Source organism: Microtus pennsylvanicus, chromosome X (assembly GCF_037038515.1).
Source record: "Microtus pennsylvanicus isolate mMicPen1 chromosome X, mMicPen1.hap1, whole genome shotgun sequence".
NCBI lineage: Eukaryota > Metazoa > Chordata > Mammalia > Rodentia > Cricetidae > Microtus > Microtus pennsylvanicus.
Window position 1 is genome coordinate 140,889,244 of NC_134601.1, and position 144,179 is coordinate 141,033,422.

At 38.7% G+C, this 144,179-nt stretch overlaps 1 protein-coding gene and 1 non-coding gene across 3 annotated transcripts; one reads left to right on the forward strand and one right to left on the reverse strand.

Annotated features, from left to right (window-relative positions):
- Nucleotides 1–2,158: 2,158 nt before the first annotated feature.
- On the reverse strand, nucleotides 2,159–106,900 carry Maob (monoamine oxidase B). 2 transcript variants are annotated; one of them, XM_075957804.1, is made up of 15 exons: nucleotides 106,712–106,900; nucleotides 58,128–58,222; nucleotides 56,568–56,705; nucleotides 26,343–26,447; nucleotides 25,405–25,496; nucleotides 22,209–22,350; nucleotides 20,077–20,226; nucleotides 18,709–18,868; nucleotides 15,346–15,442; nucleotides 13,927–13,980; nucleotides 10,336–10,393; nucleotides 8,354–8,451; nucleotides 5,085–5,196; nucleotides 3,786–3,848; nucleotides 2,159–2,710 (listed from the first exon to the last, which is right to left on the reverse strand). In XM_075957804.1, the coding sequence occupies exons 1-15, from the start codon at nucleotides 106,755–106,757 to the stop codon at nucleotides 2,558–2,560; spliced, it is 1,563 nt and encodes a 520-aa protein (XP_075813919.1). In that variant the 5' UTR covers nucleotides 106,758–106,900; the 3' UTR covers nucleotides 2,159–2,557. The 2 variants fall into 2 exon arrangements, with proteins under 2 accessions (XP_075813919.1, XP_075813920.1); XM_075957805.1 differs by lacking the exon at nucleotides 5,085–5,196 and having other exon boundaries at nucleotides 2,499–2,710; nucleotides 106,712–106,871.
- On the forward strand, nucleotides 62,958–63,064 carry LOC142841936 (U6 spliceosomal RNA). Its single transcript, XR_012909161.1, has one exon. It is a non-coding gene; the product is annotated as a U6 spliceosomal RNA (small nuclear RNA).
- Nucleotides 106,901–144,179: the final 37,279 nt, after the last annotated feature.

The following is a 144,179-nucleotide window of genomic DNA, read 5'->3' on the forward strand; positions in this document are numbered from 1 at the left end:
ACCTAGCTATACAACTGTCTCATATATGTAGAGGGCATAGGTCAGCCCTAAGCAGGCTCCCTGGTTGTTGGGTCAGGCTCTGTGAGATCCCATGAGCCAGAACAGTGATTTCTGTAGGTTTTCCTACAATGTTCCTGATCCCTCCTGTTTCCTATAATCCCTCCTAGACATAAACTTCTTTTGTACTCTATTTTCACTTATGCTACAACACAGCAGCTTAATTCCTTCAAGTATTTGTCCAAAGTGTGTGGTTTCTTCAGCAATAGGATTTTATTTTCAAGTTCTGTTAAGACGACAAAGGGCAACAGCAGTAACCTATATTTTGGGGATAGTCTCTTGTATTCCCAGGACCAACAATTCAAAAGGAGGTTCCTTGTGTCTGGTATTGGGGTTGTGTTAAATAGAATACGGCTCTTGAAGTATCAAATTTATACCTCTGTGATATAAATTTGAAATTATTTACATATGTTGATATTCAATGTGATTTTAGTTAGATATTAAAATGTTTCCTTATGGTTTTTTCAAACATCCTTAGTGTTATTAATCCCTCACCCCTTCCTCTCTGTCCATAGTCTATGCCCACTGTTCTCAGTTAAATCTCCCTTACATTTCTCATTTCCCCCGGTGTCCTGCTATTCCTCTCTCTAGAGTTCCTTCTCACCACCTGATCCCTCTTTACTTTCCTGTAGTTACTCCAAGTTATAGATTCCCATCTAAAGATTAAGAGCCAGGATCCACAAATAATACAGAATATGTGTTATTCATCTCTTTGCATCTAGGTTATCTCATTCAGTATAATATGCTTTAGTTCTATTAATTTCCCTGCAAAATTCATGATTTCATATTTATATGAAATATAATGAATTATATAAAAATTATATTATATGAAATATATATATTTCATTATCCTTTCGTCAGTTGAAGGGCTATTAGGTTGTTTTGATTACTAGCTATTATGAATAGAGCAGTAGTGAACATGGTTGAGCAAGTGTCTGTGGAATATGATGTTGAGTACTTTGCAGGGGCCATACAATAGGCCTCCATTTATATTTCTGAGAATTGTCCATACTGGTTTACAGGACTGCTTCAGCTTGTGTCTGATGCTTCCTGAGGCTGTTAAACATCTGATGATCACCCTCAACCCCCAATTTTCTTGCCTCCATTTCTCAAGTTCTGGGATTATAGACATGCATTAGCATGCCTAATTGTATGAAATATTGGAGATCTAACCTAGGGCTTTGTGTATGCTAATTAAGCATGCTACCAATTGAGGTAAACTCCACCCCTCTATTATTTATAGGCTTTATCTATATCTAGACAGATCTTGAATCTGAAATCTTCCCAAGTGCTGGAATCTTAGGTGTAAGCCACCAAAGCCAGCTACCCATTCTTCTTAAACAGAAAAATAATCCTATAGTTTAAGTCACAAAGCACAGTACAACTGTAGTAATTTAAATGACTAATAAGTACTGAGGGATAATAAAATCCCTGATTTTCACTAATCCTCCAATTTCCGTCCTCCTTGTATTAGTTTTGATTTGTTTCTGCTTAGGATAAAACCTGGGGCTGTGGAATGCTGCTTGAGTGTCCCACCACCAAGTAACTATTCTAATCCTAGCAGTACATTTTAAAACAGATTTAGAAATCCCAAAACAGATATGAATTCTTAATAGGTTCTTTACGTTTTTCATTTAGTTTCTAAAGGTCCCATAAATCCATGCACATGAATGTCACTGTAGGAACAGAAATTCTAGTATTATTTATTAATCCCTGGAGTCAAGAAGGGTGAGCTCTTCAAAATGATGATCTCATTTATAATTAATTTATACAGGACTTAATGGACTGTGACATTATAGTTTGCAATTAATGGGTTTACCTAGTAAAGAGCACCACACTGATATGAAGTATGAAAGGTCAGCTGAAGTGTTATAATTATTTGAATAGGTTATGAATCTTATGTTAGTTAGTGTCTATTATTTTGATGGACTTTGACTGGAGATAAGAGCAAGAAGCTGTGTCTTACCGAACAATTTTAAATCATTTACCATATATGTGAGTTCATGATGAATCACACTATCAAAATGCACATAACATCTAGACTCTTGGTTTGGCTTATCAAAACCTTTAATGTTCACCCAAAAAGAAGAAACAACAAACATATGCTCAAACAGATTTATTTTAATTACTTAAGTGTGTCTTAATCAGTTAATGGAATTATAATGAAGATACAAAAGAACGTCAAAGGTAAGACTTCCACTCTCAAGAAAAATAAAAATCAGTTGTCAATACTGCACAAAACAGAAAGACTAAAGGCTATCTACTGAGTAGCACAATACCAGTCAATACAAAGTGTGTCTGTTCTAAAAATTGAGAGGGCAGAAAAGTTGGAAATGGGTGGAACACAGTAGAGGCGCTCACAAGCAGCCAAAATGGAAAACAAGTTACTATAATTTTTCACTCCATGTTCTTTGCGTGTTTGTGAAATTTTATAACAACCCCTTCCCAAAGCCTTCCTGCTGCACAGAATGAGACTACTGTGGGTGTGGAAGGCCCTTCCTTAGAAACGCACAAGCAGGCCCCTTTTGTGGGCCAGAAAACCAAGAGCTGTTGCTGAAAAGATGGTGGTCAATCCAAGCAGCTTTAGCAGGCCTGGCACAGAAGGCAAGTGTCTCTCCAGGAAGGTGCTGGTAATGGGTCGTGCAGGGACATCCTGGGTTCAGAGAACATTTGCGTGAGTACAATATTGAACATGTCATTCCAGAAACTATTTCTTTCAGATTTATTTTAGAGTAACCCACTCATTTCAACCTCTGGTATAAAACACAACAGTCCCTTGTGGCTCACGCCCTCTTCTTCACCTGGCCATTTATGTGACTTTGCTAGTCTTTCTGCAACCCAAGGCTGAGATGGCCCCACCTCTCATATTTTCTCTTAGGGTATCCTCTGCCAGAATCATACTTTGGGGTTATTCTCTGTCTTCCCATCTGAAAGCCCTTGCATTCTCAGACCACAGGTCCTTGCAAATCATAAGTGTTTGTTGAGAGAGGATGGATGAATTTCTCTCTCAGCCCACCAACCTATTTCTAGCAGAAGTACTCGGACAGTAATTTTGGAGTGTCAGGGCTGTCCTCTATAGCTTTAAGCTTAAAAGGATAGAAGAATAACTGACCTTATGGATACACATTCTCTCAACTCTGTGCATCCTTCCCGCAAGTCAGAAAAAAATTCTATGGTTTTATTACAAAAAAATGTAATTGAAGTGAGTTTAAATGTGCTTCACTTTGTTCTACTCCTTCACCACAGGGTAAAGATGATAAACTTTCCCTACCTCTTCTTTTTCTACCTTATTTTCCTATTTCCTTTTGAGAATCATTAAATGAGACCATTCAATAGACATTGAAGCTCTTATGATTGAGTTCTTATTTTGAGTTTTCTTTGTTTCTTTTTACCCTCTTTCTTTTGTTTCTTGTCTTGTTAGAAATCTAACGCAGGATCTTACACATGCTAAGCAACCATTTTGCCATTGCACAATGCCTCATCCCCACTCAATTTTAAGTATGTCTAGAGTTCTCTAGAAAATATTTCCTTATGATAAAAATCATTTTTTCTTATTAATTTGCAAGATATATAGCACTGTAAATTTATCAAAGTTCATATAAACCTGTAATTCATGTGATTTACTTAAATAGCCATACATAGAATCATTAAGAAAAGGAATCTGCATATATACAATTATGCTCATGGGAACAATCATTGTTAGAGTAAATTTGTGAAATATAGCTTACCACAGACTCTGGTTCTGGCTGCCAAATTTCATCTTCTGGAATCTTCCCAATGGCATGTAGAATCTGAAATGAAAGATTACCTTGACAAATAGCAAAACAGATATTATCTTTCTTTTATTCTTTAAGAAAGAATGAAGTGAATGCCTCTAGGGATATCAAGGTAAAGGGCAGAGAAATCTACTTGACCTTTAGAAAGATTCCTAAAGATCTTTTATTTATGGCATAAAAGGTCTCAACCATTAGTTTCACCATAAATTTTAGTGTATGTGAACATACCTTAGTGGGAATGAGACTAGAAGACTTGCCAGAAAAAGAATAATATGAATTTTGAATCCTTGTGGAAATACTTTTTGATTCTATAACATCAGGTCTAGGTGATCATTTTTATTTAAAAATTTTAATAAATGTATCTGTATGTGTACTTATTGAGTGGCTGATAAGGAGGGCTGACTGAGAAGCTAAGGACAATGGCACTGGGTTTTGATTCTACTGCATGTACTGGCTGTGTGGGAACTTAGTCTGTTTGGATGCTCACCTTCCTAGACCTGGATGGAGGGGGAAGGACCTTGGATTTCCCACAGGGCAGGGAACCCTGACTGCCCTTTAAACTGGAGAGGGAGGGGGAGAGGGACTGAGGGGAGGGGGAGGGAAATGGGAGGAGGGGAGGAGGTGAAAATTTGTAATAATAATAATAATAATAATAATAATAATAATAATAATAATAATAATTGCATCAGGTGCTTGGAGAAAGCTTTGGAGATCACAGGAGGCCATCAGATCCCCTAGAACTGAATGTGGGTGCTGGGAACCAAGCCTCTGCAAGAGCAATGAGTGCTCTTAACTGTGAGACCCCTTTCCAGACCCTCTATTTTTAAAGATCTGTTGTATTTGTAGTTATATGCATGTGTGTGTCTGATGTGCAGACACACCTCTGACTCTGAAGATGGCATTGTTTCCCCTGCAAATTAAGTTATAGACAGTTGTGAGCCTCCTGATGTGGGCACTGGGAACCAAACTCAAGTTCTCTCAAAGAGTAGGAAGCTCTCTTAACTGCTGGACCATCAGTTAATATCTCTTAAGTACAACTGAAATCTGACCTCCAGTTCAAGTAAAATTTTAGATATTTTCATTATTTTGTTTGATTAAGCTGTTCCTTTTCCTTAAAACTGCTATTATAATGGTTTCCCAGGTCTATAGCTGGGGAATATGGTTTGTGTGGGGATACTGCCAAGCTCTCAGGTATTTTTGAGCTATTTATCAAGCTTTTGTGCACCTCAAGCCCATGATCCTGGGCCCTACCTCTCTGGCAGCTCTCTCCCCAGCCTCCACAGCTCCCTCCATGTAGCCACTCCAGTGTGTGGCCGTCTCAGTGCCTGCAAAGAAAATCCTGCCCACTGGCTGACGTAGAACCCTGGGAACAAAAACAGAGAAGTAAATGTCATTTCATAAATCCAGAAATGGGTTCTCTCATGAGGACCCAGGCCAGTTCATTTCTTAGATTAAAAACTTCTAGGAAGACACTGGCAATGTGGAATAATGTTCCGTAGGGACCTTAGATATTCTATTATCTCTGTCATGGGCAAAATGGAACAAAAGTGGAAGTTCACACACTCCAGTTCCAAGAGACTACAGGGAAAAGATCTGACATTAATATGGACAAAATAAGTATTTGATTATCTTTATGAAGTGATTAAGCCAAGCATGTATGGTTACCTTTATATGAGGAAGGTGTCACATGCTTCTGATTTCTTACCTAGTTATTCTACCACTAAACTTGACAGTTTCTTCTAACCAAGCTTTGCCCTCCTCATCTGTTTTAATAATTACTTGTTTTGTTTTATTTCTGTATGATACAGGATGTATCCAAAGGCTTTATATATGCTAGGTATGTGTTCCACTACTGAACCGCATCCCCAGACCTTATCTATGTCTTAAAGGGATAGTCTAATGATTTTAAAGATGGCTTATAATATTAAAACTGAATAAATAAATAAGTCTTATGGTTAATGATAATTAACTCCTATTCGCTACATTTCAGAATAATTACATCAAACTTTAAGTTAAAAATTGTTGGGCACCAGCTCTTCAAAGTTCATTACTCCCCACCAAACCCCTAGTATTATTATTATACACATTTCCACAGGAGAATGTGGAGGCAGACTGTGGTAGGCCCTGTGATGCACCACCAGGAATGAAGGACTTGTTTGTTGGTGGAAGTCCTTCCAGAAGATGGTATTCTCATGCGGGCACTCGTTGGAGGTGGCTATTTCCACTGGAGAAAACTACATCATGACTCCTTCCAGCACCAGTGACTGACAGAAATAAGCTTTTAAAAAATGCAAGCCCCAAACTTCAACATGAGACCACTTAGAAGGACCATTCTACTTCCAGAATGCTTTTAGAATGCTTCATGGGGTCAGCTGGCACCTTTGTTGAAATTGCATCATCACCTAGCTTGCCCGTCCAGCTACTCTTGCTTCCTTCCTCTCCCTTTCCCTAGTTTCAATCCTAAGGACACAGCGGAATATCTATCCTGTTTACTGCTTGCTTCAGGGTCTTCTTCCTAGAATGTAACCAACAACAAAAGTGAAGTGCTTTTCTCTAGTTTACAGACAGCAAATAGCAGAGGTAGTATTCGAATCCAAGTGATCTAACAACTCTAACACAGTCTTGCTACATGTCATCTCTGTACTCGGTTCTATTTTCTTTGTAATCTTTTCAAGAACTCCATGACAGACTACTAGTTAACATCTCACATTACATAGAAACCAACAGGCTCAGAGCAATGTGCAGTGACTCAGCAAGAGCCACAGTGCTAGAAAACTGCAGATGCAGCATTTGAAATATGTCGAGCAGCTGCCAACATCTCTATTTTTACCATCTATGTGTTACCTAATATATTACCATCACAGTTTCCATAGTGCTAGCATTCTAAGCAAAGAGATGGAAAGATCACAGGCACGTAGCCCATAAGAATGAAAGTCTGTTATCACGCTTACAAACACACCTTAAAAGGAGTACCATTTACAGCCATTTTCATTCCATGTCAGGCTTCCATGATCAAAAAAGGTTCTTAACTGTTGAGCCACTTCTAAATCCTTGATTCTTGTCATTCTGTCGTCAGTATCTCCTATAGCCCCGTCACACCTAGCTTTGCCCAAGGCCTCGTTTGCAGGATTCCAAACAATGATTGCTTATATACCATTTGGCCTAGACTGCATTCCCCAGGAGGCTTCTTCTGCTCCCTGCAGCCTGACACAAAGCCATTGCACTTCACTAGCTAAGGTGAGATTGCAGAATTCCACAAGTGCCCAGAATATTTTATAGCCTTTAAGGAAAGCACTGGCACTACTACTTTAGTACTTTCTTTTCTAATGTTCTGTCCTTCCTCTGCTTCCCACCATTGCCTCCAACACTGTCAACTCTTCAGAAAGGAGGTACTGATATTGACATCTTTAGAAACAGTAAGGAAATGGTTGGCACTTATCCAGTACACACCGAATGAAACAATTACTTGTACTTAGTTTGTACCCAGCATATCTGAAAAGCAACCTAATGACTCAGAAGTTTATTGGACAGTATCAATATCCTTTAGCCCTCAAATTTTCTCTGGATTCTATTTTGGCCTCTATAGGCAGATAAGGAACATAATCTCCAGAATCATTAATCATCTTTTGCTAAACAAATTTTGACCCTTCTTCCACACTGGTTCTCATGGAGAGCTGGATCACTTGCCTTTACCCATTAACACTCTGTGTTGTACTCTCTCAATGCCCTTTCATTATTTCTCCTGATTTAGTTTAGTGTTGCTAGGAGAATTGGAGTAATGACTCTTAATTTACACCTTGTTATCATCATCAAATGCATTGAACTCAACACCAGTGATTCATACTTGGATGCACAATGCTCTTACTACTAAAAACCTATGAACTCTGAATGGGAGAGTCATATCATATGTTATAATCAGGATAAAGTTTCTAAAGAATAACTCAGATAATAATTACATTATCTTGTGTTTCTCATGCATGTGCTAAGGAAAATCAAAACCAACAACAATAATGACTAAATAGTTGATTGCTAGTAATAGAGTAGGAACCCAAGCCCTTTCCTCCTTGGTCTAGAATTGATTCTAAGTTTACAGTGCCATGCCCACATTGACACAGAACAGTGCCTGGGGAAGTTTATTGAGTTCCAGACTAAGTATTAGGACACAGTACTGTCAATCTTAACGAACCCTCTGGCTATTTAAAGTGCTTCTTATGTGTCAACTTTCTCTGGTTATATTGGTTGAGTTTACTTCTCTAGCAGAATGAAGAATGGAACCAGCAAACATGGTGCAGCACTGTGACTTCCTTTATGAGACGCATGAGCATCAAAGGAAGTTGGGGATATTTTTTTCTCTCTGGTATTGACAAAAACTAGCAAGAAACACGGTAACACTTATCTGGAGCTTGGCTTCAATTGCAGGGCTTTCAGTCACAGCTCGGTTCATTTTTATTTATTAAACATGGCTTGTTTGAATAATGTGTGCCAGCCCTGTATGAGTTGGTGCAGTGATGGGGCAGTACCTTCCATACTGGGTCATGATGCCGGGAGGGAAGTAGGTTGTGTAGCAACCTCCGGAGTACTGCTCTTCACACCAGTTCATCTCTTCATAATGGACTGGCTGTGAGGAAGAGGGACAAAAGCTTGAAAGAGAGGCAGAGGATGGTATCTTGTCTATTGTGTATCCAGTACATGCTTATAGACTTCATTGTACAGAACAAATTGCACCTGTCTCTTAGAATCTGAAAGACACTGCTTCCAAGCCTTCCTGCTCCCTCAAGGCTTTTGTAGAAAGTAGTGCAGTATTGGCATGTAATGTGTGCAACCCTCCTGTATGTTTTAATTCATCTCTAGATTAGTTATAGCACACACTGCAATAAAATGCCATGCAAATACTTATCACACTGAAACTTCAGGCAGTTTTTCAAATATTTTTCAGGACCTGTACATACAGAAGGCTATATGCACTTCTGAAATACAGCCGTATTATCCTGATGTTTCTTAAGACAGGTCTTTGGGCAGGTAAATGTTTTGAATAATAAACTTGTAATAATTTCAGACATTACAAAGTTTTCTCATTTGTCACATACCTGTCTTAATTTAATTATGCTCTGAGACAAAGTTTTCTCATGTGGTATAAGCTTACCTAAGAGTTTTGATTCTCCTCTCCTGCCTCTACCTTCCAAGTATTGGGATCATGGAAATGCACCACTATTCCTGAACATGGGTATCTTAAGTTCTTGCTCATAATAATTATCAGTTTCCAGTTTCACTTTCTTTTACCTATCAGAAAGCTTTTAGTGTTCAATGGTTTTGAAAAAGTTTTAAAATGATATAGTTTACAAGGATGGCTGACCAAGAAAAACAACCAGAAGTGTTTATCTATGAAAGAGACGATGTTTTGGTAGCAGCAAGCTTTGCTGGAGGTAGAATAATCTTCATAGTATGTGCTCACTATGCCAGGATGGTTGAAGCTGTAAAACAACCACTGGTCTGGAAAATGTGTTTTAGCCATTAAGAGGCTGTATTTTAGCTGAGAGATTTGCAAAATCCGAACTCCTTATAAAAATAGAGCACAGACCTAGCATGCAACACCCTAGGTTCAATTCTACCTGGGGATGGGGGGAGCCAACAATGAATAACCTAGACAGAAAGTTTATTATTCAGCATATTTTGAAAACAGAACATTGATATAACAAAATATTTAGAACTAGACTTTGAAAGCTTTTGTTTTTTTTTAATTCAATCATTTAGTTGACTTTGCATAGTCATTTAAGGTGTCCTATTTACAAAGTGTGAGGGCCTGCCTAAGTAGTGACAGGCCCTAAGTCCCTTTCCGTGTTATCCCTATCATTATGCTTTCTTTTGACATCTGAGGGCAGCTGTTGCTTTCTGAGCATCTTTCTCTGGCTCTTTGCAGCCAATCAGAAGAAAGGTTTTTTTCATTTCCCCTTTCTCCAAGGAATTTCTTTCTCTGACACAACAAATATCAAAGTCACACTGAAGCAGGTGACTTTCTTTGTATAAAAACACACACAAGGACAAAAACAACATCTTTTCAGCATTAGAAATTGATCATCAATATCCTTTTTAGAAGACACTTTATCAAATAAAAATTATCACCTTTTAGAAAATACAAAAACAACTTCTTATCTCATTAAGCAATCATTCAATGATTTCATACGGTGCCAGAGACTTTGATTTACAAACTGCTGTCACCCAAATGCCTGCTCTGGGAACAGCTCTGACTTTAGGGACAAAAGAAGCACTACCTAAGCCCAGAGTATGCCCCAGGTTCCTTGCCTCATTATATACACAGACAGGACTAGCTCACACTTTATGGAACCATTTATACATTAAACCTATATGTACAGACCCTTCTGTGATTCTTTGGGAAAAGATGAGCAGTAGGGTTCAACTGACACAAACCTGTCCCTGAAAATGCTTTTGGGGCAAAAAATAACCCCAGGCCTCTCCCCATTGGAAAAAGACTGGGAAACCTTACCTGCAGAGCTTCTTGGGAGTTCAGAACTTTTGCATATAGCTCACAAAGTTTCTTCAGTCTGTACAAAGAGAAAAAAATAACGTTTTAATGATGAAAATGAAGGTTAAAGGAACTGAGACAAAGAAAGAGTCAGAGACATTTATTCCCTGTATCAAAGTGTCTGAGTGCTAGCTTTTCCACTTTGGCATTTCATGTTAACTAATTACTGTTTTCTTTTGTTTGAGATACTACACTGCTACGTAACCCAGGCTTGCTTGGCATTCTCATTCTTCTTGCCCTGACCTCTCATGAGAGATGATTACAGGAAAGTGTGACCATACCCAACTTCATTTTAATTTTTGAAAACAAAGAATTTATCATATTTCTAATATCTTAAAACTAATAGGGAGACTATTGCTAAATCTTTAAGAAAAAAACTAAAGTGAATCTCTGGGTATATCAACTTGGAAAGGCGTGTCTCAGGTTCCTCCCCTGACTTCTCAACTTGGAAAGGAAAGTAGCAGCGATCTGCATTTTACAAGCATTCCAAGTGAATCTCAAATTTGAAAACCACCAATATAAGGTTTCTAGTCCAATAATGGTTTCTTATAAATTCTTAGCAAATTCTAGCTTCTAAGTCTAGTGGTAGAGTTGGAAGTAAGCCGGCAATTATAATTAACCAAATAAGATGAATCAAGTAGTTTATCAATTAACATAAATCTAGCTAATGATATATGTCTTTAAATAAATATAGCTGTTTCAATACTGTTTTTATAGATTAGTAATACTATAAAGGGGATCTTAAGCATGATTTAGAGTTGTAAAAGTAGTATTATCATGAACTGGAGAGTGGGTTCAGGAGTTAAGAGAGTTGCTGCTATTCCAGAGGACTTGAGTTCAATACTCAGCATTCATGTGGTAGCTCACAGCAGGTTGCAACCCCTGCCCCAGGGCATCCAGCACATTCTTCTAGTATCATCAGGCACCAGGCATAGCGCAATATGGTGCACACACATACATGCAGGCAAAACACTCATACACATAAAACTAAATCTCTTTCTAAAATGTAATCTTGTTTTAAATCTAGGAACTCTTTCTACAAGCAGATGACCAAAAACTCTTACTTTCTTCTGCATCTCTCTTCCTCTGAAATAGCTTGGCACGGACAGAGGAATGATGACAGAATAAAGGTATGCAGGTAACATTAGAAATGGAATGAAATCTATAAAGAGGCTTAGAATTCAGAAAGGTGGGCCTTTTAAACCCTTGGAGAAGAGACTGATAATTCCAAAATATGGCTGCCAAGGAAAGAAATGAAATTGAACCTTCACTTCTTTTTAAAAAGTTATATTTTATTTATTATTTGAGAAGTTTTTACATATATGCAATATATTTTGATCATTTCTCTCCTCCAATCTTCCCCTTAACTCCTTCTATATCTATTCCCTATCCCCTCCTTTTTTAATGACTCACCAAGTCCAATATGTGCTAGCTATTTATTCATGGATGTGGGCTCAGCCACCAGACCATGGTCAGTTTACTAGAGTCTACATCCTTAAAGAAACCATGGCTTTTCTCCCCTAGAAGGCATCAATAACTCTTTGGTTATTAATAAGCAGTCATGAGTACCTCGACACTCTATGATATAAACTCTTACTTCAAAATATACTTCAGAAAAAGAAAAGATTTTCAGATAGAGTCCAGAGATGGGCACGGTGTTGCATGCCTGTGATTTCAGCACTCGAGAGATGGAGGCAGGAAGCCTGGGACTTAAAGGCAAGCCTGGGCCAAATAGTGAGTCAGAGGGCAGCCTGACTAGGCAGCAAGTCACCTAACTCCTCTTTCATTATTAGCCCCAAAGTGGTGGGAAAATGGATAATTAAAAATACATATCTTGGAGGGTTGAAGAAATAAATCAGTGGTTAAGAGTGTATATTGTTGGGGCTGGAGAGATGGCTCAGAGGTTAAGAGCATTGCCTGCTCTTCCAAAGGTCCTGAGTTCAAGTCCCAGCAACCACATGGTGGCTCACAACCATCTGTAATGGGGTCTGGTGCCCTCTTCTGACCTTCAGGCATACACACAGACAGAATATTGTATACATAATGAATAAATAAATATTTAGAAAAAAAGAGTGTATATTGTTCATTGGAGGACCCATGTTAAGTTCCCAGAATCTACACTGGGCAGTTCATAGTTGCCCAAAACTTCAGTTCTAGAGGTATCCAACACCTCTGGCCTCCAAGGGAACCTTCACTCACATGTACACACACACACACACACACACACACACACACACACACACACACACGTTACATAGACATACACACATGCACTCACCCACATGACACACATGTTTAGAAAATAAAATATAAACAAAAGATAAAGCAAAAACAGTATTTTGGAATAGAATTTTTCTGTGTATGACAGATCATTTATTAAACTGTTAAAATGAATAATCTTGACCACATAAAAAGATACAGCTGTTACAGTATATGATGATTAAGTTCTGAACATGATCAAAAGGACAAATTGGGAAAAGATGTGTTCAAGGCATTGAAGATTAAGTAGTGAGTCAATCAGATAACACTTCCTAAATTTCATGGATCTTATATTCCATTGGGAATATTTTAAAATCTATGGCCCAGTCAGACTTCCACAACTCTGGCCATGCATCAATGTAGCACTGGTTTTGGAGAACAAGCTGATGCAGACAGAAAGAATGCACTGTAAAGTCATTTAGGCTTTGGGTCATTAAATATGTTACCAGTGGTGAATGAAAAATTGCCAGAAGACATAACCTCCAGAGAAATTAGTCTCTGTACCTATAATCTACAACTGCTATGCATCACTTATGTAGTGCTGCCTAACCTAGCAATTTGTCTACTTCTCTCCTTCATAAGTAAATGTTCAGCACTCTCATTATGTCCTTTTTCATACTGTTCATAGTTCTGAGCATAATGTCTTTGTACAATAACTTGATAAGTAGTAATTTGAATATTTGGTTCTTAAGTAATAAGCATTGTGGCATATAAGACCCTTGTCATTTGCATAGCAGATACATCACATTAGTAATGCACATATTATAGGGTATTTTGTAAGTTAAAAAGCAAATAAACACTGAAAGACAACTAAATAGTCAAAAATGAAAGAAGAAAGGAGGGAGACAAAAAGGCAGAGGAAAGAAAGGCAACTTACTTGAAAAGCCACACTCCCTATTTAGTATGTGTTCTTGCTCTAAAAGATTATTTTCTTCCAACTTAAAAAATAAAAGGAAGTAAGGAAATAAGAAAGGAGAGTAGAAGAGAGGAAGAGAAGGAAGAATGGCAGACAAGGGATGAAGCAGGGCAAATGAGGGAGGAAAGGAAGGAAGTTGGCAGGGAATGAGGGAAAGAAGCAGAGTGAGAAAAGGAAGGAAGGAGGAGGGACTTGGGTGAGGGAGAAGAAGAAAGAGGAGAGGGAAGAAAGAAAGAGAGAGAGAGAGAGAGAGAGAGAGAGAGAGAGAGAGAGAGAGAGAAAGGAAGGAAGGAAGGAAGGAAGGAAGAAAGAAAGAAAGAAAGAAAGAAAGAAAGAAAGAAAGAAAGAAAGAAAGAAGAAAGAAAACATTTTGTTACCTTTCTTCTTTGGTAAGGCGTGTCAGTTTTCTAGCTTTGTGAGCCAGGATAAATCTGAAAACACAAATAAGAAAAAGTGGGCAATTTAATACTTTCTTTCATCTTAGCTTCATTTCTATAGCTACACACACTCTGTGCAGCATGTAGAAGAAACCATTTATATACTAACAATATTCATAGTGTCCCTGTTTTTATATTGCATTCCTGACAGTGAGGAGCACTTTCTGGCTTTGGGAGATCAAGGTACCAAAAGTAAATGTCTGGCCATGATTTCTGCCTAGGGTAATATGGTGACGGAACCACTGCCCTCCATCAAGCTGGTGACCAAGAGGAAAGGACTTGGACTTCAAATGCTCACTTAAGGCTGTGTCTGAGGTCTCCAGTCCTTTGCCCTCTTGCCCTTTGGTTCTGTCTATAACACTTAGATTTTTGGATGCTGTCACATTTCCAACTCAACAACTGCTTTCTTCTTAGCAACTTGTTTTGCCCTACCTGTTCTCGCCTTGGCCTTCTGTTGGTCATCTCAATGTTTACTCTAGTAAATATGTCTTTATATCCACTACTGACCCCCAAACACTCTTCAGCTATGCCAGTCTTCCCTAGCAAGGTGAAGATAGGGCTGGCCTTCACTTCTTTGTAGTGGGACTCAGAAAAAAGCTCACTCTCATAAGTAACATTTACTGTGAGTTAGATAGAATGGTCATTACCCAAACTCATGTTGAATTATAATGACATTGAGAGGTGGTAGGGACTTTCAGAACATTACTTCGTTAGAAATTCAAAGGACTAATATGCTTTTCATGACAGTGGTTTACTTCTTAGGAGAATGGGCTATTTTAGATAGCAAGCTTGGTTTCTCTGCTTGCTTCTTTGAATCCACTCTTGCCATGTGATTTTGCAATAGATGTTTATCCCTCCCACTTTTCTGCCATGTATGGAGTAGCATAAGTTCCTCATTAGAAGCCGAGTGCATATTGATTCCATGCGCTTGCACTTCCAAAACTGTGAGCTACAGCGAAGCTCTTTCCTTCCTCAGTTGGTCAGTCTTAAGAATTTTGCTGCAGCAACAGACAACATAGTAAACTACATGGATGCCCACAAACTACTTAGTAAAACACTCCTCCTAGTAATACACTGAGTAAGATCAGTCTATCATGTAAAGATGTCCCCGAAATATATCTACTAATACATTAAATATGAGGTAGAAAATTGATACAACAAAATTTAAATGTTATTCGTATTTGACATCTAGGTATTTATTAATTAAAAAGAAGGAATAAAATACTTCTAACACTGAATTCGGAGATTAGTACTATCAAGTAAAAAATTCTTTTAACAAAGCTTTGTATTCCTTAATCAACAGTATTCTATTGCTTTGCCAATAGCAAATACGACTACAATACTATAATTGTGCCTTACCCAATTATAGCGGCATAACTGCCATCGGGTTTGGTATCATCCAATGTGTATGCAATTGGAGCTTCCTCTCCTTCAATAACCATGGTTCCACAGAAATCTTAGAAAACAGTGAAGTGAATGAACATGTTCATTACCATATCATTTCACCCACAACAAATGCAATTAAACATACAGTTTTCAACTTGAGAAATTTGGAGGCCAAACATAACACATTATACTCTAAGTATATGAAAGCAAATTAAACTGATGTCAAGGAGACGGCTAGGTAATCAAGGTCTTATGAAAAAAGTGAGTAGGTCCAGACATTGTAGCACAGCTGGTACAGTGCCTTGGATTTGTTCCCCAGCAGTGAACAAACTGGGTGTGGTGGTACATACCTGTGATCCCCACACCTGGAGGTAGAGGCAGAGACCTCAGGTATATAGTGATTTTGAGACCAACTATGTAAAACACTGTCTTGAACAAAATCAAAGTGGTAAATGGAAATGGAAATACAAGAGACTACATGTTCCTATTTCATGAGGAGCTGCTCCTCTTCCAACTTTTCTTTTAGGGTGGGGTCTCACTATATTGTTCAAGCCAGTCATGAACTCCCGGTCTCATGTGACCTTCCTGCCTCAGCCTCTTGAATAGCTAGGACTACAGATGGTCCTACTGTGTCATGACACTTAATGACTTAATGCCAGTTGAAGCAGCCTTCAACTTTTAGAACACAGGGTAGAGAGCACATGGGAAACTAAAATGAACCACAGAGTCCCATTTTAAACCTGACCTCTAAAGACTCTTTTCTTTCAAGAATAGCAACATGGGTAAGAATTTTAATTTATTCTGAATTAAGGTAATCTTATCATCACTGTATGGAACAAAATACAGTTGGACCTCTGTATCTGTGAGTTCTGTAATAGTCAATTCAAACTTACTATCAAAAAAAATTTAAGGACAGGCTTGGTGGCACATATCTTTAACCCAAGCATATTCTAGATAGAGACAGGAGAATTTCTGTGCATTCAATACTAGTTAGCTGGTCTACATAGTGAATTCTAAGACAGCCAGGGCTACATAAAGTGATCCTGTTTCAAAGAACCAAAAACATTTTTAGTTAAATCTATACTAACTGAATATATCAACTTTTCTTGCTATGATTCCCTATGTATAGTGTTTATATTGAGGTGTTTATATTATTTATACATATACATATATTACATACACATATATATAGTATAAACATATATATTGTATAATTGCTATTAGATGGCAACTTGTATTAAGTATTTTAAATAGAAATTATTTAGAGTATATTGGAGAATATGTGATAGGGAGGTGGAGAGGATCTGGAAGGAGGAGTGAAAGAATATGATCAAAATACGGTGTATTAAATAATAACTAAACACTAACTAATTACATCAAACAAACAAAAAACCTAAACTAGTGTTTATTCCTTGTCCTAAATTCTATCAACTTGCCCATAGCCAGCTACCTAAAATTTGTGGCCTGGGTCTCAGAAGGAAGAAACTCAGCCCCATTATGCTATTGTTATTGAATTCAAAGGGCAAAAGGACAGAGCTCTTTGAGGTAAGTCCTTTGAAAAGGGTAGAATACTTGCTCAGTAGATATTCCAATACAGTAAGAACAATAACCAGGACTAGCTGCTGGCAGGGGAGTTAAGAGACTGAAGCATGGCTGGGTAAGGTTATCAATTGGCTGTCCCTCCTTATCTAGGAGATTTTACTTCAAGAACTGGCGTGGAAAGTCCTTCTGTATATGTGTTGCTTTTATTGGTTAATGAACAAAGCTGTTTTGGTCAATGGCTTAAGAGAGTAAAGCCAGGTGAGAAATCCAAACAGGGATGAAGAGAGAGACTAAGAGGAGACAGGGAGGAAACCATATAGCTACCATAGGAGACAGGCACCTTCACCAGAGTCTGCCAAAACTTTGCCGGTAGACCACAACCTCATGGTGATGTATAGATTATGGGATGGGTTAGTTTAGGTTATAAGAGCTAGCTAGAAATATGCTTAAGCTATTGGCCAAACAGTATTGCAAATAATACAGTTTCTGTGTGATTATTTTGAGTCTGAGCAGCCGGGAACAAATGAATAGCCTCCAACTACAAAGAACCCCCAAGAGAACCAAAATCCTTGAGTGTGCAAGTCTCTTACATAAGGTGGGAACCTAAACACATTCTCTTATACACTAAAAGTAATTTTGAGATTGCTAAAAATACCTAATAGGATATAAATGCCACATAAATTTTTATATTAAATGACTGAGAAACTAACAAGAACAAAAGGCCTACACATATTCAAGACAGGTATAATTCTCTTCTGAATTTTGTTCATCTGAAGCTGGCTAGATGTGATGAGCAGAGCCCATGGATACAGAGGGCTGACTGTGCACAGGAAATGCTATCCAGACACCAAACTGTGACACTATTCTCAATTGTTTCCAACACAGTCTTATGTCTACAGTCTTCCTCCCATTCAAGTCCACCCTAGCCTTATTTTACCCTCAGCCGAAGGGATTGCTCATCTTTCCTAGTCTTCACTCGGTAGATAAGTAGACATGATCAGAGAACAAAAAGAAATGATTGTACATGTTGTTCAAAGCAGCAGATACTAACTGCATGTGGTGATTCACTTAAAGCAATAAAATGCCAAAAAATTGTTTTTAGTGTCACTAACCACATTTCAGGTGGTTGGTACCCATATGTATCTAGTGATGTGAATGTTAGACATGATACATCAGGAGTGTTTCCTACAATGCACAGTGCAGCACTTTCGTGAGCATTCCCATTCACTGTCCTACCTGGTGTAGTAGCATAAATATACATGGATGAAGAAATGGATTTTATTTCCTTTAGTAGGAGCTTGACACTAAGAAAACATGACCTGAAAAATTTCACAATTGCCACTTTTTGGGTGTGTGAAGTTAGGGATAAAGCACAGAGTCTTGCATGTGCTGTGAGATCATTCAATTATTGAGCTACATCTCCATTTATGAATCCATGTTTTATAAATTCATGCTTTTGGTATCTTAGAAAATAAAGTCACATGTTTTCATGGAGATTTGGAGAGGATTAAATAAACTTGAAATCAAATTATTGAAAGAATTGGTCAGATTCCAAGGAAAAATAATTCATGAGTTTGTGTCAATATATTTTATTTGCAAGAATTGTTCATAGAAACTGCAGTAGCCAGAGATAGTGGCACACACCTATAATACCAGTATTCAGAAGGTCGAGACCGCAGGATCAGGAGTTCTTTGTCCAGAATTCTAACAAAAATAGTTATATCCAAATATGTATCTTGATACAAAGTTTCTTGGGCCTTCTCTGCTACGTCTTTATGTCCAGAATGTACTTACCCTTTTGCCTCCAGAAAGGTTCTTTATAATAAACTATGCACTTAATGACTGAACCCAAAGGCACACGAGTGATCAGCTGGTTTCTTAGCATCGGCAGGGGAGGACTATAGTGAATCTTCATGCCAAGAATAGGTGGAATGGCACTAATCACATATTTAGCCTGAAAGAAAAGTAAACATGGTTAAACACCATTGGCCTGCTACAGAAGATTTTTTAAATCCTCTCTCTCTCTCTTTATGTTTCTACCCTTGCTCCCTTTTCATCCCTTAACAGTGAAGCCAGAAAGACCTTGTTAAAAACTAAAGCAGCCTTTAATACTCCGTAGTTCTAAACCTTCCATGCCTTCCTGGTTGCCTCTCCATTCCATTTCTTAGTCCCTGCCTTCATTTTGCTTGCGTTTTGATCACCTTGCATTACTTGGTCAGTCCAGACATGCTTCCAATTTAGGCCCTGGTCCTGGCTGTTGTTCCATCCATCTGTAGTTCTTTTCCCACAGAGTCATCTCCTTCAGCTCTAGTTTACCTATGTTGCCTTTGCTAACAACCTTATTTAAAGTAACATGATCCATCATCCCAGTCATCCTTACAGGATGCCTTCTTCTTTTCCCATTTGATTTGTCTGCTGTGGAATAATGTTCTTGTACACTGTAAAGATTTATGACTTGTATTAGTTTAATAAAATGCTGATTTGCCAGTAGCCAGGCAGGAACTATAGGTTGGCTGACCAGACAAGGAGAATTCTAGGAGAGGAAAGGCACAGTCTGCAACCACCAGCCAGATGTAGAGAAAGCAAGATGAGAATGCCTTACTGAGAAAAGGTATCAAGCCATGTGACTCAACATAGACAAGAATTATGGGTTAATTTAAGATGTAAGAGCTAGTTAATAAGAAACCTGAGTTAATAGGCCAGTTTATAATTAATATAAGCCTCTGTGTGTTTCTTTGGGACTGAACAGCCGTGAGACTGAGCAAGACAGAAACTTTCATCTACATTCTTCCACACTACTTATCACTATTTGATACACTTTAGATTTCAATATATTTGGCTATAGCTTTAGTCTTTTGCTAAAATGTAAAACCTCATGAAGTGAGAAAATTCCAAACTCTTAGAATAATGCCAGGCCCATAAGCCATCCTTGATACTTATCAAATATTTCCTTTGGTTTTTTAATTACGCAAGGGTCAATTAAAGTGAGTACATTTTTAATCTTCTCTCCTCTCAAAGAGTTTCATTCCTTTTGTTTTCTTTCAGGCAGATGTAGCTGTGGCCAATCAATTCTAAGAAGTCTGGGCTATCCTTGACCTCATATATGCTTCAGTTACACATGGGATTCTGATCGCTTTCCCTCACTTTGAGAGTCTTACTTACCTCATATATTTCATGGTTTAAGGTTTTCACAACAACATTTTCCCCATTCTGGTCAATGTGAACCACAGGCCTCTCAAGCTTCACTCGGTTCCCAAGGAGCTCCATTATCCGCTCACTCACTTGACCGGACCCACCAACAAATTTCCTTTCCTGGAAAGAAGAAAACTGGACTAAGGGTGGATGGTCAACATAAGAGCTGACATAAACAGCTAAGTGGCTGTTTCCCCTGGCTATTCCTTCTCTAATGTATATGAAATTTCATAGTATTATTGGGAATAATTTCCTATACATTGTTGTCAGATTTACTTTTACTTACATTTTTATTGTTAGTTGGATTTTTAACTAGAGGCTACTGTCATTTGACAAAATTATAGGCTTGGCTTATTAATTGACCCCAAAGCTATATTACTATGGATTCCAGTGCTCCAAACTGAGCTGAACATTCTCAGAATAAACCTGGTTTCCCTTTTGCCTGGTTAACACATTGCTCTGGGCCCCTTCTACATTCTTTTGCTGGTCCATTGGGCCTAGTCAAACTCTACGTACATATTGACCATCATTTTCCTGAGTATTACTAGTATTTGTTCTGTGACTCAGAATCAGACACACCCCATTTCTGCCGTTCCTACACTACACCTCCAGCACCAAGTCATTTTCCTTCTATTTTGGGTGGGCCCACCTTATCTAGGGTCATATATCTGCTGCTCCATTGGCCACCAATATCATTTCATCTTGCTGAATCTACCTGTCTGTAGGCCCGTATTTCATACAAGGTATTTGCAGCCAGGCTCTCTGGCCATGCTTAATTTCCAAGGCAGCTGCAATCCTGCCAAACAAGCTGGCCACCTAACAAAGGCAAGGATGCATGGTTCCTTCTCTTTTGTTAAAATGTAGATCGCCTGGGGAGAGGTGTAGAATCCAAGCTGGTGACTTAAGTTGCAGGTGATTCAGTAGTCCCATGTCCCCCGGAAAGAGAATATTAATGAATTTCCACCTTGGTTTACCCAGGGGATAAAAGGTGTTTGAATAAAAAAACACGGGTAGATCTTCAGGAATGGATGAAGCCTGAGATGCCCTTCCCATATTGCTGTGTGAACTGTGTCTCATTATTTCCTGCACCTCTGTATGGGTTGAGTTAGGAAAAAATAGTTTCTATGTTGGGGCCACGGACCCTGACACCTGTCTTCAGCCCTGTTTCCAAACATTCAGGAGTTTCTGAATACTATACCTGGCTATGCACACAGTTTACCTGACTGCCTCCTCATCCTCAAGTTTTAGAGCAGCTAATTCAAAAATCATTATACTATTATTAGTAGTAATTGTGTGCGTGCGTGTGTGTGTGTGTGTGTGTGTGTGTGTGTGTGTGTGTGTTTGCGTGTGTGTGTGTGTGCATGATGTGTATATGTGAGTGGAAGTGTTAAGGTCAGGGAGCAATTTTATGGAGCCAGTCTTATTCTTTCTACCTGCTCTGAACTTAGCTGTTAAACTTTTATAATAAGCTCTTTTACCTGCTGAAGAGCTTCATTATTCATTGATTAACTTTTTAAAGACTTTTTCAAATAGGTCTACAAAGAAGGTGAAAAGAGGAGGAGGAAGAAGAAAGGATAGGAGGTGAAGAAGACAGGAAGGAAAGGAGTAAAACACCAAACAGATTAAAAACTTAAATTCATTTTATACTCTGCCTAACAGGGGACCTTTCACAATGCTCAACAAACAGGCATTGAATAAATAAAAGGAAGAATGAATCCTCATATGTGGCGTCACTTTTCAAGACATTCACCTCTTCCTTCCTTCATTTATTTTCTTTTTATTTCTTTTTCTTTCTTAGTACTGGGGAAGGATCCAGAGCCTGTTGCATTCCAGGGAAGTGTTCTATCAATGAACTACAGCCCACACCTTGGCATGTTCTTTAAATTTAAGGCCATGTCTGTGTTTTCCTGTTTGGAATTTCTGAGGAGCCTCTTAAAATTTCCACTTGGATACCTGACAACAGATGGTTCCTTCTGAAAGCTACTTGAAGCTACCACGGTAAATAAAGCATGACAAACTACAAGCCTGTCTCATTCATCAGCATCTAGTGACTGCAGAATGACAGCCATTTCTGTAGTAGTGAGTTTGTGTGGGTACAGTACCTGCCCTCCATTGGTAGTTGAGATGATTCTGGTTGTGCCCCCACACTGCTTTACGTACCACAGGAACCACAAAGCAGAGACCTCATGGGTCTCTGCAGTGACACACAGGTTCACAAAGAGAGTAGCAAGTTGCTTTGCCGAGCTGTTCAGAAAGAAACAAGAGTATGGTTCGCAAATGCAGAACAGAGCCTTCTGAAAGGTCTAGAGTAGTCAAGTTTCTTGTTTCCTTGGCTATGTTTACCACAATTTAACAAACTTCTGGAATTCAGTATCATAAAACATGAAAACATGGACTTGGAAATTTATGCCCCCTAAAACAAAACACCTTTTTCAGAATTGACTTTGGCGTCATAGCCTGTGGCATCAGTTGTCCCTACACACTCACTAGTCTTCCTGAAATTCTTCTTTGGGTAAAAGGCACTCACTTTCACTAAGTGGTTAAAGCCAAGACTCTCAAAAATAATCTTGAATCTCTGTCTCTATCTCTCTCCTTCTATAAATCCAAAGTGTATTTATGTGCACCACATATGTCCAGTTGTTGAAAAGGGCGTTGGATCTTTTGAAGGTAGAGTTTCCAGGTGGCTGTGAGCCACTTGATGCAGGTGCTAGGAAGTGAACCCAAGTCATCTATAAGAGAAACCTCTGCAACTGCTTATCTATTGTTTCTTACTTAAAAACCTATGATAAAATTTAATTTATAGATCTAGGGATGTGGCTTGCCCATTTTGTGTAAAGATTTGGGTTCAGTCCTGAGCATTACAGACTCCTTTAATGTCCTAATTAAAGAAATTATCAATAGCTAATAATAAAATGAATAATCATAAAATTATAAAGTAATAAAATTTATGTGAGTGTAGTCCATCTCTCCCATGAAGACAAATGTTCTTTCTGGGCAAAGACTAATGATGGTTAATTGAAGCTGTAGGTGAAGGAGAAAAACTGCATTTCCCCGTGTCAAGCAAATCCATTCTTAATCTTTTGTTTGATCTACTCTGGGAGTTTCAGCAAGAAAAAAAATGAACTTTACAGCATTTAAGGGATGAAAGGTCAAGAAGTCTAGAGTAATAATGTTTTGTAATTTTGCCTTCTTTACTTTAAAAAGATAAATATTATATTAGTTTCATTACATAAAATATATACACATTAGATAAGCTTTGATTCATAATTCATAAGATAAAAATATGAGGCAATGAGCACTTTCCATATTTCTGCCATCTAAAAGAAATTACAAGTCTAATTTTGATGTGTTCTTTTTCTACATATAGTTTTTTCTAAAACATAATTGCATACCTAAGATCCCAATGAAAATACACTTTGCTCTTCTGAACAACATTTTATAAATTATGACTAAGGAAATGACCAGCACTAGTCTTTGAATGTATGCTTGTCATTTTTTATTGTTTTTATTGAGCTATACATTTTTCTCTGCTTCCCTCCATTCCTTTCCCCTCCCCTTCAACCCTCTCCCATAGTCTCCATGCTCCCAATTTACTTAGGAGATCCAGCCTTTTTCTACTTCCTATTTAGATTAGATCCATGTTATGTTTCTCTTAGGGTCCTTATTGTTGTCTAGGTACTCTGGGATTATGAATTGTAGGCTGATTTTCTTTGTTTTATGTCTAAAAGCCACATATGGGTGAGTAGATATGATATTTGTCTTTCTGGATCTGGGTTACCTCACTCAATATGATGTTCTCTACTTTGAATAAGAATAGGCTAATTGTTTTGAGCGCTGTTACCTTTAAAATCAGCAAATGATTTCATGGACATCTTGCTTAGTAATAATTAGAAAATGCCTCAATTCTTCTTCAAATAAATATCTCAACATTCTTTCTGTGAGTTGGCCACCAAAGGTATTCACTAACTGGAGGCTGAGGTCAAGGCTGTTGAAAGAATCTCAGGTCTCTATCAACTTAGAGAAACATAACTGATTCTATTGTGAAGGTGCCTGAAAGCTCTTTGAGGACAAAAGATCAACTAGAATTTATTAAAAACATTCCATAACAGAAGTTCCAGAACAGATATAGATTATCTTATTGGAAATCTACAAACTTTATAAATAAGCATAATTCTACTACAGCAAAAATATGTTCTATTATAAATTATGTTCTCATATGAAGTTTTAAATGTCATAGATAAGTGTTCTTAAATGATACAATAACCATAAATTTTGTAGCACAAATGATCATTTCAGAATGGATTGCTTTACACAATATGTGCCTAATAATAATAATAATAATAATAATAATAATAATAATGAAAGCTTTGAGGCAGTCAAAATATCCAACCGAACAGTAATAGGTAAATGCATTGTACCATTCACTATTCACTAAATATATTGCAGTGAATGTCCTTTGTTTTTTATAATGCATATTATAAATAATTTTATTTTCAGAGTTGGGATTGTATATCTCACCATTAATAGTCTATGAAAGCCCACTTTTTCTTTTTTAAAATTACTACACCGCTTGGCCAATAGCTTAGGCTTCTTATTAACTAACTCTTACATGTTAAATTAACCCATTCCTATTAATTTGTATTTTATCACAAGGCTTGTGGTTTACAGGTAAAGTTCCCAGAAAGCTGACTTTTCTATGTGTTTAATATTATTTTTTAAACAACTAAGTATTCTTCTACAACATGATTTTAAAACTTTCTAGTTTATCCCATCTTTTGGATACCTTTTATTTCATCTAATCAGTCTTCGATTATTAAAGTTTCAGATCCTCCCTAAGGAGTGGATGGACAGTGGGGTGGGGGGTGCAGAAGGAGGGGAAGGAGAGGGATTTGTATGTAAGATTTTGTATTGTATTATAAAAGGTGTTTCAAATGCTTGTGCTCTCTACACTTAACCATCAGTGAGGAATACAAAACTATCCCTATGTCAACAATATCAGGAGACTATTAAACCACCGGACTTTAAAATGTTCTAAGAAAAAAAATGGCTGATTCTGGTTTGTTCTGAGGACTTCATAGGGGAAATAGCAGCTTGGTGGCACAAAACTACATTGAAGAAGTAAAAATATCTATATTTAGAGGAAGACTTTGTTTCAGGATATTTCATCTATTTCCTTACTCAGTGGTATGGTTTTCGACATAAAGCAGACACTTGATTGCCTCCTGCCTGTTAAATGGCATACCAAATAAACCCCAAGGATTTTCACAATAAAAGCTTTTGCCCAATGGAAAATCTTACTTAGTCCAGCAGATCTTATCTAGCAACTCTTTCATTGACATGTAGTCCCACTCTTCTGCAAGGGGTGCCTTCCAAGGAGCATCACTGGGAATCTACAGTGAGATGCATTAAGGAAGAAAGAAAGACAATTTTCCATTCAACTAACTATTTGTACAACATTAAAGGATCTAAGTCAAAGAAGAAAAAATTGAAAATTTAATTTTCCAAGTGCCCCTAATAGTTTCTCAAATAGCATAAATCTGTCTGTGTAACTCTTCTGTCACAAATCTATAGCACTCAATTTATAGTAACTTTCTTTAGAATTAAGATATTTATCTTATAAAATATATCTACAATAAAATTTATTACACCTTGAACAGCAATATATTAGCAATAACAAAACAATGTTTATAACAATGTATTGTAATAATCTATGTGATTGTTGTGTCTCTGGAGTTTTCTCTTTAATATTTTCCAACTGCAGTTGGCCATAGATAATTACAATCATGGAAACTGAAGCTACAGGTAAGAGAAATTAAGTTAAGAGCTTACAGATATCACTCACAAATTCAACTCTTTAACTTGAATGAAAGAATTGCAGCTAACCATCTGGAAATCAGTTTTCAGTTAAAGCTTCCATGTGTTTATTTGGGAGCTGCAAGTTTGGGTGTGATGGATAATCAAATAACTGTCTATGTCCTGGGGGATTTTCTAAATCCCAGAAAGGCTTCAGGCTTCATACTTCTCAACTTGCTCAATAAGTGTATACAAATAGCAGTATTTTTGATAGCTCATTCTTTTAAACATTACAAACAAATTAGTTCATTTATTTTACTGATGTGTATTGATTGTTAGTATGTGCTGGGCACTATGTTATGCATGTGGGATGACCAATACTTTGTACCTTCTTTCTTCTGAAGAATAATGAAAAATACATATGCAGCTTTAGGAAGTGTTACCTCATCACCCATCTCGTCCATTGTCCTCCAGAGGTTGTTATGATCTAGGTAGGTAATTGGATTCCATACTGCTGGGAATGGGCCTCTGAAGGGGTATGATTTTCCCTGTGAGATATAAAAATTTAGAAGAAAACATTTAAAACAGTGTAAATCTTGTTAAATCTGCTAAGTTGGCATTTTTGAAAATTATTTATTTTATTTTATGGACACTGATGTTTTGTCATGGGTGTCAGTTTCCCTGGAATGTAATTACAGGCATCTGTGAGTAGCCAAGTGGGAGCTGGGAATTGAACATAGGTCCTCTGGAAGAGCAGTCAGTCAGTCAAGGACCTTCTTATGAGTGAGTAGTAACAATCTGGATGAACAAATTGGCAAACAAAGAACATACCAAGAACACCATGCTGAAGAATACACATGCATTTCTTATGCATGAATTTGCTCAGTCCTCAGGGCCTTACATCTAAGCATATAATGATTTAGTTCAGCTGTATTCATAAAAGCAAGTATGCTTTTAGAAGATGAGGGAAAGTTTCTTATAAACACAGGAAAGAGCTATTGTTGGATGACTCATTTAAAAAAATCTCAAAGTTTTAAGCTTCAAGGAATAATCAAGAGAGGAAGGAAATGGAAGTTTATAAGACTGCATAACCAAAGGCACTGCAAGAGATTTGGAGCTCAGGTTTGGCTATGGTATAAACAATCCTGCAATTATAACTGTTTTGAGTACTGTCCAAGACAGCCTGTCCTTCTGAAGAAATCATGAAAAGACATCAGAGTAACCCCAGCTCACAAAGCGCCAAGTTCCAAAGTCTAATTCTGGATAGCATTTTTGTTTTGTCCTCAAAATAGCCCTGTGATATAGCATGGTAATTTTTTAACGTACTGTGGGTTAAAAAGATAGAGCACAAATAATGACTGCTTTGAAATATTACAAATGTCAGGTGAAAGCTACTGGACTTTCCATTTACTCTACAGTAGCTGCGTAGGTCAAAACTGTGTACATGTGTGTACTCATGTGTACCAATGTGCATGTGCATGTGTGGAAAGAGAATGGGGACTATCTGGCAACTGTCAGGAAATAATCATTAGTCTATATGTAGACTGTTGACTAATACCAAAATCTCTATGATCAAAGAAAGTTAAATGAGTTTTCCAAAATAAGCACTATAAAGCATCAGAGGGATTAAGGTATTTGGGAGAAAGGTACATTTTCCTCTGAGCTCCCCAAACAGAACAGTGAAGTAGACTTATAGGCAAATAGATGGTAGAAGTCCACAACAGCCCCAAGCTCTTTGAAAGATACTTCAGGGAATGTGGAAAACTGTGAGGAGGTAGGGAAGGTTGAATAGCAAAGATTATTAACTATGCTTGGTTTAAGTGTCACACACAGTTAAGCACATATGCATATACACACAATATTGTAAAATTTCTGGATGACAAGGAAGTTATGACACTTAGATATTTATGGTGCACAGTATTCCTCTGTAGTAGAATACTTGCCTATCGTATACTGGGTTTGATCCCTAAAATTACAGGATGCAAAATTAAAACAAAGTAATCATTTATGGTTTTCATCAATCAAAAATTAATCATGATTATAAATATTTCAACATGTTTATGTCACCCATTTATTCATTTATACATTTGATGATTGAAGTATAGGTATCTTATCTAAGCAAAACTTTCTTGGTAGTTTTTAGCCTATTTTATATCCTAAACATATTGTATGCCATTTCTTAAACCTTGTCAACCATATTTTTCTTGATAAATAGATTATATTTCATTATGTATGGAGACTAACCATAGTCAAACTGAGCTTAAAGGATTCTGCAGGGTTTCTGAAATGAACAGGGTAGAATTAGCTGTCTCCATTTTCCAACCATACATCCATATGATGGAATTTTTTTATATATTCCATCCCAAACAACATGTTTCAATGAATTAAATGTTAATAAAGGTACAATAACCCAGCTATTTTCCATGGAGCAGGATGCAAACAAGTTATGTAAAAATGTAAATACATGCTATCCACTCATATTTTTCATTTTAAAAAATTCTTAACTTTTTCTCATACAATATAATGTATTATATTTCCTCCTCCAATTTTCTAGATCCTCTCAACCTCCCTAACTGCCCAACTTTATTCTCTCTTTCCCTCTCTCTGTCAATAAAATCCCCCAAGCCAAAAACTGAAAAATGAACAACAACAAAAAGCTCACAAAAAGGGGGAAAATTACTTAACCAAACCCACTCAGAAATTTGAGTGCCTGCCCTGGAGTGTGGTTGATATTCCCATACAGATTTTCTTCCTTTGCAAGCAGATGTTAATTGGATACAGCTTCTTGGTTAGGGGTGAGACCCTGTGTTCACTCTCTCCTCCTAGTACTGGAATCCCATTTGCTTGAACCTGTGCAGGTCTTATGTGTGTTGTCATCGTGTCCTTGTATGCACATGCGTCAGTCCTGTTATATCTGGAAGACCCAGCTTCCTTTGTGTCACCCATGACCTCCAGATCTTACATCGTTCTTCATACTCACCTTGAGGCGACAGGTTTGGTTAAAAACATCCCATTTAGAGTTGAGTGCTACAAAGTCTCTCACCCTCTACACACTGTTGAGTTCTAGGCTTCTGTGCTACTTACAACCTTCTGCAAAAAGCTTCTCTTAAGAAGGTTGAGTGAGGCTTTTATGTATGCATATAGCAATATCTCATTAGGAGTCATTTTCTTGATATTTTTTCTTTCGCAGAATAATAGTAGTAGGTTTTCCCCTAAGGCACATGACCTATCTAGTATCAGGTTCTTGGCCACTTTAGCAGGGTCATGTATGGGCTGCATCTCATGGAGGAGGCCTGAGTATAATTTTAGAAAGTACCTTATTACTTCCCTGTTTCTGTTACTATTATACCAGTATATCTTGTATGCTGGTCATTGTTATAGGTCTCAGGGTTTGTAGCTGGGTGATACTAATGATAATTTTCTTACCCTGGTAGTGTGCACAGTACACAACAGCACCATAAGTCCTATTCAATAGTGGTGAAGCTTCTGGATGGGTGCCAGCTCAATATCTCCATGTTAGATGACAAAAATCAGCTGTATCTTCAGCACCAGGATTTGGAAAGTAACCAGTTGCTTTGTCAATAGTCTGTGATGTTTTGGGGATCCATAAAACCCCTTTGGCCAATGACTGATCAAGATGTAACCTATTCCTATCATGATGTAACCAATATAAATATGTATGTATTTTATATATACATAAAACATACATAAATATATGCATAAACAAACAGTTTGTAATAGAGTTATTGTGGTGACTTTAAGTGGATTAATAAATAGAGAATTCTGTTTCAATTTCTAATATAGCAGCTATAGAGCCAGAAAAACAAAAGCCAGTTGAGATTCTCAATAGTTTTAAAAAACAAAAAGTATGAGATAATTTGGAATAGAACCTCATGACAAGAGATAAAAGATGGTCTCTTAGTTTCTGAAGTACATCTATCCAGGACCTTCTGGCTTTCATGGTTTCCATAGAGAAGTCAGGTGTAAGTCTGATAGGTTTACCCTTATAAGTAACTTGACCCTTTTCCTTTGCAGCTCTTAATATTCTTTCTTTGTTCTGTATGTTTTGTGTTTTGATTATTATATGGCGAGGAGATGGTGTTTTTTTTTTTTGGTCCAGTTTATTCGGTGTTCTCTATGCTTCTTGAACCTTTAAAGGACTATCTATACCCGATCATATGACAAGGGCATTTGTTCAACTATGTTCATAGCAGCATTATTTGTAATAGCCAGAACCTGGAAACAACCTAGATGTCCTTCAATGGAAGAATGGATGAAGAAAGTGTGGAATATATACACATTAGAGTACTACTCAGCGGTAAAAAACAATGACTTCTCAAATTTTGTATGCAAATGGATGGAAATAGAAAATACTATCCTGAGTGAGGTAACCCAGACCCAAAAAGATGAACATGGGATGTACTCACTCATAATTGGTTTCTAGCCATAAATAAAGGTCAGTGAGTCTATAATTTGATATCCTAAAGAAGCTAAATAAGAAGGTGAACCCAAAGAAAAACATATAGCTATCCTCCTGGGTGTGGGAAGTAGACAAGATTGCCAGACAAAAAATCGGGATCTTAAGGGTGGGGTGGGAGGGGGGTAAGGGGAGATGGGGAGAGAAAAGTGAGAAGGGTAGGATGGGGAGAACCTGGGGCAACGGGATGATTGGGATAAAGGAAGGTTGGATAGGGGAGCAGGGAAGCACATATCTTAATTAAGGGAGCCATCTTAGGGTTGGGAAGAGACTTGGACCTAGAGGGGCTTCCAGGTGCCCAAGGCGAGGTCCCCAGTTAGTTCCTGGGGCAGCTGAGGATAGGGAACCTGAAATGATCCTATCCTATAGCCATACTGATGAATATTTTGCATATCACCATAGAACCTTCATCTGGTGATGGATGGAGATAGAGACAGAGACCCACACTGGAGCACTGGACTGAGCTCCCAAAGTCCCAATGAGGAACAGAAGGAGGGAGAAGATGAGCAAGGAAGTCAGGACTAAGAGGGGTGCACCCACCCACGGAGACAGTGGGGCTGATCTATTGGGAGCTCACCAAGGCCAGCTGGACTGTGACTGAAAAAGCAGGGGATAAAACCAGACTCTCTGAATATGGCGGACAATGAGGGCTGCTGAGAAGCCAAGGACAATGGCACTGGGTTTTGATCCTACTTCATGTTCTGGCTTTGTGGGAGCCTAGCCAGTTTGGACATTCACCTTCCTAGACCAGGATGGAGGGGGGAGGACTTTGGACTTTCCACGGGGCAGGGAACCATGACTGCTCTTCAGACTTGAGAGGGAGGGGGAGAGGAATGGGGGGAGGGGGAGAGGAGTGGGGGAACAGGGAGAGGAGTCGGGGGAGGGGAGGTGTAGGAGGCTGGGAGGAGGCGGAAATTTTTTTTTTCTCAATAAAAAAAAGATCCCTTGAAGATTAGGGACTCTGATACAAAAAAAAAAAGAGAGATAAAAGATGGCTTTTAAGAAGATAACAGAACAGATTCAAAGTGGCTCTGAAATGTGATAGTCCTATGATTAAAGGGAGTTCTATGATTAAAGGAAAATGGGTAAAGATTTGCAAACTTCAGTTCTCTCTCTTTTTTTAAAGATTTATTTTTTTATGTCTATTTATATGCATAGCCCATAGAAGCAGATTTACAGACAATTATAAACCACCATGAGGGTATCCTCTGCAAGAATAGCAAATGCTCTTAACTGCTGAGGTATCTCTCCAGGCTCAGTTAATTTTATTGTATTGTGTATGCATATACGTGTATGTATGTATTTATGTATGTATGTATGTAGTGGGACTGGAGCTGTAACTGCAAACCACCGGCACACTAGGCAGGTGTTGTACATGGAGCTATTGCAAACTCTTGTTCTCTTAACTTGAGGATCAGAATTTCAATCTGTCTCTCACCTGTGTGTGGCAGGAAGCACTGAAGGTTACACACAGCACAAAGGATATGTACATACTAAATGACAGTGGCTGAGGGTTGTGTAGCATGATAAACTGTCATCTAAGTTATCTTATAAAACTATTCCAGGTTTTTTTAAGCTTATTTATTTTATGCATATGAAAGCTCTATTTGCATGTATGACTTTATGTCAGAAGAGGGCATCAGATTTCACTAGAGGTGGTTGTGAGCGGCCATGTGGTTGCTAGGAATTGAACTCAGGACCTTTGGAAGAGTAGCACATGCTCTTAACTGTTGAGTCATCTCTCCAGCCTACCATTCCATGTTTTAAAAGTAATCTTCTTTGGGTTAATTCTGAGAGTCTGAATTCTGGGTATGAAGGATTAGATCAAATTTTATGGCAAACTTTGTGAAAGGAAGAAAAGTATTTGATATTCATATGGCTTTATTTTGGAGCCTGTAAAGATTTGCCAGGCACTGGAAAACCATTTGAACTCTGCCTTCTGGAGCCTCTACTTTAGAGAAGCAGGTTTGTTTGGTGACACTAGAGTCAGTATCAAGGACCTGTGGGTCCTTCCCAATTTCCTTATCTTTGTTCTGGAGGGCCAGGCCTCATATTTCTATCAACTTTCCATTGCCTTCTTGTTGTCAATTCTAATGTCAGTCACTACCAGCAGGAGTAAGTGGCTTCATTCTTCTTAGATCAGTCTCCTAAAGGATGGACAAAAGGTCACCTCAAATGTTCATGGGAACCTTGCCTTCTTGGCCGTGGAAGCCTAGGTTAGTTATTTGTCTTTCTATGGTATCGCCACGTTTATCCATATCAATTAGGCTATTCTTAGGACGTACCCATTTAAAGGATCAAGCTTTCTTTCCTTTTGATCTATAGTTTCAGTGTGAGAGAAGAGAAACATAATCTTTCCCATGGGGTAAGACCTGCAAACTGTACAGGAAAAAATATTTTTCTTCCTCTGTTGACATGCTGGCTTTGCTGACCGTATTCATATTTATTAACACCCAACCAGACATTGAGATTCTCTTTTGATAGGATCAACACATAGAGTAGATGTGGTTTTTAAAATCTGCCATCAGCATCCCAGCATATAAAAAGACTGACATTGCTTAAGTAGGGAAAGACGGGAAAGATAGAGCTGCAAAAAGCAGGTCAGGCACTATAGAAATAATTGTGATAACCATGACAACAGCTAACACAGGGCTTTCTCTACACAGGCCTCTTAACTGGACTTCACCCAAGTTTTGTGCACTTCACAATGACTCTAGGAGACAGGCACAATATTGACTATTAGATATAGCAAAACAGAGCCAGAGAGATGTGAAACAATTATTTGCTATTCTCATAACTAAGTAGCAGCAAGATTTTAATTAACGTAATCAAAGGCCAATGCCTTTGATCATGAACTTCTCAACATTTTAACTATTTAGTACAGCTTGACAGGTATGAGCTAATAGTTTTGAGTAAATTATTTAGTTTAATTTTTATATCAACTCAGCGAATAACAGTATATAAATAGGGTGTTCCATTTTGGAGATCAGTCCCAAGGATACGCTTAGTAATTTGTCCAAGGTTGTGTAGTTTATATGTGGTAGGATCAGAATAAACTTGTGATTTATGCATCTTTTTTTATGTCAGTGCTGAGGATAGAACCCAGGTCCTGGAGCATGCCAAGTAAACCTCTACTATTGAGCTACATCTCCAGTCCTCAAACTCATTTTGAAAGTTTTCATGGTGCATGACTGACATATTGATAAATTGCTTATAAGAGTAATAGAGTTCAGGAGTCTTATCGTGAGCAACATCTCAGGTGATTTATAGAAGGTCTCTGGGGGAATTTTATCCAGAAATCACTTCAGATTCTTACAAGCCAGGCAGGAGTTAATGATCAGCTGAATGACTGGCCAGATCATTTCTATGCTGTTTTTCCTCTTTCAGCAAAATTCCAGTACAGCTCATGCTCAAATGGTTGTCACACCAACTTCATTTGCCCAGTAAGAACGCCCAATGTTCCTGGCAGTGTTGCAGGTGCTGGATAAACAGCAGACAAAAGTCCCTTCTCTTTCACAAGTTTCTATTCTAGTAGGTGCTCAGGAAATAAATGAACCAAAAGGACAATAGGAAAACCATGTAGTGGATTAGAAAGGAAAACACTACGAAGTCAACAAGAGTAAGGAAGACAAACAGGAAGTTCTGGCAGCTTGGGGTTGGGTGCAATTTTCAATAAGGTGGTGAGAGAAGATGTCCCTGAGGGAATGTTGAGATGGGGGAATTATGTGACTGCACTGAGGTAGAGTGCTCCAGTAAGCACAGATTCTGAGATGGAAGGACGGATGGAGTAAAGTACAGGGCACAGAAAGAAGCTAGCCCAGCTCTCCTTTTTTCCTCCAACAGAAATGTTCCCGTGCTCTCTGTAACAAATCCAAGTTTGTTGAAAAACTGATTTTCAAGGTGGCCAGAAGATGGTGAATGTCAAAAAAAAAAAAGTGGTTGCCTTTGCACTTGGACAGGCACCTTCCCTGATCTTAGTGGGACATTTTGACGGCATCTTTCAGCCAATATTCTTTACCTTCTCATATCCAGTGGGAGATGCAAACAGCATGCCAGGCCTAGATCTTAAGATTCAGTTTCATGAAGAGGTCTCCAAAAATTATCTTGCCAAAACCAGTGTTTGCCAGAATATTCATTTGGGTCCCTACCACACTTGTTCATGCTATTTTTAATATTGTTGTCTGGATGCTGACTCTCTTCTGTCTCCAGACACTTAAGAAAAGGAATGCTCCCAAAAGAGTACAATATATTCAGCTGAAAATCGATAATTATTGAAGACAGGGATGGATGGATCCGGTAGGTGGAAGATGAATGACTGGTTGAGTGTAATTCTGCAGAAGAGGAATCTTTCAGCATCTAAGGCAGCAGAATGACTTTTGTAAACAAAATCACAATTTCTCAGGGAGTATGACTCAGTGGAAAAACACTTGCCTACTCTGTGAGAGTTCTTGAATATGACCTTCACCATCATTCCCCAAATTTACTTTTTTTCTGAAAAAAATTTTAAAGCAGAAGGCTGAAAATTGTAACTACTTCTCAAAGGAACTTCTCGTGTCATTTTTGCTTGTGGTATCTGTTTAGAATACACCTGCTGAGGAAGGCAAGGCAAGTCTGAGTTCCACAGGAAGGAGTCTTAAATTAGACTGCTGACTTCAGAGAATAAGATTGTGTTCCCAAGGGATACCCTGAATCCTTTGATGCTTGAATCAGACACTTCCAGTCCTATCACGTAGCAAACCACCAAGACAGACTGCCAATACTGAGAGGCTGTTTCAAAGCAGAATAATGGTCACAGATACAAACCACAAAGCAGAATAATGGTCACAGATACAAACCACTTTCTTGTGCCACCTTTTCACTCTTTTTCATTTGTAAAGACTTAAATGTTTATTTGATCAAATGGTATAGGCATAAAATATTTTAATAAATATCATCTCTTTGTTTAGACCATGTAGTTTTTTAGAATCCCCAATATATGAAGCAACAAGCACCATTTTAACAACTTGCGGAGTAATCTAGCCCTGGATAATGTCCTTTTCAACAATAAAGACAGCAAATTAACAGTGTTAGACTGTTCAGGTGAAATTAGTGGCTAAAAACCAAACCAAAACAAAACCGACTACACAATCAAAATATCAAAGACAGTAAGAAATTTAAAACCTTAGAGAAATGGCTCTTAACCTTTTCAGGGACAAGGACTCCAGTGAAAATCTGTTCAAGGCCATGGAATCTCTTTAGGGCACTGAACACACACACACACACACACACACACACACACACACACACACAAGAGTGAGAGAGGAAGAGATATTATTCTGCATCTAATACTAAGGGAAAGGTGCTTGAAGCTCATTTGTGGTCTACTAAGCCCCACTTTTGACCCCTTAGAATTCAGATCATATTCATAACTGTGAGCTAGAGGTATAAATGTGAGAGAGTGGTTGTGAAGAACACATGACATCCCAGGATCTAGCCTCAGAACTTCTGCAAATAAGAAAAGTCATAAAGAACCAGAAATCACTAGGTGGTAGTGGTGCATACCATTAATACCAGCACTCAGGAGTGGGAGGGCAGAGTCAGGCAAACCTCTGTGAGTTGGAGGCCAGCCTCATCTACAGACTGAGTTTCAGGACAGCTGGGGTTACAAAAAGAAAGCTAGTCTCTAAAATCAAAACAAAGCATAAATGAAATGAGACAAACAAACAAGTAGAACCCAGGCAAAATCAATCAGTGGTGACTGAGGTCAGCACAGTGGTTATGCTAGGACCAAGATGAAGAGTCTGAAGAAGTATGAAGAGGTTTCTGGGGAATGCCAGTACTCTGTTTCCAGTTCTGCATGCTATCTATATTCTTGGGGTTTGAACATTAATCAAACTTCTCACTTACATTTTGTCTTCTTTTCTGTGTGTATGTTGTATATTTGCAGAAGTCCACATACTTTGAATAGGTTAAAACCCACTGACTTGTTCCAGTTTAGTGGATGAGTTATATGGTATCTGAATTACTGTCAGTGGAACTATTGCCAAGGAGGGTCAGAATCTGATGAAACAGGTCTGGAATCTCTTTTAAAGTACCCATTCATTGACCACTGGATTAGAAAAGGTTTTCAGCTTTCATTTTCATTCATCCTGTTGTGAAGGAACCAAGATTCTTGTTCAACCTCATGCCCTAGGATAGCCATCAGGCCACTAGCCAGGGTGCTTGACCATGAAAGAGATGTTCAGTATTCATATTGGTTGTAGCCAGCTGCCTCAGAAAGAAAAGGGAGTTTTAAATCGTATTCCTATTGGGATCCCAGCGGCACTGGCTATAGAATGGTTCCCGTTGTCTATGGCACAGGCATTGCATATGTACCATGCTAGGCTGTTGGTGCTGAGGTCACCTTGAGAAAATAGTTCTATGTTCTGAGGGTCTGCAATGGGTTGATCATGTGTTTGAGGTCTCCCAGTAGAAGATGCTTATTTCTTAAGTTTCATGGAAGCTAAGAGGCTTCCACACCCTTGGCAATGGTCATCAGTGAGTCTAGGATCTTCCAGTCTGTTAACTCTTCCTTATAAGTGCTCTCTTTCTCTCCATTTCTCTCTCTCAATTACCCCTCTTTTTCTCTCTATCTTCTCTCTCCCCTTCTCCTGAAATGACTTTATTGAGAAATATGTGAATTTTACTGATCCATTCTGCTTCTCCCTAACATCCCCACACCAACTTCACTCTTCCTGCCTTACAATATTTATCCAACTGCTCTATAAAATCATAGATTACCTGAAATAAGTTGCTTAGATGAAAAAAATCACCCTTGATTCATCTACAGTTTCCCAGCCTCACATGCAATCAGTTCTACATTTCAAATATATCAAAAAGGCAGACACTTCTCAGCTTTTTCCCTTTGAGTACCCAGATCAAGGCCACTATCAGCTTTGACCTATGATACTGTATTAGCTTTCAAAAATTCACTTCCACTTTCTACTGTTAGTGCCAAGAGTTTCCAAGAATATCCATTCTAGAACTCATACTGAAATTTAGCTTCCACCGTAGTGGTATTCAGGGGTGGTGTCTTAGTTGAGCATGGTGGTGCATATCTATGCCTCTAGCACATAGGTAAAGTAAATATAGGAGGATCACTACAAGTCTGAGTCTGGTCTACATAGCCAGCTTAAGACCAGCCAGGGACACCAGTGAAACGTTCTCTCATAAGTATAAAAGAAAGAAAAGGAAGAAGGAGGAGGGAAAAAGAGGAAGAAGAGAACTTGAACTTTTAAGCTGTGATTAGGCCAATGGAAGTGGGTTGGAAATAGCAATAGTGAGTTCTGATCAAAAGGATGAGTTCACTTTTATTTTTTTCTGTCTCATGCGTGCTTGCTTCTCTTTCTGCTGTGCCTTAATGTAGCACAGAGACTATCACTTCGTGCTGGTGTCATTTCCCTGGACTCCCCACATTGTGGAAGTAAAAGCCAAATACCCTTCTATTCTGTATAAATGCCCCAGTCTACAATACCCTGTTACCACAGCATGAACTAGACAAAGACAGTGCGATATGATTAGTAAGCCTTTGGAGAAGCAGCTTGCCCACTATCTCCCAGTTAACGAGTTGGTTTCAAATTCAAATTTGATTAAAGTCATGCTACCTTTCAAGGGGTCTGAAAAAGCATGGGATAAAACCGGACTTGCTGAACATAGCGGACAATGAGGACTACTGAGAACTCAAGAACAATGGCAATGGGTTTTTGATCCTACTGCTCGTACTGGCTTTGGGGGAGCCTAGGCAGTTTGGATGCTCACTTTACTAGACCTGGATGGAGGTGGGTGGTCCGTGGACTTCCCACAGGTCAGGAACCCTGATTGCTCTTCAAGCTGATGAAGGAGGGGGACTTGATCGGGGAAGGGGGAGGGAAATGGGAGGCGATGGCGGGGAGGAGGCAGAAATCTTTAATAAATAAATAAATTAAAAAAAAAAGAATCTTTCAATTATCCAATTGAAGCTAACACCAGGCCTGGAAAGTGACCTTAGTGACAGCACACTTGCTTAGTGTGCACAGTGTTCAGGGTTCCACCCGCAACATGAACCTAAAAGCTCACATCACATTTTACTAAGTGATGAAGAGGATGCACTTGGTCTTACTGATAGAATTGGACAGGTGTAGGAGAAATATTATCCAGTGCTACTTGTAATGTACTATTTCTTCTTGTGTAAAGTTAAAAAGGTATTAATGACAAACTGTTAAACAAGCATGACACAGCATTCTGTAGATATAGAGATAAAATAAGACATAGCACCAAGCTCAAGGAGCTCTGAAGTCTAGGCAGAAGGGCAGTTTATACAAACAGAATTGTGATGCTGTATTTGGTCTTGTTTCATGGCTTCGCCTTCACGTCTAACTCTGAAACCAGATAACAGAGAAAGCAAAGTCATTACTAAATGAAGTTTGGCCTGGAACTATTGGAGTTTACTTCTCAAGAGTTCATTCATGGCTGCTTTAATGAGCTCTTCCAGGGCGTCCCTCATTCCTGAAACTTCCAGGAGTGCTTCTGGTAGGTAATTCTGCTTCTTAGCTCTCTGCAGAGGTTTTTCTCCAGCTGCTGAAAATCCATTTTGCAAGCCATGTTGCATCCTCTGGGCAGCTTACTTCCAGTGACTGGGGAATGTGAAGGTACAGAGGCATTGCGCTTTGGGATCACTCAGGAAAGTTCTGCAACCTCATCCCGTCCTCAGACTTCTTTGCATGGTCAGCTGAGATCTGCATTGCAGTCACATAAGAAGTCTGACTTCTTCTTTCACTCACTCTGCTACTTCTGCTTCTCTCTGCTCTTCATAGCTGTTACTCCCAAAGCCCTCCCTAACAAGACTCCTATACTTGAACTTGGTTTTCCTTCTCTTCACCTGCCATTCATCAGTACTGGGACAGCAGGAACTTAGCAATGCCTTCAGAAATCTCCATCCCATGGATCTGGGATAGCTCAGACCACATTAGACACTTTGGGAACCAGGCCTATTGGGACCTCATTTTAGTTGTCTAAGAGACTTTCTGCAGAGGTACAAACCAAGATGACAATTCACTTTTACGAGTTAGAAGATTCCTTCTAGGAAGTTTGATGCCTTAAAATAAGATCTACATGTCAAAGTATGCATTGATCACAGAAAAAAGTCTGGGTGGCGCCCACAGGAGCTTTGCTGCTGTGAACATTTATTATTAGTATGGAAATTGTGTTGATTTAAGGGATATTAAAAAATAAGAAAATTTGGGACAATAAGATAAGCCCAGGACAGGTCCTGATTAAAAGATCATGCTGAAGTTTTGCAGAGAAATTATGCTGGTTAAACCTGGAAATGATATTGTGTCTGAGATGAAAAGGATATCTCACAGACCTATCTGCCTATGTGAAAGAATTATTTTCAGGAGAGTGTCTAAAAAGTTCACTATTTTTGATTGATATTTCTGCTTTAAAAAATATCACTGTTTCAAAAGAGCAGTCACAGCAAGAAAAAAGTGAAATGATAAGCAAATTTTGCGCTATCTTACTATAAAAAAACGCTCAAGGCAATCAAGCTATAAATAGAAAAGATTTCTTATTCTCAGAGTTGGGGAGACTTCAGTACAGGGTCAATCAAACCTGTGTTGAGACAGCAGTTATGGCAGAAATGTGTGGTTGAATAGAATCAAACACATCGTGGCTATAGAGGAGCTGGGATCCAGCTATATCCTTCAAATGCCCACTCAAATGACTGAAAGACCTCTTGATACATGCCATATATTAAGGCCTCTCCTACTGTGCAGTTTCTATACAAAATTTATATATTAAAGGCTTCATTTCCTTCAAGCCTTTTTGAAAGTTATTGGATCATGAAATCTCTCATTTCATCAATGGGATGAATTTATTCACTGATAAATTTGCACTTTGATGACCTTCCTTGGGTTGAAGAGAAACTTAGAAAGTGGGGCTGGATGGAGGAAGGAGTTCACTGGGACAGGTGATAGATGAGTAAATATTGTGTCTAGCTTCTTTCTCTTGAAGTATCTCTGCTTTCAGGCCACCGTGATTTAAAACACTTTACTGTGGCACATGCTCTCTGTGATGATATTCTACCTTATCTGGTATGGTAATGCCTAGAGACCTTTATTATCATTTTCAACTATGTCAGAAATTTCTTCTTTAAGCTTCTATGAATTTTGCTCAGAAAGTCTGTCATTATACTAATATTTATTTGATCCGTATCTTTTGGAACCACTAAAATTTATATTTAAAATTTGACAACATCCCAAATGCCATTCTTATGTGCTGTTCCAACTTAGAAATTATTTAGTGATGTTACCTCATATAATGACCTTGAATTCCAAGGTAGGTCACAGGGTGTAACTAACTTCTGCAGACTTTCACGATCTTTCAGCAGTAGCCATCATGTGATATAAAAAGGCAGGCTAGTCTAAGAATAATTTCAAAGTGGTCATCTTCAAAATTATTGAATGACTTCTGAGCACATCCCTTCTTCACAGGCATTGTGCTGGTTAGTTTTATGTCAACTAGACACAAGTTAGAGTCATCTGAAAGGAAGGAACCTCAATAGAGAAAATGCCTCCATAAAATCTGACTGTGAGGCATTTTCTTAGTGATTCATGCAGGAGGGCTCAGTGGTGTCACCATGGGCTAGTGGTCCCAAGTTCTCTAAAAAAAAAAGCAGGCTTAACAAGCCATGATGCATGCACAAAGTCAGTAAAGAACACCCCTCCATGGCCTCTGCACCAGCTCCTGCCTCTAGGTTGTTGCCCTGTTCATGTTCCTGTCCTGACTTCTTCAGGGGTGAAGTGGAAGCCAAACAAACCCTTGCCTCCCCACCTTGCTTTGGCCATGGTGTTTCATCACAGCAATTAGTCAATAATCCCACTAACACAGGTACAGACATCAATTTGTACAGCTTCAGAGAAGGAGAACAGAGTGGGATCCCCAAACTCCTTACATTACCAGTGAATGAGAGAAAATAACAAAACCTATTGTAATGATGCAAACTTTTTAAACATGCTGAATTTCACATGTATGGGAAACTCAGAGGTTCAATCCCCATTGAAATATAAGACAATCATATTTCAGTGGCTTATTGTTTAAATTCCTTCACGAAGAAAGAGGACAAGCTCTTTGAAGGAAAGATTATGTATTCCTTTTCTAAATATGTCCAAAGGAAAGAACAGAATGATGGCTGGTGGGACTCATCACCCATGAAAAAGATATATGTAAACATGTACATGTATTTAACAGATACAGAAGCATAGAGAATTCACTGGCACATGTAAGAACTGCCGTAAAATTTTGCTTTGGAAACAAAAGTCAGCCAGGTGTAGTGGCACACGCCTGTAATTCCAGCCCTTATGAGGAAGAGGCAGACAGAGTTCTGTGAGTTCAAGGCCAGCTTGATCTACACTGAGAATTTAAAGGTAACTAGAACTACATACACACAGAAACCCTATCTCAGAAAGAAGAAAGAAAATGAGAGTCAGATCGCATTACTTCTATCCTTCAAACCTTTGAGAGGCTTCCCACACCACCCACCATACAGGCCAAAGTTTTTAAGTAGTGTAGTCAACTCTCTATGTATGCAAGTTCCACATCTGTGTGGAGGGTGTCAATCACAGAGGTGAGCACTTTTAAATCACATCTGTACTGAATTATAAATAAGGTTTTGTTTCTTATCATAATTCAGTATAAGTATTTGTATACTATTTCCACTGATAAAGTATTCTACATCATCTAGAGACTGTTTAAAGCATATAAGAGGATGTGGGTACATTATATACAATCCATTTTAGGGACTTGGGCATCAGTGGATTATGATATTCATATAGGAAGATCATTCTATAATTGATTCCCTGCATATGTCAAAGGTCAACAATATACTTTCCTTACATGACTTTAGTGGTTAACACAATGTAAATATCCTATAAATAATTGTACTATTGTATTGAGTATTATAAGTATTCTAGTATCAACCTCCATGGGTCATCATGATAAATGTAATTACCTACTCACTGGGTCCTCCATCATCCAGGTGTGACAGCTCTCAGGCCTTACATCAAAGTGCTAGAACCTGTGCATACTGTGCTTAATAACTCTGTTCTGGAAAAGATTCCAAGCTTGACATTGTCAATGAAATATTCATACCATGCAAATCCTACAGATGACAGCAAGATTTTTTGTTTTGTTTTGCTTTGCTTTGCTTGAGAATGGTTTAAAAGCAAGCAATTGTTTCTTTTTCTCAACTCTTTCTTAACTTCTCTTCTCTGAGTACACAGGCTTCTTACTCTCCCCAAACATTTGTCACATGCCAGCTTCCAGGCTTCGAATTTGTCATTCATCCCCTCTGGCTGGAATATTTTAGTCCAGACAACCATGTTTTCTTCTTTTGCCTCTTTGAGGTTTGTTTGAATTGTTAACAACTTGGTGAGGCTCTCTCTGCATTCCCTACTGAGCATCACATTCCCCTCCCCCATTCTCTTCAGTCTCTCCTGCTTCCTAACTCATATAGAATGCCTGGGTGTCCGTGAGTGCACACACATATATGCTAACCTTTTACACATTTTTTTCACTATATGTTACTCTTGATATGGTATTATCTTATGCATGTTTATAGGCATTTATAACATCTGGCTGAAAATTCAAATCCTTATTAGAAATCATTAATTGTTGTTGCAATGGGAAAATAATGAAATTAAAGCCAAAATCTTTTGCATAATTCAACAACTTGATGCATAACTGAATTTTAACTCCAAAATACACTTGAAAAATCAACTCAAAGGCTCATTAGAGTTAAGAGTTATCAAATTAAGTGGCAACTTTAAAAAAAACTCTTTAGACAAATGTGAGTTTTTGGTATATCTACATTAAATTATGAATGTTCATATTTTATACCATTTTTCATTTTACACTTAAGCTTTTTCTTTCTAAAGTGCTAGGATTAGAATTTAGAGTCTTGAACATGCTAGGTACATCACTACTACATGCATATTTTAATGCCTTCTAATAATTTTTATGTATTTTATTGATTAATTGAATGTCTTTACTTGTTAACAGAAAAACTCCATGAGGATAGACGGTTTGACATATTTTGTTCATCTGTGTATTTGCAATTTATTTATAACTTAAATGTCCAGGAAGAAGATAGCATTTACTTGTGAGATTTGGAGGAGAACTGTAGCCTAAATGTTAAACTAAACAACCTATATAGTTCCTTGACATCTTGTAGTGCTAGATTTTTTGTGACTTGAATATTGCAGTTGTCTCCAAAGAGCAATGCCAAATCAAGATCTGCCTAAACATGCTCTGAAAGGAACAGGCTTACAGAAAGACAGAGACACATTCTTTCTACTATTTGTGCAAGAATCAATTACTTATACCCTACTAAGTATCATGTTCCGGTGAAAATTCTGGAGGTATAGCAATGGATGAAATAATAATGATAATATTTGCATGAAATATATATAATAAAAATATACATAAGGACAAATATATAAAAAATTTAACAATATGGTTGCCTAAATACAACCTGCATAGTGATAACATCAATTGACACGTCAAAATGTATGGAGGAAATCTCAGAATGTCTCATTCCTAGATGAAGAGCTACAGACAATCAATGGTTGCTAAAAGAGGGAGGAACATTCTTTCCAGGGACAAGATCTGATAACTTATCCAATTCCAAGTGGTCATCTCTAAAGATATGTACATAGGAAGAACATTTAAGGTGTTTATCATGTTCTATTTCTGTATTCACATGTGTACACACACAACAACAACAATTAAAGAAAAGAGCCTGAAGGAGTGGGAGGCATGGGAAGAGTTTGAGAGAGAGAATGTGGTAGAAGTTATACAAATACAGTAGTCTTGTGTAAAACTCTTTAAAACTAATAATGAAATAAATGTTTAAGTATGTAAAGGATGGTTAAGTTTAGTGGGTAAAGGCACTTGCTTATTAGGCCTGGTGACCTAAGTTTGATTCCCGGGGGGCCAATGATGGATAGAAAGAACTGACTTCAACAACAACCTCTTATCTCCACATACATACTGTGGCATGTACACAAATATATACATATATACATCCCTCTAGACAAATATAAATTAATATTTTTCTTTAAAAAGAGAAATATTTATGTGGAAACACACATATTTTTAAATTTTGGTTCTTGCCTACTGGAACTTGTACCAAGAGAGAGCAGATGAGAGACAAATATGTGTATTTATGTAGGTGTGTGTGTGTATATATATGTGTGTGTGTATACACATATATATTTATATGTATATACACATGTGTATACATTTATATGTATGTATACACACACATATATTTATCTTCAGTTTTTTCTGTTTTTAGCCTCATCTACTTTTTTATTTATGTGCATGCTCCATGTGCTTGCAGTGCCCATAGAAGCCAGAAGAGGGAGAGAGATCCCTTGAAACTAGAAATACAGGTAGTTATGACCCAGAACCTAACCAAGTCCTCTGCAAGTGTTGAGAACACTATTAATAATGGTCCCTATTTCAAGTTTTTTAAAATGCCACTTAATGACAAAACAATAAAGCAGAAAAGACATGTTAGTCAGCTTTTTGTCACTGTGGCAAACACCAGAAACTGAAGGTGGAAAGACGGTTTTGTCTCACAGTTTAAGAGGTTTTTGTCCATGGCTGACTCCATTGCTTCTTGGTCTGTGCTGAGGCAGAGCATCATTATAAAAGAAAACTGTTCATCCTCTGTTGTCCAAGAAGTGGGGGTGGGATGGCAAAGTTTCTCTTTCTATAGTATACCCCTAGAGAATTGCTTCCTTCCCCTAGACTCCACCTCCTAAGTTTACCACTACCTGTCAAAATAGTATCATCAATTTGGTGTCAAGCCTTCAACACCTGAGCCTGTGGTGGAACTTTATATATAATATATATTGTCAAGGGATAACTTGAAGATACAAAATACAAGCTAAGCTAGAAGAGGCTCCTCCTTAGGATCACCAGGGAAAACCTTTCCAAGTAGAGGAAGTAACAAGTGCATTGGGGTAATCCATTTCTGCTTTAGAGAAACAACTCCACAATTAACTGACTTTACAACCTCAATTTAATTATTTCTCCCAGTTTCTATGTGGGTTAACTGGACACAGCTGTCTGGTTGTTGCTCATGAAGCTGTGTCAGATAGTGGTGTGGCTAGAGTCTTTTGAAGGCTGGCTCAGCTTGGGCATACAGGATAGCTTCATTCCTGACTCTAGTACCATGATAGTGAAAACTCAAAGGCTGTATTCAATTGGAACAGATAATTAGGATGCCTACCTGAAGTCTCCCTAGCTTGGCACCTTCAGACTATTTGGATTTTTCTCATGATCTGTATAATTCAAAGCTCTAAGAGTGAGTATTCTAGAGAGAAGTGGAATCTTCCACTTTCCTAAGGCTTGTGCCCGAATTGAAACAGTATGACTTTTGTCAGGACTTTCTAGCAGTAACAGAGTCCTCCCAGATTCAAAGTGAAGGGGACATGGGACTGTCATATCCTTCTCCATAGGACCAAGACTGGACAGCCTCCTTTACTCAGCTTCAGAGTTCAAAATCCAGGAGATGGGAATATACCGGCACACAAGGAGGCAGAGTGAAGCTGGGCATGGTGCTGCACACCTTAATCTCAACACTTGTAGGATGAGTCAAGAGATTATAAATCTGGGACCACTATGGGCTACATATCCAATTAAATGCCATCCTGGGTTATTTAGTAAAACTCTGTGTTTAAGATGAACAAAGAGTGGCCAGAGATTTGGATCAGCCTTTAAGAACACGTGCTGATCGCACAAAGGACCAAAGTTTGGTTTTCAGCATCAACATTGGATGACTCACAACTGTCTAGAACTCCAGCTCTGGTGGATCCAACACTCTTTTCTGGTTTTCATGAGCACTTGTTGTAGAGATAAGAGCGTCGGGGCTGCATCCCCAGCACCCCGGCTGCCCACATGGCTAGCTTATGCTCCGAAATAATTACACGGAAACGGTATTCTTTTAAACACTGCTTGGTCCTTTAGCTCTAGCCCTTACTGGCTAATTCTGATATCCCAATCAACCCATCTCTAAAAATCTGTGAGCACCGGTCTTAGTGAGCACCGGTCTTACCAGGAAGATTCTAGCCTATGTTCATCCTGGGTCGGAGCTTCATCGCGTGTGTCTCAGAGAGCAGAGCTGTCGTGTCCGCCCTGGAGATGGGAGCATGGCGTCTCTCCTGAGGCGTCTGCTCCTGAGAGGAGAGCTGTCGAGTCTGAGCTCACTTCCTCTTCCTCCCAGCATTCTCTTCTGTTTACTCCTTCCACCTATGTTTTAACCTATGAGGGCCAGCCAAGCAGTTTCTTTATTTTTTTAACCAATGACCTTCCTCCATCATTTCCCCTTTTTCTGTTTAAACAAAAAGGAAAGGCTTTAAATTTAACATAGCAAAATTACATATAACAAAACAGTTATTAAGCAAGAATTACAGTTACAATATTTATATCTACCTTATCTTTTATCCTGAGTTGGTCACAGTCAGGAACAAACTATCACACACATTAAGATATTGGCCCTATGTGAAAGCTATTTATGCTCATTATAAAAGTTTTCTCTTCAATTTCTTGAGTCCTTCAAGGTTTGGGGAACCAGTCAATACCTTCATTTACAGCTGTCTTTCTGGTTACTTCACCTTTATTAAGTTCCAACTTATATGCACCAAAGTCATAGGGACATGCCATAACCTATACATACAGGAGAGTATTCTCAAAGTGAATGGATTCTAATCTGCCCTTAGGAAGCAATAGGAATACAAGGGATTTCATTTCGATTTACTTCCGACTTCATTGTGATGCCAGATGTTTGCAGCTACAGCATAAGTAATTTGTGATGTAATATAAGACCTATGTTGTGAGAACTAAGATTTATAGTCATGCTTTAATTTTTAAAGATGTATTAGGAACGTTTTTTAAAAAATACATGGGCCAGGCAGTAGTGTCACACGCCTTTAATCCCAACACTTGGGAAGCAGAGGCAGATGGATCTCTGTGAGTTCGAGGCCAGCCTGGTCTACAAGAGCTAGTTCCAGGACAGGCCCCAAAGCTACAGAGAAACCGTGTCTTGAATTTTTTTTTTTAAAAGTGGATTACACTAAACCCTTAAGGCATCAGTTTTCTAATTCGGTAGCCACTAGACACATGATGAGCATGTGGTGTGTGATTGATTCAAATAGTACATATTATATATTATACTAAACATTGGTTTTTACAAAGGTTGTTACAAAATAGAATGCAAAATGTAACATTAATGATGATTTATATTGATTACATTAAAAGGTTGAGAAGATAGATTTTAGATATATTGGATGCAATATGATATATTATTATTATTAATACTTAGTACAATAACAGTTAGTGAAAAAGAGACCATGAGTTTGATGGAGAGTAGGAATGACTTATGGGAGGGTTTGAAGGAAGTAAAGGGAAGGGAGAAATGTTGTAGGTGTATATCAAAAATTAAAAAAAAAACATGAAAATTGTATGTGTACTGGTGTTTTGCCTTCATTTATGTCTTTCTACCACACTCTTGCCTGGTGTTGACAGACAACAGAAGAATAATTCAGATCCCATGGAAAGAGAGTTACAGATAGCTGTGAGCCACCATGTAGGGGCTGAAAATCTAACCTGGGTCCTCTGGAAGAGCAGCCAGTGCTCTTAACCACTAAACTACCTCTCCAGCCCCATGTAAGATGTATTATTAAAATCTACTTGATCTTTATTTTACATCTGTTATTGTGACTTCTAGGAAACTTGAAATTGCTTATGTGAATATATTTTATTTAGACTGGACAAGACAGTTTTGAGCTATTTGAAATGAGATTTCAAATTATATATATGACAAAAAGAAAGCGAAATGAATGTATTTCGGTACCCTGAACTCAGTTCCATAAGAATAAGAATATTGGCAATGACTGGCCCTGGCAACCTCAGGAAAGGTTTGCAACTTAGCTAATCATAACCAAATTCTATTCTAATCTAAAGAAATTAGATTAAAATGGAAAGAAATTTAGAAGTTAAGCACAACCAGAAAGGGGCATTTTGTTTATTTTCTATGATTACTTTAGCCTGGGCATGTGAGTTTGCCTGCAGCCAAATGCTGATCTCCTAGACTACTCTTAGCTCAAGAAACAAACAGAGGAAGGAAGACTGAATTTAAAGCGTCAGCCCCCAGTTCAGCGTCCAAGAAGCTTACAAAAATATTTTTAGGGCCTGTTTTACTTCCAAAAGGCATTTGAAAATCTTGGTTCTACCTGGTGTCTCATACTTGATGTCAAGAATTAGAAAAGTGTGTTTTCCAGGCTGGATCGATGACTCAGAAGTTAAGATAACACATTGCTCTCTCAGAGTAGTTTTCAACATCTTAAATAGGCAGCTGACAACCACTGGTAACTCTGGAGGATTTGATGTCCTCTTCTGGAGTCTATGGACATCTGGATTCACATGCATGTGCACACACATATTTAGAAAATAAATATTTTAAAAGTGAATTTTTCAAAGAAAACCAAATTGTCTTACATATTAAAATGTTCATAAAATCTTCAGGGTATCACAGTAGCTTTGGTTGTGACAGTATTACTTAGTGTTTTCTCTCAAAATGCATTCTCTTTAAAACCTAGTAGTATTTTATCTTTTCAGATGGAAAAATAATGATACAAAGTGCAAATAACATAGCAAGGTGACACAGAAGTTCATTTGTAGTAATTAATGATGGTGACAATGTCAGGGGGAGAAAACACATGAGAGAGAGAGATTGGGAAAAATCTGTAGTTTAGTAATACTAAGATAAGAAAGAGCCTTTGGGATTCTGCTTTCAAGCAGATGCTTTGGGATCTAGATTTTGTAAGCACTAAGTCTGGTTAGAAGTAGCTTGGTTATTGTTAATGTCTATGTAACCCAGGAGGCTACTGTCTAAACAGTAGAGAGGCACAAAGCTCAGCTGGAAACAGGAGCCCAACTTCCTTTCACAAGTCTTGAGCTCACTAATGCCTGTGTGTCTAATATATTTTTAAAAATAAACATGACAGGAGGTCTTTGTAAAAAATGAATGATACAAAAAGAAAGGAACATATCCCCTCATATAACAAAATTTATGTTTGAAAAACACTGTACAATTCAGTGTATGGCACTGTAGGCCTCTTTACAACAAGTCTCCACAAAATAGAAATATGGGTAAGGGAATAGATAAATGATTGCTATATCAAGATAGACAAATGGGTTATTGAGAGAGAGAAATGAAACATAAAATGAAGAAAGGAAGAAGGCAGGAAAGAAAGGACACATAATTTACTTGAGAATTAAATTCCATTTAAGGTTACATTTAAGGTTACAACATTAAATGACATATAAGCCTTTAAACTTAAAGGAAGAGACAAAACTGAACTAAACCAAAGGAAGGCATGAGCCTAAGTACGTATTTTGTAATTGCCACAGAAGGATTAAGTAAAAAGGTGATGAAATTCACAGAGAGAGTTCAGGGTTTGTTTATATGAAGTACAAGTTCAGCATCGGTATACATGGATATCCTCCTATGAAGGATTAAAGGCATTTTTCTCCTCACCTTCCTGCTTTTCTGACTGTTAACCACACAGTTTTTAAACAGTATTAAGGCTTTTAATGCCAGTTATGTTCTGGGTTACAATAGTCAATTATTGTCTTTCTTCATATTTAAGTTTATTGAATGTATTAACACCAATCTCACCACAGTTGAGCTTTTCCTGGAGCCAAATTTGAATCATAAATTGGTAATAAAAAATCATATTTTGTTTTTTCCCTTATTTTGTTTTTTAAAAGAAAACAAGCAATGTTTTTTTCATTTAGCACACCAATTCCAGTTCTCACTCCCTCCTCTCTTCCCATTCCATCCATTTATCACCTCACCCCCAAACCAATCCTCAGAGCGGGTAAGGCATATCGCTTTGGGGAAGGTTCAAGGCCCTCTGTACTATATCTAGGCTGAGCAAGGTATCCATCCAAAGAGGATGGGTTCCCAAAAAGCCAGTACATACAGTAGGGATAAATCCTGCTGTCACTGCCAGTGGTCCCACAATCTGCCCCAGTTATACAACTGTCACCCACATTCAGAGGGTCTAATTTGGTTCTATGCTGGTTCCTTCCCTGTCTGGCTGGAGTTGATGAACTCCCATTAGCTCAGGTAAACTGTTTCTGTGGTTGAACCCATCATGGTCTTGACCTCTTTGCTTATATTCTCCCTCTTCCCACTCTTGAACTGGATTTTGGGAGCTCAACCCAGTGCTCCACTGCAGGTGTCTGCCTCTGTTTCCATCAGTTGCTGGATGAAGGTTCTATGGTGACAGTTAACATATTCATCAATCTGACTACAGGTCAAGACCAGTTCAGGTGTCCTCTCCTCCATTGCTTAGGGTCTTAACTGGTGTCATCCTTGTGGATTCCTGGGAATTTCTCTAGTGTCAGGTTTCTTGGTAGCCCCATAATGGCTCCCTCAATCGAAATATCTCTTTCCTTCCTTCATCTCGACTATCCTGTTCCTTCAAGTTCTCTGCCCCCTTCCCCTTCTCCCCTCCTCTTTCCCGTCTGTCCTCCCTTCTCTGCTTGTCACAATTGGTAATATTTTGAAATAGAGCACTGCTAGGGCAAAACTTTCAAACAGCCAGAAACCAGGGGCCACTGGATTAAAAGGCAGAGAAAGCAGCAAAACCCTGGGAGAACTATTGCTGGAAGGTGGATCTGGTGGCCCTTGCCTATAACCCCAACAGCCCAGGTGCTTGAGGCAGGAAGATGGGAGTTTGAGGTCAGCCTGTGATGCATAATGAGAATTTGTTTCCAATCAAAATATACAAACAAAAGTGAGGATGAAAAAGAAAACTGTTGCTAGGCTAATTTGAAAAACAGACTGTACTTTGCTACTTGAAGTTCTCACAGAAACTGCTGAAAAGATTGGTAGGGATTATCTGCTTAACTTGCTAGTGCACTTGCTCTTGGCAGAGGAATAGCTTTAGAGGTCAAACAGCCAAGTTTAGGAACCTTAAAATTACCTCACCATCAATTTTCAAAGAGTATGAACTAGTGTTCTCATGGGAAGTTTGAAGGAAGGCCTTGATTGGGATTTGACAGCCTACCAAGGATTATCCCTAGAGAAGACTGCTTCTCCCTTCTCAGCAGGCTTTCCCTGCCTATAGCTCTCCATCTAGTTGCCAGATTTCCTCCGACCACATTAGCATGCCCACCGGCACTGTCACTTTTCAGACCTCCTTTAGACAATCATACGGTTGAGATTTCATGGCTACAGCTTCTCTGTATCTCAAGGCAGACACCCTGGTCGCCCGAATCTTATCTTTCCACCCCTCTTCCATGATGTTTCTTGAGCTGTAAGTAGAAGAATTGTGCTGTAGATATATCTATTGAGCCTGGGCTCCCCCAGCTAGCTGATCTCTGCATTTTTACCAGTTTGAGGTTTCTGCAGTGATCTTCACCTGTTGCAAAAAGTAACTTCTTTGATAAGGGGAGAGAGCTAAACATATTGGTGGGCATAAGGATTAGTGTTTAGAATGCACTTAGAAATTATAGTGGTTTAGGAACATGGCGGTCATTATAATGGCACTTATATTCTGAAGGTAAGCAACAGCTGTCTAATTGGATTTAAGGCCTTGTCCATAGGGAATGAATGACTAATACTGTAAACTTAGCCATTATTCTTGGCTGCTGACCCCACGGACTTAGCAGAGATCCTACTACCGTCATTGTTGTGGTTCATAGACATTGCAGCTAGATAGGACTATTAATTGCTTTTCTCCTTTGGCATCTTGCATAACAGAATAATTTTCATTTGTTAGATGCAACTATCATTTGGATACATTATTTTTCAGTATTTTCTACTCCAATGCCAAGAGACAGTTGAGGGAGTTCACTGAAATAGAATTATTGCAGAGGGAGACCTTGCTGTTTTTATGTGATTTTCATGCACCAGGTTTTCTTTCCTTTTTCTTTATTAAAAAGTTTTTTGAGATAGGGTTTCTCTGTGTAGCCCTGGCTGTCATGAAACTCACTTTGTAGACCAGGCTGGTCTTAAACTCACAGATATCCACCTGCTTCTGCCTCCCGAGTGCTGGAATTAAAGGCAGGAGTCACCACCACCTGGTGCACCGGGTAGTGGATTTCAGAGTTGTCAACAAGACTGAGGAGTGGTGCCAAGTGTTCCCTCTTCCCAGTTTGTTTAGGCAACAGCAGTTCTAACAGTAACAAATGGATAATCCAATACTGAGATGTCTCTTCAGTCACATGCTTCTGCAGAACTGAGGCTGACCATAACAACACAAAAAGGACTTTGACAATAAACTTTGCTTCTGTCCACAGCCAAGCAGGTCAAGACTGAAATGCCTTTTTTTTTTTTGCTCGGTTTCTCTCTATAATGGAAGGCTAGAAATAAGTATCACTATGAAGTTTTGCTTTTAGTGTTAAGTCACATTACACCTTTGCATTAACCAATAACTAGTTAGATGAGCCTTAAGTCCTAAGGTGGTTCCATGTGTACTTAAATTTAGTTTCAATTCTCATATACATGTAAGTTCCTCAAACAGATATTTCCTTTACTGATAGCCTCAGAATTATCTCCAAAGTAGGAATTCAGAAGAACAATAACCAAAGAACAAAACAGTCACCTATTTATGCACTTGAAAACACATACACAATGATAGAGGAGGGGGCAAAAGCCCAAAATACAGCAGTTTCATAAAATGTGTTTTATTATATTTTTTCTTTTAAAAGGGAAATGGTCATATCCAAGCCATCTAGATAGCTATCTTCTGAATGATACCATAAGAAAGTAACACCAGAATATAAGTGGATTCCTAAAAATAATTGCTAAAAACTAATGGCTGCATCACTAACTTTATTAATTTTTGTTAGTATATATTAATTGTACAAATAATGGGTTTCATTATGGCATACTGTATGTAAAAACATGTTGTAAATTATATAAATTTGAGCCAAAGTGATCAATTTTCTCACTGATAATTAGATGTCATAACTTTGGTATTATTTCTTTCATCACAAAGCTATCTTTGGCAAAATCACATTTTGACAACATCAAACAGATCGATAGTAACACTAAAAGCATGCCGATCCTTAGCTACACACAGTTTAGAGGGAATGGATCTAGGTGTTATATAGACCTGTTCATTACACCAGGGGTTATGGGTCCCTATTAGGGAGACAGCAAGAACATAAACAATCTGACATTAACACTCATGCAAGAAATTAAAAACAAACAAAGAAAACATTCCTGTGACAAGCTAACTAGGAGGATCTGATGACACAGCAAACAGCATACTACTAGATCCATCTTAGCGTTCTAGTTAAGAAATGCATTAAAGTCCACAGAAAAAAATTAGGGAAAAATATTATATATTTCCATAAACTGCAGTTTGTGCTCAGAGGCAATAATTATTAAAGTAGGAAATAGAGGCCAATGCTCAAACTGCCAAAGTTGCCTTTCCTAAGAGAAGAGATTGGATTCTGAACCACTGGTTGGCATGTAGGAGCAGATCAAGTGCTGGTAAGAATCTCAGAAATAGACAAGCCAATCAGAAACTTTTTATAGGTTAAAAATATGAAACGTGTCACATGGCCAAGGACAAGAATGGTGCAAAATAGGGAAGAAGTTTTAGTTTGGGACCAATGACTTCGTTATTTTCTTAGCATGAAAGCCTTCACTGGACATAGCCACTGAGAGCCCAGTGTGCCATATCATCTACATTGCAGACCTCCAGTGTCATTGTTGGCTCAGTTTTGCTCACACTAGTGAGAATTAATTAGAGATAAAATTGTTATACCAAGCATATATTTATGTACATGCATGTGACTTTATAAAATTCACAGATATTTCCCATTTCCTCCAGCAGAGGTCAGACAGCAGCAGTCCTAGACTATGAAAATCGAGGAAGCCATAGAATATTTGAGAGTGATTTTATTTTCAAGAAAAGATAATGGAGGATTTCTTTGTAAAGTGTTTTCCTCTACTCATATTGTCTAACTATTTCTTACAGCAGGCATGCCTTACTTGTGCAATAACAAAAAACATCAACAATCACTTTAAATTTTATAAAGAGTACATTGGCATATATATTCACCCTGTATTAAGTCACGGACACTGCTTCATTATTTATATGTTCTTAACTGGGCACAGGTTAATAGAATAGTGTAAAAAGGACGCACATTCGGCATCCACTGTAAAATAAAATGATTTAAGGGCAACATCATGTCCATTGTTGATAACTGGAAGCATTCTTTTTAAGCAAGAAAGAATCTTACAGCTGTAAGATTGCCAGCGTGACACAAAGCCTCCTAGACACAGCGCAGAGGCAGGAGCACCTGGAAAGTGCAAAGAGAACAGCCAGTGTGCGCTGCAATCCTCTCCTTTGTCTGCAGAAACCTACTAGATCTTGATGCTGCAGTCACTCAGTTTCTGCAAGTCATGTAGGCAGAATAAGGAAGACATTTTTTTAATGGTCAATTTGACAACACATTTAAAAATCAAAGAAGCTAACACAGAAAGTTTACTGAGGACAGCCTTGGTAAGCAAGTCACACTATCACCATGCTGCCTTTCCGTGACTCTTTCATATTTATAAAAAAGAAAAGGCTTAGAAAACAAGGTCTTTTGAAGGATAATCATTTTATACTCCATTATGCCAAATCAAATAGCTGCTTCATATCTATATTACTAAATGATTTATAATGTCTGGTCTGCTACTTGTGCTTCTTAATCATATCACACAAATGTAAGGCCATTAAATTGTTATACAAATCAAAACTATTAGTAGTTTCTTTATTTTGTTGTTTTGATTTAACTTTGGATGGTCATGGGGACCAAAGCTAGGGCCTCCTCATACAAGCTTAGCTAGTGCTCTTGCACCTAGGGCTTCATAAATGCTTACCATGTTCCCACAAACCTAGACTCTCATACATGTTAAGCATATGCTTACAAACATACTATCATACATGCTTAGCATATATTCTACTTCAAGCTACTCTCTTAGCTCCTCTTTCTTCCATTTTTTCTGAGGGAGTGATGTTTTCCTGTGGCAATAAATTTCTATGGCTTCCTTCCACCTCTGGGAGCAACTGAAGAAAAGAGAAATGAAATAAAAAAAAAAAACTCTACCAGAGCAGTTGGAATGGCTCACAATTTTAATCTCAACACTCTAGAGGTAGAAACAGACAGGCTTTGAGACTAGGTCAAGGCTTGGCTACATAATTAGACCATCTTAAATAAAGAGACTATAAATAAAACCTTCTAGTAGTTGTTCTGTGGTGGGACTCCACAGTGATGCCTAGAATAGATGGCTCTTTGCTTAGCCTAAATTATCAATGGCTTCCGGAGTAAAGTGAGGATTATGAAAAAATGGGGGAATAGGGAGGTGTGAGACAGAACGAGTCCTTAAGGGAGAACCAGAATCCACAAAAAGGTGTGGTCAGTGAGAAATCCTCAGAGACTCTTTTGTCTGCCAGAGTTTCTGTTTTTCAAAAGTGGTCCATTCCTCAAACCCTTGGCAATGTGTGCTACACAGATTCTCTGATGAACTCAAGGAAATTAATAGATGAGGTAAATGTTAACCTTGACTAGCACAGGGAAAAAGAAGAGACCTGTAGTCCATGAGAGGTGAATAAGTATAGCCTTGGAGGAGGAGACAATGAGTCACAAATGATCTTAGGACAGAAAGAGAGACACAACATATTCAAGTAAATCTTGGGAGGGGAGTCAATGGAGAGTCCATGACATGGGTGTGCTTTGATTATCAAGCCACTTTTACATCAATTTTTAGAGAAGAATAACTTTAACTGACATGTAGGATACAATGCCAAACATATCAAAATATCTGAGAAGTTTGTAATAGAAACAGTGTTTGCAATAGAAAGTCTAGGGAAACATTTGAAAACTATAAATAGATTTTACATAACATGCAAGTGCCAAAGGTATTTAAATAGAGATACTTAATAAGCGAATCATAAATATTTTTCTACTGAATTTGTAATATAGTTTACTAAATGGAAGTACGATTTTGTCAACAGCTTTCCTAACTAGATTTAGAATTGCCACCCAATTTATCTTTGATCATAATGAATGCATTCTGAGAGGGGCTGAAAACCTTCCGTGCCTGTTTTAGGCTTACCTTCACATGGTGGATCAGACGTTCAACTTCATTCACTTTATAGGTCTCCAATCCAAGCTCCTTGGCCAACCGTAGGATACGATTCTGGGTTGGTCCAACATAAGATCCTCCAAGGTCCACATATTTAACATTTTTATTCTGTTGTTTCATGAGAAAAAAAAACAAAGATGACTGTTTGAAATAACATTTCTAAAATAAACATTTCTGAAACAAGCAATTAACATCAAAGAGGTTATAGATCCGTTTGAGCTGCATCTGTGGAAAACTGAATTCTGTTCTCAACTCTTCTTTTCCTGAATTTACATGACTTAATTATTAAATCAATCTTTAATTTAAAAGAAAATTGACCACTGAAAAGGCAAGGCACGTCAGAACCCATCACTCACAATACAGCCCAATATCTCTGACTACACCCCAGTAGTTTTCAAACTGGAAACTTATGAGCCAGTGACATGAGTAGTGGCTTGACTTGTCTGTGTTGATTTCATCATTTGCTGTCTAGTCCCTGCTCCCCAAAAGGAGTCGTTTTTCACAATAAAAAGAATATTATTCTCTATGGACAAATAAAACATACTATAGATACACACAACGGAACACTATCCACATTTTACAAAGAGGAAAATTCTGTCATTTAGCACAACAAACATGCATCTGCTGAACATTATGCTAAGTGAAATAAATAAGAGAAAGGGAAGTGTCATATAATCTTACTTATATGTGGAATCTAAAAAGAGTTAAACACCTAAAAGTAAAGAATACTATGGTGTGTACTAGAGGTTTCAAGGGTGTGAATGTTAGGGACAGAGGGAATGAGGAGTGACTGGCCAAAGCATACAAGCTTCAGCTAGATAAGAGGAGTAAGTTTTGAGCTGTAATGTATATATTAAAAAAACCTAAGAGTAGATTTCAAGTATGTTGTCACAAAAAATGTCGAGTGTGTGAGATAACGGTTAATAAGCTTGATTTAATCACCCACATTGTATATGTATCATGTTGTACTCCATAAATGTAGCATAATTATGATTTGATGTTTAAAAACAAAATAAATTAAAATAGATAAATGAATAAGTAACTGAAATGAGACTCCCCATGCATCCCTGAATTTAGTTTGTATAAACAGAGAGAAGGAAGAAAGAGTTGAAAGAGAAATAAATTCAGAGAAGTTTGGGCAACTCATGTGCTTAGCATGTACAAGTTCCTGGATGGAAGATTCTTAGCACTCATGATGATGATGATGGTAAAGAAAAAGGAAAATTTTGGAGTCATGTTATCCCCGCTTATAAAGTCAGTAACAAAGACTTTCAGGGAATACAAAAGTCTAAAAACACAATTCAGGGGTGGGCAGTGGTGGTACAAACCTTTAATTCCAGCACTTGGGGGGCAAGGGAAGGCAGATCTCAGTGAATTAGAGGCTAGCCTAGTCTACAAAGCGAGTTTCAGGACAGCCTGGACTATTACACAGAGAAACCCTGTCTCAAAAACCAAAAAGAAGGAAAGAAAAAGAAAAACCACAACTCATGCTTCAGACCATGTTTCTCATTCCGATCCTTAGTGTCTTACCCTAATTGTGTAAGTCCTGCCTCCCACACGATCCCGTGCTTCCAGAACCACCACACTGAGGCCAGAGTCATGCAGAAGTTTGGCTGCTGCCATACCTGGAGAAATGTATAAGAAAACATTATGAAGAAATCTGCTACAAGAATGCAGACACATGCCACATGCTACTGGCCAACAAGAACAGTCACAATCACCCAAGCTCTACTACACAACTTAAGGCATAGATGGAATTCTCTGTAGTGGCCTCTACTCTCCATATATGAAACCACATGATACTTTTAGAAAGAATAAAATATGCTTCGTTAGCAGTGACTATCTAAATAAACATTCCATGACACTATGTCAATAATATCCCTATTTTAACAACTAAATTATAAGTCAGACAACCTAATGCAGGAGCACAATCAAGAACATTCATATACTGGAACCAAAAAGGTCCACATACTCCATTTTCAGTTTGAATCTGAGAAGCAACAATGTGGGAGAGAACAAGCCTTCAGCAGTCATGAGTGGACCTAGGCTTTACTGGGAAATTGGACTTTTGAAAGATCACAAAATATTTCAAAGCTAAGGTCATAAAAACTGACCCTATATACATCTTAATTTCAGATATGCCTGATCACTGCTCAGATACACCTGCTCAGATATGCTTGATCAGGCCTGATCAAAAATGAAATGGCTCCATCCATGTACTTTAATTGTTCATTTAGTCAAAATTATTTCTTGAGTGCCTGTGTATAGTCATTTGTCTAATGCATCCCAGACACAGCTTGGAAATCCTTGCACTCATTTTTGTTTGTGAGGTGACTTTTGAAAGGAACACTTTTCTCTCATATTGAAAATAGATTTTTTTCTCACATAATATATCCTGATATGTTTTCATCTCACTCTACTCCTCCCAGCTCCTCTCCAGTCACCCTCCTGCCTGAATCCACCCCTATTCTGTCTCTCAGTAGAAAACAAACAAGGTCCCATGTCTTTAAAACCACTCGGGCTATAGCTGTGATTCAAAAGTAGGTCATTTGCTTAGCATCTGGGAAACCCAAGGTTTCTCTCCATAGCACTGCCGAATATAAAAATATGAAATACAAGCACTCCAAGAATACAGCAAGATCTGACCCCCAAAACAGATGCTCTTACAGTAAATTGAATTTACTTCTTGCTTCACAAAACCAAACAAAATCAAAGAAATGCCAAAATGCTACTGTACCTCACAGATACATGAAACAGTTCCTCTTTCATAAACAATGACTACATGATGTCAGGCCCCACTACCACAGCACACCTAATGCTCCCTACCAGTAAACTATGGTCATGATTCCTTGTATCAATTCATGCTGGGAGTGTAGTTTAGTATTGACATACTTTCCTAGCTCATGTGAAACACTAGGTTCCATCTCCAGTTGCATTAAAAAGAAAAAAGGGAGACTTATAGTACATTGTTTTAATAAATGCATTCCAACAGGCTAGTGGGCTAAAGTTCTTTGATAGCCTCTTTGTTGTTGTTGTTTTTGTATTTTTTTTTTTTTCGAGACAGGGTTTCTCTGTGTAACAGTCCTTGCTGTCCTGGAACTAGCTCTTGTAGACCAGGCTGGCCTTGAACTCACTGAGATCTGCCTGCCTCTGCCTCCTGAGTGCTGGGACTAAAGGTGTACACCACCACCCAGCTTGCTAGCCTATTTTTCTACCTGGGCCTACATTGAAAGTAAGCGAAAAAGCAGTTCCTTTCCAGCATCTGTGTCTGACTCAAGGTCAGTCTCATTTCTGGTGACGTCTCTCAATGTGCACTACAGTGAGAATCCCCACTTCTAAGAATCTTTTTCACTTTATCAAGACCAATGTGTTTTGAAGACACACTTGACTGTTGTGGGCTGGTAAGAATCCACTGGACATAATCTGAGTCTGAGTGCAGAAGCATAATGAGCCAAAGGGTGATTTTCACAAAGGAAACCCACTTTCCAGAGGGATTGGATCAACATTTCATTGTTTGATGTAATGTCTCTTTCCATCCCTTTCCCCAGAGGCAGGCTCAATGCTTCTGGTTGGTGGCAGAGCAAGCTCCCAGAGTCCACACTGCGAGCAGTCACACTTGTAACACAGAAGCATCTCAGGACTCAGTTTTAGGAATGCAGGGCTTGAAGTTTTAACTCCAGTTTCTCAATTTCACTCCCATAACAGGAAAAAACTATAACCATTTTTTTACTAAAATTCAAAATTGCAGACAATCTGAGGACCTTTTTCTTATCAATCGTCACTCCAAGATAGCAAACACACAGCCATAACAGCAGCAGTTACCAGCAAGTTCATGTAGAGCTCAGCAGCATGTTCTTTAAACAAAAGAACCAGGAAGGAAATACAGCCCAACTCCCAGACACTCGCATATGCGAATCCACAAAGGGTACCCCTGTCTTTTAATGCATACAGCTGCTCAATAGTATCTGATAAGAAGCATACAGTTATTAAAAAAAAAAACCATGAATTCGAGCTCCCTCTACCTTTTTTACATTATGATTATGCACAAAATGACAAAAACATTATTAAGCAATATGTAAGTATGTTTTTTTGAAATCCCCTTTTTAAAATTTATGTTCAGGATGCTTGAGGGAACATTTGAAACATCTGTTAGGCATCAGCTGACAAAAAGGGAAAATTAAAAATGCAAAAATTGATTTAACTGGAACAAATGAGGATGGCTTAGGGCATCATTGAATTTAGCAGTCAGAGTCCAGTCAGGATGTGATTAAGATGGTGAAGAAGGGGTACCTGTCAAGGGATGCCACAGTGATGACAGATAAAGAGACAGGGAATTGACTACTTAAACAATAGGCAGCCGGGCGGTGGTGGCGCACGCCTTTAATCCCAGCACTCGGGAGGCAGAGGCAGGCGGATCTCTGTGAGTTCGAGGTCAGCCTGGTCTACAAGAGCTAGTTCCAGGACAGGCTCCAAAACCACAGAGAAACCCTGTCTCGAAAAAAAAAAAAAAAAAAAAAAAAAAAAAAAAAAAAAAAAACAATAGGCAAATGCTACCTCTCCCTAGCATCCTGGCTCAAAATGTATTATTCTCCTGGATTTCATTGTGTTTTGGATTTGGAAGCTTTAAAACATTTGTCACTGAAGCAAAATATGAGAAATAGTACATTCTTTGAGGAGGCCGGAAATGTCTATGTTCAATAATTCCTGTTTTAAAACCTTCGTAAATTATGAGCAATTTTGACCCCCAAAACACTAGACAAGATAGTTGTCCCTGACTAAACATGAAGCAGTTTCTGAATATAATATAATAATACTTTTAAGAGATTCATACTATCAGCTACCACCTAAAATATGGAGCACTTACTTTTGTGTTCAATGCTTTCTACAATGCCTACTTTGTCTTCAACACAAGGGGGAGAACTATTTTTATTCTCAATTTCAACAACCAGATAGGTTACATAATTAGTAAATGGTAGAACCAGAGTTGAACTCAAACCTCACCTCTTAGCCACCATTCTTGGTCCAAAAAAAAGGAAGATTAAAAATATAATAACATGATATAGCAATCCTTAGAAATATAATAACATGATATAGCAATCCTTAGAAATTATCTGAAAGCATTCTGCTCTCTGTCTAAATATTAGGAACCAGCACACAATCAGTTTTCCTTTTGAACAGATGTTTGGCTTCTGAAACAGATTCCAAAGCAAGCTTATCATCACTGTGCACTCCTGCAGGGTTAATGAAATTTGACTTTAATGTGCAGGGTCAATTAATATTTCACAAAATAGTTATTTGGTTCTTTCAAAAATAGTTCATATAGGCCCTTAAGACACAAATAATAGAAATACACATATAATGCTATGAAATTGCAGAAAGATTGCATTTTGCCAGGCCTGGTGGCAAGCCTGCATTCTCAGTGATCTGAATACTGAGGCAGACAGTTCACAAGTTCAAGTCCAGCCTCACAGTGAGACCATGTCTGAAATTATTTTAAAGACCTACAAATCAGTGTCATGCAGCATCATTAGCATTTGTGTTTCCAGTTTGGAACTGTAGAAAATGGCTTGAGTTAGACTCTGGGGGAGACTGCAAAAGTGTGAGACTCATGAAATCAGAGTCCACATCTACCTTGCTCACTGTTTTGCCAATGTGTTTCATGTCTTTCAGATTAATCTGCGCTAGTTAACAAGCTTTTACACTTTAAAATAGGAAACTAATTGTCTTGGAAGGAATATAAAACATCTGCACTTTATTACTACATAAAGGCTTTTGCAGTCTAAAGTTACACACACACACACAGAGAGAGAGAGAGAGAGAGAGAGAGAGAGAGAGAAACAATCTTGGTAACAAAAATTGACAATAAAATTCACAGTACTTCTAAGTTCCTCTAACCTTGTAACCCTGACAAATGATATAGGCATTCTTTTAGGACTTATAAAAACAATATTATGTAAATAGCCCTCATCACCTCTGTCACTTCTGACAAAGCAGTGTGGTTTGTCTGAGGCAGTTCAAAGCAGTGTTTTTCTGCGTAGCCTTGGCTGTTTTAGAATTGGCTCTGAAGACCAGGCTGGCCTCGAACTCTGCCTCCTGAGAGTTGGGATTAAAGGCATGTGCCACCACCCCCTGGGCAAAGCAATGGTTTTATGAGGAAATTCTAGAAACAACCAAGCAAATGTCTGATCAAAGAACTCCAGTTCTTTGATCTCTTCAAAGAATATGTTTCTTTAGTTATTTAACACAAATATACCCAAAAAAGGCCTGGAGTAAGAAGAAAAACATCCTCTGTTAGAAGTCCAGTTTCTTCGGGGAAAGAGGCATGAGTAGGAAGAAGGGAGCTGATAAAAAGCTACTATGGTGCTCGCTTCAGCAGCACATATACTAAAATTGGAATGATACAGAGAAGATTAGCATGGCCCCTGCACAAGGATGGCATGCAAATTCTTGAAGCGTTCCATATTTTTTTTAAATAAATAAATAAAAAGCCACTATGTAGGTGAGGCCAAGGCTAAAAGAGCTAACAGTGCTGAGAGCCAGCTTTGCTACTCCAGGGAGGTAGGCAAATGGAAAGTGAAGCACACAGAGACCCAGGAGTGCTCAGTTAGCAAGTGGCACAGACAGTGAATCTCAGCACGCTGACTCTAAATGCGGATTCCATATGACATACTGAAACATGAAGGGGCTATTTAACAGTGAAGCACGGTGAACCGCCTCTTGGATATCTCCCATCATCTTAGTGCCACTTATTCTTTGCCTTTGTGCAAATAACTGGAAAGTAAAGTATATGTTCCTGGCAGGTAAAGTTCTAAAAGGTCTTCTGTTATGAAGCAAATGACATCCACAAAGACACAAATAGCTTGATTGACAGAGTGGAAACTGGATGGCATTCCCTTTTCCTGTGTCGCTAGGATACCGTACATGGAGCTCAGAAAGCTCATTTCCGGGATGGTAAGATGGTAATTATCTATGTTTTCTCTCTTCCTGAGCCAGGATACAGTTGGTGTTTAAATGTGTTTGTTGAATGGTTGTATTTAATATCCTTAAACAAAGACGACTTTTAATAGAAATGATTTTTGATACAGAAATAAATAGGTATAGTAATATCAAAAACTTTTCATGTTGTCTAAGAAACTAAAATATTTAGGTATGTTGAAACTGATTTCTTTTTGTCACATCAAGTATGGTAAGATACCCCTGGATTTTGCAAAAGAAAAAGAAATGGCCAAATGATAATACCCAGCTCATATTTGTATGGTACTGTAGTTTCCAACATGCCCACACAGTCAACCTTCAATAAGGTCAGCATTGTTGTGTCCATTTCTCAGATTAGGAAATAGAGACTTGCCCAGAGTTTCACACCTAGTGAAGGCAGAACTGGGCCTAAACTATTTCTCTGTTTCTAGGTCCTATGGGTTCGTCATTAACAATAGTCCTTCCCATAACAAAAGCTTTTCACTGTTGAATTCTTAAAGCAGTCAGAATTTGAATTAAAATCAGAATGTTTCCTTTATTGACTTTCTTGGAAAGAATATGTTGATAACAATCATCTAGAGTCTGCCAGTATCCAAAGCTCTGGGACATGCTCATTGGGGAGAGATCCAAATATATTTGGAGCAAGAAGTACACATTGAGAAGAGCTCTGAGGAAATAATTCTTTGTATTTTATTCAGAATGACTCTTGCCTGGCAAGATACCCATAACAATTTGGGGCAAAATTAAAACAACATAGACCACGCATACACACATATGCTTGCCACTGAGAAACACTCTAGAATGATGTTATTTACATGTTCTCTACCCCCCTAACACAGATAAAAAGACAGATTCCAAATCTTCTTTGAAGAGTAGTAACCTTTGCCCTGTTTTCTCTAAGACATTCAAAATACATAACACAAAAACAAAGAGCAGTGGCTTGTATGATACAGGAGATCTTCACTGATGCCTCAGGCCAAGGAGTGATTTATGTTCTTGAAAGGGCTACAAAACATCATGCTTCCATAAGTTGCCATAGAAACCTTTTCCAGATGCAGCTGCTTTGAGACACTCAAATGAGATTGTCTGCAAAGGCCTTTCAGAATATACCTAAAACCATAAAAAATGTTTCTGCATCACATTTTATATGCAAATGATGGCACTTTTAGGAAATGTCAGCCATCATAATGAGTCTTCTTTCGTAAAGAAGCCTTTTTCTTTCCCCTTTGTTGTTGGAAAGCAGCTGAGCATCTTTTGTGCCTCACAAATGCACCAGACAAAATGTATTGCTGGTTTACCTCCTCACTATCTTCCAGGAATAAAGGAAGCACATCCAAAATTACAGATTCTCTTTCTCAAGTATATGTGAATTATGTATCTTTAAAACCAGTCAGTAGCTTTTAATTAACCTGCTTCAAATCTTCCTCAGAAGCAGATTAAGATGTGTAGAAATAGATATACCTTTCTGGAAAACAACTGTGAGCTCTTTTGTTTGTTTGTTTGGTTTGGTTTTTACTATGAGTGTGGTAGCACACACAATCCTAACACTCAAGATACTGAAGCGAGAGGATCTTGAGTTTGAGCACTACAAGACCCAATATCACACACACACACACAAAAGAATCACTGGGTCTTTTTGTTTAATGTATTATTGTGGTGATTGGGGTGGTGGTGTTGAGGATGGTACCCAAAGCCTCATGCGTCTGACTTCATCCCTAGCCTTCAAACTGTCTTAAGCATAAAAGAAGTTTCCTTGATGATGGCTTGAGGAGAAAAGTTTTGTGGCTCCAGTACTGGATTACCAATACAACCTTTAGAATTGCAAGCACCTTTAATGCAGACTATAATACTGGGGAGCTGTAAGACTCCTTGGTACTCACTTTCAGACTCAGGGCATTTCTCAAATAAGTGTTTGTCACAAATGGTACAAAGGGGGTGACGGATCTACTTTCCCCCTTCATCAGACATGAGATAACAGATTAAGAATTCTAGGAAATAATTAAACACAAGCATGGCTAGGGCAAAGAAATCTGAGTGTGGCATAAGGACTGAATGGAGGAAGTAAGGTTACTCTTGGCTTATATGCCCCCCCTCTACTTCTGAGGCCCAGAACTGTTTCCTTTGCCTGTGGATTAAGCCTAAGAGGACTGACTGGAAATGAAGGCAAACCTTACTGCTCTTCTGCGCTACAAGCTCTTGGTTCAATGGGCTGCTTTCTGGTTGCGTAACCATGGACAAATGCTCACTTCTTGGAGCCTCTCTTCACTTTCTCACAGAATAATGTGATTAGATGGGGCTCCTTCCAGTCAGTGACTAAATGAAATGGGACAGCATGGGAATCACACAAGACAGCGCATTACACAAATGCTATCTCCATGACCCCAAAGCATGTACTTTGCAAAATCTGAAATGGAGGTGACATCTGCAGATGTGAATATAGCATGTATAGTATACATGGTGTTCTGGAGGAAGGGAATGGGCAATTTAAACAGTTTTGTTTAGGGAGACATGTATCAAAATAGTTAAGGGCAAAATGTCATTTCTGTGATTTACTTTGAAATGCTTCTACAGGGAAAAGGGGTTGATAGATGGACAGATGAATGGAAAAACAAAATGGATATAATACATAATGCAAATGCAGCAAAAATCATTACAGAATATAGGTCATTAGGCATGAACATTTGCTATATAATTCTCTAAAATTTTTCATAGTAAGGAAATTCTGGGGAAAAGTTAAATTAGTTTTTATTCAGTGGCACTTGTCAGAGACTTAACGTATCATGCAACTCCACTAGGATACATATTGGCTATTTATATGTTTTTAATATAATATCTCTTTATAACATGGGGAAACAGAGAATATAAGTACTTTTGTAAGAGCAGAAAATTCTTATTACATATCCTGGAAAACATACTAAAGTAATTGGTCCATTTGGATCATGTGGTTAAAATTGGCCATGCATTTGCCAAAAAAGCTTCCTGTCAAGACAAGTACCTCCCTCCTTGATTGGTGGTGTATTTCAGTGAGACATCACTTGCCTGGGACTTGGGGGATTCTGGGTTCCATCACTAGCATCGCAGTGACAATGTAAACACTCTTCACACCATTGTCCTTCATCTAGATGCTGAGGAGGAGTTCGTGTCTAAACCATGTCTTGCCTCTTGAAAATGACAAATCTCAACAGGAGAAGAACAAGCACGGAGAAAAGGGTGACTACAAGGTACAGCCGTATGGGAAATGATATTGCTTCATTCAGCGATCAACCACATAATGTGATGGTGGGTCCCTAAGACCGGATTACCTAGTAATTCTTTCACTACCTGAGATCGTGTTGAGGAGAAGTTTGTGTCACAATGCCCAAAATACTAAACAGAAATAACTTAGGCAGGAAAAATATTTGCTTTGGCTCATGGTTTTAGAGGGGCCTGTTAATGGGCCCCGTGTTATTGAGTACAACATCATAAAAATGAAAGTATGTGGCAGAAAAGAGATGTTCACTTCATGGCTGACTAGAATACAGAAAGGAGACTGGCCATGCTGTTAGCTTCTGTTGTTTTTGCCTTTTATTTAGTCTTTGGCACCCATGGGATAGTGCTATGCCCACTGAGAGTAGGTCTTTCTCCTCTCAGTGAACCTTCTCTGGAAATAGGCTTATAGACACACCCAATTTAGGTAATTCTAAATGCAGTCAAATTAACAACAAAGATTATACATCACAAGTACACTTTAATGTTATCACTGTTGTCATAAGTAACTCCATCTTTATTCCTCTTCCTTTTCCCCTCCTCAGACAATGTTCTTCACATTGTATTCCTGTGATCTTGCTTATTTTCATAATCTGTTTCCAAGACCATGAAACTGATTTAAAATGGACTCATTTCAACCCCAAGATAAAAGAATGATGTCATGAAGGGTTCACCACCTCAAGTCTAGGGCAGATGGTCCAGCACAGGATCCTGGGAAAATGCTGATCTTTGTTCATAGCCATAACCTAATCTCCATAAAGTATTCATCAAGTCCTCAAAGAAATGGAAGATGGTAATTAAGATATTAATCTTTCTCTTTCCAGATCGAAAAAAAAAACCCTACTTTCTTTCTCACCAGTACTCATCTTTTGGGCACTGGAGATGAGAGAGAGCTTCTGAGCCTGAATTTAGGAACACAGTGATGAAACTGCCAAAGAATACACATCTTAGAGTCTGTTCCATTATTTATCTAATGTATATTTATATTTGGAACTAGAAGCACACTTGGTACAATTGGGTTACAGAAAAAAACGAGAAATGAGAACATAACAATGAAAAATAGTGTGTCCTCTGAAGAAAGGAACAAGAATTCCTCTTCTTATTTTCCATCCTTGTGATGCAACCAAAGTCGGCCAGAGTTAACAGACAGTCCATCTCCTCTGAGTTTCTTTGGTACAGCAGTGCTAGGAAACTGATGAGTACATGCAGCCTTATCATTACAGTAAATTAACTTCATTGATAACTGTACTTATTTGGGAATGTCACAAAGATGCAAGTTCTAATTAGGCAGGCTAGGCTGGCATTTCTTATGTTTTCAGGAATATTGAGGTGTTAAGGGATGGTGAACAAAGGACATTTCTAGCATATTTCTATTGCAGAAAGTTCAGATGGCTTGGAGAATGGAGCATTGTCCTAAATGGGAGAGACTTGGCCTCCTGAATGCTGCTTTGGAATTCCTCCATGCCTCATCTTATTATTGGAAATGTGGCTTCACCAGAGGAAATGATTTCCCTGGGTCCTTGTTAATCCCAATCAGCTCTTTCCATGACTTCAAAGATGACAGTTCTTCCCGTCTCCTCACAGAGCTCCTTGTCAAGTCATTAAAAAAATGTCTAGTTTAGGGAATATTTACAAGTTAAGGACCATTAGCTACACTAAAACCAGTAAACAATCAAATAGCATCCATTATTCTCTGATTTTCCTCATTTCTTACATAGACTCAGTCATCTACCCAGGAGTTCAAATCTAAAAGTCAGGCTTTGTCATTGAGTTAGTTTCTGGTGACCCTTATCCCATTGCATCCAAAAAGTATGACCCAGCCCCTGTCAGTTTCTCTCCTCTCTTGTCTCTTCTGCAGTGTTTGAGTGAAAATCAGGCTTTCATACTTTGTAGGCAAGTGTGTTCTCTGTCACTGTGCTGTGCTCTCTGCCCTTTCTCCTACTCCCTACTCCACAGTCTGGTGACACTGAACCATGCAGTTCTTCTCACACCACATACTAGAGTTCCTGCCTCACCTCCCAAGCATAGCTCATCTGTCACCTCCTCTAGTCCTATGTTTTTTTTTTCTCAGCAGCTAGTAAGGTGTCTCTGGATCCTCATGTTTCTACAGTAGTGAGTGCTTCCCCCAGAAGAAAGAGACCAGGACCAAAAGAAGGCATTCTGAACAGTATGTAACTAAATGCACAGGAATCTTTCAGGGAGATCAAAAATTTTAAACTTTTCCCTAAAATTATTTTTGGAAAAGGGCGTTTCCTGTTATTTCCCACCACCACACTGGAGATAGGTTGAAATCTTTCCCGCTGGTGGTTTGATAAAAGATTTAACAGAAAGAAAGCCAAAATAAGCTGGCAATGTTTGTGAAGACAAGGCCTCAAATGGAACACAGATGACTTTACTTGTGCTTTTATTAGGTTTGACTCTTTGTTAAGAGACCAGTATGCTTTATAAGGTAATATAAAGAGAACTCTCACTCTCAGGTGTCAGCACTAGTGTCAGAAGGGGACAAAAATGAACACTTCTACAAAGATCTAAGGGAAACCATCTATGACGGTCTGGGTAAATTACTGCCGGGGTGTCTGGAGCTGAGATGTAGCTTCCCATTCATGTTAGAACATTTGTTTAGCTTAAATTCAAATGACCCTAAGTGTATTCGGAAAATCTAGATGTCATTCTGAGTGGTGGTCCCAAACTCTTGCCAATTCAATGGTCTTAATTATGTTTAAGTGATTTTGCATTGCTTCCAAAAGGAAATTTTAGTATATATATATATATATATATATATATTGGATTTTCAAGACAGGGTTTCTCCGTAGCTTTTGGTTCCTGTCCTGAAACTAGCTCTTGTAGACCAGGCTGGCCTCTAACTCACAGAGATCTGCCTGCCTCTGCCTCCCGAGTGCTGGGATTAAAGGCGTGCGCCACCACCACCCGGCTAGTATATTTTTAAAAATTAGACAAATCTCATATTTTGTGTCCTCAACTGGTTTCAAATCATTCTCTATTCTTTTATTATTTTTATTGATTGAGAATCTCATATCATGCTCCTGATCACAATTAGTATGGCTTCAGATAGCAGGCTTCAAGTATCATGGGCACAGACATCAACACAGCCCTTGGTCACATCAGAACCACTGATCCACTCATGGCCTTCAGCGGCTGCTCAGACCATGAGCCTTGACGTGGCTGCCCATGGTTACATATGCCACTCACATCAGCATGGCTCCCTGAGACAGCAAAGCCCAAGGGCATCACAGACCTTGTATGTCCACAATGATCTCAGGCTTCATCTTGACCTGGGGTAGCAGCATGGACCACCAACACCAACATGGCTTCTTGTGGCATCGCAGACCACAGTGGTCCTTCGAGGAGGTCTACTCCAGAAAGTAAACCTTTTTACATCTTGGGCCTCTGTTGTTGCCCAGAGCTAGGGGGATCCCACAGCCAGGGGCAGGTTCAGAGACTGAGTCTGTGCCTGCTTAAGCTCCAGGCTGTTGGAAACCATTTATCCAGCCCTTTTGGACAATGAGAACATGTAGATCTCACTCCTCTAAGATGTCACTGCCATCACTTCTCCAGTTCTGCCTTTCTCCCTAGCACATGCACAGGTCAAGCTTTTCTACTGTTCCCACCTCTCCATCACGTATTTGTTCATTGTAGTGACATCTCTCCACCCAGGGCCTTGAGTTCAGGGCAGCACTTTAGATGTCAATTTGCAGACCTATTTAAAGAGTGAAAATATTTGCCCCTAACTCATCAAGTAGTTGTGGAAAAGGACACATTATACAACATAGTGTCATTGCATGACACATACCCAAGAAATACTTATGAATGAATGAGGAGTCTAATACCTTAGAAAATACTTGACTTGGTTTCAAATTAATCCTCTGTAGGGATAGCCCAGCCCCCTTAGGGGGAGTGTTCACCTCGGGCTAATGTTTACATATAAATCTGGTGAGTGTGAGCCCACTGCCCTCTTTTTTTGTATTTCCTGCTCATCGCTGGATCCCTGGTGTTGTAAGCTATCCCCTCATTAAAATTTGCTGTTTCATATTAAGCTAGCCTGGTTACTACACCACTTACAGTTTGGCGTCCAACGTGGGGCTTTTTGACCCCGCCCCTGAGTGCCCCGGGGTCACAAGCTTGATCTTTCCCAGCCTTTGTGAGCAAGTCAACTGCTGGAGCTCAGGAAGCACGATTGGGCTCCAGCGAGCATAGCCCACTAACTTTCACAGCGCGCTCCCAGCTCGCTTTCCCTTCCCCCACTCAAGTCCAGCTGCACGTTCATCTTTATTACCAAAAGGATGGCCTCTCATAGTTATTGATTTAAAGGATTGTTTTTTCACTATACCTTTACAAAAGGAAGATAGAGAAAAATTTGCCTTCACAGTGCCTACTTATAACAATTCTCAACCTTTGAGGAAGTACCACTGGGCCGTCCTCCCCCAGGGTATGTTAAATAATCCCTCCCTGTGCCAATATTTTGTAAATCAACCACTGCAAATAATACACAAAAAATTTCCCAAATCGATAATATATCATTACATGGACGACATTTTGTTATCCGATTCAAACATGGATACCTTAAACAGACTGTTTAAAGAAATAACGATACTTTTACCTAAATGGGGATTACAAATTGCTCCTAAAAAGATTCAAAAGGGAGATTCTATTAATTATTTAAGTTATAAAATAGGTTTACAAAAAATTAAGACACAAAAGGCACAAATTAGGAGAGATCGCCTATGGACTCTTAATGACTTTCAAAGACTGTTAGGAGACATTTCCAGTCTACGACCAGCTATTGGGATAACACCTGATTTAATAATTCATTTGAACAAAACCTTGGATGGTGATAAAGATTTGAACAGTCCCAGAGAATTAACAGCTGAAGCAGAAAAGGAACTGACAATGATTGAGAAAAAATTACAACAGGCACATGTGGACAGGGTGAATCCAGAGCTCAATTGTATTCTCGTCATACTACCACCAAAAATTTCTCCTACAAGAATTTTAATGCAGAGAGATGATATTATCTTGGAATGGATCTTTTTTACCACATAAACCAAGTAAGAAACTAAAAACTTACGTGGAAAAAGTCTCTGAGTTAATTATAAAAGGCAAGTTGAGACTTCATCAACTAGCAGGCATAGACCTAGCAGAAATTATAATGCCTTTCACTGCTGATAAACTAAAGAAATTATGGAAAGATAATGAACCATGGCAAAGAGCTTGTGCTAATTTTTTGGGAGACATTAATAACAACTATCCAAAAAGCAAGAGGCTTAGCTTCATAAAGAGAACTTCTTGGATCCTTCCTCGAATCGTCCATGATGCTCCAATAACTGGAGCCCGTACATTCTATACTGATGCCAACAAATCAGAGAAGGCAGGTTACAAATCAGAAGACTTGGGTAAGGTGGAACAAAGTCCTTATGAATCTGTCCAGAAGGCTGAATTATATGCCATTCTTATGGTGTTAAGGGATTTTAAAGAACCTATTAATATAGTTATTGATTCACAATACGCAGAAAGAGTTATTTTACATATTTAAACTGCTGAATTTATACCTGATGATACAGAACTAACCTCATTGTTTCTCCAGGTTCAAGATTTGATCAGGAACAGGCTTTGCCCTATGTACATAACACACATCCGATCCCATACGGGTCTGCCAGGTCCTCTAGCACAAGGTAATGCAGAAATTGATCAATTATTGATTGGTAATGTGCTACAAGCCTCTGAATTTCATAAAAAATATCATGTTAATAGCAAAGGTTTGAAGAAAGAGTTTTCTATTACATGGCAACAAGCTAAGGCAATTGTAAAGAAATGCCCTACTTGCTCTTTCTATAACCAAGCGCCACTGCATGCAGGGGCTAATCCAAAGGACACTGAAAGGAATGAAATCTGGCAGATGGATGTGTTCCACTTTGCAGTATTTGGCAAATTAAAATATGTGCATCACACCATTGACACTTATTCAGGCTTTCAATGGGCAACTGCTTTAAGTTCGGAAAAGGCTGATTCAGTAATCACTCATTTATTAAAAGTCATGGCTATCATGGGTATACCTACACAAGTAAAGACGGATAACGGTCCTGCTTATGTCTCTAGGAAAATGAAACGGTTTTTTGATTATTACAATATCAAGCATGTTACAGGTATACCATACAATCCTACAGGTCAAGCAGTCATAGAAAGATCAAATCAAACTATAGAGGATATGTTGAACAAACAAAAAGGGGTGGGAAACACCCCCAGAAATAGGTTACATAATGCTTTGTTAACCTTGAATTTTCTCAACACTAATGAGAAGAGAACAATGGCTGCTGAAAGACATTGGATAATGGAAAAGTCTACTGAACTAAATCAACCAATTTATTTCAAGGATTTTCTGACCTCACAATGGAAGCCAGGAGATATGCTGCGTTGGGAAGGGGTTTTGCTCTTGTCTCCACAGATGAGAAAAAATTGTGGATACCATCAAAATTAATAAAGGTTCAGTTTGAAGAAGAGAAGCCACTTGGAGAAGATAAATAACAATTCATTCATAAGGATGGCGATCATACTGATGATAAGAAATACAGATAGGTTGGGGGCAGGGTTCTTTTCTTATCTCCACAGGAAAATACTCATCTTCAAAGAATTTAAGGAACCCTGAATATTCAATTACTGACAGATGTAAACTAGTTTTGACCCACTAAGGATCAACAATAAAATTCTATACAATTTGTAAGTATTAAATTTTTTTATGTCTTATTAAACATTTCTTTTTTTTTTTTTTTTTTGGTTTTTCGAGACAGGGTTTCTCTGTGGCTTTGGAACCTGTCCTGGAGCTAGCTCGGTAGACCAGGCTGGTCTCGAACTCACAGAGATCCGCCTGCCTCTGCCTCCCGAGTGCTGGGATTAAAGGCGTGCGCCACCATCGCCCGGCTAAACATTTCTTTATAAATATGTAGAGCTGGTTTTGGAGTCGGACTATGGCTCAGTCCCTCTTCAATCCCAAGCCTGTTGATAAGAGATATTTCAGAGTTTCTGTCTCAGGTCAGGAGCCATGAAATGGGACAGAATAAGAATAATTATATACTTGATAAACTTTCTTTGCCTTTCCTCATATCTGTGTCTTTCTTTATATGTCAATATATGTCCATTTTGTTAATGTTTAAATTTCCTATAACAAGCAACAAATTTTCCTACAGTAATATTTGAAGTTTCCAGGATAAAGATGGGGCCCCATGACATCAACTCAATCTGGTTTTTATGACGTCATGAATTTTTTTTAAGCGCTAAAATTAGACCTGTTTTTTTGGTACCAACTGCACGAGACAATTTCGAATGGTGCACATTTTTGACAACACTCTGGCAGGACCTTCTTGAAACGCTCAGAGACTAGTTACAATTTTCTTAGGTCAAAGGTTAATTTGGAAATTTTACCATCATTTGCTTTCACAGGAGCCCCTAAGAAAAACATCACCCCCATGTCAGCTAGAAGCAATCTTAGAGGACGATGTCCCCTCTCCTAACAGAGTTTGCCCTCAGGGTTAGGGACATCATTTAATGGTTGGTTTAGGGTTGAGGGGATGGGGAGATATTTTATGGAATTAGGGGTATTTTCAAAAAAAGGGGGGATTAACTGGTTTGATGGGATGATTGGTATTTGTGAATTACTGCTTTTAGAAAATTGTATTTGTACTGTTTCTTATATATTGATATATTAAATATTGAATGTGAGTGTTCCTACCTCTATTTTTGCATGCTTATAACTTTGTCTATATTGTATTGATACATCTACCATATTACAATGTACATTTCTACCTCCGATATTATTTATACATTTGATATGTAATGACATTGTTTACAGTTGAAGATCATTGTCTTCATATATTACACAGTTGTTTATTCTCTTAGTCTTCAAATTAGATAGGTATTGAGAATTAATTCATGTCTTTTAGATACATAGAGATTATATTTAATATAGATAGTATAATCTTCAGCCTCTTTGAAGAGCTGTAGAAAATGGCCTTTAATCTAACCTAAAATCTTCTTAATCTAACCTAAAACTCTGTGCCAACGAGACACAATCACTCCTGGCGACACCACTCTACTACCAAGAGAATGATGAGCACCAAAGACACTCCACTGGGAGCTTGTCTTCTTGACAGAACTGGCCTTTGGGTTAAGAAAAGCCCATTCCTCAACTACTGACAAAGATACAGAATATCTATAAATGGATAAAACAGGATTGTCTTATCCTGCCAAGACAGGGTAGGATAATTCTAAGAAAGTTCCTTGCCTTTAATAATGGTATGTCAGTTATGTTAGGCCTTAGCCAAAGTTGGTTGACTCAACATTGCAAACGAGACTTTGGGTGATTGCCCAGGTAGTCAATTGTCTCTGTCATTTGTTGCATATTTTGGATATCTCTCGTTTGTTAAGTAATATTTATTCCCTTCTCAGATCTTTGATGGAGTTGAAGATTATATAATTATAGTTACTCTCTACATTATTTAGACTCCTTGAGATAGAATGTTTAGCAAAACTTTTGTTCTCAATATTGTTTGTTATATTTAGTATTTGTTATTATTGTATATAGTTGTATTTGGTTTAGTTCTGTCTTATTTAGACAAAAGGGGGAGATGTAGGGATAGCCCAGCCCCCTTAGGGGGCGTGTTCGCCTTGGGCTAATGTTTACATATAAATCTGGCGAGCGTGAGCCCGCCACCCTCTTTTTTTGTATTTCCTGCTCATCGCTGGACTGCTGATGCTTTAAGCTATCCCCTCATTAAAATTTGCTGTTTCATATTAAGCTAGCCTGGTTATTACACCGATTACAATCCTCTATCTTAGGTCCTATGAAATCTTTAACAAATAATTTATTTACTTCTACTGATTCGAATTTATAAAACAAGGACAGTAGCAAGTATTTTATCTTACAACTTATATGCCATCATGAAGAGAAGTCATGGCAGGAGCTCAAGGCAGAGAGAGTTGGAGACAGGAACTGAAGCCAAGACTACAGGAGATATTATTTACTGGCTTGCATCATGGCCTGCTCACCCTACTTTCTTATACACCCCACAGCCACCTGTCTAGGTTCGACACTGCCAACAATGGGGTAGACCCTTCCACAGTAATAATTAATCAAAAAAATTCCAACACAGACTTTCCCACAGGTCTCTGTCATAGTGCCATTTTCTTGATTAAGGTTGCCTCTTCCCAGATGGTCCAAGCTTGTATCAAAGTTGAAAAAAACTAACCAGAATAGTGTCAAACATTTGTAATGCCAATAGTTAAGAGACTGAGACAGCAAGATCTAGAGGTCCAGGACAACCTGAACTGCACAGAACATTTAAGACTAGCCTGACAACCTACCTAATAAAATCCTTTCTAGAGAAACTAAGGGCTGAGGATGCAAGTTGGTGGTAAAATGCTTGCATATCATCTGTGAATCACTAGGTATATTTTACAGCAATGCAAAACATAAAAATGGGCTATCTATCTCCCAGGCCAGGCTGATAGAAGTTACTTGCACAAAATTATTTTCTTTTATGGGGCCCTGTTATTGTGATGAACAGACTGAGCTTGGAAACTTGTGGTTCTTCTATTTCTTCTTAATTTTCCTGTCCCTAAAATGTTTATTGACAATATATCAGATTTTTACACAACTATCCCATGCCTTGGCTCAATGCAGATGATTTATAGATCAAGTCTTGCAATATTTGCATAACCTCCTAGGTTGTAGTATTTCATTAAGCTGCATCATACACACAATAACTAAGTCTCAAACTGCTGTCCTCAGTCTGTAGAGAAACCAATAGATAACATATGCCATGTATTAGACAGCCAGTTAGCTGAGTGGGGGAAGATGCATAATGATTCATTTTTCAAAGAACTTACTCTGATTAGTCCCACCAGAACACACTTCTTCTCTAAAACTTGCATATTACAAAACTTATTGTAATGTTATTATGACATTAAAAGGAACATCACAGATGTCTTGAAAATTTTTCAGTTCCCAAATTTTCTTCTCCAACTCTCTTTTTTTGTGTTGTTAAAATCATTTGCATGCATATGATAGCATATGTGTATGGGGTGTGTGTGTGTCTGTGTATGTGTGTGGTGTGTGTGTGTGCATGCTGTGTGTGTTCAGGTATGCAAATGCCAAAGCATACTGTTGAGGTCAGAAGACAACCTTGGCTATTGGTCCTTGCCTTCCATCTTGCTTGAAATAGTATATCTTTGCTGTTTACTGTGCATAATATGGGCTATCTGGCCTGAAGACTCTGGGATATCTCCTATCTCTTCCTCCCATGTTGCAGAAGGAGCTCCGGGGTTACAGATGCTCTGCTTTACATGATCTCAGGCCATTCAAACTCAAGTTCTCAAGTTTGTGCAGCAAGTACCTTAATAACTGAGTCATTGCCTGAGATAAGAATGTGTTTTTAAAGCTTGTTTTTAATTTTAAATAGAGGACAGGTGATGGTGACACATGCCATTAAGCCCAGCATTTAGGAGGCAGAATGACGCAGATCTCTGTAAGTTAGAGACCAGCCTGGTCTACACAGTAAGTTCCAGACGAGCCAGGGCTATTATGCACAGACCCTGTCTCAAAAAAATTCGGGATCAACCTACCCCTGGACCCAGCCAATACCACTCTTGGGAATATACCCAAGAGATGCCCTATCATATGACAAAAGCATTTGTTCAACTATGTTCATAGCAGTATTATTTGTAATAGCCAGAACCTGGAAACAACCAAGATGCCCTTCAATGGAAGAATGAAAGAAGAAAGTATGGAATATATACACATTAGAGTACTACGCTGCGGTAAAAAACAATGACTTCTCGAATTTTGCATGCAAATGGATGGAAATAGAAAACACTATCCTGAATGAGGTATCCCAGACCCAAAAAGATAAACATGGGATGTACTCACTCATAATTGGTTTCTAGCCATAAATAAGGGTCACGGAGTCTACAATAGGTGAATCTAAAGAAGCTAAGTAAGAAGGGGAACCCAAGGAAAAACATATAGTTATCCTCTTGGCTAAGGGAAGTAGACAAAATTGCCGGGGAGAAAATTGGGATCTTGGGGGTGGGGTGGGATGGGGGTAAGGGGAGATGGGGAGAGAAAAGTTAGAAGGGAAGGAGGTGGGGCCTTGGGGAAACAGGAGGATTGGGATAAAGGAAGGTTGGACAGGGGAGCACGGAACCACAATTCTTAGTTAAGGGAGCCACTTTAGGTTTGGCAAGAGACCTGACCCTAGAGGGGCTCCCAGGTGCCCAAGCCAAGGTCCCCAGTTAGTTCCTTGGGCAGCTGAGGATAGGGAACCTGAAATGACCCTATCCTAGAGCAATACTGACGAATATCTTGCATATCATCATAGAACCTTCATCTGGTGATGGATGGAGATAGAGACAGAGACCCACACTGGAGCACTGGACTGAGCTCCCAAGGTCCCAATGAGGAGCAGAAGGAGGGAGAACATGAGCAAAGAAGTCAGGACCACGAGGGGTGCACCCACCCACTGAGACAGTGGAGCTGATCTATTGGAAGCTCACCAAGGCCAGCTGGACTGTGACTGAAAAAGCATGGGATAAAACTGGACTCTCTGAACATGGTGAACAATGAGGGCTGATGAGAAGCCAAGGACAATGGCACGGGGTTTTGATCCTATGTAATGTGCTGGCTTTGTGGGAGCCTAGCCAGTTTGGATGTTCACCTTCCTAGATATGGACGGAGGGGGGAGGACCTAGGACTTACCACAGGGCAGAAAACCCTGACTGCTCTTTGGACTGGAGAGGGAGGGGGAAAGGAGTGGGGGGAGGGGGAGAAGGGTGGGAGGAGGGGGAGAAGGGTGGGAGGAGGGGGAGGGAAATGGGAGGCTGGGAGGAGGTGGAAACTTGTTTTTTTTTCTCCTTTTCTCAATAAAAAAAAAAAATTAAAGGACCTGACTTTCCAGGCGGGGTACTGTGTTAGGGAGGTGGTGGTGTTGGTTCTGAGAGGAGTTGGGGGACAAATGGGAATGAATATAATTACAATTCATTATATGAAACTCTCAAAAAAAACTAATAAAATATTGTTTTCAAAAGACTTACTTAAAAAATTATTCATATGTATATGTGTCTGTGAGTGTATGCCATGTGAATTCAGTGCCCACAGAGGTCAGAAGAGGTATCAAAGTCCCTGAAACTGGAATTACTTGTACCCACTATTCATAGATGCCTGCACAAAAGCACACATAAAAGAACATTTTCAAAAATGACACCCAAAATAAGTAAACAGGCAAAAAGAAAACCAACAAAGTGGGGGAGTAACTAAGGAAGACATTGGGCATCAACCTCCAACTTCCATACACATGTACACATGAGTGTGTGCACACCCACACACATGTACAACCCACATGATCATGTATAAACACCACATATACACTAATAACCAATAAGCCACCTAAACAAATGCCTGTCTGATGTAGGAGGGTCATCTGTTTATATGTTACTTTCATTGGTTAATAAAGAAACTGCCTTGGCTTTTTGATAAGCCAGAATTTAGATAGGTGGAGTAGAACAAACAGAATGCTGGGAGAAAGAAAGCAGAGTCAGACAGACACCATGCTTCTCCTACCCAAGACGGACGGTGGTTAGACCCATGCCGGTAAGCCACAGTCAAGTGGCAATACTGATAATAGAAATGGGTTAGATCAATATGTGATAGTTAGCCAATAAGGGACTGGAGATAATGGGCCAGGCAGTGTTTAAATGAATACTATTTCTATGTTGTTATTTCGGGTGTTAAGCTAGCCGTGCGAGAGCCGAGCAGGACAAAAAGCAGGCCTGCTTGCCTCATCATTACACCTGTCTATGAAGTACTGATAGAGATAAGTAATTAGTGCAGGATAAACCAGGGTGGGGTACTGGAACAGAGTTGAAGAGCCTCTTTCTTAAGGAAAGTTGTGTTGTTAGTGTACAACACATGATATCAAGGTTAAGTGTGTTATAACAGTTTGGAACATTTATTGCAAAGGTTTTAGGATGAGAAAAGCCTTTGCATGTTTAAGGAACAGAAACAAATATCTACACACATTTGTGTTTTCAAGTACTTCAAACAAACTCTTTGCACTCCAAAGTTTTTGGACACAGTCCTAAACTATCGTATCAGTTAGCAGTTAGTAAGTTGAAATGTAAAACCATGTGCAATGGGAGGCCGGCTCCATTCCACCTTGCTGAAGGGAAATGCAATTCTCAGGAGCCTTTCATTCTTGACAAATCCTTCCTAGATGAAAAAACAAGTCTTTTGCCAACTGAAAATGGTGGTGTCAACACTCACACCCAAAATTGCAAAATGAATTACAACATTTAAAAGATTTTAATGCAAAAACTTTAAATTCAGACAAGATGCTGTGATGTTAATTTTTTTCCTTTTCCTCTTGTCTCTCTGGATTTCTGCTTTTCTTCAGGAGACTTTATTTCTGAATACTCTTTGAATCTTTGTAGGTTCATTCTTACTTATATCCTTGGCTCTGTGTCTCAATGTATCCAATTTTATCCCATTATTCCTCAGTTCCATTGCCTTTGACCAAGTACAAAACCAGTAATTACTTATCAATTTCCACATTTGTCTGCTTGGCAAAAAATACATAGAGATTTGGAAATCAACTTAGTGAGGTCAGGTTTTGTTTTGTTCTTTCTCTTTCTGCAGCATTAGGGATGGGATTCAGGGCTTCATATTTGCTAGGCAAGAACTCAACTGCTTCCAAACAGGCTAGGCTCCCACAAATCCAGTACATGCAGTAGGATCAAACCCCAGTGCCATTGTCCTTGGCTCTCAGTCAGCCTTCATTGTCCACCATGTTCAGAGAGTCAGGTTTGATCCCATGTTTTTTCAGTCCCAGTCTAGCTGGCCTTGGTGAGCTCCCATTAGATCAGCCCCACTGTCTCAGTTGGTGGGCGCACCCCTCACAGTCCTGACTTCCTTGCTCATGTTCTCCCTTCTTTCGCTTCCTAGACCTGGATAGAGGGGGGAGGACCTTGGACTTCCCACAGGACAGGGAACCCTGACTGCTCTTTGGACTGGAGAGGGAGGGGAAGGGGAAGGGGGGAAGGGGGAGGGAAATGGGAGGTGGGAAGGAGTTGGAAATTTTTAATAAAAATAAATAAATAAAAGGAACTCAACCGCTGATCCACAAAACTAGTACTAAAGGTGACCTTTGAAACCACTGAGTTTCTTCACAATTATATAAAAATGATAGAATCATAGTATATATTATACATACAATAGTACTACAGAAAAACCATTCAAGGAAACCTACTTATCAGATTAGGGCATTTTAATTCCAGTATCAGGCATCACCCTGTGGCTATTGTCCATACACCTGGGCATGAAAGCAATACACCAGTCATGGTCAGAAGACTCAAAGAAGCACGTGTATGCAGCATAAGGGAGTAGAGGCTCTGGCAAGTTGAGAGAGAAACTCAAAGGCTTGACTAAGGCCGTTTGAATATAAGCTATCTGTCAGTGTGGAAAGGTAAATAAGAGCTGGTTTATTCAAAATGGAGGACAAATTCTGCCCCATGCTACAATTGCAAGCAAGTAAAAAAAAGGAATGAATAAAAGTTATTCTCCCAGGAAATATAATTGAATTATTTATAGACCCAAGAAAAATGTTTGTGTTTTCTAGTAATTATAAATGAAAAATAACCATTTCATCTCTCAATTTGTGAATACCACTTTCATTCTCAATTTTAGAGAGATATAAAAAAGATATTAAATGGTCCCAAGAGTGAAACAAAGCAAGCCAGAAGTATAATTGGGGAAGTTCTTAGAAAAGCAATTTGCCGGGATGTGTCAAAAGTCTTAAACTACCAATGTTGTAAAACCAGACATAACTACTTTGTGATTCAATATTTAAGGAAAGACTTCCAAATTTGGAAAAGGTAATTATTCCTGAATATCTTTAGTACAGTATCATTTATAATAGAAACACACATAAATAATGCATAATGATCTATAGCTTAGTATTGGGCAATTAAACTATGATAAGCCTCATTTGATGTTCTTTACATTATGTTTCCAAAGGTTATTATATCAAATATGTTTAATTTTTAGTATCCAGAAAGCAGAAAACTGTCTAAAATAAATATAAACATGTTACACACACATAGAGCCAAAGCAAACAGTAATATGAAGAAAATACACCCCAATATGTATATTTAGTTGTTTTTGAATGGTGGAAATTTAATGTGCACACATAAAAATAATTCATCCAGAAGCTGGGGCTGGGGATCAGTAGTAGAGTGTCAGCATGGGATAAGTCAAGTCCTGGGTTACATCATAAGAACCACACACACACACACACACACACACACACACACACACACACACCCCAGTCCACCAATCTCTAATTAGTCATAATACCATGTGAACAATTTCATTTACTAGACTTTTAGCAGGATTCTTTATATGAATAACTTTTATAAATTTATACATTTTAGAGACCTAAATCAATCATTGAGAGTCACATAATTATAAAACTTCTCTATAAATTACAGCCTACCTTTCTTTATATTAGCCTTCCACACTTTCAAGATAAAGAAAGCAAGTACACTGAAAGCAATTTTTCTCAAAGGTCAACTATATATCAATTTAAATGAAAATGCATTCAGCTATTTGCTATTTTATGAAATTTTCAGTGAGGGAGTGGAGAAAGAGATGCATATTAGTTTTTCAAGGACAGGAAATTATTTCCCTTCATTGCTTTTTGTTTAATGCCATCAATGTGTCTTTATTAGATTACACTGCAAACTTTGGAATCTAATAGCATTGTTTACATTATACTCTCTAAACTGATGAATTTAATGTATTGATCATCAGCTAACAGAAATATCTCAATATTCATATGAAAGCTGTGACTAAGAAAAATATTTAGTGTGTATTAAATATAACATTTAATATGGCAGCTAGAGAGACGGCTTGGCTTGTAGAGAGCCTGGCTTTGGTTCCCATCTTCCACATGACAACTTACAACCATGTCTCTAATTCCAGTTCTGGGAGATCTGTTGTCCCCTTCTGGTCTCAGAAGATACCAAGATCATTTGTGGTGTACATATTTACATGCAGATAAAATACTCATGAGTGTATAAAATAAAAAATTTAAAACAGAAATGCAAATATTTATTCATGCAAATATATGTATTCTGTGTATTTCTAGACATACACTTAAATGTACATACAATTGTAAACATTTTTAACTCTGGTCTTCATGTGAGTGTTGAGCTATTCTATTTATTTTGTAAATATGAATACATATAAACTCACATACATATATATATATATATATATATATATATATATATATATATATATATGCTATCGGTAAAACTAGACATAAAACATATTCACCATAAATCTGTTGCTGGGAATAATCATTTTTAGTGATTATTATGTTTTACGTTCTATAGTGTTATATTGTTTGTATTTTAATAAATAAATCTTGACTAAAGAACAGAGGCAAATCTAAAGCCATTAGAGGTCAGGCAATGGTGACACACACTTTTAATCCCAGGATTTGGATGACAGAGGCAGATGGATCTCTGTGAGTTCAAGGCCACCTTGTGTTACTCAAGATCAGTGTGGAAACAAATCCAGGTGGTGGTGGCCCAAACGTTTAATCCCAGTTCTAGGGATTCATGCCTTTAATCCCAGCACTAGAGGGAATATAAAATGAGAGGAGAGAAAGGTTTAAGCTGCTTAGTTTGCAGTCACCCAGTCTTGGTAGAGGTAAGACTTCTCTAGCGACTTGGCTTTTCTGGTTTTCCAGTTGGATTTATTTATCAAAATACAAATAATAGCCACTATAACCTTCATTAGTGTCCATGGGTGTCAATTATGAATGGAAAACTGAAGTGTGTCCAGTTTTCTATTTAGTTTGCGTTTCATTCCTGTAAATTTACCTTGTTTCACACTATTTCCCAGAGCACGATCCAGCAAATATGCACCTCAAACAATAGATGGATAAACAGTGCTTTGATGAATGGCTTTACCTTTGCCAATGTGTGAGCTTATTTGGACTTTGGGCTTAACTACACAAAGGAGGTTTAAATTTGACTAATAAGTCAAGACTCAAGATGTCCCAGAGTCAGATTTAAAAGGATGGGAGTGGTGTGGTTTGGCATGGTTCATGGGTTCTACTTAGCTTTTAGAAAGCTAAATAAGGTCAGAAAAGGGTCAACTCCAAGGCAGTATCCTGCCTGAGGAAGCTAAGCTGCCTTAGAGTCTTGCCTAGTGAACTTCCCTCAGTCACAACCATCTAAGAAAAACATATAGAAGAAGCAAATGATCCAGTAATCTAGGCATCTCCACCCACTTTTTGGAAGGTAGCTGATACAAAGTACTTTCTAAATGTACCTGCAACTGTAAGGTATCTATCTGGTCAACCATTGCAGACCACAGTTTTCAACTTATGACAATGACCTTCAAAAGTGAAAAGATAAAGTTTTAAAATGACTTTGAAATTCATCCTAGGCACATACCCAATATAAATGAAAACGTGTCTACCCATTGTGTAGAAATATTTATGGCAACCTCATAATAGCCAGAAAGTGAAAAGATCTCAGGTGTCTATCAACTAATGAATAAATAAATTATGGGTTAGTCATACCACAGAATATTGTTCATCCTTAAAGAGAACTAAAGTGCCAATACACATGGAAACATGGATGAACCTTGAAAACATTTCACTAAGGTGAAAGAAGCCAGGCCTGAAAGACTGTGTAGTAAATGTTTCCATCCATACAAAATGCCCAGAATAGGCAAATCTATTGAGAGAAAAAAGTTAGCTGTCAGAGATGGGGTAGCAGTGATGAGTAAGAGGGAAGAGGTTGGAGAAATGACTTCTAATATTTTTGTTTTCTTCTTGGAAAGGCAAAGATATTTAAAAAATTTACATTGGTTGCAACCATCACACAGTCCCATGAAGCATGTTCAGAAAACCCAAATAATGTGATCTTTTAGATGAGTAAATTATATGGCATATGAATGGTGTTTCAGCAAAACCACTATTGAAAAATACTTCGATGTAATTTTGGAACTTAATATAGCTGATTATTATTGTTATCATTGATTTTACAGGTTACCCAAGGGTTGATTTTTGGTTTGGCATTGGTTATTATTTTATTTGTTAAAATGATTGCAGGTTTCAGAGTGGCCCAGGACTTACAGTGTAGTTCAAGTTAGTGTTGAACTCTCTGTTCTTGCTCTACTCCCTGAGTGCTGGGGTTATAGAGGGGTTATAGAGTATCTCTGATATCCAGCCATTTGAAGAGTTTAATTGAAGATGTAATGACAGGTTTTGATGCCCATTCTTATTACCTCAATATACACTTGTAAAAGCAACCACTGCTTCCTGGAGTCACTGCAACTCACTCTTTGAAGGCTTTCTTCGTGTCTATACATACTTCTGGACTCCCTGAATCTGAAATCTCCTTAGTGCCTCAGTGGGGATAACTGAATAGTCTTTCCAGCTCCCAAACAGGATTGAGCTCCAGGCTTGAAAACACATTTTTGTACCATTATTCAATGCCTCATTTCTTATTGGTACAGTTGGGTTCACTTCAATAATAAATAAGGCTTTCAGATCCTTCTCAGGGTCTGCTTCTAGGAGAACCCAAACCAAGATTTGGGTTCTTCATTTTTCTCTTCTCAAATAATATTCATAACTTCCCTTATCTAGCTCTGTACTTTGGGTTATACCAAACCAGAGAGAGACAAAGACAAAGACATAGAGAGTTTGAAGTTAGTCTTTGTTGGTTTGGGTTAACAACACCGAACCTCCCTAAATCATAGAACTCTAATAAAACTTTATTAAATGAATAACTCTACTAAATTGCCTGTATGAGAAATGTGGTGGCTTTGGTACCAGGATCTCTAGAACCACTGTCTGTCCTTGAGGGTCCTTACCAGAAAATTCTGGGACCTCAGCGCTAGCAGTACCCAGTGTAGTGTATTGAGTGAGCAACTACAACACCCCACCAAAACGCCACAAATGGCTTCAAGGGAGCAGAGTAGGGACTGGAGCTGACAGAGGCAGCCAAATGTTAGTACATATAGAACCATCTATACCCTCTAGGGTTTAGTATTGCAATTTCTAATGTATGTCATCTTCTTAGTACATAACATAAATTACTTTCCTGATCTATAATCCTTGAGCTAAATGCATTTTACAACTGAATTTCAAATTTGAGAGACAACATAGTACACAGATGCCTATTATAAAAGTCTTATCAAGAGCTGAGACAGCCATCAAGTAATAACCTGCACTTTTATATCTTCTATAAACAGGACACATCAATTCTGATCAGGTTTTAAATGTGCAGAGCTCTGTCGGTTTGAGAAAGAAATACAAACAGGGTGCTGTATCTTGTATTACAGTAGATTCGAGCCATAATCTGTCATCAACCACTGAGGATGTCAATGTTTTTAAAAAATGGAACAAAAATACTGAAGGAAAATGAGGATTTTTTTTTTGAAATAGCTTCCTGAGTCTCTTGGTGGTCGCAATACAACTGTAATCTAAAAGATACCCTTTAATCTTTATTAACTTTATTAAAGTAACTCAGAAAAGAAAGACATCAGAGAAAAAGTTCAAATGTAATTAAAAGAATAAAGCTCTAAATTGTACCTCTAAAAGAATTCAAAAGGTCTCGTGATATAGCTTAGCAATATAGCGTTTGTCTAACCTGCAAAGACCCTGGGTTACATGTCCATCACTTCAAGAAATAAAAGACTTAATGAGCCAAATGATACTTACTTGGAACCTGTTTTGTACCAGATACTGTACTACCCTTCTCACTGAAAATGACATTAGAGAAGACAAAATATTATGGAACAAGGTGTTGTGGAAAAGCAGGACTTTGGGGATACAATATAATTTGCACAGTACTGTCAGATAAAGAAACTCCCAAAATGGACTTCAGAAGGATGAACAAAAGATATCTGAGTTTGCGAAATAGTAGAGCTAAAAAAGAATAATACATGGGAGAATATACATATTATTCAAGGATTTGAAGTGAATGGCATAACTGCAGAGTCAAAGAATAAGAAAAATTTGAACGGCTACAAGCTATGCTTAGGTACATTGGGAAGTAAGTGGTAAGGGCCAAGAGGTAAAGTAATTATCTTTATCTTTGAATAATTTCATTTGATTCTCATTTGAATAAAAGTGGGTTCTAGAAGTTAAATGAGGTTTTTTTTGCTCCTTTTACTGTTAAAAACAGATTGTTCTTATTGAATGTGTGAGTGGATTAGATGGAAGAACTTTGAAGACACTGAACTAGGTGAAAAAAGCCAGACACAAAAAGACAGATACTGTATAATTCCACTCATAATGAAAACCTAGTGTACCCAGATTCATAAAGATCAAAAGTAGAATAATGGTTGTAAGGGGTTGTTTGGGTTAGGGGAAATAATAGGAAGTTTGTGTTTAATAGGTAGACTTTCTGTTTGAGAAGATGTAAGAGTTCTGGAAATGGATGGTGGTGCTTTATACCAATTTGAAGTTACTCTATTGTATACTTTGATGGTCCATCATGGAGAAGACTCTGAGGAGCACAGAAATATATAGAAGAAGCCCTACATATAAAAATCCTGAGAGATAGAGAGACAGAGAGACAGAGAGAGAATCTGACAGGTTTAAAGTATACTATAAAACTAAAAGTCCTAACTCTTTATGTATGTATGTATGTATACAATATTCTGTCTCTGTGTATGTCTGCAGGCCAGAAGAGGGCATCAGACCTCATTACAGATGGTTGTGAGCCACCATGTGGTTGACGGGCATTGAACTCAGGACCTTTGGAAGAGCAGGCAATGCTCTTAACCACTGAGCCATCTCTCCAGCCCAAGTCCTAACTCTTTAGAACTAATAGGAGGAGACAAAAAGATTATGGCAGAATAATTGTCTGAGTTAGTACCCAAACAGACCCTGAAACAAGGGATTGGCAAGATCTGACGAATCGGAAAGGTGGCTTCCAGGAGCTCTAATAAGAATCTGGGGAGAAGAAACAAAGATAGCCAATAAAAGTGGTAGTATTGGACTTATTGCTACTCAGCCAGAAGGTAGTGTTAAATAAGCCTTAGTTATTCTGTGTAAAAGATGAGGACAATAGGTTTAGATGTTTTGGTGCTTAAGATGGAACTTAGGGCCTCACATGTGTTAAGCAACTACTCTATATCGCTGTCTGTATTCTGGCGCACTGTGTTCCTTATGTATCCAATCATGACAGTTATAAGCTGACAGCTACCCCTGGAGACATCAAGCCCATCTGCTGGTCTACTTTGAGTATGGCTACAAGAGGTTCCAGCAGGCACAGAAATCCATCAGGCAAATACCACACCCGCAGAGCCAGAATCTCTGCTTCTGTGTATGCAAATGAGAGATCAGCTCTCCCCGGAGCTGTGGCAGCCCTATGATATTAGATAAGAAGCAATGCTCTTGGTTTGGAAACTGGCCTAGAGGTGATTTCTGATGCCTAAACAGTAAATTCTAGCAACAAAGCAAGTAGGAATAAGCAAGACGAGAAAGCTAGCATGCAAAGCAGATGGAAGAGGTATCTACGGATTACTGAAAGAAGCAGGAAATTGTTATCATGGAAGTGACAAGAAGTGATTTTTTTCCCCAGTGCTCAGTAAATACAGAGAATAAGAAGCTGGAAGTTTTTTTCTGAGACTGTGGGAGCTAGTTTAGAAAACAATATTCGTTAAATAACAGTTTATATGGTCTACACACGCCTATATTGCATTGGCCACAGGCCTTAGACACAACAGATAGAGAAACAATATTCAGTTTGACAATTGTATAAACTAAATAGATGTTCCCAATCTGTGTTTTTACCCTTTATGTCTTTCTGGCTTTCCATAATTCATTCATGAATTATTTTTACAAAAACATATACCACAATCTAGCAAAAAATGTATTTGTTCAAGGAGATAAATTAGTATTGCTTTTCTTATGTACACAAAGACTATATGTGTTTAAGGGCCTTTAGAACTACCATGCGGACATCATTGTTACTGCATTCTGCACACGTATTTTGTTTATCCTTTACATGAAGCTGTGATTATTTTTAGAAGCAAGCTTAAATAAACTCTCACCTTAAACATTATCTGCAAATATCATTTTCAATGTATTAACGTCTTTATCCACTTTATTTTTAAAACATTGACAAAAGCACTATAATTTTGCATATTGAAGCACACTAATGTGGAGACTGGTTGAAAGTCTGAGTCAATACTTTTTCAGAGCCTAAGAAAAGATATTTAAACCTCTTACACATCTATTCACTGGAAATTTAAAAATCACCAGTGCTTTTCATCTTACAGACTAGTGTTAAATTTCCTCTCAAGCTTAAGCCTACAAGCCCCTTTCAAAGGAATTCATGTTTAGAGAAGAAAGCCAGATTTAAGAGATATCTGTGGCTGAAATATATCCTCCAAAGAGCACAACAGGAATAAAAACTAAGGGCTTTAGCAGTTTTAGCCGCCTTTCATTATTTTCTCCCCAGTAACTAAGACTAAGAACTAAAGAAAGCACAAGGTCCAAGTGAATTTGCTGTCTGCAGACCAAATGTCTTTGCCTGACTTACCTACCTGCGATCACAGCAGCTTTGTGCTTCCCTTTATTTCTCAGACATGCCCAATGGAAGTTCAATATCCGGGCTAGCAGACTGATCTATCTCCACAAAGCTCACTTTTCCCTCGAACACATTCTCCATGAAATCAGAGGGGAATAAGGGGAGGAAAACAGAATACAGGCAATGCGTCAATTAAAAAGACCACATGATCTCTGTCAGTTTCTGACTGTTCCTGTATGCAGCCACTTTCTAGTAACACAAAAGCCACTTCTGTGATAATTTGCTTATCTCCATCTGAGGCTGGAAATATCACCCCATGGTGAATAAAAAAAATTAAAAGCTAGAGGAGGACAGAGAACATGGATTTTCAGCTTCCTGTCTTTGTTCAGATGTAAAATCCTTCATGGGACCAAGAAAAAAATCTTCTATTTGAAAAAAATATTTTGGCACATACAAAAATGACAATAGGCACAAGAAATACAATTTCTCCTGATGTGTGTGTGTATGTATGCGTGTTATCCTGGATCTGTTTCTTGGTTGTTCAGTCCTAGCATTTATCATGAAGATGGCATTTAGCTGATGTTTTCTAATTAAAGAATGATGACAGATAAACAGATAGAATAACATATTGCTACTCAAGGGTTGGATGTAAAATAAATTCAAGAGTCTGAACTATAGGATTAAAAAGTGCTCTGCAATTTCCTTTTATAGACAACTCAATAAACATTGTAAACAATGTCTGGGTTTTTTTCAATCTGAGACCAGAATCTCAGAATCTTCAAAGTGCTAGACAGTATAATGCTAATAGTCTGGCCCAAGGATGTTGCATTTGCTGGAGCATGGAAAAGATTGATATTCTCTCTCTCTCTCTGTGTCTCTGTCTCTCTCTCTCTCTCTCTCTCTCTCTCTCTCTCTCTCTCTCTCTGTCTGTTTGTCTGATTCTGTCTGTCGGAAGTACACAGGCCTGCACGCACAGTTTGTTGAAGCAAGTGCTCTTTCCAATGGACTTTAATAATGGTGAATTCTGATCATGGTTTTTTTTCCTAATCATCTTCAAGCTTGAGGGTAAAGTCCTTGTCTCACTGCTGATCCATACTTCAGGGTCCTGAATACTTTGCTTTGAGTCCCTTCTTCATCTTCCTGTTCATCACTTCTGCAGTGTCACCATCAGAGGAGTTAGCCTTCTCAGTAACTGTGGACAACTGAAACACACACTATTATTTAGAACAAAACCAAAGAGGATGTCTGCTGTATTTCTGAATCTAACAGAGGTCTATCAGTCATCCCTAAACATGGAAGTGGGTAGTTCTGTCCTCTGTCAAACTGTAAAACCAATAGCTAAATTCATTTTTTAAAAGATGCTGTTCTTCTGGCTCTTAAATTATTTATTGAATTAAAAGATGATGTATTTCTTAGTTTCAGTGCATGCTGACTCAAATGTTACAACACAGGACTGAGAGCATAGCTCAGTGGTAGAATATATATGAGGTCTTGGGTTCAATTCCAAGTATCACCCAGCCCTCTGCCTGCCAATGTTACAGTCATTTACAAAGAATAAAATCAAAAGTTTATCTGTGGAAATCTTACAACACAGATAGAACATTAGAAGTATTTTCCATCCTTCTAGTTCTCTTGCTCAAATCCCCAAATATAAACATCCTTCAACCAAAGACCTGTAATCTGTTAGTCTTGACACTTAAACCTACCAATCAGCTACCTCTCTCACAACCTCATTTTCCTCCTTCTCATTCTATCATCCATTTTATAGTCACTATCTTCAGTTCCTGTGGGAATTCTTATAGGATGCTTCATGAAAATGGTGGAAGGATAAAGGAAATAAATAGATATGCACCAACAATACTATTTACCAGAAACCAAGATCACAGTTAGGTACAATATCATGGTTCAGAATACACAGACAGACCTTGACCTTATGTATCCACGTTTTACGAATGATTGTGTTTCGTTATTTGTTCCTTAACTTCACTACTATAGAGTTCTCTAATAAATGAAGAAACCCATATTTGTATAATTTCCATGTCAAAGGGTCTGAATCTCTACTTTAAATAGTTCACAGAATGCTGACAGAAATAGAATCTCTGAAACTTCTTTGAGCTGGTATAGAGACCAGCAAGCACAGTTCATCTTGCTTCGGGAATTTTAAGGGATCAAAGAGCGGGCACCCAGAAAGAAAGACGCTATGTACTATCCCTGGGACTTCTCAGCTTCGTTCACTCATAATAGTAAAGGCTTTTTATCCTTTAATGGCCTCTACCTTCAAACTTGTTAAATCAGCTCCATGATAAGAGTATCTCATAACATATTGATCAAGAATTGCTGCTCAACCGTAATCTGTCTAGATTAGGGTTCCAGGCAAACAGCCTTATCTAAACTTAACATACACAAAGATGGAAGGCATTTTGCTAAGAGAGGGACTCAACTGAGACACAATCACAGTAGGGAGATCAGAGAGCAGCTCTGAATGTGAGATGGCCCTCCAGAGTCCCCTCGATTGAGACAAGGAATCCAGTCCTGTGTGCCACCACACTGGTTGTACAGTGCCTTCAGGAAAAGGCAACACTCATGCATGAGTCCATTTCCTCTGACCAAGGGGGTTCCCAGAGAAAGTTTCAAATGTAGTCCAGTAGCAGCTGACATTATCAGCCCATTCTGTATGGATCTTACAGCATACCACAGCACCCATTACACTGTCATTGTCCAGTCAAAGAACAAAGTAAAATACCAATGCACTAAGTATATTAACTATAGATCTACACTTTAGCCACTTAAGGTATATTTGAGAGAATAATATTTGAATAGGCCTTTGATCTCTTCAATAAATATTGACAAGATTTCCTCCAGTGTCTCTGAGGCCGTTAAAGTAAAGCGGCCATTCTTTCCCACCAATCTCTCTTCTAAACCACATAACATGTCTCTCTCACCACACTATCCTTCAGGGACTTCATTTGTGTCTTTGCCTCTCTCTGCTTAGTGTGCATCTCAAAGATGTTGTCCATCCGCACCTCATTATTCTAGCTCAATGCTTGGCAAACAGTGCACTCAACAGAGGTTTGTTGAGTAAACAAAGTAACCAAAGAGCAAGCAAATGAGAAAAACAGTTTTGTCCCCCACAGAAACCATAACATAGGAAAACACATTTGATGAAATGAGAACAACACATTTTAATGCACACCTGTATGTGAGTTTATCATTGGTGCTTAACAAGCGTAGTTTGATTGTTACTTACTAGCATAGCATAAAAGGACCATTCTCAGTCGGCTGTATCTCACATCTCTCCTGTGTATACTAAAATCTATCATAGCATATGAATGTAAACTGGAGAAGAGATTAAAATGTAATCATAAAACAGCTGTTTGATCAGCTGTTACAATAAGCTGTGGATGAAGCTGTGTTTCCATCTTATCTAGATGGATAAAAATAATTAGTCACAGAAAATGGTTGGTCATAAGGCTATTTTCATTTCTATAACAAAAGATATCAGCTAATTAATGATGGCAGATGTCTAGAAGAAAAGGATAGATTGTATCCAATATTTTACAAAGATTAAAATATGTTTATAGTAGACGTTGTAGACAAAAAGGTGTCGACTGCACATTCATAGATGAGAAATTCACTAAAATTTGAAAAAACTGAATCTGCTTATGACTGCTACTATCAATAACTTCAATGCATTACAGTTCTAAACTGATGAAGAATTATGGGTTTCTTTGTGCTGTATCACAGATGGGGAGAATACTTGTTTTCTTTTGAATTGACTAAGAAGTTCAATATTAAAATAAATTGGTGAAATTTGTCTGGGGTGACAGTTTTGAAATACTAAAAGAACTGAAGGGATTTCCAAAATTTATTTCTAATAATTTCATAAAGAAATAGTATTATGAACAACAATTTATATGTATTATAACTTTGTCTAAAAGAAGAAATTTGGAAAAAACACCAGTGTTCAAGAGATGGTACATTAAATAAGTTATAATGCAATAATATGAAGTATTCTTATAAATTTATTAATCATATGGAATCCCAGAGTTCAGAGGTGGGAGGGCAGGAAATTATCAAATTTGAGACCATCTTGAACTACACACTGAGCTCAAGTCCATCCTAGGCTAAGAGAGTTTCAGGTAACCCGGGACTGTATAGTAAGGTCCTGCATCAACGAAACCAAACAAATATAAGAAAGCTATCATCTGAGGCAAGATCAAGTAAGATGTACACAAGTCAGTGTAAATGACCTCTAGCCTCTTCTTGTGAGGCATTTAGAAACTGAGAAGAAAGCAAGTCTGCTGGAGCTCTGAGGCTGGGTAGAAGGAAGATTTCAAGTCAGACAGGGTCCCAGCGCTGAAAGAGGAAGTGGTTAGTGGCTCCCATCTCTAATGCAGAAGATAAGCTATCACTCCTTGACAACTTCATTTAAAAAAAAATTCAAAGGAAAAATTAGTTTTCTCCAACAGACTCTCACTGTGTATGTTAACACCATGCCCAGCAGTAGATGACAACAGAAAATGAAATAAATGCTATTTTTTGGAGATAACATTTTTTGGTCATACTCATTTGTTTAGGCACTTTTTTTAAATCTTGCTGGTCTTTTGTTTGTATATTATGGTTTTCAGGTTTGTGTCTTTGTGGTTTTTGTTTACGTGTGTATGCGTGTGTGTGTGTGTATGTGTGTGTTTGCGTGCGCTGTTTTGGGTTTGTTTTGTTTTGTTTGTGCTGTGGTAGTTTGTTTGCTTTTTTATTTTACTATTTTCTCTAAAGAGAGAGAGAGAAGGTATGGAGTTTAATGGATGAAAAGGTAGAGAATATCTGGGGAAAAAAGGAGAAAGGGAAATTATAATCAGTGAATTTTTACTGTACGAGTTTTCAATAAACATAATGAAAAATATTCATAAGCATTTATAAAATGTTATTAATTTTAAAATGCATAGTAATGAGTATATAATAAATAGTTTCTATGAAGAAAATATAGACTGAAATAGTAAGAGTAGGTAGTTTTATGAATTTTAATTATACCTGAGTTTCTTTTCCTTCTTGACATTTTTTGTAAATTTATAGATTTTTTCTTCAACAAATATGTATTATCTTTATAGTTTCTATTATTAAAAATATTCCCAGCTCTTTAAAATGTGTGTTAACGTGTAAATCCCACAGATGGGATGACTGAAACTTCCATTTATCTAAGTGGAATTCTTTCTTCAAGCTTCTAAGGGTATTCTGGCTATTAATTAATTTGGCTGTTCCTATTTCATTTCATCCTTCTGTTAGATGACAATCTAAACAGTTTGCTGCTACAATATAGCAAACAAAAATAACCCATAGAAGTGTGATAAAATCAAAACAAAATGCAATTTAAGATAGAAATGCAACTGAGAGCCTAAGAGGGAAAAAAACAGCTTCATCTCCAAATGATGAAGCCATGACTCCATATTTAATATGAAAAAATTGGTGGAAATATTGGACAGATTAATAAAAAGCAGTGAGGGTGTTTGGACTAGAAGCAAATAAAGCTGAGACCTGTCAGGACACCTTCGTCATTGTCAAATTCTGGAAAATACTGCTGCTGAGCAAGCCAGAATGAAATAACAATGGGAGAAAAAATTGACACAAAACCAAAGGCTTATTAAACACTAAACACTTCAGATGTCTTTTAACACTGTGTATGGTAAGATGACTAATATTTTATAGGTTGCATCCATGTAAAAGTTGAAGGAAAGAACCACTCCAAAAAATTTTTCTGTGACCCCCCCCACATGCCATGTCACTAATACCCACCCATACATTACACAGACATACTACTAATAAATAAAAGTGAAAAAATAAAAAATATATAAATGAATAAAATATTTTATAAAAATAAAAAAGCATTTAGAGAAATAAATAAAATCTGGTGTTCTTGAGCTGGGGATGTAGCTCAGCAGTGAAATACTTCCTTAGTAAGCATAAGGTCTTAGATCTCATTCCTAACACAACTCAAAATGAACAAGTGAGGAAGGAGGTGGTTTTATCTAAAAGTAAAAATCTTAAGAAGCTTTCATATCAGAAATCACTTAAAACATTATCTCAAAAGAAATTCATTACTTGAGTGTTCAAAATTAAGGAAGAATTTTACCCTTTTAACAATCCTTTTGTAGCATAAATCAGTTTCATGTAGATTCCTTAGAAATAAAGCCCAGTGAGCTCTTGAGAGAATGTAAAGTCGGGGCTGAAGAGGTAAGTCATCAGTTAAGAGCATTTGCTGCTCTTTCAGAGATCCGAGATTCAATTCCCAGCACCCACGTGTTCCGATATTCAATTCCCAGCTCACAACAATCTGTAACTTCAGTTACCGGAAATCCAACACCCTCCTCTGGGATCTGGGGGCATCAGACACATACACAGTGCACGTGTATACATGTAAGTAAACACTCATGCACATAAAATAAAATTAAATGAATCCTTAAAAAAAGGAAAAAATGGGCTGCCACATACATAACCAGAACAAATTTCCAAGCATTTTGGTGCGGGCAAAATCACCATTTCTTTAGGTCCATGGTTCACCTAAACAGAGACTCTCATTTTGACATGCATTTTAAACCTAGCAGGATATTTTCTCTTTCAAGTTTTCAGAGTCCCTCTGTAAGATGACTTGAAAAAAATATATACCCAGTGACTTGTAAAAATAAGGTCAGTATTTCCTGATGGAGCAGCTCCCACTCATGGAGAAAGATCCTGAAACTGAGGAAGCGCTGGCTTATCCAAGATGTACATTTAGAAAAACAGCTGGGATTTGAAGTGAAGTCCCCAGATCCTCTAAGCCTTGTGCTTCACATCTAGGTTAGCCCTCTTCCTTTAGGAGGTATATGGTTTAGCTCCATTCTCAACAGGTTCTCAACTATGGAGCCAGAGCCTGGGAAAACCCATAATCCTCACCCAGGAATTCTGTTGGTTTAACCCAGTTTCTGGGGGCTATGGAAGTCTAGAGCTAGAGAGATAAATCATAGCATGTTCCTGATTTTGACAAGTTTGTGATCAGATGAAAATTCACAAATCTTTAATCAGATCATTTGTCCTATGAGACATTGTCCCATGTCATTTCAGGCTAACCTGAAATTCACTGTGCAGCTGAGCATGATTTTGAACTTCCAATCCTTATGTTTCCATGTCCTGAGGAGTGAGAATACAAGGCATGAATCATCATGTTTGGTTTATGCAGTACTACGCATGGAGCTAGGGGCTTTGTGCATGATAGGTAAGCACTCTACTGACTGAGCTTCAGCTGCATCCCTTAACAGATAATTTAAATAAAGCACAGTAAATGAGATGCAGTAATAAAATCAGACATGGGGCATTGCCAAGATTATAAGTATCATGTCCACCAAACCTAAAACTGAAAGTTAAGTTATGAGTAGTTCATGCCCAGGGTCATATACAACTGTATACATTCCATTCATCCTGGGTCCTAGCGCACACCTACCATTACACTTTTATCTTCTCACCTGTAATGACTTAATACCACTGATTGGACATACTCTTTAAGCTGCAGACATTCTAATTTAAGGCATATCAATTACTGTATGTGTGAATTTGAAAATTGTTAAGAATAAATGTGTGAATTTACTAAATTTGGGTGGTAAAACGCCATCTGTCATTAATATCTGGAAACAGTACTATCAACAATGAAATGTCATTATATAGACTTTACTGTGTGAGTGCTCCTGGAGGTCAACACCTTGGAGAAATAATCTAGAAGCTAAAGTATCTCTTCAAGTTCACAAGATAAATCAAAGCCAGGACCTCTTGTATGTTTTATTTTGTCAGAAATGTCGAAATTATTAGAACAATTGAGTTCCTCAATTATATTCTGCGGTATTTAAACCAGGCATTAACTGTGTGCAGATCAGTTAAGGTAATTACTTTACTAAAATCTTCTGAGAATGTGTGTACTTGCAGCCGTGTGAATGAATGAATGATACCAGAGCAGAATTAATCATCATTCCACAGATGGAAATGGTGACACACACCTGTAATCCCAGTGTGTAGGAAGGTGAGACCAGAGCATCTGAAGATTAAGAACAGCCTGAGCATCAGAGTAAGACTCTGTGTCCAACAAAATTATTGTTATAGAGAAATTGCTGTAGTGGACAAAGGTGAAAGACTGAACCTTGCTTCCCTGGATGTGTTATTCTCACAAGGGGAGTTGAACTGACACAGGGGATGGGGGCAATCCTAACGGTATTATCTGCAGGCAGCAAGTCCATTGTAAGGCTTTGTAGAGCAATATGTTTGGGATTTCTGGTATTTGACATATTTATGTTTTAGATGTATATTTCAAAGCAAGTTTAAGCTTTTTCTTTAAATTCAGTCACTGGCTTCATATATCATCTGTATATGTGAGCAGAATAAGCAGTCCTGGCAAACAGAATTCTTTATTGAAATAGGCCTTGTTTCCCCATCTCCCTCCCCCTCCCCCTCCCTCTCCCTTCTCTCTCTCTCTCTCTCTCTCTCTCTCTCTCTCTCTCTCTCTCTCTCTCTCTCTCTCTCTCTCTCATTCTCTCTCTCTCTCTCTCTGTGTGTGTGTATGTGTGTGTGTGCAGACACAAACTAATTCTACAAGTCAATTTCTCAATCTATTACTGAATAAGTGGTCACTTTGTGAGCCTGATTAACAAGAATAGTCAACATTTCCTGTATACTTTGCAGATGCTAAGCCCCTTTCCAAACACCTAACATACATTTTCTCTTTATTCTTCTCAACCACTTTATATAATAGATAATATAGATGTTATTAGTAACCTCATTTGCCAGATGAGAATGAAGGCAGGGAAAGTTAACTATTTTACCACAGGTAGCAAAGCTTGTAAGATAGGACACAATCCTTGAAAGTTGTTGCCACTGCTGCTGCTCCTATAAGGCACAGAGCCCCTACCTCATTGCCCAGCTAGTGGGAGGATGGTATTGAAGTACTGTAGAAAGCTCATTTGTGCCTTGTAGAAGGAGCTGTGGGCTGTGTTCCTGCCATCCGGCTCCCAGCCTCCTGGCTAGCTTATGTCCCGAAATAACAACACACAAACTGTATTCATTTAAACACTGCCTGGCCCATTATATCTAGTCTCTTCTTGGCTAACTCTCATATCTTGCTTAACCCATATTTAGTAATCTGTGTAGCACCAGGAGGTGGTGTCTTACTGGGAAAGATTCAGCATGTCTGACCTGGCAGCTTGCTCCATCGCATCTGACCAGAGAGGAGAGGCATGGCATCTGCCTAACTTCCCTTCTTCCCAGCATTCTGTTCTGTCTACTCCACCCACCTAAGGGCTGGCCTATCAAATGGGCCAAGGCAGTTTCTTTATTAACCAATGAAAGTAACTCCTCCATCGGTGCCTTAAACCCATTCTGCTGACTTCTAAAAATGTGCAAGAAATTGTTCTTTAGTGATATGTGGTTTCACCCATGCAGTCCACTTACAGGCGCCTCCTACCAATCCACCTTAGGTGTAAGGAGGCATTGTCATTAGAATCCTAATGAAGCTGCCATGAAAAGTCAAGCATGTAGACAATGCTCAATATGCTAGCGCTCTTTACTGTTATTAAGTAACAGTGTTGAATGGATAATTCTGTTTGTTGTTTAACTTTTATTATAATGAAGACAGGCGTCAAGGGGCCACGATAAGAACTACATCAGAGTTAGAACAGCAGCCTGGCTGAGGTGATGCTGAAGCACAGATCTAGGGATTCACAGATTTCTCCAGATGAGGAACCAATGAGCTCCTCCAGTCCCTTGATGGGGGTCTGTGGCAGGACACAGTTAGAAGTGGGCAGGCTGCTACCAATGCTTAAATTTATGCACACATTTTGTTGCTATCACCTATGTGAGTCACATCCAGAAAAATTATTGGCTCCTGAAAAGGAAGTAGTTATTACATTTAAAAGTGCCTGTTTCTTCTCTCAGGGACTGGAGATTGCATCAAGAGAAATAAACAAGGCACAGAAAGGTAAGCAGTGGATGACCTCACTCATATTTGGAAGCCAAAACTGCTGATCTCACAGAAGAGAGTAAAATGCACTAGAGGCTGGGAAGGACTAGAGTAAGGTCATACAGCGAGACAGCAGGTAGCAAAACACAGTCTTATACATATTATACATAGTTATAGTGTTCTATAGCATTGTTACTGGACTATAGAATACAATAGTTTTTAAAACTGTTTTATTGTGAAGTTCTAGGATTGCACCCAAGGCCTTAGGCATCCTGGGAAATCACTCTACTACCAAGCTACAATCCACAGCCACAATTTATTATGTATTTTGCAAAGTGCTAAAAGAGGCAATCAAAGGTTCCAATGCAAAGCAATATATATTTTGAAGAAAAATAAATGCTAGTCACACTGATTTGATTATACAGTGTGTGTGTGTGTGTGTGTGTGTGTGTGTGAGAGTGAGAGAGAGAGAGAGAGAGAGAGAGAGAGAGAGAGAGAGAGAGAGAGAGACGTTATCAGGTAATACAAGATTATTTTGATTGATATAAGATACATTAGGTACAGAGGTATCACTAATAGAAGTTATTTTATAATACATTTACCTTTTTGGGAAGAGAGAGTCTAGAAGTCTCCTAGCAAAAAGCAATGATCAGGTAGTGAGGACACAAATTATCCTAATTTGATTAGAACATATTATCTATATCTATTGACATATCACACTGTGCTTCATAAATGTGTTCAATTATCACATATAAGTGGAAAAATTTTGAATAAGGTGAGAAAAATATTAACTACCCTGATTTGATCATTACAGACTGTATAAATGTAAAAAATTATCATGTAACTCACCATATATTTGTAAGATTAAAATTACAATCAAAATTAGAAATACATATGTAAAAAAGTTGTTTTTAAATATTACTATTTGCATTGCATATAATGGTAATGATTTTTACAGTACAAAGATGAAGGCCCCATTTTGTAATAATTACATGTTGAAAGTGCTTTTAAAAAATGTTTTAACTGAAATAGAATGACGTCACTTCCCCCTCCTTTCCTCCCTCCAGTTCCTTCTATCTGCCTTCCTTCAGATGAGTTCAGTGGTTTTTAGAAAAGGGAAAAAGAAAAAAGGCTCTTTGTTCAGAAAGTAAAGGCATATCACAAGCCTTCTTTCTGAACCTCTGAAATAGGCAACAAAAAAAAAATCCATTGTGACTTCATGATAGCAATTGGAAAGGCAATGTGTTTCATTGTGACATCTGCATACAGCATAAAGCATACCTGATCCCACCCTTTCTCTCACCTTTCTCTCTCCTCCCCCTCCTTCCTTCCTTTCCCCTAATTGCCCCCTTTCTACTTTCTGTTGCTTTTAAAACTAGTGTTTCTCCTGCTTTATTTTCCATGGAAGCAGTTTTTTCCTTCCCTGTTCACTGGAAATTATTTTCCTAGTACACGTTTTGAATCATTTCTAATTTTAATTTTCAATTTTTTATCAGTTAGTAAGCCTTCTTTTCCAGTGAAAAAAGAAGCGAGGAAGCAAGTGATGAGAAAAGCCATGCGAAGTATCTTAGGCGAGTGGAGGAAATAGGGCTCACATGCAGTTTTCACAGTTTCGATCTGTGCTTACTGAATAGGGCCCTGGCCTTTCTGGTTTTTTTTTTCTTAGCTGGGATATACAAATTTTCAAGCACATTATCAAATTATAGATGTTTTTGAACATTTTGCTTAAGGAGAATTTCTCCACTTTTTTCCTTTCATGACAGAGAAAGAGGAGGCTTGACTGTCAATCCCAAAGAGACCTCTACCCCCAGTGTCCCTGAACTCATATCTTATGACTGTGAATGGCACTTCCTATCCAAGCTAGTCCCACCAGCAGGAAGCCAGCTCACTTTCCTAACCACATACATCACTCACCCACCATATGTTGGATTTAGAAGGTAGATTCATGCTCCTCCAAGGATCTCAAGCAAGTGTCTCCTGCCTCTCCTTTCCCAAATCTAGCAAAATCTTTCTCTTTTCTGCTTTGAGTTGCTCTTTCTTAGCTTTTATTTTGGTGGTTGAGTAGGATCTACTCCAGACTTGCAAGATAGTTTCCATGACTGCATCAACCCAAACATTAAAAAATTGAAACTGCAGCGCTGCCTGCCAGGTCCAAGTAGGAGATTCAGTTTGCTTTGCCAGTTTTCGGGAAATGGACGACCTTCTTCCACTAGTAGGGAATCACTTCTAATCAGACATTTCTAAAGAAATACCTCAATTGCACTGAAAGCTTTTAAGCATTAGCAAGAAAGTTATATATTAACTAGCTATACCCTGAGTGTGCCTCTCTGTTTATCCTAAAGGGAGGAATTCAAATTTGCTGACAGCTTTAAAACTTATCAGGGGATTATCAGATTGGCCCATGTTTAATCATTAACTAGGTTTAAAACCAAAGTGGAATTTGGAAACATAAACCATTGTGTCAATCACCTCCTGACTCGAAAAATGTATACTCTCCACTTGGGCCACTTCTTCCATGGCAGTGCCTTTAACTCTCTGTCATGCACACGTATGGCGCCAAATTCCTCCTTGAGTTTTTGTCCCTAAGTGTATTCCCATCACTTCCTTTCCAGCTGTCTCAACTTTTCCCACAAACCTGTCCTCTGCTCTTCCCAGTTCCTTTCACATCAGCACTCTCTCCGTATTCCCAGTCATCTCACATTTATCTTTTAGGAATTAAAAAGTATCACATTCACTTACAACAAAAGATGATAAAAACATAAAAGGCTCTCCACAATTTATCTCTTGTGACCTTTAAAAAACTTGAAAAAAATTTTAAATCAATTCTGCTGTGTACCCAGACTTAAAGCTGGAATTCCAGGCTTGTGCCACCAGGGCCACCATCCCAACTGTCCTTTCAGTTTTGTTTCTGTCAGACCTCTCCCTCATTCTTCCCAATGGAATTCTTTTCTTAAGAGGTATGAATTTTTTATTTTTGAAATTAAAATATAATTACATCACTTCCCCATTTTCTATTCTCCCTCTAAACCTCCCATACCTCTTCTTGATACCTTTCAGATCCATGCCTCCTTTTTATATTGTTTTATACATACATACATACATAATATGCACTCACATATATGTATATACACATAAACTCAAATGAATAGATACAACCTGCTCAGTCTGTTTATTCGGGCCTGACCATCTGAAAGTGGGTAAGCTATTTGGAGACTTTCCTAGGGGAAGATTATTTTCTCCCCCTGAGCATTCCTTAGTTGCTAATAGTTATTCTTAAGGGGTGGGGTCTCTTGAAATGTTTCCTTTCTGTGTTATCATGTCTATTGGTGTTGTTCTTGTTCAGGTTTTGATTAGGCAGCCATATAGTTGAGGGATCATGGCTGAAGCTTCCCTGTCACTTCCAGGAGACACAGCCTTTCAACAGATTTCCTGCTGCTTCAGCTCTTATAGTCTTTCTGTCCTCTACAATTCTAAGTGCTTCCTGAACATGCAGCTAGGTCTTTCCCATGCATGCTTCCAGCATCTACATCACGTATCCATTTCATGCTTTCTCTAAAGCCCAGGTCCCTCCTCTTGTGTGTGAAGTTTGCCCATATTTTCCCAGATTCAGATATGTTCTACAATCACCTTCTCTAGAGTTTTGCATGTGTGCTACCAAAGCACGTGCCATGGGCCATTTTTATTAATTGTTCATGACTGGCTGTCGCATTCACTTGTGAGGGCTCCAGGATCAACAACCTATGTTCAACTTTAATTCCCTTTGTGTGAGATAGGAGTAAGTGTTCATTAAATGAAAGAATAGACTCCTGTTTTCACACACACCAGTTCCTTCATGTGTGTTTGTATGTGTGAGTGTATGTGTGGTATGCATACATCTATGTGGGTGTGGTTGTACAAGTACTCACGTGTGTGTGTGTGTGTGTGTGTGTAAGCCAGGGGTCAACATCCAGGCACTATTTTTTTTAAAGATAGGGTTTCTAGCTTTTCTGGGCCTACAACTATGTGCCTTCATACTCAGTTCTTTTGTTCACATATATAACTTTATTGTATGGGTACTTGCCTGAACTTATAGACTGTTGTGATCTGCTATATGGGTATTGGGACCAGAACCCAGGTTCTCCGCAAAGGCCAGCTCTCCAGTTCTCTCCAGCCCCATCTCATTTTTTAAAAGGATAAATTTTGTCATTTGACAACTTCATATACATATATATATGCATATGTACATATATATAAATAGATATGTATAGATATGCAATTATATGACCTCCCGCCAACATCTCTTATCTCCCTTTTATTCCTATCAATCATCACCTCACTGATTCATTGATACTAGTTCGTTTCATACTTTGTGCTTATTTTGTAATGCATTTATTTTAATCTGGGCCATATATATGACCAGTGGATTTGAACTATCTATTGGAGTCTGGTTAGGTCACCAGCGAGCACTTAGCTGAAGGTCTTACCTTTCTCTGAATATATCAATACCAAATAGTCCATCCGTGGTGAGTAGGGCCCCATGAACCTCTCCTCCACCCATACCTGACTGTTGATGGACCCATTCTTTTGCAGTGCTGTGAGTTCCCGATTGCAGTTGCTGTGTGTTCTGCAATAGATAGCATTCCCCAGAGCTACTCCCTGTCTCCAAGGTCTCACATTATTTTCAGCTGTATTTTACATGGGTTCTGGGGAGGAGGATTAACTCCATCCTCATGTTTATGCAGCAAATACTATACTGACTGAGTTGTCTTCCTACTTTCTGTCTTTTATAATTTATTTACAGAACTAGAGATGTAACTCACTGGTAGAGGTAACTAAAATGTTTGAGGTCTGAGTTCCATTCCCAGCACAGCAAAGTTAGATATTTCCTGGATGTTTTGATATAGTTATGCACAGTGTAAGACTCAATTGAGAATAATTATTTTTATCTACTCAAACATTTATTATTTTGTGATGAAAATATTAATAATTATTTTTTCTGATTCTTGTTTTAAAATATGGTGCATTTTTGGTCTCTATACTTAGCCTACTGCAACAGAGCCCATAAGAAATCATTTCTCCTTACATTGTCCTCTAGAAATCTCAACTCTCTAGAAATCTCAACTGTCTTCATAGAGTGATAGAACTTGTGTTTTTGTTTAAGAAAAGGTTGTGTTACAGGAGGCTGGCATTGAACTTTTGGTCCTCCTATCCTCCTGCTTTATCCTTTCCATCACAGGGAATCTGAAAGTGTGCTACCATGTGCATCTATCTTCCATTTTGACACCTTCAGTGCCCTGCGTGCCATATTTTAGACATTTCCAAACCAGAACTCGCATTTTTCACTTACCCTTCACAATAGTCTTATAATCTGACTATGATTCACTGGTGTTATCTGCAAGGAGCAGATATAGCAAGTCTGGGTCTTGGATCTCTTGCTTTCATTAGCAGAATATCCATTCCACATAAAATTCTGAGCAAAATTATCATCTACTTGTGTTGATCAGAGTTAATGCAGAGGTTTATCAAGGTTTATGAAAGCAGTTAAACCTTTATAGACCTCTCCTGTGCAAGTCTAACATGAATAATTTCAGTGAGTTTGAAGGTTTGGAGCATAGAAACTGGGGATGTAGCTCAGTGGCAGAGGCCTTGCATGGTATGGTGAAGCGGTGGGCTCTGCTCTCTGCACTAAAAATACAAACATACTGTTCTTTTGTTTTGGTTTTTGTTTGGTTTGTTTTCTTGGTTATTCAAGACAAGGTTTCTCTGTGTATTTAGCTCTGGCCATCGAGGAACTTGCTCTGCAGACCAGGCCTCAAACCCAGAGATTTCCTTGCCTCTGCCTCCCTAGTTCTGGTATTAAAGGTAGGCACCACTAAGACCCAAGCATTCTGTTGAAAGTTTAAGGCATAAATCAGAAAGACCAAAAAGAAAAAAAAATGGGGCAAAGTAGAAAACCCCTCAGGGCCCTTTGGGAAAGCAAAGGACTTTAGTTAGTGGCCTAAAAAGAAAAGGTTTAGTTTCTCACAAGACAACATAGTGTCTGGAGCAGTAATATTGTCTATGGCACCTGGGTGGGAAATGCTTTGACGTCCAAGTTTCTCTTAGAGAGAAGGCAGGAAAAGCATTGCCATGAAAGCTGAGTGTGTGTCCGCTCTTACTACCTCAGCACACTATGCTCATGCATCAATGCATCTGCAGTGCCAGGCTGCTTGCCTCCCACGGGCAAGTTCAACATGGCTGACTACACAGAGGTATTTAATCCAAGCTCTGACCCAGAGGTGAGGAGGGCTGCCATGAAAACAGAACCAAGATTAGTAGGCAACGTTCAATGCTTGTGGCCTCTCTCTGGTTCTCAGAGAGTCAGGTCACTTGTCCAGTTCTCATGACAGGAAGAAAGGTGATCTCCTGATAAATATGGTCCTTTAAGATCAATGGACGGCAAATCTTTAAACAATTTCTCTACAGATTTTGAGAGCACCTTCTAGGAATCTAGGTACCAGTTAAACTGCCTATGATGAGAGCATTGCTTATTCTCACTGGCCCTGTGACTTGGAGCCCGCCTGACCTTCTCTAGAGAGTTCCATTTCTTATAATCCCCTCCCAGGTCTAACTTCTGCGCTTCCTACCTTTGTTGTGTCCATAGTCTCTCTACGGATGGGCAGTCTTTGTCCCCATTCTTACCAAATATGGAGTGGACTTGGGCCTAGTAGCAGTTTGGTCACCCTACAATACTCAGGGAGAGACTGCCAGGGTAGGTGGGGCTAAAAGCAGCATTCGCCAAGAAGGCACGGTTAGCTCTGTTGAACTCATAGCAATCAGGGGGCCACAGAGAATTAGGGAAGTCTGAGCGATGCTTGGCAACAGGATCTATCTCCTTTTCTTTTTCAAGACCACTCGATCAATGACAAGATAAAAAAAAAAAAAAAACTGTTGCTTGCCTTTTCTAAGTTAGTAACGTGTCTAGATCAATCTGGAACCAATATCTGACCTTCGAGGGTCTCCCAACCCCAAGTGTCTCCAGCTTTCCAGTTCCCTTTCCCCTCAACTGGAAAATTCTAGCAGCATTCTTGAAGGAAAGGATCAAAGTCTAACACCAAACCCTCAGCAAGCTTCCAGTCTCCCATTTGTGGCCAGGGACTCACTGAATCCACTCCTCAGGAAAAACACAGACAGACAATAGCTCAATTCCACCCACAAGGACAGCCTCAGGTACAGCAAGAGTCGGGATTCTGGGGTCCGCCCCCGCCCCTTTGCCTTGCCGACCTCCCTTGAGCTGGCCATTTGTCTGAGAACATAGCAGGAGCTCACAGCGGCGACTGACCTGATATGCCGCCCCCCACCACGATCACATCGCATTTGTTGCTCATGGTGCTCGCTAGGTTCCAGGCCGCTCACGTCGCCCGCTACTGTGTCAGGACGTTTGCCTGTAGCCGCGCTGTCCCTTCACGCTAGTGCCTGGGCAGAGCGGCTATAAGCTGGCGGGCGCCTGGACTCTGAGCCCCGCCCTCCTGCCACTGCGCAAGTCCTTGCCTCCGCCCAGCTGAGACGGTGACCTAGAACAACAAAGTCCTTCCTCTAAGTAAACAACCCCTTGCTTTCTGCTATGTATTTTCCAATCAGCCTCGCAATCACTCTATGCAACTGAGGGGATAGAAAGTCTTTTAATAGGGGTGAAGAATCAAAGATTGAGAGCTTTGCAAGTGCCAGGCATTGTGTTAAACTCATTGTGCAAGATTCCCGTTCAACTTCACAATGACCCATTTTTACACAAGAAGAAAGCAGACAAAATACTAAGCAAAAAGCTAGAAAGTAAAATTATGTTAAAATGTCACCTCGTGGGGCTCAAGAGATGGCTCTAACAGAGGAGCCCTGTTCAATACACACAGCCATCTGTAAATCCCAGTCCCAGGGGATCCCACACTCTCTTCTGTCCTCCAGTGGGCACCAGGCACGCACGTTGCATTCATACATGCAGGCAAAACACCCACATACATACAACAATTAAAATCACATCGTACCCCAGAGATGTTTGATTAATATCTGCCCACTTCCAGTAATAACAATAAAAGGAAGAATTCAAGGCTCACCTATCGACCTAACAGAATTATCATTCCCAGCCCAGGTCACCTCCATTTCAATTATCTGCTCTGTCCCTGACACACACACACACACACACACACACACACACACACACACACACCGTGACACTGTTTAGTTAATTGCTAAAGACTGCCCTAACTTGTGCTGAAGCACATAACCTAAAGACATCAATTTTCCACACTTCTACAAGACAAAGAAAAAAAGTTATCTGTAGGAGACCAGAGGACGGGAAGCTCAGTGGTAGATCCCTTGCCTACTATCAGACAAACCCTAAAACACCCTGTGCCACAAGGGAAATAATGCAACCAATTGCCCATTAAACAACCAATGCATCTATAGTGTAAACCATGAAGGATGGTTCCCAGAAAGTTGGTGATGGCAGGGGAGAGGCCTTGGGGAGGCAAGTGGAATTTGGGAGTTTCTAATAGAGCACGGTGAGTTATTTTTATCCAATGTTGGGTTGGCTACCTGGGGACTATGGCCTTTACAGATACAGAAGTCATTTGACAGGGCTATAAATGCCTAAGCTTAAGAGATCAGGCAAAACAGGGATGTATGTTTTTCTAAGGACTAGAAAGGCCACCTTTGATAACTAAAAGCTAGAAGTGGGTAACTTTTGCGGTGATGTGCTTCTGTTCAAGGTAGTGGAACTGCCACTCTCAGAGGAATTAGCTCCAGTGAGCTGCCAAGTTGAAAAGAACCAAAGGCAAACGTGTACTTCATCTTACTTCACTCCCTAAATCCACTTGTCACTAAGGGACTTGGTGCTCCAGCTGCTCACAGACTAGGAAGAGTAAGGAGAGCCCATCTGTTGCTGAGAATCACCAGAGGCAGAAGGGTCTTGTTCTTATCATGTTCATTTTCATTGTCAACTTGGCAGGCTTTAGAATCATATAGAAATCACATCTCCAGGTGTGTCCGTGAGAGTGTTTTTGTTGTGCCCAGATTACGACTCCCAGAGAGAGACGACCAAAGAGGCCCAGACTGTAATAAGCAAGGTTTAATCAGCATAATACAAACATGTTTGGAACTCATCTCCATTCCCGTTACAACAAGGTAGAGAGGAGTTGTATCTCCTCTGTGGGGTAAGCTTTTTTTTTTTGTGGGGTAAGCTTTTAAAGGTATAACTACAAAGAGAATCTTGGAAGATGCTTTGGTATGGGTACAAGGACTTCTGTTAAGTCATCTTTCTCCTTGTTCTTAGAGCAAGGCCACTGTTCTTTAGTTAGGACATCTTTATCAGCCTGTACCAGGTGGCTGGTTGGGCTGAGCTAAGTGACCTTGTGCTTGGAATGTCCTGGGTGGGAGAGGGAAAGGCCACTATCTTCCTGGGAAAACATTCTATTAGGAAATTTCTTCTTGCCCCTTTGAGAATAAGGGGTGAGAGTCCCACAGTTTCCTGAGATGTTGAATTGGAAAACCCATTCTAAACATGGGTGGCACTGTCTTATGGGACTGGGTACCCAAGGTGAAAAAGGGAAATAAGAGAAAGCAAATGAGATTCATCCCTCTGCTTTCTGACTAGATGAGATGCACAATGTGAACAGTTTCTGCCACCATGCCTTCTCCACCATAATGGACTCCACCATAACGGACTGCATCCATGCCTTCTCCACCATAACGGACTGCATCCATGCCTTCTCCACCATAACGGACTGCATCCATGCCTTCTCCACCATAACGGACTGCATCCATGCCTTCTCCACCATAACGGACTGCATCCACTCAGTGAGTCAAAATAAACCCTTGCTCTCCTGCATTGTTTCTTGTCAGGTATTTTGTCAACAAGGAGAAAACTTAACAATATACTTAGATTCTAAAATTTCCAGACACTTGAACCCTGCACTCCACCTACAACCCTACTACAGAGAGTGATGAGGCATCTCATCCTGCAAGCAGCCCACATTGACCTCTTCCTTACCACTTTCTTCTGCATTCACCTTCATGCACAGCTTCCTGAGGCTGAGGACCTCTACAACCTGTACCCCCTTTTAACTTGCAATTGAATCACATCAGGTGGAGATGATCTTAATAGGATCTGCCTGAAACCACTTTTGCTTTTTTCCAACAGTGTTTCAACCAGTCTTGAATATCTAAGGTTTTGAGCCGAAGACAGACTGGTACTTCCCTGTGTCCACCTGACAATGTGACCAAAAGAAAGCTTGAAGAGTTCCATGGTGTCTGGAGAAAACACACTTCTTCCTTTGAACAAAGCTAGCTCTTTACCTTTTACTTTATAAGATATAAATGGGTTGAATCAGAACTAAGACCTTGGTAACAGGGAACCAGAGCCCTTAAAGAGTTTCTGAGGCTATTTCTGTCCCTACATTGAAGTCATCCAGGCCTATATTGAGTCCTCAGTCCCCTAGGTGAGACAGTGCCTCTAGTCTTTTGTCTCTCTCTGCTTTACTGACAAAACAAAAGTAGTGCTTCTGAACTTGAGCATGCATACACAACAATCTGGACTGCACAGAAACCAGAAGAATTTCCTTCCTTCCTTCCTTCCTTCCTTCCTTCCTTCCTTCCTTCCTTCCTTCCTTCCTTCCATTATTTATTGCTTTCTGTCTTTTGTCTTCTTTCCTTCCTCCCTCCCTCCCTCCCTCCCTCCCTCCCTCCCTCCCTCCCTCCCTCCCTCTCTCTCTCTCTCTTTCTTTCTTTCTTTCTTTCTTTCTTTCTTTCTTTCTGTTTGTTTTTGTTTTTTGAGACAGGGTTTCTCTGTAGCTTTGGAGCCTGTTCTGGAACTAGCTTTTGTAGACCAGGCTATCCTCAAACTCAGAGTTCTGCCTGCTTCTGCCTCCCGGGTGCTGGGATTAAAGGTGTGTGCCACCACCTCCTGCTCAAAAGAAGTGCATTTCTAACAAGTTCTAGAGGATAGACACGCTCCTGGCCCATCATATATACAGGTTTCTGCATTGCTATGAGTTCTAGACCAACCTCAGGCTCTAATGCCCCTTACCAACTTCAAGGAGTTCCTTTAATATTCATATGGGAGGTATCTGATATGGTTTTTAACATGATTTCTTTCCACTAGAGCACATGTTGAGGCTTAATTCTTCAAAGAGATGGTACTGAGAGATGGTTTTACATTTAAACCTCTGACTATGGGTTCTCCTCCTTATCAATAAATTAATATAGTTTTGAAGAGCAAGTTATTATAAAAAAGTTTGTTATAAATAAAGCCTGAATTCCTGCCTCTTGCTTGGGCACCACAATAGAGCCATTCCTATTGGCAGAGGTGTGGTGAGCCAGCTCCAAAGTTGTGAGCATAGGAGAACTGTCCCCATTACTCATCAGTCATGTGGCAGCAAGGGCAGGGGAGAGATACCCTCCCACAACCCATCAACACCTAAGGCAGGTGGAAGAGCTGGTCATAAGATAATAAGAGCAGAAGAGCTGTCCCTGCCTCTCATCAGCTGAAGCACAACTGTACCACAACTGGGCAACACAGTAGAGCTGGCACTGAAGGTGTAGTGTGGGGCAGCAACCCTGAGGACATGAAAGTGGGAGAACTGGACCCGCCTCTTGCTCATGGTGGCAAGGACTGAACCAGCCAGGGCAATGCTGGAGAGCTCACCCTGATGGTGAGGAGGACAAGGGAGAGATGGTGGGCTGACCAAAGCAGCAACTACCCAGGCCCAGAACCAGAGTTATGAGGTGGCCCACCCCAATATCCACCCCATCTATGATCTTCTGGAGCACGTAAAAAGACTGGTCCTGCAGAGCCAAAGCTGCAGAATCTTCACAATGCAAGACAACAACAGGATAGCCAAGAGGAGTGCCAGAGAAGACTCAGCATCCATAGTGTAGCAGAAACCAGAGGCCTCTAACGAGACCTTTGCAATGAACACTTCTTGTGACTCACTGTGTCTGTCACAATACAGCTTCCATGATAGAATTGATTTTTCCATTTTGTTTTTGTGGGTTTTTCCCTAGATTTTATTTTATTTTATTTGGGGATATGTTGCAAGGGCAGAGCACAGATAGGAAGAGACAGGACAATAAATGGTATAGAGATGCATTATTTGAAAGACACAAAAAATAAATAAATAGAAAGTTAAAAAAGAAATAAAGAGAGCCTTCACATCCTCTCATTCTATCGCACGCCTTTCTTCATCATGCGTCGTCATCTGCTTTTCTGCTGTGCATGGGGCCCTCACCAGAAACCAGCTCTATACTAACTCTGTGTTCTTGGTCTACCAGACTGTAAGACAAAATCAATATTTTTACTTTCTGAATATCTCATTCTCAATTATTTTGCTATAAAAACAGAAACCAGACTAATACAGTGTCTACTTATTATGTTAGCCTTTATTGAATACCTGCTCTTCTGAGCCCTACTGAAGAGAACAAGATAGAAGCCTTCCCTTCCCTTCACAGGGTCACATTTTATCAGGAAAGACAGGGATCATCGTCACAAGCAATTCCTAACCTCACTCTAGGACATATATTAGAGAAAAATAACCTAACCAGACAATCATGGAGGCCCTCCAGTAGGAAATGTCATTTCTTCTGAGATGATTAAAAGTTATTCAGCTAGTGAGGATAACAAGCATGCCCAGCAGAGTGAACGATAATTCTAAGTTGGAAGGCAAGCCTTAAGTTGAAGCATGGAAAGAAATGGGAAAAGGTTGATGCAGAACCCATTCTCACCACCTTTAAGACTATCCACAAAGAGCATAAAGTTAATAACGTAGCAGTGACTGATTTAACAGTGAATAAATGATAGGAAGCATTATTTGTTTCTGTGTGTATTCCTGTCTTCTGCCCCCAGTTAGGTAATAAATCACCGCAGAAGAAGAGGTGTTATCTTTTATTCATCCATTCGAGAATAATTTATTGAACGCCAACTTGATATCAGACACTGTCCATCATTAAGAATATGGCATCATAAATTAAAAATGATGCTAATCCTCGGAAGACTAAACATAAAACTAGATAATTACCAGAAAGCTAATTCATGTTCAATCTGAGCAATGCTTGACACCTTTCACAAAGACATGCAGGGGTGCTGTTTGCTCCTAGCAGGATTTATTTGCCTTTTCAACTTTATGAAATCCATGTTTCTTTCATCAATTAAAATGAACATGCTTTGCTTTCATTTCTTTTTTATTAGAAGACTGCCAAAAAGATAAAATGTTGTTATTACTTCTTTCTTGCTGGCTAGCTTTTCATTAAGGGATATTTCAGTGAGTCTCTTATGCCACAGGAGGTTTCAATAAAGAGGCAGACTGTGTAGAACACAGTGCACCAGATACTATCTAAGAAGTACATTTTGCCTTTTTTTTTTTTTTGATGCTGGAAGCTTGAAAAGGGATAGAAAATTCATTTTAAAATTAAATCCTTTAGAGCTTACCAGCTTCTTTCCCCCGACAACTACATTAATCTTTTTTGCCAAACATGTATTGAAAGGTAAAATGATGAAAGGAGCCAGCCCTAGCAGCCAGGGCAGCTCTTGCTTTAATAATATTCAGTTGAAAGAGCTGCGAGACCTTGGGGCATTCAATAGATTATCTGTCTTCATCTTAGATGCTAATCTGAGTGTTATTCGGGTCAAAAGTGTTGTTTATGGGGTGGGATGATGTAGCCATGGAACTCATAAATTGGAAGAGCTCAAGAACTTAACAACTTACTCAAAAGTTCATAGACTGCTTTAAGACAAGAAAGGAGTATGGACATGTTGCCTAGGCCTGTAATCCCAGCATTTGGGAGGGAGAGGCAAAGGTTAAATGAGTTCAAGGATAATCTGAGTCACATGAGACCTTGTCTCAAAATGCAAACAAACAAAAAAGCCAAAGAGAAAACTTCTAACAGGGTCAGAAGATTTGTCAAGAACTAAGTGAATGTGGTGTCATCAGGGAACAAGCCAGATGGCTTAATGTAACTACCCCAAAGCTTTGTGGATGCATTGAACAGGCTTACTGAGACATGTTCAAAATGGATAGAAAATGACTTTTTCTATCTGTAGAGCACAACCATAGCTCTTTTCCTTAAACCTTATTGCCACAGCACAGGCTATGTATACTCAAGGGACACTTCACAGAAAGGCCACTCTCAGAATATACACAATTGGGTAGAGACACCAAGCTTCAGGTCTTCAGAAAAACAGAGGGCAGCTCTGACATATTACAGAGAATAAGAAAATCAAGACCTCATGAACATTGCACCTGCCAGCTGATCATTATCCCAAGTGTTTGCTTTTTTAAAATGACTCATGTTCACAATAAGAGCATTTCTATAGACCAGAAATGGGTCCTAAACAATGAGAGATATCAGAACCAATGACATGGCAAAGAAAACCCATAGGACATATTATTAAACAATCATAGCTAGGAGTTCAGTGAGTGTACATGGTTTTTCATTTATTTATTTATTTATGTATTTATTATTAGAGAATTTCATATATGAATATATTTCATTTTGATCAGATTCATCCCCTACTCCATTTTTCAAGTCTATCCAGAGTCCCCTAAATCATCCTTCTCCCAATTTCATGTCCTCTTATTTTTATAGACTTGTGAGTTCAAATGGTGCATAATGTTACCTTTCATGTATGACTGTGGGGCAATTCACTAGAGCATGCACAACCACCCTATAGTTACACACCTAATGAAAAAGACCCTTTGTCCCTCAGCAGCCATCAGCATCAGTAACTTCCCAGCTAGGGGTAGGGCCTCATGAGGTCCTCACCCATCTGTGCTGGAATATTGACTGCCTTAATCTTGTGCGGGCAACTCTAGCTGCTGTGAGTTCATGAGTGCCATCAGCCACACCATGTTCAGAAGACAGCATTGGCTGAGCACTTCTGAAGCAGGCAACCAAAGGTCTGTCTCCCAAACACTCCACTTGGCCTGTTCTATGCACACAGCCCTCCTTTAATGACACACTTGGCAGCTTATGTCCCTCACCTGCACACACACACACACCCCTCCAACCAATGGACCTAGCAACCTGTAGTATACACACCTGCATCAGACTGTATCCACTCTTGTCTGAAACAGTGAAGTAAATTTCTCCTCCTGTTAATGTACATCAAACTTAGACAGATTCTATTCAAGCATATTCTCTTATGACTTCAGGAAGAGACCAGAAACACGAAACTGGCCTCAACTAATTTTGGGTGAATTTGCTATAAATCAAACTGTGTACTTAAAGTGAACTTTGGAGGAGAATACCCTATTTGACATATTGTCCTATGAATAATTTGGCATACATATGATTAAAATCAGATGTATTAGGAAAGAAATATGCACGTTAGAAAAGTGATGACATCACTAATCTATCAATCAAAATATAGTAACACACAAACTACATCCCTTAATAACTAGCCTTCTCCTTCCTTTGAATTATGTAATCAAAAGCATTAGGCCCTTGAATATCTTATGTGGCCTCCTGTCAGTCTTGATAGAACATTCCTTTGGAATCTGTACTATTGCTTTACTTTGAATAAATGACTCTTGCTATTTTGCACATTGTATATATGTGCACATCTTGATTCTTGAATAGGATGTCAAGAACCCAAAACACCCTGCCCAGACCTTCACCACTAGAATCACTTTCATACATGCATGAGGCTCTGGATTCCATTTTTAGAACTGCCAAAAGAAAAAGGAAAAGAACAGAAAATGTAACTCATGAGGAAGACAAAAATCAAAACACCAGGTTGAAGGTTGTCAACCAATTCTTTCCATAAGGATGAAAATTAAAATTAATATTAGAGACTCAGAATATATGTAATTATTGACTTTTAATCATTATCTTCAAAGAATGTTGATGTTTTATATAATTTTATTTTCACAATGTGAATTTTTCTGATGTATAACAAATGTTTTGATTGGTTTTATGTAGACTTGAGTTAAATAATATCTCCATGTTTTATTATAAAAAGGTATTTTCATTACATATATACCAGATGATTGATGATTGTAATCCAACCTGGAGACTGTGGTAATCAGATAATAAAAGTGGCTTTTCCTCTTAGATATATTCCTGGTGAAGAGGACTGGTCACCAGCGAGACCTTCCAATCTTGAACTCCAGCTCCATGTTGAAACCTCCAGGGAAAGAAAAACTGAAGACTAAATTAATCAGGGTTGGTAAATGATTCGATCAATGCAGCCCACATAAAGAAATCTCCAAAAGCCCAGAAATAGCAGGATTCAGAGAGTTTTTAAGTTGCCAATAACATCTGTTCATCTAGAGTGTCGAGCACTGACATTTAGTGCTCAGGACCACCCTAGACCTTGCACTGTGCAGCTCTTCACTGTCTGTTCAGCCCGATCCTTTAGGACAAACAAGAAATGTACGTGAACTGACTTCCCTGAGTTCCACAAACCATTTCCTCAAATTAATGAGCCTGAAGAGAAGACTATAGGAACACCCCGTTTTCAACCATTTTACCTGAGGTATCTGTGGCCCAGGGCTTGTCATTGGCACCTGAAGTCAGGGCAGCCTTATTGTGGGGATGAGCCTCATAGATATGTTGAGCTACAACTTGGTTTTAACTGTGAATGAGGCCATTTAGTTCACTATATCTGTGAGTATAAAACTCTCTCTAAAAAGGACATTTTATTTCCCTTGTATTAAAGTGTATTCATTAAAACCTCTTATTACTTGTAATTTTTCACTTTTTTGTGTGTTTTTTTCACAGAAGTTCTGAAAATAGGAAAAGTCTTACCTTAAAATATTGAAAATGACCCTGAAAAAGGAAGAGCAACAAAGGAGGCAGGTGAAAAATCAGCTTTTAGACATATATATGCACATGCATGCACATGTGTGTGTGTATGTATGTGCCTGAGAGTGTGTGTGTTTGTGTTTGTGTGTGTGTGTGTGTGTGCCTCTTATGGATACTCAGGATCAGCAACAATATAGTATTATTCATAATATTCACCATACTGTGCCTTAGATACCTATAAGTTACACGTCTGTTTACCTTAAAACTATTCATTTTATAATTGTGTACCATTTGCCAACCATCTGGCTGCATCTCCATTCCTCATTCTTGGCAATTTCCATTTCATTCTCTGCTTCAACAAATTAAACATTTTTAGGTTCCACATATAAATTAAGTCATACAGTGTTTGTTTTTGTCTGTCTGGTTTCTTCCATATATATAGCTTAATGCCCTAAAGTTTTATCCCCATTGTCACACATGACAGGAATTTCCTTTTTGTGACTGAACAGTCTTCCACTATTCATACATAACACGTTTTCTTTACTTATTCATCAATTGATGGACAGTCCATAGCTGGCTACTCTAAAGTGTACTGCCACCCACACAGGAGTGCTAATATCACTTGGACATACTCATTTCATTCCATTATAATTAATAGTCAAAAGTATAAGATTTCTCTGATTACTAGTGATGCTGTGAACCCTTTTACGTAATTGTTGCTCTTTCGTATATTGTTTTTAGAAAAGGGTACATTCAAGTACTTTACCTATGTGTTTTAATATTTAGATACATGAGTTCCTTGCACATTTTGGTTGTTAACTCACTATCAGCTATTGAGTTTATAAATATGTTTCTCCCATGGCTTGCTGCCTATCATTTGGAAATTGCTAACATACTGTATTTTTGACATTCTCAACACAAAAGAGAAAAGTTAATGAGATAATGAATATGCTAATTAGGATGAGGTACTTGCTCTCCACTATGTACTGGAACCAAACCATCACATTAAATTGGGCATAGTGGTACACACGCCTGATGAGACAATTGAGAAACAGAAGCAGGAGAATAATTTGATATCATCCCAGGTTATGAAGACTTTATCTATAAAAGAATTCAAAACCAGAGTCAAGCTATCTGAGCACATCAGATGTTTCTCCATATATAAATACACAAACTAGTATTTGTTAATTTAAAAATAAATGTTAGTGTCTAGAAAGAAATTATATAAGTCAGATATGGCAGCTCATGTTTATAATCTTAGCACTCAGAAAGCTGAAACATGACGACCATGAGTTCAAGTTTAGCCTGAGTTACAGTGTAAAATCTTGTCTCAAAACACACAACAGAAAAGAAGTAAGGTGAGCAGAAAAGAAGCAGGGAAGACACAGGACAAACAGAAAGTTCTTTATATTATATCCTCTTATTCATAGATACTTGGCCATGAATGATATGATATGTAAAGCGATATTGCACATTGGTTTCCCAGCTGCCCAGACCCAAATAACCACATATAAAATATATTAATTGCAACACTATTTGGCTGATGGCTTAGTCATATTTCTAGTTAGCTGTTACATCTTAAATTAACCAGTTCTATTAATCTATGCATTACCACAAGACTGTGGCCTCCTGGTAAGGTTCTAGTGTCTATTTCTTTTGGCAGCTACATGGCATCTGCCCAACTCTGCCTTCTTTCCTCCTCTGTCTCTGCTTAGATTTCCTGCCTTACTATATTCTGCCCTGCCATAGGCTAAAGTAGCTTCTTTATAAACCAATGGTAACAAAACACATTCACAACATACAGAGGGGAATCCTATATCAATTATATAGTTATTATTCTACTAAGGATCTTAAAATTCTCTCACACTACTATTAACTTAGTCAAAAGTCTATGTTCATGGAGGTAATATGTGTTCAATGTAGAGAGTTACTGCTCTTGTTTTGGTAAATTGCCATGTAACTACATGCATGCCCATAGCATAGTGTTGTTGTCAGCTTTGGTCAGAGAAGCCTCTTTCTTAGTGATCAGTGACTGTAGAGAATTACAACCGATCAATGTACTGAGAATAAATAAAAGAATAAATGACAGTTGACTACCCAGTGACAAATGGTACATCTGTGACAGAGAAAGTGATGTAAAGAAAGTAAGGAGCCAGAGGAAGACAGTAGAAAAGGTGTGGAACACTGACCTCCAGGTATGACATGGTTATTACATGCCTGAACACACAATAGCTATGATTACCTCCACAATATTTGCACACAGGCATGACCTCTTCCCATGAGGATGTGTGTGTCAATAAGGTTGGTAGAGGGAAAGGCTCCTAGAATTTCAGGTCATCATGCTCACTGCTTAAATAGGATAATGTTGAGTATAGCACAGAGTTAGAGGATAAGAAGTTAAATTTTCATGATTACTTGTGCAAATATTTGAAGCTAGAATAAGTTGTTGCCCTATATCTCCACTATACAAAATTAAGACCCCATATAAAACTCAGATTTGGAATGTAAGGGACTGAAAGACAAATTTTCACCTATACTATCTGTCTTGGAACAACAATTTTTTTTTAAAAAAATCATTGGATCTGCATTCTCTTCTCTCCTGATGAGATACTATGAAGTCATGTTAGAAATTCTATTTCCCCAAAGCCTGTTCCTTCAACTTACAGTTGATTTAACTATAATGTGAGCATGAACTAGAACCAATTACTCACTGTCCCTGTCTTCAGAGGGAGATTATTTGCACTTTCCAGTTATCTTAAAGGAATAACACAACTGATGCCTGTTTAGATAGTGGCTGCACATCCTAGCCAACCTGGTGTCACATGTCCTTGCAGATATAGGGGAAAATATTGAAGTGTTTGTCCTGGATATGGTTATGAAATTTATCAAATAAAAATGCAAGATATCCATTTAAATTTGAATTGCAAATTAAAAATGACAAGCTCAGTATACATGTGTCCCATGCTACACTAAAACACATTATCTCTGATCGTAAATGCATATTTAACCTCATGTTCTGTGTTTGATCTGGTCACTCTAGCCTAAAAAGATACCTTGTTATGGTTTAAAGGAAGAAATCCACATGTAGAAATGAAACTGTCAGTAATAAATAACAGAATATGGTCAGGTACAATGTCATAAGATACAGAAAAAGAAGTGTTTGCTAAAGTCAGAATTCCTTCAATAGAGTTGGTGAAATATTTCAATATGCAAAAGTTTTTGCAACCCAATTTGATGACAAGAGTTCAATTGCCAGGACCCACATATTGGAATGAGAAGACCTGTAAGCTGTCCCTTGACCTCTACGTTCATTCACCCCCTTCCATACAATAAACACATAAATGTAAAATTGTTGTATTAGGAGTGGCAGGGCTGTGTCGCCGGCACCTGGCCGCCCGCATGGCTAGCTTATGCCCTGAAATAATTACACAGAAACTGTATTCTTTTAAACACTGCCTGGCCCATTAGTTATAACCTCTTATTGGCTAGCTCTTACATATTGATCTAGCCCATTTCTAACACCACGAGGTGTCTTACCAGGAAGATCTTAACCTGCATCTGTGTCCGGTGGGAGAATCATGGCAACTCACTGACTCGGCTTCTTTCTCCCAGCATTCTGTTCTGTTTACTCTGCCTACCTAATTTTCTGTCCTATCAGGCCAAGCAGTTTTCTTTATTAGTTAACCAATGAAAGCAACAGATAAGATACAAGACCTACCTCCGTCATAAAATATTTTAAAAATTAAAAGAAAGCTTTCTGTAGTTAGTGAGCTCCGCAAAGAACTCTGTCTTTGGGGAGACTTGCTAAGTCTCCAGGCCTTAATGTAGCAGTAGTACTGTTTCACCATTTCCATATGCGCTGAAAAATTGTGAAAATAAATGAATAACACCAATCTATGTGGTAGAAATTGAGATGAGTCTTAGGCATAGTTTATTTTACCATTGCTGTGATAGAATACCCCAATGACAGCAACTTAAAGGAAAGGAGGTATATTTTGGCTCATAGTCCAGTGGGTAATTTATTATGGCAGAGAAGTCCTGGTGGCAGGGTCTTGAATCAACTGTTCACATTGTAAGTCATGAATATAGAGTGATAGAAGCCTCTGCCCAGTGGCCATTCCCCTTTGTAAGAAGTCTAGAACTCAATCCCAGGCCGTGGTGCTGATTAGTTTTAGTGTGTGTCTTTCAATTTGAAGTCAGTTAATCAACACAATCCCTCTCAGGCACCCCCAGGGGCTAAATAATCCTACACAGAATACTGATGAATGCTTATTTCCTGGTGATTCCAGATCCTTCCAAGCTGCTGATGAACATGAACCTTCACATATGGAAGGAAGATGAAGATCTCTATGGAGGGAGCATAAGATAGAGGGACAGGTGTACTCATCTGGGCAGAGAACTAGACTGGATTCAATGCAAAGGACCTGAGACTGACAAGGGCAAGGCAGAGTCAAAAATTCTACAACAGCTGATTCTATGTCTTGCACTTCAAAAGGAAAAAGAAGTGTGGATGCAAAGGACATCCCTTGCTTCAAAGTGAATAAGGGATACTTTATTCTGAGCCAAGTGTGAGTGACTGAACTAAATGATTTGCTGTGAAAGTAGTATCATGTCATTCTATAGTCATGGGACAAAAAATAATTATAATTCAATATGCTTACAAATGCCATTGGTAGAGACATTGGAGAGGCAGATAATGACAGAGTCACGGAAACTCTACTATATATTTTAGAAGCTATTTGATGCCATTCTTACCTCTTAAGTTGATGGGAATGAGTGGTGTGTTAAGTTAACATACCACCTGATTGCTAAAAAAATGTTAGGTCAGATAAAAAAGGTGGGGGGACTATTAAGGAAACTGAAGATGACCCAAGATAAATTTGGTCCTTGATCTGCGACATTACAAGTCTCCACAAATCATGAAGTTCTAAATGATCAACAGTCTACATACTTGTCCATGCAGATGAAGTTGCTTCAAGGAACAAATGGGATTAAATTAAATAATTAAGTAATTGTGATGTTCCAGAAAAATTGATGTGAAGTTTTATATTTTCAGGCCCATTTATATCTCTTCAGGGGAGTCTTTGTAGCTAGCAGTGATCTCAATGCAGGATATTGGGGGGGTGTAGTAATTGGAGCAGTGGGGCTGCGTCCCGCCACCCGGCTAGCTTTACCCGGAATAATTACACAGAAACTGTATTCATTTAAATACTGCTTAGCCCATTAACTCTAGCCTTTACAGGCTAATTCTCATATCCCGATCAGCCCATCTCTAATAATCTGTGTAGCATCAGTCTTACCGGGAAAGATTCAGCATGTCTGACCTGGCAGCTTGCTTCATGTTGTCTGCCTGGGAGAGGGGAGCATGGCTACTCTGAGCTCACTTCCTCTTCCTCCCAGCATTCTGTTCTGTTTACTCCACCACCTATGTTCTAACCAATAAAATGGGCCAAGGCAGTTTCTTTATTTTTTAACCAATGATCTTCCTCCATCCGGGGGGGGGGGCTGTTAAAGAAACATGAAAGGAAAAAATAGCCTTTTACTCCTGAATCTGGTTGAATTCTCGTGCAATTGAGAGTCAGAAATTTTAACACAATTAACACTATTTTCCAGGAAGACTGCGCTGACACAGAAATAAGGTTCTATTCATAGAGATTTCCAACAAGAAGGTTCAAATATTAGTGCATACTTAAAGCCTAAGCATGCGACCTTTGAGAGTGGCCTTATTCTTTTTCCAGGTGTTAATGTGCAGTTTTCTGGGAATTTCACAAGCAAGACTCTAAACTTTGTCTACAGCAAAAACAAACCTTAACTCCCTTGTGAAATCTGTGTGCACAGAGATTTTAACCTTATCAATTATAATCCTGTCCAGTGCACCTAGAAATGATCCTATGATTCATTTAACTTCCTCAAATATTATTTGAGATACAGCTTCAGAAGCCAAGATTACCTGTATCATTCTTGCAAAGACACTTAAATTCAAGTCTTAGGGGGTCCACACTTGGGTGTCTGCTATCCTCTTTTTCAGGAGATCTGCTATCCTCTTTCTCACTCTCTGTGCTGAAATCAATGTCCGAATCTCTTCACAAATGTCAATGCAGCTTCATGCTGACTTATCCTGAAAGTTTTTTCTATAATGAAATCAATAATTCCAACTTTACCTGGCTAGAGATTTCTGAAAAAATTCAGTCAGAGAACCTAAAAATTGTGTTTTGAGAAATATTCAAGTAGTATACAGACGCTAAATTTAATGATGTTAAAAAAAGAAAACAATTCAAATCTTAGGTCCTCAATGTTTTAAAATGAAAATAAGAATATCAAGAGCCAAACTCTAACTTGAGAAAACTTTAAAGGAATGTTTAAATCTTTCAATGCCATCTGGAATTAAGAAAAACTGAACCTTAAACTCTAAAATTGCTACAGAGTACGTCAGAATTTTATAACCTAGACACAACTGACATTTGAACATGGTAATTCTTTATTATGGGGGTCTACCCTCTGCATTATAGGATATTTGTCACAATCCTGGGCATCTACCCTTTGATGTGGCATCCCTCAAATTCATATTGCTTTGTTTTCTCCAGTGGAATGGTATTAAGAGTTGGTGCTTTTAGAATAGGATTGAGTCATCAGATCTTTCTGCACATGGATGAAATTAAGGCTTTATAGAAAGAAATTTTTCAGACTCAGTTCATTTTTTGTGGTGCCTTCCACCAAGTGAAGGCATAGCTTTCACCACTCTTGCCACATGATAACGCAGCAAAACGGTCCTTCCCATATATTGAACCTGCCAGTACTTCGCTTGCTTTCTGACTTTCCACCCTCTAGAATGTGAGAAACTGACTCTTGTCCCTTATGCATTGCCCATCTGCTAGGACTGGGAGTAAAATTCAGTGGCAGAACATTTATCTGCATGCATTAGCTACCAAAACTGACTATCAACATAAAGAAATAAAGTAAAGAAAGAAAGAAAGAAAGAAAGAAAGAAAGAAAGAAAAGTAAACAACCCATTTGTGTCATTTTGATATAGTGAAACAATTAAGTAAGATACCACTAGGTGCCAGCAGAAACTCCTTCCTCCTTTCAATGAACAGACAAAAAAATTCTCGCAGCTTTGGAAGCAAAATCTCCCCATGCTTGGAATCTCTGACCTAGATGAAAGCATTCTGTAAAGGTTCAGTTCCGTGTCTGAGTCTCTTCTTCAATTTATTTCCTACTCAGCTGAGGCAATAGGGATAATTTGAGCATATAAAGACTCTGCATTTGAAAGAAAAAGTCATCTCATAGATGAATGAAAGTGTTGCCAAAGGTAAATACTAGATGATGAAAGATAAGTATCAGTCAAAAGAGATTTTCAATAAAGTATTGAATTTCTCTACTCAGTGGAGTGCTAACTGATCATCAGATATTCATTTTTATTTGCAGGGGCTTGGGACACTACATGAATAAATCTTGAAACCTCTCCCAATGCAATATTGCCCTCTCACTCAAAATCAAGAAAAATATAAGAACCATCACTTTGCATTATGTGAAAATAACCAGACACCAAAAAGATATAAAAACATATGGCTTCTGTAATAATTATAATATTCAAAATAGGGGAATCCATGAAAACAGAAGCAGGGTGGGGTTTTCCAGAAGCTCAGAGATGGGAAGAAATGGAATATTCATCTTTTAGTGGATATGGGTTTCCTTTCAGAGTGATGGAAATGTCTTAGAAGTAAATAATGTGGTAGGTGCCAACATTGCAATGAACAAAATGCTACCAAACTGTATATTCCCAAAGGTTTATCTTATATGAATTTTTACTAATCTATATCTTTGATTATGTATGCATAATAATTTACATAATCTTTGATTATGTTTGTATAGCCATGTATGGCACAGGCCTGTATTCCAACTGCTTGGGCAGCTGAAGAAAAAGGACAGTGAGTTCCAGGCCATCCTGAGATATAGAGTAAGTTCAAGACCAACCTGAGCAATTTAGCAAGACTTTGGTCTCAAAACAGAAAAATGAAAAAATGTCTCAGGGGAGGAAAATGCTCAGTGTATACAGGCCAAAAACTTAGAGTTATGAACAAAAAGACCATCTCTTGTTCAGGGATTTGGATTTGAAAAGAAAGCAAGCCAAATAGTGCTATGTGTTTAACAGCAGATCACAATGAATGACTGGAATGAAGAACAGTGGTAGCAGCTCAAGATTTCCAGGGAAAGAGGATAAATGTTTCTCATATTGTATTTCTTATTAAATATAATCAAACCAATGGTAAAAACGGAAGGAACCAAGGTCTTCTAGAAGTGGGATCTTGAAGTAATAAGAAAAATACTAAAATCTTTAGTTATGATTTTAAATGCTGAAGTTTATATTGTGAGTAAATAAAAGGCAGAAGTTTAAGAAAAATTAATAAATAAAATGTGGTACATTTACACAATGGAGTACTACTCAGCAGTAAAAAACAATGACATCTTGAAATTTGCATGAAAATAGATGGGACTAGAAAACACCATCCTGAGTGAGGAAACTCAGACCCAGATAGACAAATATGGTATATACTCACTCATAAGTGGATATTAGACATAAAGCAAACGGTAACCAGCCTATAGTACCGATCCCAGAGAAGCTAGGTAACAAGGGGAACCCTAAGAGAGACATACATGGATCCCTCTGGAAAGGGGAAACAGACAAGATCACCTGAGAAAATGGGGAGTGTGTGTAGGGTGGGAGTGTGGGAGGGAAGGAAGGATGGAAGGGGAAGGGGAGGGGAGATGGGGAGGGAGGAGAAGAATACGAAGGAATAGGATGCTTAAGAAGGGGGGAGGACAGAGAGAGAGAGAAAAGAAAGAGATATTTTGATTGAGGGAGTCATTAAAGCACCAGGGAGAAACATGGCACTAGGGAACTCCCCAGGAGTCCACAAGGATGACCACAACTAAAACTCTAAGAACAGTGGAGAGGATGCCTAACCTGGCCTTCCCCTGTAATCAGATTGGTGGCTACCTTAATTGTCATCATACAACCTTCAACTAACAACTTATGGAAACAGATACAGATAGCTATAGCAAAACTCTGGGCGGAGCTACCAGAGACCCATCCAAGAGAGGGAAAACAATAATATGAGCAAAAGGGTCAATACCATGATGATGATATCCACAGAAACAGCTGACCTGAGCTAGTGAGAGCTCACTGACTCTGGACTGATAGCAGGGGAACTTGCATGGGACCAAACTAGGCTCATTGAATGTGGGGGTACAGTTGTGAGGCTTCGGCAGTCTATGAGGCCCTTGACAATGGGACCAGGATTTATCCCTAGTGCTTGAACTGGCATCTAGGAGCACATTCTCTTTGGAGGGATACCTTGCTCAGCCTAGATACAGGGGGTAAGGCCTTGGCCAGGCGTCGAGGTGAAGTGTCAGACATTGTTGACTCCTCATGGGACACTTTACCCTTTCTGAGGAGTGGATGGGAGGTGGGGTGGGGGAAGGGTAGGTCAGAAGGAGAGGAGAAAGTGGGAACAGGGGATAGCTATTCAAAATGAGAAAAGATTGTATGTAATTTTTTAATAAAAGAGAAAAAAATAAATAAAATTAAATGAATAAAATAGAATATGAGTCCCTAATTCGTAGAATAAATAAGTTAAACTTAGTATTTTAAAAAACATACACAACTAACACAGAATTCATCAGCTACAAATAATTTTCTGATAGATAAATTCATGCCTAAGAGAAATAAATAAAAATAACACACAACTAATTAAGAGCAGAGGGAGAATTTCTAACTCTCAGCGACAAAGCATGGCCACACCTATTAGGGCCTAGAGGACAGTCCAAATTCCAGAGGGGAAGAATTCTGCCCTTTGTCTATTTAACAGATTATCTGAGGGTCAGATTCCTCTCCCCACTTCTCCCAGTGCAAACACACAGGTGGAGACACTGAAATTCAGTGCTGGAAGTTGCTCTGGTTCCACGTGACTGATAAACGGCAGAGCTATTGCTTCACCCCTGTTCTTCTGGAGCCAAGAGCAGAATTCCCATCATTGCTTTGCCTGTGCATCACTAACAAAACAGTTGAGAAAGGCCATTTATTTTCTCAGCTTTGTAATAGCAGAGATTTTGTGTCTTGTTGGAAAAAAAAAACAATGGGACAAGACAGGCGCAAACCCCTTTACTGGAACTGAAGGGAAGAGTGCTAGCTGACAATCCTCACAGAAAAGGCCTCTTGCTCTGTCTGTGCTATCAACCCTCTGGGTGTTGGGGTGAGTGCAAATTACATGCCAGTGAAGATTCAGGACACTGAGATTACCCTAGTTTGGACTGATCTTATAGTCTCTCTCTCTCTCTCTCTCTCTCTCTCTCTCTCTCTCTCTCTCTCTCTCTCTCTCTCTCTGTGATGATGGGGAGCAGGGGATGGGCTGAATTTGTCATTTATTTTATTAATCAGTGGCAAAAGGAGATGTATGTGTGAAGAGTAATATTTGACAACTTAAAATTAGTCATTAATCACTGTTGCTATTTCTAGTGAAATCCCCTCAGCTTACAAAACAAAAAAAGTCTGAAGAGTCTGAAGTTATGACACAAATGCAGCAAACCCTAATGGGAGAGTGTTGGTCCCCCATATGTGTTTATGCATGAGCACATTTGTGTGTGTTGTATGTGCATGTTTATGTGTGTGTGCAAAATTGTGCATAAGAGAAAAGCACAGAAACATACAAGAAAAATAAACAGGAAGGTCAATGCAGAATATGGGAAGGTTAAAGTAGCAATATAGGAATACAGAAGGAAATGGGGAGAAGGTTCACAGAATGGAAGAGATGAGATTGGAAACCATCAAGGCAAGGTGTTACTTCAGTTCTGCATATTTATGTCGTGTGCTTAGCTTAGGTTGCTATGAAAACCAAAAGCTTGGATGGGGTGTCCATGGAAATAATTTGTTTTAGGAAGTACTTCAAGAGAAAAATAGTGGATACCGGGAACAGTAAACCACATAAGGAAATGGCAATATCACTGGGGGCTTTTGGGGAGCTGTGTGACACATGTCTAATAATTGTCTGCCAATGGCACAAAAGAGAGGACCTGTCACCCACTGGCTCACAGCTCCAGCTGCCACATGGGTGTGCACTCTCTGACTCTCTGACATTTCCAGATGACACATTTATGTTTACCAAGAAAACTCTTTTTGGTGTTGGGAAACTCTGGGGAAGAGAGTGGATAGTTCAGGTGCAAAGAATCATCAGGTTACCGGTTGTCACATCAGTGGAGAAAGGAGGGCAAGAAGGATGTGAAACAATGCATTTGTAGTGTCTGCAGCAATGCTTTCGTCAGGTAGAAAGATCACTAGGCAGTCACTAGGTGACCTCTGCCTACTCCTCTAAAGTTATTGTGAGAATTAAGTGAGAAATGCCAGTGAAAATGTTCTGAAACTTTAACAAGGCTGGAAAAATTTGGCACTTCAGACTTGTCGCAGGCTGGAGCTGAGCCAGTTCGGTCATGGGGAACTGAAGAAGTAACATTACAGTACTGCCTGAGACCAAATTATTAAGTGATTGTGCAGCGCAAGTCACTGCAGCCACTAAGTAAATGTGAAAGGACATTGGTCACCTTAAGGAGTGAGAAATCCTGTGTTCAGCTATAGGGTCAGTGGAGTTTAGGCTCATCACACATTAGAAGATTGCCTACCTATCCAAACTGTCACTGGCATAAGGTCAGAATTTATAGCAGGTATGTCCAACCTTTTGATAGTCTAACATGGTATTTTCTACAAAGTTCATAGTCAAGAACTATGTTAAGAATAATACAAAATCTCACTGTTTAATGTCTATGATTTTTTCCCTTTGGGCCACATACATACCTGAACATTGCACTTGCCTGCAATACTGTGAGATAGAGAAGCACAGATTACATCCTGCTGAGGTTTCTCTCTTGGTAGTTGCTGCTGAATCTTTCTACCTGACAAAACCATTGCTGCAGACACTACAAATGCACTGCTTCACAGTCTTCTGGCCCTCCTTTCTCCACTGAAGTGGCAGCCAGTGACCTGATGATTTCTTTTCATCTGAACTATCCATAAGCCAATTGGATCTCTGAACATACTCTCTCTTCATGAACATTTTGCTTCTTGTTCCTAACAATCTGCAAACCTGTCTGAGGCCAAAATGCCTCTCCTACAAATGAAGCTAGGCCATCCATTGTGAGTAGCTTCTGCTATCAGTGGACACGTGATATTCAGGTCATCCCTTCTGTCTATTGCAATATCAGACAGCAAAGATGTAAGTTGTCAGATGGAGTCAGCAAAAGGATTTAGTCTTTTTGGCTAGTAAGCAAACTAAAACCAAAGCTAAAGCCCTAACTAAGTTATCTGTAAGCCATTTTCAATCAATAAAGACATGTTTTGCTCAAGCTGAATGTCTGTCTTGGAATAGGAGAGGACTGTGCTCTAGGGAGGCATGTAGGGCTCTAGACTGATAAAGAAGCTACTGTCTCTAACATTGCCAGAGGAAAAGAAACCTCTAGAAGGTCTCTTACAGCCAATTTGATTTTATGTATGCAGTAGATGCCTTACTTCCAGCCTGACTTATTAACCGTAACTGCTCGTGTGACCTTACACAACTATAGTGATTGCCAGAACATGAATAAAATTATATAGCACCAAAGACTCTACCATAGCCAAACCAGGCATGCAGAACTCATATCTGTAATCCTAGCACTTGGGAGGCTGAAGAGAACTGTCACAAATTTGAGGTTAGCATGAGTTCCAGGGTAAAACTCTGTCTAAAACAGGATTATTGCAATCATGCAGAAGGAAAGTACTCTTAGGCTGTCACCTCGGAACACTGCTAGGCACCACTTGCAGTGCCAAAATGATGCTTAAATCAACCTTGTAACTCACTCAAATTCATGAATTTGAACTCAAACATGTTCATTGATTGAGCTTGGGTCACATGAATGTGCCCAAGAAATCAGGTCTTACTGTGCCATCCTATGGCAGCTCCACCCAATGGAAGATGAGGATTTATATCCTGGACAATCAAAACACAAAAAAACATCCACCATGTGATACATTTAATTTACAGAAGAAAAATTCAGAAACATACAAATAGTCCTGTTCCAAGAACTATTTCTATGTGTTCCATGTGCAGTATGGAAGCTAATGGCACATGGTTATTCAACTCAGATCTTCATTTACATGTATGATTATGCAACAAATGTGCACTGAGATCTGATTTGCTTTCAAGCATTCTGAAGATCTTACCATGAGGAAAAAGGCATGACTCTTGTATTCTAAGAGAGAAGATAAACATTAAATAATTGCAGTGCAGTAAGGCATGGAGAGACTAATGCTAAGGAGTGTGCTCACAGAAAACTAGTAAGGACCTTTAATGGCAGTAGATCACATCACTTAGGGATGGACAGTATAGGAAGATGCTATGGTATGGGAAAACTGCCTAGTTACTGCCCTAGGCAAAGTTGAGAAGTGAAGTAACATCAAGGGCAGAAAAGCTGAAAGATTTGAGACCGGGTCTAGAAGTAGACTTCTAGAATAAGAGAGGGCTTCCAGAACATGATGGTCATAAACTTTGCCCTATAGGATTGGGAGCACTGACACTGGAAATGGATTTCCTGTGTGAAGACAGGCGCTAAAAAGCAATCCAGACTAGCTCACGATTGAGTATAATAAAGGGTTATTTTTTTAGAGGTAGATTCACAGCTCACAGTCCTCTGCTCAAATGGGGAACAGCAACCAAATCCCACAGCCAGCCGAAAGAGAGAGGGAACACACACTTTACATTGGCGTTTATAGTATGAGAGGCCCAAGTGGGAGGGTAACTTAAAGGCTACTGGCTGAAGGATTTCCTACAGCCCCTCCCCCTTGTATTTAAAGAAGAGCATTCTAAGCCTAATATAAAATCATATGCAATAAGAACAAATATTAGGTATAAAAATTAGAATTACAGACAGCATAAACAATATCAAGCAAGAAACATGTGATAAATGTTTCAATAATTATCCTATCTTAAGGAGTTTAAGTCTTGTATTATAAATAACTTGGCGAAGTCATGAGAGGAGTGTAACTTCAGCTATCTAGTCTTCAACCCCATCGAAGACCCAAGAAGGGAAATATTACTTGAGTAAGCAGGAATTAACCTTTAAGTTAACTCTCCAACTTGGGCATGGCTTCATATCTATAAATGCTGATGTAAAGTGCATGTTCCACTCCGGCTGTGGGATTTGGTTGCTGTTCCCTGTTTGAGCACAGAACTGTGGTCTGTGAGTCTACCCCTAAATAAATAATCTTTTATTATACTTAATTCTGAGCTAGTGTGGGATTTCTTTTTAGCGTCCGTCTTCATTTGGTGTCCAATGTGGAGTGCCAATTTGTTGTAAAAAGGATGCTTGTTCATTTCCTGGCTGCCCAGACTCCCAAAATAATCACAAAGAAACTATATTATTTAAATCATTGCTCGGCCCATTAGCTCTAGCTTCTTATTTGCTAATTCTTACATCTTAATTTAACCCATCTCCATTAATCTGTGCATCACCACAAGGTATTGGCCTACCAGCAAAGTTTCAGCGTGTCTGTCTCCAGCAGCAGCTCCATGGCTTCTCCTGACTCCACCTTCTTTCTCCCAACATTCAGTTTAGTTTTTCCCATCTAGCTCTGTTCTACCCTATCAGACCGAGTCAGTTTCTTTATTAACCAATGGTATTCACAGCATACAGAGGGGAATCCCACATCATCTGTGTGTGCATGTGTACCTGTGTGCATATGCTTGTGGAAGTCAGAGATCACTGGCAAATATCATTCTCAATCACTCCCCATTTAAGTTTTTCTTTTGAGACAGAGTATCTCACTGAGCTCAGAGCTCACTGATTCAGCTAGCCTGGTTAGCCAACAAGTCACAGAGGTCCTCCTGCCTCCCAGTACTGGAATTGCAGGTGTAGTCTACCCTGCCTGGCATTTTATATGAATGCTAGGGATTCAAAGGCAGTTTCATGTTTGTGCAACAAACAAGTTACCCACTGAGCAATCTCTTCAGTCCTGATGGAAATCCTCCCAGACAAAGAGAAACGTGAAGAGGTACAAGTAGATTTTTGTATCTCTCAAAAGGGGCAAATATTTCTAAAGGACAGCCATATAGGACAAAAAGCAAACTCAGATGGGTATTGCTCAGGGCCACTGAGGCCCAGAAATAGTCACTCTAATTAGAGAAAGGGTTACATGTTTTAGTTTCAGAGAGAGTTCAGGCCTTTGGAGCATGGGGTAGAGTTAGACCAGTATTCATGACTGGAGGTCTGTCTCTCTCCTTCTCTTCTGCCACTGTCATTTTTTTTTTCTGGAGAATGAATGCATACTTGGCAAACACTCTATCACAAACTTATTCCTCCCAGACCAATATTTATGACTTAAAGAAGCAGGTACAGCAGAATTTATAAAACAGGAGTGAATTATCTGATTATTTTGCTCAGGTCTTGGAGGAAAGAGCAAAGGTTTTGGGCATGTAGCCAGTCTGAACCAGGGTAATGTTCATAGGGTGGGACTTGAGCTGTACTCTATACAACACTCAGCAGGAGGTTAACTGAGTTTTCAACCACATTTGCTACAAGAATATTGCTTCTTAAATGTAGTGCTGTGGTGTTTCCTCAAGAAGATGGAAGAAGGAATCTGGAGGCAAGGAGTCAGGCATTACTTCATTAGAGGCCATTGGCCTATCAATGTTCATACATTATGATCTGCAAAGTAAATAAGTTTTCCCCCATCTTCTAGTCTTATAAGTTTTCTGGAAAGAAGAATTAAGTATACAGTCCTTAGAAAACCACACCTATTAACTGTTCTCTCCCTACTGATTTCTAAGCCACTCTTTTATCTCATGTCTGGCTTGCTTGTGATGCCACACACATGGCCTTCCTCATTTATGTGCCTGTAATAAATGTAGGCCCTTTATCTAGAATCATAATTTTCTACAGGCCTAGGGAATTGCTCAGCAGGTAGAGTGCTTGTTTCACAAGAAGATTGGAGTTAAGATTCCCAGTATCCACTTAAAAAACCAGGCATGTGAGCTTGAACCTCTAATTTCACTGTGCAATTACAGACAGGAGGATCACTAGGCTTTCTGGCCAGCCAGTCTAGTTGAAACAGTGAGCTCCAAGTTCAATAAGATATCCTGTCTCAGTGAAAATACAGTGGGAATGATCAAGGAAGACACTGGACATTGGCCCGTGGCTTCTACATTTGCACAGGTGTACCAGCACACACACACACACACACACACACACAAATAGAATTAGGATTTTCATATTTGACAGGCAAAAATATAGAATTTCAAATTATATTTTAACTTCAGATAAACAAGTCAATTTGTGTATGTAATTATGTTTTATATAATACCTGGAGTATGTCTACACAAATATTTTCATTGTTTGCATGAAATTCAAACTTGTCTATGCCATGTTTAGCACCTAACCACTTGTTATAGTTTGCATGTATTCACCAAATAGCAAATACTGCAAACATGATCCCCAAATTCATCTGTTGATGGAATTAGGTAATCTCTTTAGGGTGAGACTCCTATAATGGGACTGGTGGCTTTATAAGAAGAGAAAGAAACCCGACCTAACATGTTGTCTCATCATTTGATACTCTGATCATGTTCGAATGCAGCAATAGACTATGACCCTCACTAGATGCTGAACAGATATTGGAACTTGGTTCTGGAGCCAGCTGGCCTCTAGACTGAGTCAACTACCTACCTATTCTTTTAATTCTATAAACTATCCTGTCCTGGATATTTCATATAGCAATATAAAATAGCCCAAGACATCCTCTTTACCAGAGTACTTCGTTTTCCAGAAAGCCTCCTAGGAAGCCCTAGTTTGTCCTAGATGTCCTCTTCTTATTACCCCTGTCTTCATGTATGATATGGATCTGTGAAGTTATCTTTGGAGGCACTATTGAGCACCATTAGTCTCTAAGTTTCTCCACAGCCTCACGAACATGACCTTTGTATTTCCATCATGAAGGCTGCTCAGTAAATACTGGTTGATCTGATTTAATGTCTATAGGAGTATACTGTCATTCACACCTCTGCCTATACCTAAGTTACATATCTGTGGACACAAATACCTGTGAAACAAAAATATTTGAGAAAATGTTGTGTCAGAACCTATTACATACAGACTTTTTCTTGTCATTATTCCTCAAGTAATATCAATTTAACAGTTATTTGCATAGTTTTGCCTTGTAGTAGGTATTATAACAATCTAGACAAGATATGAAGTATAGTGTGGGGTGTGTCTTAGTATGGTATTTTATAGAAGAACTAGAGCATGAGGATTTTGATGTCCCAGGGGAATCCTCAAAGTAATTTCCTATGATCACTAAAGGACAATTTTATATGTAGCCAAATAAGTGCCAAAACTACCAGCTGCAAAGAAAGAAATTAGTCAGCCCTCTTTCTTTTCCTCGGGTGATAAGAAAAAGACTTTCTAAGAACTGAGTCTCCATGATATGCTGGCACTCTGGAAGTATACAGGCCTGTTGTAAAGAGCTTTAAGAAATCAGATTGCCCTCTCCACAGAACACCAAAGTTCAAATGGGGAAGTTTGACCTTTGAATGTAAAGATAGGCTTGTTATGTGACTTTAGGAGAAAAATACATTACACATTGCTCAATCCTGTGGCACTGTTGAAACAATGATAAAATGTGAAATATTTAGTGTTTTGAGAAGAATCACTATTGCTACCCATAAAACATTGTAGCAAGGCCTGAACCCACTTTCTTGACATTCATCTTAGTGAACAAGTATCCAGCCAAGAAACAAGAGTGTCTTTTATTTCTTCAAAGTTGGTTCTTTACAAAGAAATTCAGACCCAGAGAGCTTGAGTTTCCCAAAGTCGTTGAGCTGATGAGTAACCAAGGACTAAAGGTCTCTTGCTCCTCAGCCCAGAGTCCTTGCAGTTGTTTACAGAAAGCTCCCAGGAAAAACGCCAGAGTCATTGGAAAATCTGCTCAAGTGTTTAGCAGAGAGTTCTTAGTATCTAAAATAGAAATCTTCCCTTTCTTTCATCTTAACTAAGGTTCTCATTCTGTTAACATGTTCCTCCGATAAAAAGGATTAAAATAGCCCTTAGTCTCAACAACCCACACCTTCTGTGGAGAATGTTACTAAGTTGGAGCCTGAATCTTCTCATTTACAGATGAAAAGTAAAATAAAAAATTTCATGCAGTTTCTTTTCCTGAATAAGTACATCCTTTAAATAATTTTATTTCAAATAATTAAATAAACAAATAATTCATATGGTTTTTAGTTTCTCTATTAAGGAGGTAAGAATAAATATGTCATTTTGACATGGACCTGCCCAGTTTGGGAACAAAGAAAGGTTTACTTTACCTATTTACTTTTAGTAAGCTCCATAGACCTTATGACTACATGTCTTTAACATAATAAGGTGAACAAAACAGCTCTTTGTTACCTAGTCATAATCATACCATTCGTCTCAAATTATGGCAGCTTTATTACTGTCAATAACAATAGTTCAATAAGATCTCAAGACCTATGTCTTGGAGCCAGGCATTGGTGTTCTTTGAGTTTCAACCCTCAAAAAGCACCCTTCCCTATCAGTTGGATTTAAATGCATTCCCTTTGCTGTACTTATATTCTTCCCTGACCGTATTTTTCTAAGATCTCAAACACCACAAGCATGCAGGCCATAACTCTTACCCAGGTTAGAGTGTATCATATATAAAGGGTTTTAGGTCTAGAGTTCTTTTCTGACCAATTCTCACATGGTTTCTAATATCCATTTTACTTAATCTTCTTCTCAGCTATTTAGCATGTGTTATCCTTATTTATAATCTACAAAGTCTTTGATTACCCTATAATAACACAGGCTTATCATTTTTCTTATGAATTTACTTCACTATTTTAAAGGTATACAATGCCTTTTTTGTTTTGTTTCATTTGGTTTTTAGAGACAAGGTCTCACTCTGTAATTTGGACTGGACCAGAATTCACTATGTAGACCAGACTGGCCTTGAATTCATAGAGTTTCACTTCAATGGCCATATTTTAATTTAGAAAGGAAATGAAAAAGCATTTTGACATTATTTGTACTTTGTAAAATTGTGATCTGATATGAAAATTTTGATTATAATCTTACGTGAACGTTTTCTAATGAGCCAAGTGCAACATGTATGCATAAAATGTCATAATTTAACATATTTTATATTCTAACTAATATTTTCATTAAAAAGTAAACTAAATTTCAGATCATAATAAGAAAGAGCAAAGAACATTTTTATTTATTTGACTGTTTTGTCCACTGAGATATAATGAAAAGCTTTGCAAAACATCTTGCTCATGAGCCATTCACACTATCAGGAAACGAAACAAAGCTTGTACTTTTGTTGCTGTTACTGTCGTTGTTGTAATTGTTGAACCAATTCTGTCTTCCAGCGGCTATGACATATTTAGCCACATCTCAGACCATGCCTGTTTTATCTACATTAGATTTTGGTTGAATATTTTCATCAAGCACTTTCTTCTCTGGCTCAGAAATCATATTTCTTCCATTTAAGAAAGTGAGAACGTTTTTCCAAATCCAAACTAGGTTAATCCAGCTTTATATTTCCTTCACGGAGTGTTCCACCGAAATTCCTTGCTCAATTGACTTTTGTAGTTTGCTTAATTTGATGTGGAATTCTTCCAGTGTCTTTGGACTTGATTGGAATATATCCACAGTTTTAGTACACAAATGATCCATTTGCCTAATAATTTAATAACTATCCTGCATTGCAAGCCAATGGATGTATTAGGTCTTTTACAAGCATCATTTCCTTTAAGTTATATAAGATTACACTGCGTTGTTTAATGTTCTTATCTCATTTGCTCCTGGATAAATAGGAATGTAGAATTACATGTATTTCATGTTCCATGGTGACTAAAATAAACAAGAAGAATAATAGCAAAGAGGAAGTAGGGGAGTTAGAGAATTATAAACAAAAAGCTATGAGGAGTCATAGAAGATTTAGTGGGTTTTTTACTTCCTACTTTCAGTCCCTTTCTGTACACAGATGTTTTCAAACTTCCCACTTAATCTAGATTTAAATGAATCTGCTATTTCAAAATTAATTCTTGAATCTGAGCACAGTGGCATACATCTCTCATTTTTGTTTTGTTTTTTTCAAGACAAGGTTTTTCTGTGTAGCTTTGGAGCCTGTCCTGGCAATTGCTTTGTAGACCATGCTGGCCTCGAACTCACAGAGATAGACCTGCCTTTGCCTTCCAAGTACTGGGATTAAAGCTGTGTGCCAGTATCTCCTAACCACATCTGTTATTTTATGTCATATCAGCTACTCAAGAGGCTGAAGTAGAAACTCCAAAGTTCAAGATCAGTCTAGGCAACTGTACTGTCTGGTTTTGTGTGTCAAATTGACACAAGCTAGAATTAGCAGAGAGAAAGGAGCCTCAGTTGAGGAAATGCCTCCATGAGATCCATCTGTAAGGCATTTTCTCATTTAGGGACCAATGAGGGAGGGCCCAGCTCATGGTAGGTGGTCCTGTCCCTGGGCTGGCAGTCCTAGGTTCTATAAGAAAGCAGACTGATCAAGCCATGGGAAGCAAGCCAGTAAACAGCTCCCCTCCACCGCCTCTGCATCAGCTCCTGCCTCCAGGATCTTGCCCTATTTGAGTTCCTGTCCTGACTTCTTTCAATAATGAACAGCAATGTGGATATGTAAGCCAAATAAACCCTTTCCTCCTCAACTTGTGTTTTGGTCATAGTGTTTTGTCTCAACAATAGAAACCCTAACAAAGATGGCAACTTAACAATATGTTTTTTGTTTTTTGGAGGGGAGAAAGTTGTAGCTCTTGCTTGCCTCGAACTCACTAAGCCTTCTCTTTTTAACCTTATGTTGTTTATTCATTTGTTTAATTTATTAATTTATTTATTTTTATTGAAAAAATTTCCGCCTCCTCCCCGCCTCCCATTTCCCTCCCCCTCCTCCCTCTCCTCTCCCCCTCCTCCTATTCCTGTCCTTCTCCCCCCACTCCTTTCCCCCTCCCTCTCCAGTCTGAAGAGCAGTCAGGGTTCCCTGCCCTGTGGGAAGTCCAAGGTCCTCCCCCCTCCATCCAGTCCAGGAAGGTGAGCATCCAAACAGGCTAGGCTCCCACAAAGCCAGTTCACGCAGTAGGATCAAAACCCAGTGCCATTGTCCTTGGCTTCTCATCAGCTCTCATTGTCCACCATGTTCAGAGAGTCTGTCAGGTTTTATCCCATGCTTTTTCAGTCCCAGTCCAGCTGGCCCAATATATCAGCCCCACTGTCACAGTGGGTGGGTGTACCCCTCATGGTCCTGACTTCCTTGCTCATGTTCTCCTTCCTTCTGCTCCTCGTTTGGACCTTGGGAACTTAGTCCAGTGCTCCAATGTGGGTCTCTGTCTCTATCCCCATCCATTGCCAGATGAAGGTTCTATGGTGATATGCAAGATATTCATCAATAAGGCTATAGGATAGGGTCATTTCAGGTTTCCTCTCCTCAGTTGCCCAAGGAACTAACTGGGGACATCTTCTTGGACACCTGTGAGCCCCTCTAGAGTCAAGTCTCTTGCCAACCCTAAGATGGCTCCCTTAATTAGGATATATACTTCCCTGCTCCCATATCCACCCTTCCTTTATCCCAACCATCCCATTTCCCCAAGCTCCCTCCATCCTCCCTTACTCACTTTTCTCTCCCCATTTTTCCTTACCCCCATCCCACCCCACCTCCAAGTTCCCAATTTTTGCCTGGCAATCTTGTCTACTTCCAATATCCAGGAGGATGACTATATGTTTTTCTTTGGGTTCACCTTCTTATTTAGCTTCTCTAGGATCACAAATTATAGGCTCAATGTCCTTTATTTATGGCTTGAAGCCAATTATGAGTGAGTACATCCCATGTTCATCTTTTTGGGTCTGGCTTACCTCACTCAGGATAGTGTTTTCTATTTCCATCCATTTGCATGCAAGATTCAAGATGTCATTGTTTTTTTACCGCTGAGTAGTACTCTAATATGTATATATTCCACACTTTCTTCATCCATTCTTCCATGGAAGGGTATCTAGGTTGTTTCCAGGTTGTGGCTATTACAAATAATGCTGCTATGAACATAGTTGAACAAATGCTTTTGTCATATGATAGGGCATCTCTTGGGTATATTCCCAAGAGTGGTATTGCTGGATCCAGGGGTAGGTTGATCCCGAATTTCCTGAGAAATCGCCACACTGATTTCCAAAGTGATTGCACAAGTTTGCATTCCCACCAGCAATGGATGAGTGTACCCCTTACTCCACAACCTCTCCAGCAAAGGCTATCATTGGTGTTTTTGATTTGACCCATTCTGACAGGTGTAAGATGGTATCTCAAATTTGTTTTGATTTGCATTTCCCTGATCGCTAAGGAAGTTGAGCATGCCCTTAAGTGTCTTTTGGCCATTTGAAGTTCTTCTGTTGAGAATTCTCTGTTCATCTCAGTGCCCCATTTTATAATTGGGTTGATTAGCATTTTAAAGTCTAGTTTCTTGAGTTCTTTATATATTTTGGAGATCAGACCTTTGTCAGTTGTGGGGTTGGTGAAGATCTTCTCCCAGTCAGTGGGTGGCCTTTTTGTCTTAGTGACAGTGTCCTTTGCTTTACAGAAGCTTCTCAGTTTCAGGAGGTCCCATTTATTCAATGTTGTCCTTAATGTCTGTGCTGCTGCTGGGGTTATATGTATGAAGTGGTCTCCTGTGCCCATATGTTATAGAGTACTTCCCACTTTCTCTTCTATCAGGTTCAGTGTGTTCAGAGAAAGTTGTAGCTCTTGCTTGCTTCGAACTCACTAAGCCTTCTTGATCTCCTGATCTTACCTTCAAGTCTCAAGTTCTGAGCCTATAAGAACGTAATGTCATGACCAGAAAAACAGTACTTTAAAAAGAAAATAAAGAGCTGAGATATAATTGAATGTGTAGACTGCTTGCCTTGCATTAGCAAAGCTCTGGGTTCAATCCCCTGCATTGCCACTAACCAAATTTATGTCATAATTAGGAAGATGTTCCAGTTAAAACTTCATTTTAAAGAAATAGGAGTTTTCTGCATGAAAAAGAACATTGGCAGAAGATGCAGCATCCTGTGAGAAGTTCAACATCCAGGGTGTTTCAGTGGCTCCAATAGGAAAGAAGCCTGAGGAATATAATGGGTCACAATGTAGAGGAAAGACAATTGTAATAAACCAAGGACACTGAGGGGGAAGTATTTAAAACATATCCTGAACATCAAAGAAATCATTCTAATATTTGTAGTAATAGGAGCGGCGGGGCTGCGTCCCCAGCACCCAGGCTGACCGCACGGCTAGCTTTACCCGAAATGATTACACGGACACTGTATTCTTTTAAACACTACTTGGCCCTTTAGCTCTAGCCCTTACTGGCTAATTCTGATATTCCGATCAACCCATCTCTAATAATCTGTGAGCACCGGTCTTATTGGGAAGATTCTAGCCTATGTCCATCCTGGGTCGGAGCTTCATCGCGTGCATCTGCCTGGGAGCTGGGAGCATGGCATCTCTCTGAGGCGTCTGGTCCTGAGAGGAGAGCTGTGGAGTCTGAGCTCACTTCCTCTTCCTCCCAGCGTTCTGTTCTGTTTACTCCTCCCACCTATCTTCTAACCAATGAGGGCCAAGCAGTTTCTTTTGATTTAACCAATGACCTTCCTCCATCAAATATTAGTATAAACACATAGTGATCCTGACAGTTGTTTCTGGAGGTGGAGGTGTTATTTTCTTCAGTCGTGTAGAAATTAGTAAATGGCCCACATTTCAGTAAATAACTCAACATTCATGGTCGTGGAAGCAACCCTAGTGAGACTCAATAGTTTACCAAAAACAAACACACAAAAACACATGAAAGGAAGAGGGAACAAATTGGGAAGAGAGGGTTCAGAGAGAGGGCATCGGGGGAGGAGGTAGAGGAGAGTAATGTGGAGTGGGTGTGATTGAAGTATATTGTATCCATTTGTCAAAGAAAAATATAAAAGAGTCTTAAATAAACAGAGTAATAAATATAAAATTGGAACTAATTTAAATAATTAATAATAATTAAATGAAGTAATTTTAAGGTAAAGAAAGAATTTGTATTTCAGACTGGAAATGCTCACAAGGAGCCTAGTGGGATCTGGTGGGTTCTAGAGTAAGGGGTGGGAGTGAGTCCTAGTTAAGACTCTTCAATAATTAAAATCATTCAGTTTAGACAAACTGCTGATCAGAAAGAAGGAAAAAAGATCAGATTGCTTTCTCCTCAGTTAGAGGCAGAGGGACTCGGAACCAAAGCTGATGTCATCACATTATTAACTATGTAGTGTGGAGGGGTGGTAAGACTTAATATTTTGTTAGTAAGTTTTGGGTTCACAGCAAAATTAAGCAGAAAGCATGGAGACTTCCCTCACACTGCTTTAGTATATAAGCCTGACCTCCCCATCACCTTATACATTCTGAGTATTGCATAAGGCTGCTATTGCTGAGATTCAAATCATGACTATTAGCTTCAAACAGCAACATGTTCCCATCACTGTAAAAATATTAAATTGCTCCTGAATCATACACAAATCATTTGAGCTCACATTTTTCTCATTTTTATAAAAAATTGTGACAATGATTTCTATTTCCTTAATCACTCAAAAAGTCTTGATTCTCCTGAAGACTGCTGATTGTACTTCTTCATTTACTTGAGTTTGGAGAGTAAAAGGTGACTTCTATACACACTTGCCTCTGTATGATTCAGACATAAATAGATCTGTAATTTTTTTCTGGGTTATTTAACCAATCTGTTATTTTGAGAAACGACCTCTCATTTGGCAAGAGTTATGCTTGTCAGTATCCAGGTGCTAAATATCTGGGACTTCTGTATAACAAATAGTCTATGATAGAACTTTCCAACTATCCTGAGGAAAAAAAAGATTCTCGTTAAACAAAATAAAATACAATAAGATAAAACAAAACATCACATTCAAAGTGTAAAAGACAAACAGAAGGAAAAGAGCCCAAGATCACAAGAGTCAGAGACCCACTTGTTCACATTCTCAGGAATTACAAAGAAACACTAAATTGTAAGCCATAACCTAAGTGCAGAGGACCTGGTGCAGAACCATGCAGGCCCTGCGCATGCTGCTTCAGCCTGTGTGAATTGATATGAGCCTTGCTTAGCTCATTCATGTTCTCCTGGTGTCCACCATCCGTTCTGGCGCTTACACTCTTTCTTCCTCCTCTCCTGTGGGGAATTACCTGAGACCTGGGAGGAGGGATTTGATGGAGACATTTCCTTTATATTTGTCTCTCCCTTTCTCCCTCCTTTATTTCCTCCTTCCCTCCCTCTCTCCCTCCATCCCCCTTCTGCATGTCTGGCTGTGGATCTCTGTATTTGTTCCCATCTGCTGCAGGAGGAAGCTTCTCTGATGGTACAGCAGATTATCATGAGGAGTCATTTTATAACTCTCTTTTTGAAGATCAGTAGTATTTGGCTTTGCCCTACATCTCTGGGCTATCTAGTCTCTGGTTCTTGGTCACCAAAGCAGTACTGGGTATGGATCACATCTCGTGGAATGGGCCTTAAGTCAGATCAGACATTGGTTGGTTACTCCACAAGAAAACACACAACTTATATATTTGGATTTTCAAGGTAATTGCAACAACAACAACAACAAAAAAACTTAGACAAATTTCATCATATTATCTCAAACTTGTTTCAGTAACAACCACAGAATATCTAATTCTGATCACCCCACAACAAATATTTTCTATGTTGGCCATATATCTGTGTCTGAGACAAAGCAATAGAAAGTGTGTGGATGTGAACATAGAACAAAGGAAGGGTTTCATAGATTCAGATTCTGATATTGTTTTGGGAAAAAGATCAAGTTCTGAACTACATGATCCTGAAAACCTTCCTAAATGAGAACAATACTTCTTTTATTTAGTCTGGATCTCTCAAAACAAAAGGCACCTGGAAGCATCAGCTTCAAATTCAAAGGTTTATTTAAAGTATGGCTGGGAAGTGTAGGAAAGTTCAAATACAATTTCTTTAAATATATTTTAACTCTCATGTGAATGTACATATAATTTCAAGTACATGTATTTTTTATTATTTTTTGAGAGAGCCCCATATTGTAGCTCCAGCTCAGCAATCTCGCCAGTCCTCAACTTTAATATTTTGAACAGTTGTATATGATATTCTTATGCCAGCAATACTGCTTTCTTTTAATTTTTGATAATTTTATAGGTATGAAGTAAAATTTTACCATTAATTCAGTTTCAGTATTTTAAGATATTTGCTGTACCTTTAATTTGATCTTCTGTCAATTATTCGTATAGGCCTTTGACTATTCTTCTTGTCCAATTTTTTTTATTTATTTTTAAGACTTTATCTTTTCCTGGTATTGCTAAATTAAAAGTAATGATCATACAATAAATCTTGAGCACGATAGTACATCTTTTTTTTTTTAGTTTTTTAAAAATTTTTTTTATTGAGAAAAGGAGAAAAAAAAAACAAGTTTCCACCTCCTCCCAGCCTCCCATTTCCCTCCCCCTCCTCCCACCCTTTTCCCCCTCCTCCCACCCTTCTCCCCCTCCCCCCACTCCTTTCCCCCTCCCTCTCCAGTCCAAAGAGCAGTCAGGGTTTTCTGCCCTGTGGTAAGTCCTAGATCCTCCCCCCTCCGTCCATATCTAGGAAGGTGAACATCCAAACTGGCTAGGCTCCCACAAAGCCAGCACATTATGTAGGATCAAAACCCCATGCCAGGCCGGGCGGTGGTGGCGCACGCCTTTAATCCAAGCACTTGGGAGGCAGAGACAGGCGGATCTCTGTGAGTTCGAGACCAGCCTGGTCTACAAGAGCTAGTTCCAGGACAGGCTCCAAAACCACAGAGAAACCCTGTCTCGAAAAACCAAAAAAAAAAAACAAAAACAAAAACAAAAAAAAAAACGTGCCATTGTCCTTTGCGTCTCATCAGCCCTCATTGTTCGCCATGTTCAGAGAGTCCAGTTTCACCCACTGAGACAGTGGAGCTGATCTATTGGGAGCTCACCAAGGCCAGCTGGACTGTGACTTCTTGTCCAATTTTAAAATTTTTTTTGTGACAAACATTGACTCTTCAATTCCATTACATATAGTAATTGATTTCAAATTTCACTTGTTAAAACATTGTTGATGTTAATATTTCACCCAAATATACTCAGCACATCTTCTGGTTCCTGATTTTTAAGATCTGGTTAAAAATTTCTCTTCATTCCTTGGATGTACTTTGTCACATATATTAATCACTAGCAATATGCAGCTATTGAACACTTGAAATGGGGCTGGTACTAGCTAAGGTGTGCTATAAGCAGAAAATGCCTACTAGAATTTGAAGACTTGATATGGGGAAAAAAACATAGAATTTATTAGTGACAACTGTTCTCCTTGATCATTTATATATCAAATAGAGACATTTCAAGTGCAGAAACAAGTCAAATATATTATGAATTATACCTACTTTTTATGCTTTTAATGTGGATACCAAGAAACATGTTTTTTTTTCAATGTGTCACATGTTATGATTCTGTTTAGTACCTTGTCAAATTACTTAAAATTTTCTAAATAGGATCCTATATTATAGGCTTTGAAAAAGTTTTAACCTGTTTTTGTGGTACACCTATTTAATTCCATTACTTGGTAGACAGAGGCAGGCAGGCCAATCCAGCCTACTCCACATAGCAAGTTCCAGACCAGTCAGTACTATACAATAAGATCCAGGTTCATGGGTTTTTTGTTTGTTTATTTGTTTGTTTTTAAGAAAGCATAACTAACCTTTGGAAGTTAAGTGTTTACTGCTTTTTCAGAAAACCTGCATTCAGTACCAGTTTGGGTGGTTTATTCATAGCCCCCATGACTCTCTGGAACAGATCTTATACCTTTGACCATGGAAGAAACCTGTAGTTATGTGTGCATGCCCCTACACATACACATCATATAAAGTGGCAC

Bases quoted from the DNA above. Each gene is read 5' to 3' on its own strand.
- Maob (XM_075957804.1), bottom strand. From the start codon at position 106,757: ATGAGCAACAAATGCGATGTGATCGTGGTGGGGGGCGGCATATCAG. The intron at 58,223-106,711 runs GTCAGTCGCCGC...ACATTTCTCCAG, and splicing joins GGTGGGGGGCGGCATATCAG to GTATGGCAGCAGCCAAACTT. The intron at 13,981-15,345 runs GTAAGGCACAAT...TTGTGTTTTCAG, and splicing joins AGTTATGCCGCTATAATTGG to ATTTATCCTGGCTCACAAAG.